The sequence below is a fragment of the Ranitomeya imitator genome, chromosome 2, assembly GCF_032444005.1.
Source record: "Ranitomeya imitator isolate aRanImi1 chromosome 2, aRanImi1.pri, whole genome shotgun sequence".
Taxonomy (NCBI): domain Eukaryota; kingdom Metazoa; phylum Chordata; class Amphibia; order Anura; family Dendrobatidae; genus Ranitomeya; species Ranitomeya imitator.
Window position 1 is genome coordinate 366373338 of NC_091283.1, and position 131861 is coordinate 366505198.

Consider the following 131861-nt stretch of genomic DNA (forward strand, 5'->3'; position numbering starts at 1 on the left):
AGCCGTGTGTGTACGAGGTGTACGGAGCAGAGCCGTGTGTGTACGAGGTGTACGGAGCAGAGCCGTGTGTGTACGAGGTGTACGGAGCAGAGCCGTGTGTTCGAGGTGTACGGAGCGGAGCCGTGTGTACGAGGTGTACGGAGCAGAGCCGTGTGTGTACGAGGTGTACGGAGCAGAGCCGTGTGTGTACGGAGCGGAGCCGTGTGTGTACGAGGTGTACGGAGCAGAGCCGTGTGTGTACGAGGTGTACGGAGCAGAGCCGTGTGTGTACGAGGTGTACGGAGCAGAGCCGTGTGTGTACGAGGTGTACGGAGCAGAGCCGTGTGTTCGAGGTGTACGGAGCTGAGCCGTGTGTGTACGATGTGTACGGAGCAGAGCCGTGTGTGTACGAGGTGTACGGAGCAGAGCCGTGTGTTCGAGGTGTACGGAGCGGAGCCGTGTGTACGAGGTGTACGGAGCAGAGCCGTGTGTGTACGAGGTATATGGAGCAGAGCCGTGTGTGTACGAGGTATATGGAGCAGAGCCGTGTGTGTATGAGGTGTACAGAGTGGAGCCGTGTGTGTACGAGGTATATGGAGCAGAGCTGTGTGTGTATGAGGTGTACAGAGTGGAGCCGCGTGTGTACGAGGTGTACGGAGCAGAGCCCTGTACGTATGAGTATGGAGCGGAGCCGCGTGTGTACAAGGTGTACGGAGCAGAGCCGCGTGTGTATGAGGTGTACAGAGCTGAGCCGTGTGCATATGAGGTGTACGGAGCAGAGACATGCGTACAAGGTGTAAGGAGCTAAGCCGCATATGTAAGAGGTGTACGGAGCGGAGCAATGTGTGTACAAGGTGTATGGAGCTGAGCCGTGTGTGTACAAGGTGTACGGAGCTGAGCCGTGTGCGTATGAGGTGTACGGAGCAGAGCCGTGTGTGTACGGAGCGGAGCCGTGTGTGTACGGAGTGGAGACGCATGCATACAAGGTGTACGGAGCTAAGACGCATGTGTATGAGGTGCACAGACCGTTGCCGTGTGTGTCTGAGGTGTACGGAGTTTAGCATAGCCGCTTGTGTACGGAGCAGAGCTGCATGTGTACGAGGTGCATGGAGGGGAGTCACGTGTGTACAAGGTGTACAGAGCGGATCCGTGTGTGTACGGAGCGGAGGCGCGTGTGTACGGGGTGTATGGAGTGGAGCCACATGTGTACGAAGCAGAGCTGCATGTATATTACTGTATTTTCCCTCTTACACCCCGATTTCTCTGCCCTGATCTCAGTCCCAGAGGTCCGGCGCTCTCTCACAGATTTGGGGCATTTTGGTAGAAGTCTCTACCGGTCTGTTACTTAGGCCTTGGTCACACTTGCGAGTGTGATGCGAGAAACTCGTGCATCAATACCCGGCACAGCCGCCGGCATTCGGACCGGTGCGTGTGGCTGCTTATATTTCTATGCAGCCGCATACTCTGGTCCCGAGTGCCGGGTATTGATACACTCACATCACACTCGCAAGTGTAACCTCGGCCTTACAATGACTCTCAGTCCCCCATTCAGCATTATTTGCCCCTCCCTACGGCACAATTGCCCCGCGCCCCTTTTCTTCACAGTTTGATGTGTGGAATGTAATACAGGTCCTTCTCAAAAAATTAGCATATAGTGTTAAATTTCATTATTTACCATAATGTAATGATTACAATTAAACTTTCATATATTATAGATTCATTATCCACCAACTGAAATTTGTCAGGTCTTTTATTGTTTTAATACTGATGATTTTGGCATACAACTCCTGATAACCCAAAAAACCTGTCTCAATAAATTAGCATATTTCACCCATCCAATCAAATAAAAGTGTTTTTTAATAACAAACAAAAAAAACATCAAATAATAATGTTCAGTTATGCACTCAATACTTGGTCGGGAATCCTTTGGCAGAAATGACTGCTTCAATGCGGCGTGGCATGGAGGCAATCAGCCTGTGACACTGCTGAGATGTTATGGAGGCCCAGGATGCTTCAATAGCGGCCTTAAGCTCATCCAGAGTGTTGGGTCTTGCGTCTCTCAACTTTCTCTTCACAATATCCCACAGATTCTCTATGGGGTTCAGGTCAGGAGAGTTGGCAGGCCAATTGAGCACAGTAATACCATGGTCAGTAAACCATTTACCAGTGGTTTTGGCACTGTGAGCAGGTGCCAGGTCGTGCTGAAAAATGAAATCTTCATCTCCATAAAGCATTTCAGCCGATGGAAGCATGAAGTGCTCCAAAATCTCCTGATGAGAGGGGTGACTCAGTCTATGGCTGATGTGAGGGTGGAGTTATAGACGGCGCTGTCCGTGTCATGGAGTGAAGATATGGAGGACAGGATAGAAGAGAGTCTGAGAGTCTATGAATGTCTAGGTGTGCAAGGTTTCTGCGAGGATCTGGTAGTGGCTGGACATAGGGGGCAGGTGAGAAGGACAAGGATGAGAAGGTGAGTAGATGGTGGTCAGATAGGTGGAAGGGAGAGGTTGTGAGATTATATAAGGAACAGAGGCGGGTGAAGAAGAGGTCTAGTGTATGTCTGTCCGCGTGTGTGGCTGTGGAGGACCACTGTGTAAGTCCAAAGGATGAAGTAATGGCCTGGAGCAAGGAGTCTGCTGGCTGGCAAGTGTGAGTGGGGATATTAAAGTCACCTATTATGACGGTAGGGATGTCAGCAGAGAGAAAGTGAAGAAGCCAGGTGGAGAATTGGTCAATGAAGGCAGTGGCTGAGCCCAGTGGTCGGTATATGACAGCCATTTGGAGATTAGAGGGAGAGTAGATACGGACAGAGTGAACCTCGAAAGAAGGAAGGATAAGGGAGGGTGGGGGTTGGATAGGATTGAAGTAGCAGTTTTTAGAAAGAAGGAAACCCACTCCCCGCCATGTCTGTTGCCAGGGCGGGGAGTGTGGGTAAAGTGGAGGCCACCGTAACTCAGTGTAGGAGGGGAGGCCATGTCAAGGGGGGGTCAGCCAGGTCTCAGTGAGGGCCAGGAAGGAAAGGTTGCGGGAAGTAAAGAGATTGTGGATCACGTGGAGCTTGTTGCAGACAGAGCGGGCATTCCAAAGTGCCCCAGAGAGAGGAAGCAGGGTGGTGGGGGTCAGTGGCACAAATTTTAAGTGTGAGGGGTTGCAGTAGTTTCTCATAGTGTGAGGATAGGGGTGAGGATGTAGAGGGGGCAGGAATGGAGGATATGTCACCAGCAGTGGGAATGAGAAAAGAAAGCAGGTGGGGGAAGGAGAGTGATCGGCTTATATTATATTATGGTAGGTGAGGTCTGAAGTTAAAGAGCAGGTCGTGGATGAAGCGAGGTGAGGGGTGGGAGAGAGGGAGATAGTTATTTGGTTCAAGGGTGCAGGGGTTTGGGATTAACGAAGGAGAGTGAGGATTAGTGGAGCAAAAACAGTGAGGGCAAATGTGAGCATAGTTAAAGAGCAGGGGAAGAAAGGAGAGGCAAGTGAAATTAGAAGACAGGGATCAGTCTTACCATCTGGCCAATTTCTGGACTATTTCTGGTATATTTCTGATGATACACTGAAAAAGATGTCACTTTAAATTATGTCACATCTGACTAAAGTCAGATCTGACCAGCTCCATGCAACTTATACCATTCAAGTGTCCATGAAATGAAGTCAGGTGGGAGAGGGAGGAGGAAGGAGGTGGAGGATAGTTCACAGCAGGGGACAATTAGCAGATTGCAGTTAATACAACATTTGACTACCATCAAAGATGAAGACAGAGTCAGGATAAGATCAAAAGATGGGGCTAGGTGTGAGGAGCACATACATGCCAATATGCATTCAGAAAATTTTCAGTATGATACATGGAATTAAAGTCAGGGAAAAAGTAGCAGCGTACCAGGTAGAACAGAGGGAGGAAAGTGCATGGGATTTAGGGGTGCAGTGGGTAATCCAGGTTAGGAGACAGTTCAGATGTACCAGGTAGAACAGAGGGAGGGAAGTGCATGGGATTCAGGGGTGCAGTGGGTATTCTAGGTCAGGAGACAGTTCAGACGTACCAGGTAGAACTAGGGAGGGAAGTGCATGGGATTCTGGGGTGCAGTGGGTATTCCAGGTCAGGAGACAGTTCAGACATACCAGGTAGAACAGAGGGAGGGAAGTGCATGGGATTCAGGGGTGCAGTGGGTATTCTAGGTCAGGAGACAGTTCAGACTTACCAGGTAGAACTAGGGAGGGAAGTGCATGGGATTCTGGGGTGCAGTGGGTATTCCAGGTCAGGAGACAGTTCAGACATACCAGGTAGAACAGAGGGAGGGAAGTGCATGGGATTCAGGGGTGCCATAATGACCAACTCTATTTAATAGTATTGAGAATTTGGTTAAGAAGACTGAAGTAGGATCTGAAGGCAATATTTGATAAAACTGAGGTTTGCTAAGCTGTCTGTTGGCCTCCTCCAAGTACATGTGGGTGGGCCAAAGAACCACATGGCCACCCTTGCCAACCTTCTTTATCAAGAAGGCATTGTTGTTTTTAAGGGCAAAGAGAGCCTGTTTTTCTGCCGTGGAAAGATTGGGGGATGTACTCACCCCTGGAGACATGGAGTGGATATCATGCTTCACCAACTCGTAGAAGATTTTGATTGCGGGCTCCAATAAAAATGAGGGAGCTCTCGTAGATTTGTTCTTGTGTGGAAAGTTTTTCCTGACAGAGGTAGAATGATTCTCCTCTAAAAGCTCTAGTAGATTCTGAAATGTCTGACGCTCTTTCTCTGGAAGAGTATGTACAATGTCAGGTTTGTTGTAAATCACCTGAAATGTTAGACTTCTACAAAACAAGTAAAGATCTTCAATTATTAAATTTGTCAACATTATGAGTGGGCACAAAAGTGAGGCCCTTCTGGAGAACTGAAGTCTCTGAAGGGTACAGTGTATAGTCAGAGAGATTAATGATCTGCGGAAAGGTGTAAGGTACCTCAGAGCTCTCCTGAATGGAGTCAGAACAATTCCTTTCGTTCACTTGCGCCTAGTTTTGTAGTGGTGTCGAAAGGGGGAGACCCGGCCCCTGTATCTGGTTGGAAATTTTCAGAGTGTTCTTATGTCTTCTACACTGTTCTGTCCGGTATCTAACTCACTTCCGGCTGACGATAAAAAAATCACTTGAACTTGCTTCTCTCATGGAGTGTCAACAGTGGCCATGGACTGGTTAGTCCTATTTGTCCAATTATTCCGATAGTTACCCCTATGCTTCCACTTGAAGACTGGTGCTCAAAATCCAACCTGTCTCTCTGAAATTTCTTCCGCCTCTGAGGGTCACTTCTGCCTCATACTTATCCAATGTGTCCTTAAGTTTAGCCTTAAAGTTAGTGTTCTGTGATTCCTCAAACTTGCCAAGTTTTGATTCCAGGTCTTTAATATAATAATAATAATAATAATAATTTTTATTTATATAGCGCCAACATATTCCGCAGCGCTTTGCGCCAACATATTCCGCAGCGCTTTAGTATATATGTGCTTTAGTGTATGTGCTTTATGCTCCAAGAGCATATTGATAAGTACATTGGAACAGCGCATTACTCCCTGGTCCCATATCTGTCAAAATGAGACCAAAGGTTCCTATGCTGGAAAAATGGAGATTCGTAAACCCTGTGGTACATAACTAGCCTTAAGGTATTCCTCTAAACACCTCATGTTCCACCAAAGCCTGACGCTAGTTTTATGTGCATTGGTAAGGTCAGAGCAAAGTAGGAAAAAGTCAGAGCTAGCAGCAGGTGTGTCCCGTTTGGAAGACATTAGAAGGCTATATGAAAGGCAACACCGAGAAAAGGAGAAGAAGCAAATAAAATAACAATAAGATATAAATAACATAATAGTTATTTGAAGTCTGCCCTAATCGGCGTGTGCAACCCTGGAGAAAATCCCTGGGAAACAGGGAAGAAACCGTACTAACCACAGTAGGGTGTACCTCCATCCATCAACATATAAATAACAGGTAAGTAACAGGGTGCAACACCTTGTATGCAGAAATACTATAAATCAAGGAGAAAACGGACCATACAAATGATGGTGTGCACACCTGACACAACACGAATAAGAAATGTACAAACAATTTTTATTAGAAACCTTAGCTATGCACAATGTACAGTGGGGCAAAAAAGTATTTAGTCAGTCAGCAATAGTGCAAGTTCCACCACTTAAAAAGATGAGAGGCGTCTGTAATTTACATCATAGGTAGACCTCAACTATGGGAGACAAACTGAGAAAAAAAAAATCCAGAAAATCACATTGTCTGTTTTTTTAACATTTTATTTGCATATTATGGTGGAAAATAAGTATTTGGTCAGAAACAAACAATCAAGATTTCTGGCTCTCACAGACCTGTAACTTCTTCTTTAAGAGTCTCCTCTTTCCTCCACTCATTACCTGTAGTAATGGCACCTGTTTAAACTTGTTATCAGTATAAAAAGACACCTGTGCACACCCTCAAACAGTCTGACTCCAAACTCCACTATGGTGAAGACCAAAGAGCTGTCAAAGGACACCAGAAACAAAATTGTAGCCCTGCACCAGACTGGGAAGACTGAATCTGCAATAGCCAACCAGCTTGGAGTGAAGAAATCAACAGTGGGAGCAATAATTAGAAAATGGAAGACATACAAGACCACTGATAATCTCCCTCGATCTGGGGCTCCACGCAAAATCCCACCCCGTGGGGTCAGAATGATCACAAGAACGGTGAGCAAAAATCCCAGAACCACGCGGGGGGACCTAGTGAATGAACTGCAGAGAGTTGGGACCAATGTAACAAGGCCTACCATAAGTAACACACTACGCCACCATGGACTCAGATCCTGCAGTGCCAGACGTGTCCCACTGCTTAAGCCAGTACATGTCCGGGCCCGTCTGAAGTTTGCTAGAGAGCATTTGGATGATCCAGAGGAGTTTTGGGAGAATGTCCTATGGTCTGATGAAACCAAACTGGAACTGTTTGGTAGAAACACAACTTGTCGTGTTTGGAGGAAAAAGAATACTGAGTTGCATCCATCAAACACCATACCTACTGTAAAGCATGGTGGTGGAAACATCATGCTTTGGGGCTGTTTCTCTGCAAAGGGGCCAGCATGACTGATCCGGGTACATGAAAGAATGAATGGGGCCATGTATCGTGAGATTTTGAGTGCAAACCTCCTTCCATCAGCAAGGGCATTGAATATGAAACGTGGCTGGGTCTTTTAACATGACAATGATCCAAAGCACACCGCCAGGGCAATGAAGGAGTGGCTTCGTAAGAAGCATTTCAAGGTCCTGGAGTGGCCTAGCCAGTCTCCAGATCTCAACCCTATAGAAAACCTTTGGAGGGAGTTGAAAGTCCGTGTTGCCAAGCGAAAAGCCAAAAACATCACTGCTCTAGAGGAGATCTGCATGGAGGAATGGGCCAACATACCAACAACAGTGTGTGGCAACATTGTGAAGACTTACAGAAAACGTTTGACCTCTGTCATTGCCAACAAAGGATATATTACAAAGTATTGACATGAAATTTAGTTTCTGACCAAATACTTATTTTCCACCATAATATGCAAATAAAATTTTAAAAAAACAGACAATGTGATTTTCTGGATTTTTTTTTCTCCGTTTGTCTACCATAGTTGAGGTCTACCTATGATGTAAATTACAGACGCCTCTCATCTTTTTAAGTGGTGGAACTTGCACTATTGCTGACTGACTAAATACTTTTTTGCCCCACTGTATATTAAAATCACTTACAAACATACAGGTCCTTCTCAAAAAAATAGCATATAGTGTTACATTTCATTATTTACCATAATGTAATGATTACAATTAAACTTTCATATATTATAGATTCATTATCCACCAACTGAAATTTGTCAGGTCTTTTATTGTTTTAATACTGATGATTTTGGCATACAACTCCTGATAACCCAAAAAACCTGTCTCAATAAATTAGCATATTTCACCCATCCAATCAAATAAAAGTGTTTTTTAATAACAAACAAAAAAACCAACAAATAATAATGTTCAGTTATGCACTCAATACTTGGTCGGGAATCCTTTGGCAGAAATGACTGCTTCAATGCGGCGTGGCATGGAGGCAATCAGCCTGTGACACTGCTGAGATGTTATGGAGGCCCAGGATGCTTCAATAGCGGCCTTAAGCTCATCCAGAGTGTTGGGTCTTGCGTCTCTCAACTTTCTCTTCACAATATCCCACAGATTCTCTATGGGGTTCAGGTCAGGAGAGTTGGCAGGCCAATTGAGCACAGTAATACCATGGTCAGTAAACCATTTACCAGTGGTTTTGGCACTGTGAGCAGGTGCCAGGTCGTGCTGAAAAATGAAATCTTCATCTCCATAAAGCATTTCAGCCGATGGAAGCATGAAGTGCTCCAAAATCTCCTGATAGCTAGCTGCATTGACCCTGCCCTTGATGAAACACAGTGGACCAACACCAGCAGCTGACATGGCACCCCACACCATCACTGACTGTGGATACTTGACACTGGACTTCAGGCATTTTGGCATTTCCTTCTCCCCAGTCTTCCTCCAGACTCTGGCACCTTGATTTCCGAATGACATGCAAAATTTGCTTTCATCAGAAAAAAGTACTTGGGACCACTTAGCAACAGTCCAGTGCTGCTTCTCTGTAGCCCAGGTCAGGCGCCTCTGCCGCTGTTTATGGTTCAAAAGTGGCTTTACCTGGGGAATGCGGCACCTGTAGCCCATTTCCTGCACACGCCTGTGCACGGTGGCTCTGGATGTTTCCACACCAGACTCAGTCCACTGCTTCCTCAGGTTCCCCAAGGTCTGGAATCGGTCCTTCTCCACAATCTTCCTCAGGGTCCGGTCTCCTCTTCTCGTTGTACAGCGTTTTCTGCCACATTGTTTCCTTCCAACAGACTTACCATTGAGGTGCCTTGATACAGCACTCTGTGAACAGCCTATTTGTTGAGAAATTTCTTTCTGGGTCTTACCCTCTTGCTTGAGGGTGTCAATGATGGCCTTCTTGACATCTGTCAGGTCGCTAGTCTTACCCATGATGGGGGTTTTGAGTAATGAACCAGGCAGGGAGTTTATAAAAGCCTCAGGTATCTTTTGCATGTGTTTAGAGTTAATTAGTTGATTCAGAAGATTAGGGTAATAGGTCGTTTAGAGAACCTTTTCTTGATATGCTAATTTATTGAGACAGGTTTTTTGGGTTATCAGGAGTTGTATGCCAAAATCATCAGTATTAAAACAATAAAAGACCTGACAAATTTCAGTTGGTGGATAATGAATCTATAATATATGAAAGTTTAATTGTAATCATTACATTATGGTAAATAATGAAATTTAACACTATATGCTAATTTTTTGAGAAGGACCTGTACATGTAGAACACATGATCAAGTCACCACACCCCAGAACCAAAACCATGCAGGACGACTGAAAAGTGGAGTTCAACTACTAAATAAGTGAGCCAATCATGACAGAGATATATATATATATATATATATATATATATATATACATATATATATATATATATATATATATATATATATTTGAAGTTACAGATGTAACATGCAAGGACATAAATGACACCACATAATAAACAAAACAAGACAACCAAAGGCTGGGGCTTTCTTCTAACCAATCGTTTAAGGGATTAAATAGCCCATATATATAGCACATTAAAGCTGAAATGGTTGCCCACACTGCAGCCATACACATGCCTGCGCACGCGCAATCATAAACCTCATTCTATGCAGCCGAGGTCAGAGTACCGGGAGGATAACGGATCAGAGCTGAAGGGGTTCAAAAGGTGGATAGTCAGAATGAAGCCCAAAGTCAAGCAACAGATCAAGCATACAGAACTCAAGGCACAAGAGAACAAACCTCACAAGCTGAATGTACGTCTGACAAAGTTCTGGTAGACAGAGTTTAGTAACTTTTAGTTCAAAAGTTTAGGGTCACCCAGACAATTTTGTGTTTTCCATGAAAACTCATACTTTTATTAATCAAATGAGTTGCCAAATGAATTGAAAATCTAGTCCAGACATTGACAAGATTCGAAAAAAAGATTTTTATTTGAAATAATAATTTTCTCCTTCAAACCTTCAAACTTTGCGTTCATCAAAGAATGCTCCCTTTGCAGCAATAACAGCATTGCAGATATTTGGCATTCTAGCAATTAATTTGGTGAGGTACTCTGGAGAAATTTCACCCCATGCTTCCAGAAGCCCCTCCCACAAGTTGGTTTGGCTTGATGGGCGCTTTTTGCGTACAATACGGTCAAGCTGCTCCCACAACAGCTCAACGGGGTTGAGATCTGATGACTGCGCTGGCCACTCAATTACAGATAGAATACCAGCTGCCTGCTTCTTCCCTAAATACTTCTTGCATAATTTGGAGGTGTGCTTTGGGTCATTGTCCTGTTGTAGGATGGAATTGGCTCCAATCAAGCGCTGCCCACAGGGTATGGCATGGCATTGCAAAATGGAGTGATAGCCTTCCTTATTCAAAATCTCTTTTTCCTTGTACAAATCTCCCACTTTACCAGCACCAAAGCAACTCCAGATCATCACATTACCTCCACCATGCGTGACAGATGGTGTCAGGCACTCTTCCAGCATCTTTTCAGTTGTTCTTTGTTTCACAAATGTTCTTCTGTGTGATCCAAACATCTCAAACTAGGATTTGTCTGTCCATAACACTTTTTTCCAATCTTCCTCTGTCCAATGTCTGTATTCTTTTGCCCATATTAATCTTTTCCTTTTATTAGCTAGTCTCAGATATGGCTTTTTCTTTGCCACTCTGCACTGAAGGGCAGCATCCCGGAGTCACCTCTTCACTGTAGACGTTGACACTGGCGTTTTGCGTGTACTATTTAATGAAGCTGCCAGGTGAGGACCAGTGAGGCGTCGATTTCTCAAACTACAGACTCTAATATACTTGTCTTGTTGCTTAGTTGTGCAGCGGGGCCTCCCACTTTTCTTTCTACTCTGGTTAGAGCCTGTTTGTGCTCTCCTCAGAAGGTGGTAGTACAATTTCTTGCATGGAATAGCCTTCATTTCTAAGAACAAGAATAGACTGTCGAGTTTCACATGAAAGTTCTTTTTTTTCTGGCCATTTTGCGAGTTTAATGGAACCAACAAATGTAATACTCCAAATTCTCAAGTAGCTCAAAGGAAGGTCAGGTGTATAGGTTCTCTAATCAGCCAAACTGTTTTTTTGCTTTGCTAACATACTTGCACAAGAGTTTTCAAGGGTATTCTAACCAAACATTAGCCTTCTTACACAGTTAGCAAACACAAAGTACCATAAGAACACTAGAGTGATGGTTGTTGGAAATTAGCCTCTGTACACCTATGAAGATATTGCCTTACAAACCAGACATTTGCAGCTAGAATAGTATTTCTGAATCATTTAATGTTAGCTTCAATAAGGAAATTTCTAAGTGACCCTTTTGAACGGTAGTGTAAGTAACTGTTGTGAATTCTGCTTTGGGCTCCCTCCGGTGGTTGTAGGTGGTAATGCAGTTGTCCCTGGGTTGCAGTCCTGGTCAGGTGTATCTGCTGATTGCAGTTCTGACTGGGGTATTTAGGTGTGCAGGATTCATTAGTCCTTGCTAGTTGTCCATGGTTGTTGGGAGGTGTTGGACCTCTGTCTGGTTCCTCCTGCCTTGCTGCCAAATCAGCAAAGATAAGTGTCTGGTTTTGTTTCTGTGGCACACATGCTGTGTGCTTGATAATTCAGTGCTATTCATTTGTTTTTTCTTGTCCAGCTTAGATTGTGTCAGTATTTTCTCAGTCTTGTTGGATTCTCAGGAGTTGCAGATATACGTTCCACGTCTTTAGTTGATGGTGGAATTTTTTGTATTATCTGCTGTGGATATTTTTGGAAGGGTTTTAATACTGACCGCTTAGTATTCTGTCCTATCCTTTCCTATTTATCTAGTGTGGCCTCTTTTGCTAAATCCTGTTTTCTGCCTGCGTGTGTCTTTCCTCTCCTACTCACAGTCAATATTCGTGGGGGGCTGCCTATCCTTTGGGGTTCTGCTCTGAGGCAAGGTAGAATTCCTATTTCCATCTATAGGGGTATTTAGTCCTCCGGCTGTGTCGAGGTGTCTAGGGTTTGTTAGGCACACCCCACGGCTACTTCTAGTTGCAGTGTTAGTTCAGGATTTGCGGTCAGTACAGTTACCACCTACTCCAGAGAAAGTTTCATGCGGCTCCAAAGTCACCGGATCATAACAGTACAACTGGCCAATAATGAGTTAAATGCATCTCAGAAGAAGGGAAGAAAGGTGTTGAGCCATTTTTTTTTCTGCAGTCTGCTTTGTCTTCTCTTCCCTCTTTTTCTCTGGGTGGCTGAGGAGTCTTGTGCTAGCATGGATGTTCAGGAATTAGCTTCTCATGTAGACCAGCTTGCTGCTAGGGTACAGGGTATTTCTGATTATATTGTTCAGACTCCTGTTTTAGAGACGAAGATTCCTACTCCTGATTTGTTTTTTGGTGACAGGTCCAAATTTTTGAGTTTTAAAAACAACTGTAAACTGTTTTTTGCTCGGAGACCTCGATCCTCCGGTGATTCCATTCAGCAGGTTAAAATCGTCATCTCCCTGCTGCGTGGCGATCCACAGGATTGGGCATTTTCCCTGGAATCTGGGAATCCGGCTTTGCTTAATGTACACTCCTTTTTTCAGGCTTTAGGATTATTATATGATGAACCAAATTCTGTGGATCAAGCGGAGAAGACCTTGTTGGCCCTGTCTCAGGGTCAAGAGGCGGCAGAATTGTATTGTCAGAAATTTAGAAAATGGTCTGTGTTGACTAAATGGAATGATGATGCTTTGGCGGCAATTTTCAGAAAGGGTCTTTCTGAATCCGTTAAAGATGTTATGGTGGGGTTTCCCACGTCTTTCGGTCTGAGTGATTCTATGTCTCTGGCTATTCAGATTGACCAGCGCTTGCGGGAGCGCAGAACTGTGCGAGCTGTGGCATTGTCCTCAGAGCAGATTCCTGAGCCAATGCAGTGTGATAGGTTTCTGTCTAGAACGGAACGACAAGGATTCAGACATCAGAATAGGTTGTGTTATTATTGTGGCGACGCTTCTCATGTCATTTCAGTCTGCCCTAAGTGGACAAAGAGGATCGCTAGTTCATTTACCATCAGTACTGTACAACCTAAACTTCTGTTATCTGTGTCCTTGATCTGCTCATTGTCATCATTTTCTGTTATGGCGTTTGTGGATTCAGGCGCCGCCTTGAACTTAATGGACTTTGAGATTGCCAGGCGTTGTGGTTTTCCCTTGCAGCCTTTGCAGAACCCTATTCCTTTAAGGGGCATTGATGCTACACCTTTGGCTAAAAATAAGCCCCAGTTTTGGACACAGGTGACCATGCGCATGGCGCCAGCCCATCAGGAAGATTGTCGATTTCTGGTGTTGCATAATTTGCATGATGCTATCGTGCTGGGGTACATAATCCTGTGTTGGATTGGAAGTCTATGTCTGTGACTAGTTGGGGTTGTCAGGGGGTTCATAATGATGTTCCTTTGATGTCAATCTCCTCTTCTTCCTCTTCTGAAATTCCAGAGTTTTTGTCTGATTTTCAGGATGTATTCGATGAGCCCAAGTCCAGTTCCCTTCCACCGCACAGGGACTGTGATTGTGCGATTGACTTGATTCCAGGCTGTAAGTTTCCTAAGGGCCGACTTTTCAACCTGTCTGTGCCTGAACATACCGCCATGCGGAGTTATGTTAAGGAGTCTTTGGAGAAAGGGCATATTCGGCCATCTTCTTCACCGTTGGGAGCGGGATTTTTTTTTGTTGCTAAGAAGGATGGCTCCTTGAGACCCTGTATTGATTATCGCCTTGAATAAGATCACGGTCAAGTTTCAATACCCTTTACCTTTGCTTTCTGATTTGTTTGCTAGGATTAAGGGGGCTAGTTGGTTTACGAAGATTGACCTTCGGGGGGCATATAATCTTGTTCGTATTAAGCAGGGTGATGAATGGAAAACTGCGTTTAATACGCCCGAAGGCCATTTTGAATACCTTGTGATGCCATTCGGGCTCACTAATGTTCCATCTGTTTTTCAGTCCTTCATGCATGATATCTTCCGGACTTATATTGATAAATTCTTGATTGTATATTTGGACGATATTTTGATTTTTTCCGTTGATTGGGAGTCTCGTGGAACAGGTCAGGATGGTATTTCAGATCCTTTGTGACAATGCTTTGTTTGTGAAGGGGTCTAAGTGTCTCTTTGGGGTGCAGAAGGTTTCTTTTTTGGGCTTCATTTTTTCTCCCTCATCTATGGAAATTGATCCGGTTAAGGTTCAGGCCATTCATGATTGGATTCCGCCCACATCCGTGAAGAGCCTTCAGAAATTTTTGGGTTTTGCTAATTTTTATCGCCGTTTCATTGCTAACTTTTCCAGCGTGGTTAAACCCTTGACCGATTTGACGAAGAAAGGCGCTGATGTGGCGAATTGGTCCTCTGCGGCTGTCTCTGCCTTTCAGGAGCTTAAACGCCGATTTACTTCTGCTCCGGTGTTGCGCCAACCGGATGTTTCTCTTCCTTTTCAGGTTGAGATTGACGCTTCTGAGATTGGGGCAGGGGCCGTTTTGTCTCAGAGGGATCCTGTTGGTTCGTTGATGAAACCGTGTGCCTTCTTTTTCCGTAAGTTTTCGCCTGCTGAACGCAATTATGATGTCGGCAATCGGGAGTTGTTGGCTATGAAGTGGGCATTTGAGGAGTGGCGACATTGGCTTGAGGGAGCTAAGCACCGTATTGTGGTCTTGACCGATCATAAGAATCTGATTTACCTCAAGTCTGCCAAACGGCAGACAGGCTCGATGGTACTTGTTTTTTTTCCCATTTTGATTTCGTTGTCTCGTATCTTCCGGGTTCTAAGAATATTAAGGCTGATGCCCTCTCTAGGAGTTTTTTGCCTGATTCTCCTGAGGTCCTTGAACCGGTCGGCATTCTGAAAGAAGGGGTGGTCCTTTCTGCCATTTCCCCTGATTTACGACGGGTTCTTCAGGAATTTCAGGCTGACAGACCTGACCGCTGTCCAGTGGGGAAACTGTTTGTTCCTGACAGATGGACTAGTAGAGTGATTTCTGAGGTTCACTGTTCTGTGTTGGCTGGTCATCCTGGTATTTTTGGTACCAGAGACTTGGTTGGTAGGTCCTTTTGGTGGCCTTCTTTGTCACGTGATGTGCGTTCTTTCGTGCAGTCCTGTGGGACTTGTGCGCGGGCCAAGCCTTGTTGTTCCCGTGCTAGTGGGTTGCTTTTGCCATTGCCGGTCCCTGAGAGGCCCTGGACGCATATTTCAATGGATTTTATTTCTGATCTTCAGGTTTCCCAGAGGATGTCGGTTATCTGGGTTGTTTGTGACCGATTCTCTAAGATGGTTCATTTGGTGCCTTTGCCTAAATTGCCTTCCTCTTCAGATTTGGTTCCGTTGTTTTTTCAGCATGTGGTTCGTTTGCATGGTATTCCGGAGAATATTGTGTCCGACAGAGATTCCCAGTATGTTTCTAGGTTTTGGCGGGCCTTTTGTGCTAGGCTGGGCATTGATTTGTCTTTTTCTTCTGCATTTTATCCTCAGACAAATGGTCAGACCGAGCGAACTAATCAGACTTTGGAGACTTATTTGAGATGCTTTGTGTCTGCTGATCAGGATGATTGGGTGGCCTTCTTGCCATTGGCCAAGTTTGCCCTTAATAATCGGGCTAGTTCGGCTACTTTGGTTTCGCCTTTCTTTTGTAATTTTGGTTTTCCTCCTCGTTTTTCTTCTGGGCAGGTTGAGCCTTCTGACTGTCCTGGTGTGGATTCTGTGGTTGACAGGTTGCAGCAGATTTGGGCTCATGTGGTGGACAATTTGGTGTTGTCTCAGGAGGAGGCTCAACGTTTTGCTAACCGTCGTCGGTGTGTTGGTTCCCGGCTTCGGGTTGGGGATCTGGTCTGGTTGTCTTCTCGTCATGTTCCTATGAAGGTTTCTTCTCCTAAGTTTAAGCCTCGGTTTATTGGTCCTTATAGGATTTCTGGGATTATTAATCTGGTGTCTTTTCGATTGGCGCTTCCGGCCTCTTTTGCTATCCATAATGTCTTCCATAGACCTTTATTGCGGAAATATGTGGTGCCCGTTGTTCCCTCTGTTGATCCTCCGGCCCCTGTGTTGGTTGATGGGGAGTTGGAGTATGTGGTTGAGAAGATTTTGGATTCTCGTTTTTCGAGGCGGAGGCTTCAGTACCTTGTCAGGGTTATGGCAAGGAGGATAATTCTTGGGTTTTTGCCTCTGATGTCCATGCTGCTGATTTGGTTCGTGCCTTTCATCTGGCTCGTCCTGATCGGCCTGGGGGCTCTGGTGAGGGTTCGGTGACCCCTCCTCAAGGGGGAAGTACTGTTGTGAATTCTGCTTTTGGGCTCCCTCCGGTGGTTGTAGGTGGTAATGCAGTTGTCCCTGGGTTGCAGTCCTGGTCAGGTGTATCTGCTGATTGCAGTTCTGACTGGGGTATTTAGGTGTGCAGGATTAATTAGTCCTTGCCAGTTGTCCATGGTTGTTGGGAGGTGTTGGACCTCTGTCTGGTTCCTCCTGCCTTGCTGCCAAATCAGCAAAGAAAAGAGTCTGGTTTTGTTTCTGTGGCACACATGCTGTGTGCTTGATAATTCAGTGCTATTCATTTGTTTTTTCTTGTCCAGCTTAGATTGTGTCAGTATTTTCTCAGTCTTGTTGGATTCTCAGGAGTTGCAGATATACGTTCCACGTCTTTAGTTGATGGTGGAATTTTTTGTATTATCTGCTGTGGATATTTTTGGAAGGGTTTTAATACTGACCGCTTAGTATTCTGTCCTATCCTTTCCTATTTAGCTAGAGTGGCCTCTTTTGCTAAATCCTGGTTTCTGCCTGCGTGTGTCTTTCCTCTCCTACTCACAGTCAATATTCGTGGGGGGCTGCCTATCCTTTGGGGTTCTGCTCTGAGGCAAGGTAGAATTCCTATTTCCATCTATAGGGGTATTTAGTCCTCCGGCTGTGTCGAGGTGTCTAGGGTTTGTTAGGCACACCCCACAGCTACTTCTAGTTGCCGTGTTAGTTCAGGATTTGCGGTCAGTACAGTTACCACCTACTCCAGAGAAAGTTTCATGCGGCTCCAAGGTTACCGTATCATAACAAGTAGCATAGCAATTACCTGTAATAATGAACACTTGGAGAAAGGTGATGCGTCACTGTCTCAGAATAAATAGTCAAGCTGTCAATCAACACACTGACAGCTTCAGCACACCAGATTGGATGGCTGAGCTGTCAGTAACTGCATCCCAGACACACTGAGGGATGGATCCGTGACAAATAGAAACTGCCTAAATATGAGAACCTTGTCTGATCTATATGTCACTGTATAGAGAACTATGGAGATAGCGTTATTCTTTGGTATTCAATATGTGATGCTGCTGTAGTCTTAAAATTTCCTGTACGTGAAGCCTCTATACAGATAATCAAGGTAAGAAAAAATTAGTACCATATAAAGTGCTGACCTTTTATTGAAGCATTAAATTACTAAGCTGGGATGATGGAAACCCAGTTGGCCAATGCCGTCTTGTGTGAACACACAGTTTTTCAAAGCCTTGGATGAAGCCTTGAGGATGTGAGAGTTCACATGAACTGCGTTGGCCGACTGGTTTTCCATCTGGCCGGCTTAGCAATTTCATGCTTCAAGTAAAACGTCAGCACTTTATTTGTTATTGAGCGCCACATTTTTTTCTTACCTGGGTTACAAAATAGTTCTCATATGAGCTGAGCATGACCTGTCACGAGTGTGTCACATCCTCTTGGGAGAACTGGGGATAGAAGATCACTATGTATTGTGTATCGCAGATCTTCCATTTATCCAGTGTGTTTATGTCCCATATTACATTGACTTGTTTTCTTTGGTGCTGAAGAGGTTAGCAACGATTTCTATGCTAACTCCCTTGTTACCAAATATACCCTCATAGTTAAAACACACCTCTAATTTCCTTACCAACCTACATGCCATTGGCCGACGCTATACCTGCATTGACCATCAGAAAGGTATCGAGACAGTACATCCCTAAATAAACACACCAACTTCTCTCTACTGCAAAGAGAATTTTGCATCAAATTACTCTTATCTTGAATAAGAATTTTTTCTTATTTGGGGACAAATATATACAGAAACAGACACTACCATAGGATCCCATGTGGCACCCCCCTACGAGAACATCTTCATGGCACTCTTTGAGGAAACTCACGTCTATACTCACCCTCTATTCTAGATGCACTCTATATACTGGAAAAGATATATAGATTATGTTTTTATGATATGGAAAGGTGATGAGGGGCCATTGATGCACTTCTTCCAGGATGTCAATTCATACGTACCTAATCTTACTTTTTCTATATAGAGCAGTAAAAGGGTATCAATTTCCTCATTACACTGATCACATTGAAAGATGATGGTAGATAAGACATAAATCTTTACACAAAACCGATCAACAAAAATAGCCTACTACACTATGCCAGTTGACACCCACTACATGTAAAAACCAAAGTCCCAATTTCACTGGGTTCTATGCATAGGTTCTAATAAACAAAAGAAAAAGACACGACTAGAAGAGATGTGCAGTAAATTTGGACAACGCGGATATCCCCGTGATATCCTTAAACTCAGTCAAAATACAATGACAGTCACCCCACAAAGTAGACAAATACCATTTGTCAACACATACCACCCTTATATGCATGTTGCAAGGAATTGCATCAGAAACTGGTCACTTTTAGGGAAAGCAAACCCCAACATTCCTAAATTTAAAGATCTACCACTTGTATGGAACAACTACCACTTTTATGGAACAAGAAACCACCAAATTTGAGAAATTTTCTTGAAGACCATCAGAGCATGACAGCACCACTATTTGTGTTTCCTTTTCTACCTGCCGCTGGGAAATTTTTAAAGCAAAGGTAGCATGAAAACAATTTTTTTCAACAATTGACAAAATAGAAATTATGAATGTTTTCTTTTTTTTAATGTTATCTGTTTTTAAAGAAGTAAAATTTGAAAAATAATTTTAAAAAGTATTATATTTTCCACTTTTAAACACTAAGTGTAGCAGCTGCTGAAATTTGCTTTGAAAAACTAGGTGTAGTACTAGCTCACATTACAACTGAAGTGAATGTGGATGGTATCTGCTCACATGGGTGTGACATCACTCCTCTCCTCCCCTTCTGGGTGTTTGCAAAAGGATAAGAGAAAATTAAGTTTAGGATCACAGTGCAGAGACATTACTGGTGACTGCAAATTGATACTGACAAATAGACAGTGTCACCAAGGCCAGCAGCACCGATTCTTTTAGTTGGTGCTGCTCGCTGAAGCATAACTCATCATCATCCCCTTCTCCGCACAGCCCCTCATCATCATCTACTTCTCCTTACAGTCACTCATCATCTACTTCTCCACACTGTCACTCATCACCCCCCTTCCCTGCACAGTCCCTCATCACCACCTTCCCTGCAGACCCTCCTCATCCCCTTACACACGTAACTACTCACAATCATCCACTTCCCCGCACAGCCCCTCATCATCCACTTCCCCGAACAGCCCCTCATCATCACCCTTGCGATCACAGTCCCTTATAACCCCCCTATCATCATGCCCGTTCCCCGCACAGCCCCTCATCATCACCCCCCTCCCCGCACAGGCTCTCATCAACCCCCTTCCCCTGCACAGCCCCTCATCATCCACTTCCCCACACAGCCCATCATCCACTTCCCTACACAGCCCCTGATCATCAGCCCCCTCCCCGCACAGCCCCTGATCATCACCCCTGTTCCCCGCACAACCTCTCATCATCACCCCTACCCCCCACAGCCGTCCTACTAAGTAGCTGTTATCTGGAGCTTGCAGTGTCGGTGAACATTACTTTCTTTTCACTCTGTAGAGATAATCTTACAACATCATTTTGGACTGAAAAAGGAGAGAGGCAGACATTTTGTTATTTAGGTTTAAAAAAAATGTATAATAAAATATATCTGATTGCTTCTTGTTTCTTACACCAGAAATATTATTCCAGTGCCTAACTGGAGAACTATTTCTGGTGAGGCGCACGCCACTTAGGCTACGTTCACATTAGCGTTGTGCGGGGCAGCGTTGGCGACGCAACGCACAAGGCATGCAAACACGCACGCACAATGCAGCTTTTTGTGATGCATGCGTTCATTTTTGCATGATTTTTGGCGCAGAAAAAACTGCATCATGCAGCGTCCTCTGCACCCTGACAGTTGCGCCAAAATGACGCATGCATCACAAAACGCAAGACAACGCATGTCCATGCCCCCCCCATGTTAAATATAGGGGCGCATGACGCATGCGTCGCCGCGGCTGCGCCCGACACTGCCCCGCACAACGCTAATGTGAACGTAGCCTAAGAAGATGCACCAAATTAATTAAATATCGTCTCTTAATGAATTTTGCATATCTTATTGCTGCAGCTTCCTCATTAATACTGCTGTATTTGTAACATCAATCTTAAAGGTAACCAGTCAGCAGGATTGTTCACAGTAACCTACAGACAGTGTCAGGTTGGTGCCTTTATACTGATTAAAACGATACCTTGGTTGATTAAATTCATCTTGTGGTTGTTGTTAATCTTTATTTTGTAGATTGTGAGCCCTCTCAGGCAGGATCCTCTCTCCTACTGTACCAGTCGTGACTTGTATCGTTTAAGATTATTGTACTTGTTTTTACTATGTATACCCCTCCTCACATGTAAAGCACCATGGAATAAATGGCGCTATAATAATTAATAAACAATAATTTGCAGTTTTGAGTTAATGATATGTTTGTGCTTCAGGGCGGGTCTTCATGTGATGCTTGATTAGCTATTCATAATGAAGACTGCTGACAGGTCACTGATCCCTCAGTGGCCTGCCCCGAAGCACAAGCATATCATTAACTCAAAACTGCAAATAAATATGACACAACAATCACAAGACGTATTTCATCAACCAAGGTATCATTGTAATCAGTATACGGGCCAACCTGACACTGTCTGTAGGTGAATGTGCACAATCCTGGTGACAGGTTCACATTAATGAATCGAGGTCTAAGACCTATTTTCACAAAAAAAATAAAAAAATGGATAGAGCTTTGTAATTGTTCATTGTAGATAATATTCATGTAACACAAGAGGTACTGTAAACGATGAATAATAAAAGGGACCCTGAGTGTCCTAAGTGTCAGATTATCCCATTGTATGTTATTGTTATGCTAGAAAGTGGGTGGTCAAGTTACTGAGAGGAAGCCTTTAACCCCGGAGCTTTTTTCGCTCCCCTTCTTTCCAGAGCCATAACTTTTTTATTTTTCTGTCAATATGGCCATATGAGGGCTTATTTTTTGCGGGATGAGTTATACTCTTGAATGATACCATTGATTTTACCATGTCATGAAACAGAAAACAGGAAAAAAATTCCAAGTGCGATGAAATTGCAAAAAAAGTGCAATCCCACACTTGTTTTTTTGTTTGGCTTTTTTGCTAGGTTCACTAAATGCTAAAACTGACCAGCCATTATGATTCTCCAGTTTATTACGAGTTCATAGACACCAAAGTGGTGAAAAAAAATTCCAAACTTTGCTAAAAAAAAAAAAAACTGCGCCAATTTCCGATATCTGTAGCGTCTCCATTTTTCGTGATCTGGGGTTGGGTGAAGGCTTATTTTTTGCATGCCGAGCTGACGTTTTTAATGATAACACATTTGTGCAGATACGATCTTTTGATTGCTCATTATTGCATTTTAATGCTATGTCGCGGCGACCAAAAAATGTAATTTTGGCGTTTTGATTTTTTTTCTCACTACGCCGTTTGGCGATCATGTTAATCCTTTATTTAATTGATAGATCGGGCGATTCTGAACGCGGTGATACCAAATATGTGTAGGTGTGGTTTTTTTTATTATTTTATTTTGATTGGGGCGAAAGGGGGGCGATTTGAACTTTTATTTTTTTTTCATATTCTTAAACACATTTTTTTTTGGCATGCTTCAATAGCCTCCATAGGAGGCTAGAAGCATGCACAACGCAATCGCCTCTGCTACATAGAGGTGAAGCACAGATCACCTCTATGTAGCAGAAATGCAGAATTGCTTTGAGCGCCGACCACAGGGTGGTGCTCGAAGCAATCTGCCATCAACAACCATAGAGGTCTCAAGGAGACCTCAGGTTGTTATGGCAATGCACTGCTGACCCCCAATCATGTGATGGGGGTCAGCAGTGCGAGAGCTTCCAGCCGCGCAGCCGCGGCGCTTTTTAAATGCCGCTGTCAGAGTTTGACAGCAGCATTTAACTAGTTAATGGGCGCGGGCGGATCACAATTCCGCTCGCGCACATTGCGGCCACATGTCAGCTGTTGATAACAGCTGACATGTTGCGGCTTTGAGGTGGGCTCACCCCCGGAGCCCGCCTTAAAGCGGGTGAGTCTGCCAGCTGACGTACTATCCCATCAGCTGGCAGAAAGGGGTTAAAATCAAATCCTATTAAACCGAATAATACAGTTGTGTGAAACAGTGTTTGCCCCCTTCCTGATTTTTATTCTTTTGCACGTTTGTCACCCTAAAATGTTTCAGATCACCAAATAAATTTAAATATTAGCCAAAGATAAAACAAGTAAACACAAAATGCAGTTTCCAAATGAAGGTCTTTATTATTGAGGGAAAAAAAAATCAAAACCTACCCCTGTGTGAAAAAGTGATTGCGCAACCTTCCCTTCTTAAAACATATTAACTGGGGTTAATCGCATCTTCAGGAAGCGGAGTTCAATTTCCCTAACCACACCCAGGCCTGATTCCTGCCACACCTGTTCTGAATCAAGAAATCACTCAAATAGGACCTGCCTGACAAAGTGAAGTAGGCCAAAATTTCTTCAAAAGCTAGACATCATGCTGCATTCTAAAAAAAAAAATCTGGAGCAAATGATAAACAAAGTAATTGAGAGTTATCTTTCTGGAAAAAAGTTATAAAGTCATTTCTAAAGCTTTGGGACTCCAGTGAACCACAGTAAGATCCATTATCCACAAATCGCGAAAACATGGAACAGTGATGAACCTTCCCAGTGGCCGGCTAGCCAAAACTACCTCAAGAGCGCAGCCACACCCTATTTAAGAGGCCACAAAAGACCCCACAACAACTTCCAAAGAACTACAAGCCACACTTGCTTCAGTTAAGGTCAGTTTTCATGACTTCACCACAATAAATAGAGTGGGCAAAAATGGCCTGCATGGCAGAGTTCCAAGACAAAAACCACCGCTGAGCAATAAGAACATAAAGATTGATCTCAGTTTTGCCAGAAAGCATCTGGACAAAAGGTTAACTTTTTGGAAGGTGTATGTCCCATTATCTATCTGGCGTAGAAGTAACACAGCATTTCAGAAAAGTATCATCATACCAACAGTAAAATATGTTGGTGGTAGTTTGATGGTCTGGGGTTGTTGTGCTGCTTCAGGACCTGGAAGACTTGCTGCGGTAAATGGAACCATGAATTCTGTTGTCTAACAAAAAATCCTGAAGGAGAATGTATGGCCATCTGTTTGTGAGTCAAGCTGAAGCTCACTTGGGTTATGCAGCAGGGCAATGATCAAAACACACCAAGTCCACATCTGAATGGCTTAAGAAAAAAAAATTAAGACATTCGAGTGGCCTAGTCAAAGTTCTGACTTAATCCAATTTAGATGCTGTGGAATGACCTAAAAAAGGAGGTTCATGCTAGGAAACTCTCCAATATGGCCGAATTACTACAATTCCGCAAAGATGAGTGGACCAAATTTCCTTACGAATGTTGTAAAAGTCTCATCACCAGTTATCGCAAACGCTTGATTGCAGTTGTTGCTACTAAAGGTTTCCAAACCAGTTGTTATTAGGTTTAGGGGGGCATTTTTCATGTAGGGCCTTTTAGGTTTGGAATTCTTTTTCCCTTTATAATAAAGACTGTCACTTTAAAACATTTTGTGTTCACTTGTGTTATCTTAGTCTAATATTTAAATTTGTTTGGTGATATGAAACATTTAAGTGTGACAAATATGCAAAAGAATAGGAAGGGGGCAAACAATTTGTCACACCACTGTATGAGTATTGGGAGTATAGAAAAGAGAATCAGTTCCTAATGATGGTGGTAAAAACCTACTATACTTTAAAAAATAGATCCCATCAGATGTTTTTACAAAGAAGAAATGAATCAGATGTAAATAATTGCAACTGGAACATGTTTATTACTGTAATATACACAAACGAAAGACATTTGTTCAGACATGTAGATTGTGGATTTAAAGAAACCATAATGAATGGCAGATTACAGATGGGTAGATAGGGTGTTACAAAAAAAGAAAAGAGGAAGAAATGTTGTTGTTTTTTGCATGGGTGAGGGGAGAGGGGGTGTTTTCAATACTCTTGTCCATATAGTGAATATATAAATATATAACAATATTAAATATGTAATGTTATATTGGTTTTTATATAAGAGATGTCTATTAGAAACTTCATACACTTTAATTGTAATGTAAGTACTAAGTTGCTTTTCCTTTGTCATTCACTTATTTGTTGAAACAAATTGTCTCTCTTGTGTTGTCTTGCAGTGTTTGTATAAATATATGGTTTCTCCCCTGTATGAGTTCTCTGGTGTTTAACAAGATTTGATTTCTCTGCAAAACATTTCTCACATTCTAAACATGAATATGGCTTCTTCCCTGTGTGAAGCATCTGGTGTTTAACAAGATATGATTTATCTGCAAAACATTTTCCACATTCTAAACAGGAATATGGCTTCTTCCCTGTGTGAAGTATCTGGTGTCTAAGAAGACCTGATCTATCTGTAAAATATTTCCCACATTCTGAGCATGAAAAAGGTTTCTCCCCTGTGTGAGTTCTCTGATGGACAACTAAACTTGATTTCTGATTAAAACATTTCCCACATTCTGAACATAAAAAAGGTTTCTCCCCTGTGTGAGTTTTCTGGTGAATAACAAGGCGTGATTTCCTTGTAAAACACTTCCCACATTCCACACATGAAAAAGGTCTTTCCCCTGTATGAGTTCTCTGGTGTTTAACAAATGTTGATGTATCTGCAAAACATTTCCCACATTCTGCACATGAGAAAGGTTTCTCCCCTGTGTGAGTTCTTTGATGGACAACCAAACCTGATTTCTGTTGAAAACATTTCCCACATTCTGCGCAAGAAAAAGGTTTCTCACCTGTGTGAGTTCTCTGATGGACAACTACATCTGATTTCTGGTGAAAACATTTCCCACATTGTGCACATGAAAAAGGTTTCTCCCTTGTGTGAGTTCTATGATGTTTAACAAAATTTGATTTATCTGTAAAGCATTTCCCACATTCTGGACATGAATATGGCTTCTCCCCTGTGTGAATTCTTTCATGTCTAACAAACTCTGATTTGTGGTTAAAATATTTCCCACACACTGCACAAGAAAATCTTTTGTCCTTTATATGATTTTTTTTATAAGTAACACAAGACTTTTTGAGGGAAAAATATTTTCTACTTTCTGCAGTTGATAATGGATTCTTTGGTGTAAGAAAAGTTTGATTTTTAATGTCTCTTTTGGGAATTTTATTTTTCTTAATAGTTTGTGATGAATCAGAAGGCAGGACCAGTTGAAAAGGATCAGATGATAGATCTTTGCTGTGAATGGATGATGGAATATCTGGAGTAATGGCATAAATTTCAATTATATCTTGTGTGATCGCAAGGTCATCTGATTTAGAAATTGCAGATGTCACTTGTCCCTGTGATCTCCTGGTACAGTCATCTGCGAAGAATAAAGATTATTTTAAAATAAAAAAAATGTTAAAAATATATTTTTATAACATTTCTAAAATATACATAAAAAGTGATGTAGACAAAACCAGTTGACGATAAAACATTAGACCTCTGTGCATGAACAAGTAGAGCATGATATTCGACTCAGTTTGTTTGTTCTGTCTGTAAGATCCTGGAATAATACATCACCAAAAAAATTCAGATTTTTTTTCATCACTTAAACAAAAAAATAACAAAATTGCATTTTTTCTCAATTTCGTCCCAATTAGTATTTTATTTCCATTTTTCATTATATTCTCTGGTAAACAAAATGATTTCATTCAAAACTACAACTTGTCCCACAAAAAAACAAGCACTGAGAAGTCAATGTTGACAGATAAAAAAACAGTTATGGCTCTTGGAAGAAGACAAGGAATAAACAAAAGTGCAAAAAAGAGAAAAACTCTGGTCCTTAAGGGGTTAGCTTCATTTACTGTTCTCATAATGAACATTTATTATTTTCTGGCCTCAACCATAGATGGCTCCAGTACAAGTTCTAACATAATGGACATTTGTAGAATTCTTAATCTACTATATAAAGCTGAATGTGTGTGTGTGTGTGTGTGTGTGTGTGTGTGTATGTCCGGGATTGGCATCTGCACTGTCGCAGCTACAGCCAAAAAATTTTGCACAGTCACACGTCTGGACCCCGAGAGCGTCATAGGCTATGTTGTGAGGCGAAATTTTAACCCCGCGCGTTCCAATTCACCAAACAATTTTGCCCCTATCTACATAATGGGGAAAAAAGTGAAAGAAAAAGTGTTGGAAGCGTCGCAGCTCCAGCAACAAAATTTTGCACAGTCACACGTCTGGACCCTGAGAGCGTCATAGGCTACGTTGTGAGGTGAAATTTTAACCCCGCGCTTTCCAATTCACCAAACAATTTTGCCACTATCTACATAATGGGGAAAAAAGTGAAAGGAAAAGTGTTGGAGGCGTCTGTTGTGATAGGCAATTCAGTATCACAATGGACATAGCGGTCAGAGCACATACAGTGATCTGACAATAACCCAAAATAATAGAACGAGCTCTGAGACGTGGGAACTCTGCAGACCGCAATCCCTAATCCTCTCCAAACAACACTAGAGGCAGCCGTGGATTGCGCCTAACTCTGCCTATGCAACTCGGCACAGCCTGAGAAACTAACTAGCCTGAAGATAGAAAATAAGCCTACCTTGCCTCAGAGAAATACCCCAAAGGAAAAGGCAGCCCCCCACATATAATGACTGTGAGTTAAGATGAAAAGACAAACGTAGGGATGAAATAGATTCAGCAAAGTGAGGCCCGACTTTCTTAACAGAGCGAGGATAGGAAAGATAACTTTGCGGTCTACACAAAACCCTAAAGAAAACCACGCAAAGGGGGCAAAAAGACCCTCCGTATCGAACTAACGGCACGGAGGTACACCCTTTGCGTCCCAGAGCTTCCAGCAAAACAAATAGACAAGCTGGACAGAAAAAATAGCAAACAAATAGCAAAGAAGAACTTAGCTATGCAGAGCAGCAGGCCACAGGAATGATCCAGGGAAAAACAAGTCCAACACTGGAACATTGACAGGAAGCATGGATCAAAGCATTAGGTGGAGTTAAGTAGAGAAGCACCTAACGACCTCACCAGATCACCTGAGGGAGGAAACTCAGAAGCCGCAGTACCACTTTCCTCCACAAACGGAAGCTCCCAGAGAGAATCAGCCGAAGTACCACTTGTGACCACAGGAGGGAGCTCTGCCACAGAATTCACAATAGTACCCCCCCCTTGAGGAGGGGTCACCGAACCCTCACCAGAGCCCCCAGGCCAACCAGGATGAGCCACATGAAAGGCACGAACAAGATCGGGAGCATGGACATCAGAGGCAAAAACCCAGGAATTATCTTCCAGAGCATAACCCTTCCATTTAACCAGATACTGGAGTTTCCGTCTTGAAACACGAGAATCCAAAATCTTCTCCACAATATACTCCAATTCCCCCTCCACCAAAACCGGGGCAGGAGGGTCAACAGATGGAACCATAGGTGCCACGTATCTCCGCAACAATGACCTATGGAATACGTTATGTATGGAAAAAGAATCTGGGAGGGTCAGACGAAAAGACACAGGATTAAGAACCTCAGAAATCCTTTTCGGACCAATGAAACGAGGTTTAAACTTAGGAGAGGAAACCTTCATAGGAATATGACGAGAAGATAACCAAACCAGATCCCCAACACGAAGTCGGGGACCCACACGGCGTCTGCGATTAGCGAAACGTTGAGCCTTCTCCTGGGACAAGGTCAAATTGTCCACTACATGAGTCCAAATCTGCTGCAACCTGTCCACCACAGTATCCACACCAGGACAGTCCGAAGACTCAACCTGTCCTGAAGAGAAACGAGGATGGAACCCAGAATTGCAGAAAAATGGCGAAACCAAGGTAGCCGAGCTGGCCCGATTATTAAGGGCGAACTCAGCCAAAGGCAAAAAGGACACCCAGTCATCCTGATCGGCAGAAACAAAGCATCTCAGATAGGTTTCCAAGGTCTGATTGGATCGTTCGGTCTGGCCATTAGTCTGAGGATGGAAAGCCGAGGAAAAAGACAAGTCAATGCCCATCCTACCACAAAAGGCTCGCCAAAACCTCGAAACAAACTGGGAACCTCTGTCAGAAACGATATTCTCTGGAATGCCATGCAAACGAACCACATGCTGGAAGAACAATGGCACCAAATCAGAGGAGGAAGGCAATTTAGACAAGGGTACCAGATGGACCATCTTAGAAAAGCGATCACAGACCACCCAAATGACTGACATCTTTTGAGAAACGGGAAGATCTGAAATAAAATCCATAGAGATATGTGTCCAAGGTCTCTTCGGGACCGGCAAGGGCAAAAGCAACCCACTGGCACGAGAACAGCAGGGCTTAGCCCGAGCACAAATCCCACAGGACTGCACAAAAGTACGCACATCCCGCGACAGAGATGGCCACCAAAAGGATCTAGCCATTAACTCTCTGGTACCAAAGATTCCAGGATGACCAGCCAACACCGAACAATGAACCTCAGAGATAACTTTATTCGTCCACCTATCAGGGACAAACAGTTTCTCCGCTGGACAACGATCAGGTTTATTAGCCTGAAATTTTTGCAGCACCCGCCGCAAATCAGGGGAGACGGCAGACACAATTACTCCTTCCTTGAGGATACCCGCCGGCTCAGATAAACCCGGAGAGTCGGGCACAAAACTCCTAGACAGAGCATCCGCCTTCACATTTTTAGAGCCCAGAAGGTACGAAATCACAAAGTCAAAACGGGCAAAAAACAGCGACCAACGAGCCTGTCTAGGATTCAAACGCTTAGCAGACTCTAGATAAGTCAAGTTCTTATGATCAGTCAATACCACCACGCGATGCTTAGCTCCTTCAAGCCAATGACGCCACTCCTCGAATGCCCACATCATGGCCAGCAACTCTCGGTTGCCCACATCATAATTTCGCTCAGCAGGCGAAAACTTCCTGGAAAAAAAAGCGCATGGTTTCATCACTGAGCAATCAGAACCTCTCTGCGACAAAACAGCCCCTGCTCCAATCTCAGAAGCATCAACCTCGACCTGGAACGGAAGAGAAACATCTGGTTGACACAACACAGGGGCAGAAGAAAAACGACGCTTCAACTCTTGAAAAGCTTCCACAGCAGCAGAAGACCAATTGACCAAATCAGCACCCTTCTTGGTCAAATCGGTCAATGGTTTGGCAATACTAGAAAAATTGCAGATGAAGCGACGATAAAAATTAGCAAAGCCCAGGAACTTTTGCAGACTTTTCAGAGATGTCGGCTGAGTCCAATCATGGATGGCTTGGACCTTAACAGGATCCATCTCGATAGTAGAAGGGGAAAAGATGAACCCCAAAAATGAAACCTTCTGCACACCAGAGAGACACTTTGATCCCTTCACAAACAAAGAATTAGCACGCAGGACCTGAAAAACCATTCTGACCTGCTTCACATGAGACTCCCAATCATCCGAGAAGATCAAAATGTCATCCAAGTACACAATCAGGAATTTATCCAGGTACTCTCGGAAGATGTCATGCATAAAGAACTGAAACACTGATGGAGCATTGGCAAGTCCGAATGGCATCACTAGATACTCAAAATGACCCTCGGGCGTATTAAATGCAGTTTTCCATTCATCGCCTCGCCTGATTCGCACCAGATTATACGCACCACGAAGATCTATCTTGGTGAACCAACTAGCCCCCTTAATCCGAGCAAACAAATCAGATAACAATGGCAAGGGGTACTGAAATTTAACAGTGATCTTATTAAGAAGGCGGTAATCTATACAAGGTCTCAGCGAACCATCCTTCTTGGCTACAAAAAAGAACCCTGCTCCTAATGGCGACGATGACGGGCGAATATGCCCCTTCTCCACTGATTCCTTCACATAACTGCGCATAGCGGTGTGCTCAGGCACGGATAAATTAAACAGTCGACCTTTTGGGAATTTACTACCAGGAATCAAATTGATAGCACAATCACAATCCCTATGCGGAGGTAGGGCATCGGACTTGGGCTCATCAAATACATCCCAGGAATCAGACAAGAACTCTGGAACCTCAGAAGGGGTGGATGACGAAATTGACAGAAATGGAACATCACCATGTACCCCCTGACAACCCCAGCTGGACACCGACATGGATTTCCAATCCAATACTGGATTATGGGCTTGTAGCCATGGCAACCCCAACACAACCACATCATGCAGATTATGCAACACCAGAAAGCGAATAACCTCCTGATGTGCAGGAGCCATGCACATGGTCAGCTGGGTCCAGTATTGAGGCTTATTCTTGGCCAAAGGCGTAGCATCAATTCCTCTCAATGGAATAGGACACTGCAAGGGCTCCAAGAAAAACCCACAACGCTTAGCATATTCCAAGTCCATCAAATTCAGGGCAGCGCCTGAATCCACAAACGCCATGACAGAGTACGATGACAAAGAGCAGATCAAGGTAACGGACAGAAGAAATTTTGACTGTACCGTACCAATGGTGGCAGACCTAGCGAACCGCTTAGTGCGCATAGGACAATCAGAGATAGCATGAGTGGAATCACCACAGTAGAAACACAGCCCATTCAGACGTCTGTGTTCTTGCCGTTCAACTCTGGTCATAGTCCTATCGCACTGCATAGACTTAGGTTTAATCTCAGGTAATACCGCCAAATGGTGCACAGATTTACGCTCACGCAAGCGTCGACCGATCTGAATGGCCAAAGACATAGACTCATTCAAACCAGCAGGCATAGGAAATCCCACCATGACATCCTTAAGGGCTTCAGAGAGACCCTTTCTGAATATAGCTGCCAGCGCAGATTCATTCCATTGAGTGAGAACGGACCACTTTCTAAATTTCTGACAATATACCTCTATCTCATCCTGAGCCTGACAAAGAGCCAGCAAATTGTTTTCCGCCTGATCCACTGAATTAGGCTCATCGTACAGCAATCCAAGCGCCAGGAAAAACGCATCAATATTACCTAATGCAGGATCTCCTGACGCAAAAAAAATGCCCAGTCCTGAGGGTCGCCACCCAAAAAAGAAATGACGATCCTAACCTGTTGAACTGGGTCACCAGAGGAGCGAGGTTTCAAAGCCAGAAATAATTTACAATTATTTTTGAAACTCAGAAATTTAGTTCTATCTCCAAAAAACAAATCTGGAATAGGAATTCTCGGTTCTAACAAAGAATTCTGAACCACAAAATCTTGAATATTTTCAACTCTTGCTGTGAGCTGATCCACACATGAAGACAGACCTTTAATATCCATTGCTACACCTGTGTCCTGAACCACCCAAATGTCTAGGGGAAAAAAAAGGCAAAACACAGTGCAAAGAAAAAAAAAAGGTCTCAGAACTTCTTTTTTCCCTCTATTGAGAATCATTAGCACTTTTGGCTTCCTGTACTGTTGTGATAGGCAATTCAGTATCACAATGGACATAGCGGTCAGAGCACATACAGTGATCTGACAATAACCCAAAATAATAGAACGAGCTCTGAGACGTGGGAACTCTGCAGACCGCAATCCCTAATCCTCTCCAAACAACACTAGAGGCAGCCGTGGATTGCGCCTAACTCTGCCTATGCAACTCGGCACAGCCTGAGAAACTAACTAGCCTGAAGATAGAAAATAAGCCTACCTTGCCTCAGAGAAATACCCCAAAGGAAAAGGCAGCCCCCACATATAATGACTGTGAGTTAAGATGAAAAGACAAACGTAGGGATGAAATAGATTCAGCAAAGTGAGGCCCGACTTTCTTAACAGAGCGAGGATAGGAAAGATAACTTTGCGTTTTACACAAAACCCTAAAGAAAACCACGCAAAGGGGGCAAAAAGATCCTCCGTACCGAACTAACGGCACGGAGGTACACCCTTTGCGTCCCAGAGCTTCCAGCAAAACAAATAGACAAGCTGGACAGAAAAAATAGCAAACAAATAGCAAAGAAGAACTTAGCTATGCAGAGCAGCAGGCCACAGGAATGATCCAGGGAAAAACAAGTCCAACACTGGAACATTGATAGGAAGCATGGATCAAAGCATTAGGTGGAGTTAAGTAGAGAAGCACCTAACGACCTCACCAGATCACCTGAGGGAGGAAACTCAGAAGCCGCAGTACCACTTTCCTCCACAAACGGAAGCTCCCAGAGAGAATCAGCCGAAGTACCACTTGTGACCACAGGAGGGAGCTCTGCCACAGAATTCACAACAGGCGTCGCAGCTACAGTAACAAAATTATTCACAGTCACACGTCTGGACCCTGAGAGCGTCATAGGCTACGTTGTGAGGTGAAATTTTAACCCCGCGCTTTCCAATTCACCAAACAATTTTTGCCCCTATCTACATAATGGGGAAAAAAGTGAAAGGAAAAGTGTTGGAGGCGTCGCAGCTACAGTAACAAAATTATGCACAGTCAGACGTCTGGACCCTGAGAGCGTCATAGGCTACGTTGTGAGGTGAAATTTTAACCCCGCGCTTTCCATTTCACCAAACCATTTTTCCCCTATCTACATAATGGGGAAAAAGTGAAATGAAAAGTGTTGGAGGCGTCGCAGCTACAGCCACAAAATTTTGCACAGTCACACGTCTGGACCCTGAGAGCGTCATAGGCTATGTTGTGAGGTGAAATTTTAACTCCGCGCTTTCCAATTCACCAAACAATTTTGCCCCTATCTACATAATGGGGAAAAGTGAAAGGAAAAGTGTAGGAGGCAAATTGACAGCTGCCAGATGTGAACAAGGGGGACTTAAAGAATGAGAGCGATGGCGCCAAAGAGTATATACCGTACAGTTGCTAAGGTGGGGCCCCGACATGAGATACTCACCACACATGGGGATATGAACACACACACAAAATGCGCCACACACTACCACGTGCTTTAACACATATACCACCCTCAGCACACATTTCACCACACATACACCAACCTCGCCACATAAAAGTCGAAACACAAAAGTCGCCGCTCAAAACTCACCACGCGCAAAACTCGCCACATGCAAAAACTAGGCTCACGCAAAACGCGCCACAAGTGCAAAACTCACCTCATGGAAAACTCGCCACACGCAAAACTTGCACACGCGGAAAAATTGCCACATGCACAAAATTTGCAACACATGCAAAAGTTGCCTCACACAAAACTTGCACATACTCAAAAGGCACCAGACATAAAACTCACCACGCGCAAAACTCTCCATGCGCAAAACTTGCTGCACACAACTTGCTACCCTAACCTGTCACATGCAACTTGACACACAAAAAGTTGCTACACGCATGTTGCCACACAAAACTCATCTCACAAAAGTCGCTACATGCATGTCGCCACACACAACTCAACACACACAACTTGACAAACGAAACTCGCCCTAAAACACACACAAGTCGGGTATTAGCCTTCAAAAATAAAAATCTGATTAATAAGCAGACAAACTACAAGAGCAACAAATGTACCATATAGGAAATACGGCAGCTGTCAGTCACATGACCTGTCTATTATGTGTATGTGTGAGCTAATATATACTGCCAGGGGGGAGGGCTTCCTGTTGGCTGGGGATCAGGCTGCCAATTAATCTTACAAATACTGAGGTAAAAATACTGAGCAAATAACGTGTGAACGAGGTCTAACACAGGAGATCACACAGGTATATACTATATACAGGGGAGATGACACACAGATATATACTATATACAGGAGAGATGACACAGGTATATATTATATAGAGGAGGAGATGACATACAGGTACATACTATATACAGGAGGAGATGACATACAGGTATATACTATATACAGGAGGAGATGACATACAGGTATATGCTATATATAGAAGATGACACACAGATATATACTATATACAGGGGAGATGTCACACAGGTATATACTATATACAGGAGGAGATGACATACAGGTATATACTATATATAGAAGGAGATGACATACAGGTATATACTATATATAGGAGGAGATGGCTTACATGTATATACTATATATAGGAGGAGATGACATACAGGTATATACTATATACAGGGGAGATGACACACAGCAGGTATATACTATATACAGGGGAGATGACATACAGGTATATATATATATACAGGAGATGACAAACAGGTGTATACTATATATAAGGGAGATGACAAACATGTATATACTGAGGTGAAAATGAGAGGTGTGAGGTGAAAATGAAAAGGTGTGAGTGCAAAATGAGAAGAGTGAGGGAAAATAGTGGAGTGATCGGAAAATGACAGATGTGAGGTCGAAATGACAAGTGTTAGGGGGGAATGAGAGGAGTGAGGGAGAAAATGAGAGATGTGAGGGAGAAAATGAGAGATGTGAGGGGGAAAATTAAAGATGTGATTGGGAAAATGAAAGGCGTGATGGGAAAATAAGAGAAGTGACGTGCTATAACTAACCACAGATATTTACTATGCCCAGGCTACGCCGGGCTCTTCAGCTAGTAGAGAAAATATATTTTAGGCTCTTGAAGGTAAAATAACATCTCTTTATATATTACTGTCTTTTTTTTCTAACACCATTTTGTAATGAATTTACAAAAGCTCATGTGGGTGGGCTGCCCGACCTCCATGTTCCCACTGTGGGATAATACTTTTCTCCCTTATTTCTTACAGCGCTGAACTTTGGATAAAAAAGGAAATAATTACTGTTACAGATATTAATAGAGGGACTTGTTATACAAGTAGGATGAGAGGATTCAGATTTCTTTCCTTATTTGCAGAATTATAGGCATAATTAGTTCCTGTTATACCCAACGGTGGGGCATGTGGATTTATGGACCCACTGTGCCACAGGGGTGAGCCTGCCCAGGAAGGGGCGTAGCTAAACGGCTACCAGGTGTTTATTGGAGCCCCTGATGGTGGAGACAGACTGGGCTGCAGGTAGCCACCAGGTACCACTCCTGAGGAGATCCCAGTACTGCAGCTGCTGACGTCAGGGGTGAGGTTCCCTGACACTGATTAGGGCTAGGGCTATGTTCAAACACACCGGTCAAGGATACTGGATCAGCAATTGGCTGCACATTGACCGGGAAATAATGTTCAGGCATGCCCTCACTGGGACCAGAACACTTTGGGATCAGGACTGGCTTCTCCAGGACCATGGGACAACGTTCAGGGACTGGCCGCACCGAGACCAGGGAACTTCACAATCGCACTGGTAGACCTCATTGCTTGTCGACTCCCTAAGGGAGAGGGAGTCTTTTATACAGGATGATTCCCAGCAATTGGCTCGGAGTCATCTTGCAGAGAGTGATATCAGGGGAGGACAGCTGCGAATTAGCGCAGATAACCGGTAGCCAGAACACCGAGGTTGTAAGGGACTCTAAGACTTACAGCAGAGAGCGGCAGGACAGCTGAACTGCAAGTTACCTGTCTGCCCTAATACCCAGCAGGCACAGTGACACAGAGCCCGGGCCATGATAGAGACCCTATAAAAAGGCCCGAGTCACCTGTCATACGGGTTTGTGTCCTATCCTATATCCGGGACAGAGAGGAGAACTGTGAAGACCTTTTCAAAAGCCATAGGCAGTAAGGAACTACAACACCACCGCGCTAGAGGAAGGCTTTCTTCTCCACCTGGTAAAGGGGAACTCTGGATTCACTTCCAAGCCGGCCGGACCCTGCCTGTACCTGTGATCTGGTGTCCTGGACTGTGGCTGCCTGAAGTCTTCAGGAAACTAGGTAAAGAGACTGTAAACCTGTGTCCTCGTTCCTTACTGCACCATTCACCATCATCCTCCATTTACACACCAGGAGCACTGGGGATATACTTCACCTGAGGGAAGTTATACCATTTAGCTGCCATAATATCACTCAAGAGGACCACTTAATGCAGCGTCGGTCCCCACTGACTGAATACCACAGGTGGCGTCACGAACATAAAACTTATTCAATCTCCCTTTTACATGGCCGCCCAAGGCTATGGACAGCGTCGCCGCCGTGACATCACCCTGTGAACAACGGACCCGTTACTGGGTACCCTACGGCCCTGGAGGGCGACTCACTCACATTATACTAAATGCCTCTCAGCTACAAGTTGAGGACATTTACTATATGTGCGAACTGCCACTTTAAGAGCAGGTGAGCGAGTGCACTAGGAGGGCAGCCAGGAACAGCGGTGTGTACACTAACAGGAAGCACACCGGGGACCACGCCGAGGGCAGGGGCGGTAAGTCGGGAACCCTGCATGGAGGGAGAATGGGACATCATGCAGGGGCACCAGCAATACCACTACAGTCCCCTATAAAAATATTTGATGAATCGACTTTCAGAAGAGAATAAATTCTGGGAACCAGATCTTGCATTCATCTTACACAATAGGAAATAATTGTAAATTTGCTAACGTTCTTCTCTACGACACGAGAGAAAATTCAATTTATGGTTATTCACAGGTTGCACCGTCCCTGGCCTTTATGCAGAATATCGGATATATTACATATATTCAAAAACCAGCAGAAAGAAGACAGTGACGTTTACCTGCCCAGGCCTCCAGACAAATTAACTAACAGGATGCAACAAACCCATGCAGTTAAGATGGCAGCAACACAGGTGCAAAAATACTCATGAAACAACCACTCGCTGCCTACCAATCCATGGAGGGGGTGGTTGCATTGCATTTGTCTGGAGGCCTGGGCAGGCAAACAGAGCTGCCTTCTTTCTGCTGGTTTTTGAATTTTTGGATGCTTTTCAGACATGACGGCACAAATACAAGACTATGACTAACAAAACTTCACCCCCAATTCTCATGAAATTTATGGAGAAAAATGAAACATGGCCAAAATTATTATGGGACACACAAACCTAATTAAATTGACATGGATGCCTCACTTATTATGCACACTTCATAATTCTGCTATTTGGATTCACTAAAGACATTTTTTGTTAAATTAGCCATTTGCTTAGAGCATTAAATTTAGGCTAGGCAAACCTCTAGAATTAAACTGGAAACACTCCAAAGAGAAAAAAAGTAATGGAGGTTTGGCAGCCCCTAATCCTTGGGTTTATTTTATAGCAGCACAGTTACAGCACATACGAGGTTGGTATTATCCCGGGGGTGGGAGAGCGTCACACCATATATTACAATACGATTTTAGTTCCCCAAGGCTATATGAAGCTTTAGAAGCGCACATGTAATACCCTCACTGGTATATTCCCTACAGTATTGCAAATTCATCAGTTTTGGTGGAAAGTGAAAGAATTGCAAATTATACAGGGGATAACTCATTTCACCTCCCCAATCTCTCCCGTCTACAAGGTTTTGGAAACTGGAAAACTAGAGGGATACATAGACTACCCCATATTTTAACACATGACCAATTTAACTCCTTCACGACATGCGTCGTACATGTACGCCGCATGTCGGGCTTTGAGGTGGGCTCCGTTGAACAGCTGACATGTGCCCATAAATGCTGAGTGTGGAATCACGATCCACCCACAGCTGTTAACCTTTTAGATGTGGCTGTCAATCTCTGACAGCGGCATTTAACACGATCGCGCCGAAAGAGCGTCACTAATCCCGCCCATTGGCACCCGTGTCACATGACCGCGGGTCGCCGATGGGTAGGCAGCTGTTGTGAATTCTGCTCTTGGGTTCCCTCCAGTGGTTGTAGGTGGGAATGCAGTTGTCTCTGAGTCACAGACCTGGCCAGGTGTATCGGATGATTACAATTCTGACTGGGATATTTTAGTGGGCAGGATTCTTTAGCCCTTGCCAGTAGTCAATGTTCCTTGTGAAGTGTTGGATCACTTTCTGGCTTCTCCTGCTCGCTGCCAATTTCAGCAAAGATAAGTGTTTGGTTTTTGTTTCTGTGGCACACTGCCGGTGTGCTTGTTTCAGTTCTATTCCTGCTCTGATTGTAGAATTCACTGGAGTTGCAGATTTACGCTCCTTCATCTTTCAGTAAGATGTAGGATGTTTTTGTATATTCTGCTGTGGATGTTTTGAAGGGTTTTTATACTGACCGCACAGAACTCTGTCCTATCCTGTCCTATCTAGCTAGAGTGGCCTCCTGTGCTAATCCTGTTTTTCTGCCTGTGTATGTTTTTTCCTCTCCGACTCATCGCCAATATTTGTGGGGGGCGGTCTATCCTTTGGGGATTTTCTCTGAGGCAAGATAGTATTCCTATTTCCATCTTTAGGGGTATTTAGTTCTCCGGCTGTAACGAGGTGTCTAGGTGTGTTAGGTACACGCCACGGCTACTTCTAGTTGCGATGTTAAGTTCAGGATTGCGGTCAGTACAGTGGCCACTTTCTCCAGTGAAAGTTCTCATGCAGCTCCTAGGTCACCGGATCATAACAGTTTACAGTTGTTTTTAAAACTCAAAAATTTAGACCTGTCACCAGAAAACAAATCAGGAGTAGGAATCTTCGGTTCTAAAGCAGGAGTTTGAACAATATAATCAGAAATACCTTGCACCCTAGCAGCAAGCTGGTCTACACAAGAAGCTAATTCCTGAACATTTTTACTGTTATGATCCGGTGACCTAGGAGCTGCATGAGAACATTCACTGGAGAAAGTGGCCACTGTACTGACCGCAATCCTGAACTTAACACCGCAACTAGAAGTAGCCGTGGAGTGTACCTAACACACCTAGACACCTCGTCACAGCCGGAGAACTAAATACCCCTAAAGATGGAAATAGGAATACTATCTTGCCTCAGAGAAAATCCCCAAAGGATAGACCGCCCCCCACAAATATTGGCGATGAGTCGGAGAGGAAAAAACATACACAGGCAGAAAAACAGGATTAGCACAGGAGGCCACTCTAGCTAGATAGGACAGGATAGGACAGAGTTCTGTGCGGTCAGTATAAAAACCCTTCAAAACATCCACAGCAGAATATACAAAAACTTCCTACATCTTACTGAAAGATGAAGGCGCGTAAATCTGCAACTCCAGTGAATCCTACAATCAGAGCAGGAATAAAACTGAAACAAGCACACCGGCAGTGTGCCACAGAAACAAAAACCAAACACTTATCTTTGCTGAAATTGGCAGCGAGCAGGAGAAGCCAGAAAGTGATCCAACACTTCACAAGGAGCATTGACTACTGGCAAGGGCTAAAGAATCCTGCCCACTAAAATATCCCAGTCAGAATTGTAATCATCCGATACACCTGGCCAGGTCTGTGACTCAGAGACAACTGTATTCCCACCTACAACCACTGGAGAGAACCCAAGAGCAGAATTCACAACAGGCAGCAGACCTCTGTGGTTGTCATTGCCGGATTTCTATGAGTGTCACCCAGCGGTCAGCACTAGTGATGAGCGAATATACTTGTTGCTAGGGTTTTCCCGAGCACGCTCGGGTGGTTTCCGAGTATTTGTGACTGCTTGGAGATTTAGTTTTCTTCGCCTTAGCTGCACGATTTATGGCTGCTAGCCAGCTTTATTACATGTGGGGATTCCCTAGCAACCAGGCAACCCCCACATGTACTCAGGCTGGCTAGCAGCCGTAAATCATGCAGCTGCGTCAACAAAAACAAAATCTCCGAGCAGTCACAAATACTCGGAGACCACCCGAGCGTGCTCGGGAAAACCAGAGCAACAAGTATATTCACTCATCACCAGTTGGTACTCATAGCAAGTGAACATTTCCGCTACACAGATTGGGGCTGAAGAGAGAGCTAATGCGTACAAATATCAACAGACTGACTGTCACTTCCAAATAGAAATCAGATATGAACAGGTGCTTACTAAGAGTAGCCATCTCCATATACAACTAAATAAATAAAGTAGCACTCTGTAGCTATAGCATGCAAACATGAAATATGAAAATTGAATTGCATTATTGCACTAGAAAATATGAAAAATTGAGAATACTTAGAAAAGAGTTAGGTTTATTTATATTTTTAAAATAGTTAGAAAACCATCCATCATTTACTTTACACTTCACAAATACTTGCTACATTGTATCGGTATATCACATAAAATCCCAAGACAATGCATTCATATTGACGTGTGTAACATTAAAAAATGTGGTAAAGTTAATGGGGTATGAATACTTTTTTCATAGCATTGTACATTCGGTATCAATGTTGTTTGAACCATATTAGCAAATGACAAAACACATTATCCTTTCTGACAAATGATATATTAGCAGCTTCATATTCCTTTACTGAAACGTGAATCCACTTTACTGGGTATGTTGCACTTTAATATATCTTGTTGGGGTGGGATGGATCAGGAACCAGTGGGGTACTTGTGTGTATGTTTATATTCAAAATCTTCCAATAAAAAACATCAGATTTAAATTAAAAAAAAATCTAAATGTCTCAATTGTAACTCAGAGGTGGCAGATCTCATGTATTGGGACTGTCGGGTAATTAGGGAACCATTTGTTGCCAAGAGGCTGAATATCGTTTCGTCATTTCATCTTTTTTATAGGAGTCAAGATGGGTTGTCCTACTAAGGATCTAATTACTTCACAGTTGTTATCTGCAAGGGCAATGATTTTAAAGGACTGGATAACTCCTAAAAATATAATTTCCAATAACAGCTTGGGCTAAGTTACACGTCCCAATAAATTAATTGCTAGGATAAAATAAAGCAACAAAGTTTGTAAATATGGGTAATTGATAGTAAGGTGTTCTCTTTTCTCTCGTCTGACTGGGAGTGAGTTGTCAGGGATGCGTTTAAATCGAAAAAGAAAGGATTAAAAAAATGTATAATTGTATATGTGTCTGTTTCTATTTGAGCATATAAATAAAAAGTTCTTGGACTAGTGTCTCATCATTAAAGAAAGGCCCACCATACGGATTACATTTCTCTTCACATGATTTTCTATGTTGTCAGCACATTCTACGTACGCTGTCATTGGGCTTTGCAGTTTAGAGATCTGGGAAGGTAAGGGTCAGCATCTTCTAATTCTAGGTACTAGTGTGCCATCTCCAGGCTGTAAGCGCTGGCCGGGACAGGTCTCACTCCAACAGAAGGACTTCTAATGCCCAAAGCAAGGGGATAGTTTTGGTTTAGCAGGACAATGGTGACTGGTTGATTGTGATATGGTCGGACTACACCGAAGATAAGATAGCCACATCCAGTGACTGAAAAGAATCTGTGACTTCTCTGCATTTAGTGGTTACTACTCACCTGTGTAGTCATCTGTAGGAATCTCCTCCTTACACCACTCATCACCCCACACATATGTCTCTGTAGTATAAATATTGGTCAGTTCTTTACCCTGAAACAAATATTGTACAAGTGACAGACAGATGGACAAGTCACATCTATGATCAGCTCTAATCCTGCCATCTCCACCGTTCTCTTTACACAAGTATAAAACATATACCGTATTTTCCCGACTATAAGACGCACCTTTCCCCCCCAAAAAAGGGGGGAAAATGGTGGGTGCGTCTTATAGTCGTAATGCAGGCTTACCCGCAGTGGTGTGGCGGCGGCAGAGGTGCGTCGGCGGCAGAGGTGCGGGGATGAGGAGGCAATATGGCGTGAGCGGGGTCCCTTCCACAGGTGAGGTGATGCAGCAGCCCGGTAAGCAGCAGAGCCAGGTGAATCAAGGCGTTATTGGTGGTGGTGGCCATCTTCCTGAGGCAGCGCGTGCGCAGATGGAGTGCTCTGCTTCCCGGGGCTTTAGTAAAATGGCCGCGTGAGGCCGCGCGTGCGCAGATGGAAATCGCGGCGGCCATTTTCTTGACGCCGAGTTCGCAGATTTCGATCTCAGCTTCAGGAAAATGGCCGCCGCGATCTCCATCTGCGCACGCGCGGGCTCCCGCGGCCATTTTCCTGAAGCACCGGGAAGCAGAGCACTCCATCTGCGCACGTGCGGCCTCAGGAAGATGGCCGCCACCACCAATAAACCGGTAATTAACCCGGCTCACCTGCTGCTATCATTGGAATGGATACCGGGCCGCTGCGTCACCTCACCTGTGGAAGGGACCCTGCTCACGCCATACCGCTCATTATCTCCGCACCTCTGCCATCGCCACACCACTGCTACAACCCCTCCATGGACACCAGGCCGTGGCGTCGCCCACCTAAGCAGGAAGGGACCCTGCTCAGGTGCACGCCGTACCGCATCACCCCACCTCTGCTGACACCATGCCTCCTGTGACCCTGCTCTGCCACCGCCAGCCTTCAGGTAAGATACTGTAAATTCGGACAATAAGACAGATCACCATCTTATAAAAAATCTTTCTTTCTGCAATTTTCACCCCAAATTTGGGATGCGTCTTATGGTCCGTTGCGTCTTATAGTCTGAGAAATACGGTAATACTGGTGGGTAAAACAATACTGAACACAAGACCTTCACAGCCATCTACACATCACAGAGGAGATCTCATGACACCTCTCCATCTACCTGATGATCCTGAGGAACATTGGAATGTTCTTGTTTACAGTCCTGTGGAAGAAGAAGACGGGGACATCTTGCTGGTGTTGTCCTCTTACTGGATAGAACTGGAGGAAACACATACAGAGACTGAATTCATTCTTTACATACAGAGAATTATAGGCCATGTGTATTTAGCCCTATCTATTACCTGGTGATGTGAGGGGCTGGGGAACCTCCATCATGATATTGTTGCACAGATCTTTGTGTCCTTCTAAATACTCCCACTCCTCCATTGAGAAATAGACAGCGACATCCTGACACCTTATAGGAACCTGGCACATACAAGGATACCGTCATCCCCAATCCCTTCATAGTGTTACTATATAATGCCCCAGCATTCCCAGTAGTGTCACCTCTCTAGTCAGCAGCTCAGTCATCTTGTAGGCAAGTTCTAGGATCTTCTGGTCATTGATGTCCTCATTTTTCAGGGGGTGAGGTGGAGGCCCTGTCATTGGGCTCTGGGGTCTTCCCCATCCGTCAGACATAGAGGCCTGACAGCGCTCACTACAGGTCTTCTTCACTACTGTGTAATCCTGGTTATGGAGAGACACATTAATAAATCTCACTATAGACATTTCCAGAGTCCTCACCTCTCCAGTTCTGTCTGTTATTCCCATAGATAAGAATGATGTAATGTGACGTCATCAAAATCTCTCACCTCCCCAGTAAGATGGAGGAGGATCTCTAGAGTGAGGTGTAATATCATCTCCGCCATTTTGTCTCTGTCCCTATCCATCCTTGTTGTGTCCATCAGGAAAATTCTCTTATATAGAAGGTCTCCACTGAAGATCCAATATTCAAGGGATCTGAATGTGGAGAAGATAACGATGCAACATCATAAAAAATTCATGTAATAATACAATTACTGGAGATAATAAAAGAACATATGAGAAGATATAACATGTAGACGTTGTATTGTTAGTTCGTATACACGGGAACATTAGTTGCAGGGGCGGACACTGACAGCTTGGGGTTCCTGTGCAAGGAATGTTCCTGGGCCCCCTTCAATTTATGCAACAAACCTATATAACCTATATATATATATATATAACATATATATATAACATTATATATATATATATATATATATATATATATATATATATATATATATAGTCATGGGCAAAAGTATTAACACCCCTGCAATTCTGTCAGATAATACGCAGTTTCTTCCTGAAAATGATTGCAATCACAAATTCTTTGGTATTATTATCTTCATTTAATTTGTCTTAACTGAAAAAACACAAAAAGAATTGTCCTAAAGCCAAATTGGATTTAATTCCACACCAAACATAAAAAAGGGGGTGGACAAAAGTATTGGCACCGTTCGAAAAATCATGTCATGCTTCTCTAATTTGTGTAATTAACAGCACCTGTAACTTACCTGTGGCACCTAACAGGTGTTGGCAATAACTAAATCACACTTGCAGCCAGTTGACATGGATTAAAGTTGACTCAACCTCTGTCCTGTGTCCTTGTGTGTACCACATTGAGCATGGAGAAAAGAAAGAAGACCAAAGAACTGTCTGAGGACTTGAGAAACCAAATTGTGAGGAAGCATGAGCAATCTCAAGGCTACAAGTCCATCTCCAAAGACCTGAATGTTCCTGTGTCTACCGTGCGCAGTGTCATCAAGAAGTTTAAAGCCCATGGCACTGTGGCTAACCTCCCTAGATGTGGACGGAAAAGAAAAATTGACAAGAGATTTCAATGCAAGATTGTGCGGATGTTGGATAAAGAACCTAGACTAACATCCAAACAGTCCGAGGGTGCAACAGTGTCAACCCGTACTATCCGTCGGCATCTGAATGAAAAGGGACTGTATAGTAGGAGACCCAGGAAGACCCCACTTCTTACCCCGAGACATAAAAAAGCCAGGCTGGAGTTTGCCAAAACTTACCTGAAAAAGCCTAAAACGTTTTGGAAGAATGTTCTCTGGTCAGATGAGACAAAAGTAGAGCTTTTTGGGCAAAGGCATCAACATAGAGTTTACAGGAGAAAAAAAAAGAGGCATTCAAAGAAAAGAACACGGTCCCTACAGTTAAACATGGCGGAGGTTCCCTGATGTTTTGGGGTTGCTTTGCTGCCACTGGCACTGGACTGCTTGACCGTGTGCATGGCATTATGAAGTTTGAAGACTACCAACAAATTTTGCAGCATATTGTAGGGCCCAGTGTGAGAAAGCTGGGTCTCCCTCAGAGGTCATGGGTCTTCCAGCAGGACAATGACCCAAAACACACTTCAAAAAGCACTAGAAAATGGTTTGAGAGCAAGCACTGGAGACTTCAAAGGTGGCCAGCAATGAGTTCAGACCTGAATCCCATAAAACACCTGTGGAGAGATCTAAAAATGGCAGTTTGGAGAAGGCACCCTTCAAATATCAGGGACCTGGAGCAGTTTGCCAAAGAAGAATGGTTCAAAATTCCAGCAGAGCATTGTAAGAAACTCATTGATGGTTACCGGAAGCGGTTGGTCGCAGTTATTTTGGCTAAAGGTTGTGCAACCAAGTATTAGGCTGAGGGTGCCAATACTTTTGTCTGGCAAATTTTTGGAGTTTTGTGTGAAATGATCAATGTTTTGCTTTTTTCTTCATTCTCTTTTGTGTTTTTTCATTTAAGACAAATTAAATGAAGATAATAATACCAAAGAATTTGTGATTGCAATCATTTTCAGGAAGAAACTGAGTATTATCCGACAGAATTGCAGGGGTGTCAATACTTTTGGCCATGACTGTATATATGTATATATATATATATATATATATATATATATATATATATATATATATATATATATAGCCACACACATACATGTATATGTATATATTACATAGTCTTCATTATTATGTATATTGCCGTCCCTTATTATACAGTGCCCTCTCATGTTATGTACAGTACCGTCCCTTACATACCGGATTATATATTATATTTATTACATACCGTCCTGTCTTGTTAGATGGGTAATGCAATGATGGCTGATGGAGCGTGGGAAAGCTTCTTTTCTAATGAAGGAGCTGATGGACTGGTCGTCTGGTCACCGGCTCCTCCATCAGCAGTCATTTTATATCTAAAAAGAAAGGGGACTATAATAAAAGAGGGCGCTGTGAATAACAAAAATCACAAGAATATACTATGTAAGATAAAGCACTGTAGATAACAGCAGAGGAAGCTGTATAATAAGGGACAGCATCATATATAACTAGAGAGGATGGTACGTACTAAAGGACGGTATTATACATAATAAAAGAGAAAACTATGTAACTAAGGATGGTGTTATACAGAATTAGTGAGTACACTATATACTAAGGGACTGTGTTAGATACATAATAAGTGACAATAATGTCTTCCTCTACCTCCCCCTATTTCTTAGTCCATTATAAGTCCCCCTTCATCCCATCCCAATCCTCACACCCCTCATTGTCCTCCTCCCCCGCATCCCATTATTGTCCCCTCCCCACCTTTTCATTGCCCATTCCACCACCTCCATAATTTCCTCCTCCCCACTACCCCCATTATTGCCCTTTCCACCACCATCATTGCTTTCTCCCCTACCACCCCATCATGGCCCTCTCCATCACTCCCCTCACTGCCCTTTCCACCACCTCCATCATTGCCTTCTTCCCCGCCACTCCCATCATTGTCTTTTCCACTACCACCATCATTGCCTTCTCCCCCACCCCCATCATTGCTCTTTTCACCACCTCCATCATTGTCCCTTCCACTACCACCATCATTGAATTCTCCCTCATCACCCTATCATTGTCCTTTCCACCACCTCCATCATTCTTTTGTCCCCTATCATTGCCCTCTCCATCACTTCCATCATTGCCCTTTCCACCACTCCCATCATTGCCTTCTTCCCCACCACTCCCATCATTGTCTTTTCCAGTACCACCATCATTGTCTTCTCCCCCACCCCAATCATTTCCTCCTCACCCACCATCCCCATCATTGCCCTTTCCACCACCATCCTTGCCCATTCCACCACCTCCATCATTTCCTCCACCCCCATTATTGCCCTTTCCACCACCATAATCATTGCCCATTCCACCAAGTCCATCATTTCCTCCTCCCCCACCATTCCCATCATTGCCCTCTCCATCACCCCATCATTGCCTTCTCTCTATCAGCCCCATCATTGCCCTCTCCTCCACCTACACACACACAGCACCATTCACCTCCCTGCACATTCCCCCACAGAGCTACGCATGCACACGCACAAACACACACAGACAAAACACCTCTCACCTGTCCTCATGCCTTCCCGCAGCTGAAGCATCACTATCGGCAGCTTCCCCTCTCTGGCACAGCTGACTGCTGAAGTCATCCAGCGGCACTGCTGTCTGTGCGAGAGGAAGCGTGGGCAGGAAGGACGGATCCCTGCAGCTCTGCTCTGCTGCTATTTTCTCTTGTAGGCAGCGGAGCTGCAGGGATCTCTCCCTGCCCTCCGCACATGAAGGAAATCTGGCCAGATGCCCCTTGGGGCCAGATAAACAGGCCAGATTGCCCTCATTATTAGCCACCCTGCAGGGCCCCCCCCCCACCCCTGGGCCCCGATGCAGCCACACAGGCTGCACATGTGGTATGTCCACCCATGATTAGTTGAAATGGTGACAGTCAGCTTATCTACTGCCTATTTTGTTCACTGCGCCATCTGCTGACTGGCTGTACATACGATATGTGACCAGTGCTCACAGAAGCTTCTGTATTCTCTTGTTTGTGTGTTATGCAGTTATGGCACCTTGCTCACACTTGCTTTATTCTATGCAGAGGTGCAGGGTAGTTTTTTGTAGTTTACTATTGAAGGTTGTTATTGCCTCCATTTCTGACTGAGCACTCCTCCCATCAGTCTAAGGCTATATTTAATTAATGCTGGATGCTACTTGCCCTTCAAATTTGTAGAAAATAGCCCCAGAGGGATATGTTGGATAACATGAAAACGGCGGCCGCTAATGGTACTTATTCCCTCATTGCAGTTTTAAAAGGGCGATCGGGAATAAGGCTGTAGCTCTCCCCCGGAGAACATGATAAGGGCCAAATTTTCCAGTGTCTGGTGACCAAAAAGCAAGAAAAACACGGGTATTACTTACCTCGTAATGTGTTTTTCCATGACCCATGACGGCACCACGAGAGAGGTGATCCGCCCTTCAAGGACAGGAAACCTTCAAAAATAATACATTTCTTATATTTCTAGGCTATCAACACCCAAGTGAGGGCCTAACTATAACAACGCACCGAACCAAAACTGTGATCAATAGGGAGGGAATATAAGGGTGCCATCAGGGGTCATGACAAAACACACTACCAGGTAAGTAATACCCGTGTTTTTCCTTCACACATGATGGCACCATGAGAGAATTACAGAGATTTGTAGAGGGATCACCTCCTGTAACATCCTTCTCCCAAATGTGTGGTCAGAGGAAGCAGACAGATCTAACCTGTAGTGTCTGAAGAAGGTAGATGAAGAGGGCCAAATGGCAGCTTTATAGATCTGGTCGATGGAAGCATCTGCTCTCTCTGCTCAGGATGTTGCCATGGCTCTCGTGGAATGGGCCTTCAGACCTTCTGGTACAGCCCTGCCTGCCCTACTATACACTCGGGGACCCTGTGCTCGCCATGTCGTCGGCCACTATGGGCGCGCCTACCGTTTCCGGCCGGCCCTGTGATCGCCGATGTTGTGTGCGCCCCTTTGTAAAAACCACGAGAGGTATTACTACCATACGGGACTACAGATACCGACAGGCAATGCGGTTGTGTCACATGTCCATGACTTCCTTTTGGCATAGGATCATGTGACACAAGTAAATAACTTGGTGATTGGTCCATTGTGGTTTATAAGGAGCATTCTGGGAGTATGATGCCACTTCCCCTGACGAAGGCACGCCGCCGAAACGCGCGTAGGGGCTGTGGCACCATCTCCTGGACATCAGCAAGAACTAACATCTTCGTGTAAGTATACTGGCATATACTACCTTTATAATTATGGATATTATTGAGTAGGAGCATTTAGATGTGCCATCTTGGCCGATAGGTTACTTTAAGGATTGCTCTTGAAATTTATTAGATGGATATGTGCCAGGGGTACAAACACATTGTTATGTGGACTATTGGTAACTAGGAATGCTGTCTGTCCAGGAGGGGTGCCACATATATTTTCTTGGCTCACATTTTGAGCACTTTGTTGGCTACCAGATTTTTTAATATTTATGCTTGTTTGTGGTTTTCAGTATATATTTTTTTTGTTTTTATATTTGTTTCTAATAAAGAATTTGTTCTTAATACGCATTCCCTTTATATGGTTTTTCCTACTATACACTAGTCTAATGGCCTCTCTGACCCATCTAGCTCTAGTTTGTTTAGAGAGTTTAAGGCCCCTCCTTCACATGTGAGACAAGACAAACAAGGCCCTTTACTTAGACAGGTGACAGAACCCTGGAGAAAGCACTGTAGGAGACACCTCCTAATGGCCCCTTCACACTTAGCGACGCTGCAGCGATACAGACAACGATCCGGATCGCTGCAGCGTCGCTGTTTGGTCGCTGGAGAGCTGTCACACAGACCGCTCTCCAGCGACCAACGATGCCGGTAACCAGGGTAAACATCGGGTAACTAAGCGCAGGGCCGCGCTTAGTAACCCGATGTTTACCCTGGTTACCATGCCAAAAGTAAAAAAAAAACAAAAAAAAAACAAACACTAGATACTTACCTACCGCTGTCTGTCCTCCAGCGCTGCGCTCTGCTTCTCTGCTCTCCTCCTGTACTGGCTGTGAGCCGGAAAGCAGAGCGGTGACGTCACCGCTCTGCTTTCCGGCTCACAGCCAGTGCAGGAGGAGTGCAGAGCACAGCGCTGGAGGACAGACAGCGGTAGGTAAGTATCTAGTGTTTGTTTTTTTTTTCTTTTAGCATGGTAACCAGGGTAAACATCGGGTTACTAAGCGCGACCCTGCGCTTAGTTACCCGATGTTTACCCTGGTTACCAGTGAAGACATCGCTGGATCGGTGTCACACACGCCGATCCAGCGATGTCAGCAGGAGTCCAGCGACGAAATAAAGTTCTGGACTTTATTCAGCGACCAACGATCTCCCAGCAGGGGCCTGATCGTTGGTCGCTGTCACACATAACGATTTCATTAACGATATCGTTGCTACGTCACAAAAAGCAACGATATCGTTAACAATATCGTTATGTGTGAAGGTACCTTAACATCCAGGCATTGAAGGACAAAAGGATGGTAGAATTGCTTCCTGAGCCCTATGGAACTTTGATACCACTTTGGGGAGATAAGCTGGGTCTAATCTTAATACAATTCTGTCCTCCATGACCTGAGTGTGGGGAGGGTCTGCTGAAAATGCCTGCAAGTCACCTACTCTACAGGCTGAATAAGGCTGTCTTTAATGTAATTAACCTTTCTGACACGAGTTTAATGGTTCAAAGGGACTCTGTGTCAAGGCTGATAACACTAGGTTTAGATCCCAAGGAGGAGGTGTAGGAGACGGAACAGAGTTTGCTCTACTGCAGGCCCTGATAAACCTTGCCACCCATCTATCACTCGCCAGGTCACAGTTAAATAATGCCGCCAACGCGAAACCTGCACCTTGAGGGTACCGAGTGCTAATCCCAACTCTAAACCCTTCTGCAGGAATTCTAGTATGGCCACTATCGGGATTTCCTCCTCCCATATTCGCCCTGAGACAGATAAAAATGTATTCCAAATCCTCTCATAAATTCTGGTGGTTATTGGCTTCTTGCTACTAAGCAGTGTAGACACTAACCCTGCTGAGAAACCCTTCTTTAGCAGTGACCTCTCAAATTCCAGGCTGTTAAATGCAGCCCGGACTTCTGAGGATGACGGAAGGCCCAAGAACATCTCTACCGTTGCCGATTTCAGTCTGGATTTTTTTATATTTAGCTGCCATCCCAGCTTCTGTAATGTGTCCATAACTATCCTGACAATGAGAAAAATGTTTCCCCACCATCAGGAAGTCATCCAGATATGGTATTATTAGAACATCCTTCTCTCTGAGATGTGCCGTGACTTCTGAAATCAGCTTCGTGAACACCCGAGGGGCTATATCTAACCCAAAGGGCAGGGCTCTGAATTGAAAATTGTTTATCCGAGACATCATCTGTACTGCCACCCTGAGGAACTTGTGATCCTGCTGGCGGATGGAAGCGTGATATTATGCGTCCTTGTGGTCTAGGACCGCCATGTATCATTGTGGAAAGAGGAGCTTTACCGCCAATCTTACTGGCTCCATCTTGAATGAAGGAATTATCAGATAGCTGTTGAGACCCTTCAGATTTATAATGGTCCTCCAAGAGTTGTATGGCTTTTTATGATTAAAAGGGGGGAATAGAATCCCTTCTTTCTTTCTTCCACCGGAACTTCCTCAAGCACATGTTTCTCCAACAGCAACACTACCTCTTCCTCTAGGTTTTGTTGTTTTTCTTGAGAGGGCTGTACTGGGGTCTGTGTGTACCTCTGTGGCGGCAGCGTGTGGAAACTCAATTTTAGGCCCGATCCCATGATCTGCCAAATCCAAGTGCTGGAAGAAATCCTCTCCCAGGTGAGGAGGAAGTGAGAGAGCCTCCCTCCTACCTGGGAGAAGCAGTCACTGGGGGCTTCTTGGTGTCTCTGGAGGGCTTGCCGAAGTAAAATTCTCTCCCTCCCTTGGATCGCTTGTCAGTCCTGTCTCCGTCTCTGTACTGCTGCCTCCTAGATCTGCGACCCCTTCGAAAGGAGTGTTGAAAGGATGGAAATGGCTGTTTAGGAAAACCTTTCTTTTTTTTCTCCAGCACTTCATCTAGAGCCGGCCCAAATAAAAAGTTACCTTCACGCGGTAAGAAGCAGAGTTTAAAGGTACCGTCACACTGAACGATATCGCTAGCGATCCGTGACGTTGCAGCGTCCTGGCTAGCGATATCGTTCAGTTTGACACGCAGCAGCGATCAGGATTCTGCTGTGATATCGTTGGTCGCTGCAGAAAGTCCAGCACTTTATTTCGTCGCTGGACTCCCTGCAGACATCGCTGAATCGGCGGGTGTGACGCCGATTCAGTGATGTCTTCACTGGTAACCAGGGTAAACATCGGGTTACTAAGCGCAGGGCTGCGCTTAGTAACCCGATGTTTACCCTGGTTACCAGCGTAAAAGTTAAAAAAAACAAACACTACATACTTACCTTCCGCTGTCTGTCCCCGGCGCTGTGCTTCTCTGCACTGTGAGCGCCGGCCAGCTGGAAAGCAGAGCACAGCGGTGACGTCACCGCTCTGCTTTCCGGCCGCTGTGCTCACAGTCAGTGCAGGAAAGCACAGCGCCGAGGACAGACAGCGGAAGGTAAGTATGTAGTGTTTGTTTTTTTTTACTTTTACGCTGGGAACCAGGGTAAACATCGGGTTACTAAGCGCGGCCCTGCGCTTTGTAACCCGATGTTTACCCTGGTTACCGGCATCGTTGGTCGCTGGAGAGCTGTCTGTGTGACAGCTCTCCAGCGACCAAACAGCGACGCTGCAGTGATCAACATCGTTGTCGGTATCGCTGCAGCGTCGCTGAGTGTGAAGGTACCTTTACTTTCACCTGTGTATCCCCCGGCCAGCATTTAAGCCATACAGTGTGACGTCCAGCATTAGCCAGTGCTGCTGATTTGGCCACCAGCCTTGCTGAGTCTGCAGAAGCCTCTCCTAAGAATACCACTGCTACACAGGTGGCTGCAATAGCTGGTCTTAATTAGTGATGAGGGAATATACTCGTTACTCCAGATTTCCCGAGCACGCTTGGGTGTCCTCCGAGTATTTTTTAATGCACGGAGATTTAGTTTTTATCACCGCAGCTGAATGATTTACATCTCTTAGCCAGCTTGATTACATGTGGGGATTCCCTAGCAACTAGGCAACCCCCACATGTACTTATGCTGGCTAACAGATGTAAATTCGCTCATCACTAATCTTAATGTCCCCGCCGAGGATTCCCAAGTTGTCTTGAGAAAACTGTCCGTTTTCCTATCTAATGGCTCCTTTAAGGTTCCCGAGTCTTCAAACGGGAGGGAAGACTTCCTAGAGACGCATCTAGTCTTGGTGCCTTATCCGAGGATAAAGAAGCTTCTTCATCAAATGGATATTTTTTTTTTTCAAAGAACTAATAGTCTGCGTTCTTCTCTCTGTTTTTTCCCATTCTTTCTTAATGAGACCATGTAACTGCTCATTAATGGGGAAGGCTCTATGTTTCTTCCTCTGTAAGCTGCCAAACAGTTCATGGGCCAATTTTTTAGCCTTCTCATCTACCAGTCCCATAGTAGACTTGTCTGATCTTATTAGCTTGTCTGTCGCCTCTACCAGGAACGAAACTTCTTCTCCAGAACTACTCTCACAGTATTGCGATTGATCCGAGTCCTCTGACTCTGAACCTGAGGAGTCTTCTTATGAAACAAAAGAGGGGCTAGACCTATCTCTTCCCTTACTTTCTGTGTCCGTTGTAGCCTGTAATGCCATAACCTACTTCAGAATGTATCAGTGATTTTAAGTTCTCAGAAAAAGTGGGAGTCTCTTCTGCAATTGTCCTGTCAATACAGTCCTGACATAGCTTATTCCAGGAGGCTTCTAACCGTTGTCTGCATAGGGGACATTCCCTATTCTTAAGCTTGGCTTTGCTCTTTTTTGGGACCCCTATACTCCACCCCTCCCTGTAGGAGACAGGAGAGAGAGAAAGGGAACAGACATTAGTGTGCTGTACTTTCTTGGAGCTCACTCACCACTCGGACGCTTCAAATGAGTACTGGATCCAGAGATTGTATGGTGCTCTCAATGTCTGGTCCAGAGGCTATGGACCCCTCCTTACTGGAATCACGGAGATCCACCCGTGTGCTGCCTGAGCGGCCCCCGCTGCTGCTGCGTGGCTGTTTTTTCTCCAGTGAGTGTGACCGCCTCTCTGGCTCCTACTGCTGGTGAGGCTGCAAGTGCTCCGGTGAAAAGGCTTCCATGGTTGCCACCGCCTGAAAGCCTGCCGCACCTTTAAATACCTTAGGTATCATTAATTTGAGAAGGGTGCCACCCCTTCCTTGTACACACCTGCCTCATTATCCTCAGTGTGTTTTCTACTGGTGCCTGATTGCACCATCTCTACTTTTCTCTCTCTTTTCTTTTTAATAGCGCTGCTTGTTGTCTCAGTTTCCAGCGCTGGTACTTCTCTGCTGCACGCTCTTCCACAGCCACCGACCCCGCGCGCACCCGGCATCTACTTCTTCCGATGCACGCTGAGTTATCTGCTCCTTTTTTTTTTTTACAGCTGGCCCGTGGCCTTGCACTTTCGGCGCGCTGGCCTGGAATGCACCCGCCGGCTGTCCCAGACCCTGCGCCGCCATAATGCTCCACACTCTCGTCCCGGACTCCGGTGCACGCAGGATCACTTCCGGTGCAAGTTCCTCCACGTGCGGCCGCCATAATGCCCTGCAGACATCCTCCTACCCGGGCCCCCGATCCATACCGCCGGATGCTGCTCTGCCGTGCACCCCTGCAGGACGCCACGTACGGCCGCCTTACAGGTACTCCCCAAGGAGGGCACGGTGGTCTGATGTCCCTGCAGGCTGCAGGACCTGTCTGAGCCACTGGGAGGGCACGTGGCTTCTGGGGCATCCTCTTCACCCGGACACCGATGTGCCTCATGGGCTGCATGGCCACATTGTGCAACAGGGAGGTCATGGCGAACATGACCTCCGAGGCTGATTCTATTTACAACCCAGGCACTGATGTGCCTCACGGGCCGCAGGGCAACCATATTCAACAGGGAGGGCGCACTGGCGCAGCTGGTCTTTCTTCACCCGGCATCGCCTCATGGGCCGTAGCCATGCATCACTCAGGAAGGGGCACAGCGAGACGTGGCCTCCAAGGCGCTACCGGCACGGACCACTGCCTGCCAAAACCCATTCGACCCAGGCATCCTCTTCTATCTTCTTAAGATTTCACCTCGAGAGTTCCCCATCAAGAACAGGAAACCAACTGATGCGGAGAGGTCTTGAAGGTTTCCTGTCCTTGAAGGGCGGATCCCCTCGCTCGTGGTGCCGACATGGGTGATGGAAAAAAAGTGTGTTGGCTGTTTCAATAATTTCTCTCTCTTCTGGCATGATATACAGTTGTGCTCAAAAGTTTATATATCCCCACAGAATTTTTGCTTATTATTGGCCTTTTTTCAGAGAATATCAATGAAAACACCAAAACTTTTTTCCACTCATGGTTAGTCGTTGGGTGAAGCCATTTATTGTCAAACTACTGTGTTTTCTCTTTTTAAATCATAATGACAACCCAAAACATCCAAATGACCCTGATCAAAAGTTCACATACCCTGGTGATTTTGGCCTGATAACATGCACAGAGGTTGACACAAATGGGTTTCAATGGCTACTAAAGGTAACATCCTCACCTGTGACCTGTTTGCTTGTAATCAGTGTGTGTGCATAAAAGCTGAGTTTCTGGGATCCAGACAGACTCTTGCACCTTTCATCCATCCACAGACCTTTCTGGTTTGTGAGTCATGGGGAAAGCAAAAGAATTGTCAACGGATCTATGGGAAAAGGTAGTTGAACTATATAAAACAGGAAAGGGATACAAAAAGATATCAAAGGAATTGATAATGCCAGTCAGCAGCATTGAAACTGTGATTAACAAATGGAAAATCAGGGGCTCTGTAAAAACAAAACCACGGTCAGGTAGACCAACAAAAATGTTGTCCACAACTGCGAGTAAAATTGTTTGGGATGCAAAGAAAAACAAACAAATAATATCAGCTGAAATACAGAACTCTCTGAAAACTAGAAAAGATTCCGCTGAAACAGGTTAACTACAATATCATGACTGGTCCTCATGCCATAGTAAAAGACCAGTAAAATATATAATTGAACACTCCCAAAACCTTCAGTCCTACAAAAATCAGGGAGTTTAAGTCCAAGCTGTATAATACAAATTCATTTTATTAATAAAAAGTAAAAGAATTTATTTTTTTTTTACATACAGGAGGTGTGTGCTCATCGCCAGAGCCTGCGACAAACAGGGGGAGGCATCCAATGACGGGCTGTGTCCGTCATTGGACGTTAAGGGGTTAATGTACAAATGAAATTTTAGTAAATTTTTCTGCACTAAGCACTTTATGGGATTATAGCACCTTTTTTGCACATGTACCTTTATACTTAGGATCAAGCCCAAAAATTATCTTTGGCAATTACCGATAGCAGCTATATGTTCTATGTAATCAAAAATTAACATGTGGACTTTATAAGGCAGCCTCCACCATCCAGTGCCTTTTGTACCTTTTATGTTAATCAAATTTTGCATGAATTAATATATTTCAATATTTTAATATATTTTCTTTGGTCACTTCAATTTTTGTTCCTAAAGTATTTAATGGGATATACACACATTTGTGTGTTTAATATATACTGCACCCTGTATATAGTGCCTGTGTATTATACACAGGTACTCTATATAGGGTGCAGTATATACAGGGTGCAGTATACACAAGTACTATATACAGGGTGCAGAATATACAGGGTATAGTATACACAGTGTATACTGCACCTTGTATATACTGCAGCCTGTATATAGTACCTGTGTACACTGCACTCTCTATATAGTACCTGTGTATACTGTACCATATATATACTGCACCCTATATGTAGTACCTGTGTATTATACACAAGTACTCTATACAGGGTGCAGTAAATACAGTGTGCAGTATACACAAGTACTTCACTGCTCAAAAAAATAAAGGGAACACTTAAACAACCGAATATAACTCCAAGTAAATCAAACTGTCCACTTAGGAAGCAACACTGTTTAACAATCAATTTCACATGCTGTTGTGCAAATGGAATAGACAACAGATGGAAATTATTGGCAATTATGAAAACCCACTCAATAAAGGAGTGGTTCTGCAGGTGGGGACCACAGACCACATCTCAGTACCAATGCTTTCTGGCTGATGTTTTGGTCACTTTTGAATGTTGGTTGTGTCTTCACACGCGTGGTAGCATGAGACGAACTCTACAACTGACACAAGTGGCTCAGGTAGTGCAGCTCATCTAGGATGGCACATCAATGCGAGCTGTGGCAAGAAGGTTTGCTGTGTCTGTCAGGGCAGTGTCCAGAGGCTGGAGGTGCTACCAGGACATAGGCCAGAACACTAGGAGATGTGGAGAGGGCCGTAGGAGGGCAACAACCCAGCAGCAGGACCGCTACCTCAGCCTTTGTGCAAGGAGGAACAGGAGGAGCACTGCCAGAGCCCTGCAAAATGACCTCCAGCAGGCCACAAATCTGCATGTATCTGCACAAACGGTTAGAAACCGTCAGACCGACTCAGGATGGTCTGAGTGCCCGAAGTCCACAGATGGGGGTTGTGCTCACAGCCCAACACCGTGCAGTATGCTTGGCATTTGCCACAAAACATCAGGATTGGCAAATTCGCCACTAGCGCTCTGTGCTCTTCACAGATGAAAGCAGGTTCACACTGAGCACATGTGACAGACGTGACAGAGTCTAGAGACGCCGTGGAGAGCGATCTGCTGCCTGCAACATCCTTCAGCATGACCAGTTTGGCAGTGGGTCAGTAATGGTGTGGGGTGGCATTTCTTTGGAGGGCCGCACAGCCCTCCATGTGCTCGCCAGAGGTAGCCTGACTGCCATTAGGTACCGAGATGAGATCCTCAGACCCCTTATGAGACCATATGCTGGTGCGGTTGGCCCTGGGCTCCTCCTAATGCAGGACAATGCCAGACCTCATGTGGCTGGAGTGTGTCAGCAGTTCCTGCAAGATGAAGGCATTGAAGCTATGGACTGGCCCGCCTGATCCCCTGACCTGAATACGATTGAACACATCTAAGACATCAAGTCTCACACCATCCACCAACGTCACGTTGCACCACAGACTGTCCAGGAGTTGGCGGATGCTTTAATCCAGGTCTGGGAGGAGATCATCCGTCGCATCATCAGGAGCATGCCCAGGTGTTGTAGGGAGGTCATACAGGCACGTGGAGGCCCCACACACTACTGAGCATCATTTCCTTGTCTTGAGGCATTTCCACTGAAGTTGGATCAGCCTGTAACTTCATTTTCCACTTTGATTTTGAGCATCATTCCAACTCCAGACCTCCATGGGATATTAGTTGTGATTTAGGTTGATCATTTTTAGGTTTTATTGTTCTCAACACATTCCAGTGATTCCATTTAGTGATATCTACAGTAGGATTTGGTATTTTAGTGTTCCCTTTATTTTTTTGAGCAGTGTATATACAGGGTGCAGTATATACAGGATATAGTATACACAATGTATACTGCACCCTGTATATACTTCAGCCTGTATATAGTACCTGTGTATACTGCAACCTGTATACAGTAACTATGTATGCTGTACCATATATACTGCACCCTGTATATAGTACCTGTGTTTACTGCACCCTGTATACACTGCACCCTGTATATACTGCACCCTGTATGTAGTACCTGTGTATACTGCACCCTGTTTATACAGGGTGCTCTGAGAACTCTGATGCTGGGAGGAAACTAACTTTATTCCATCCGACAGTCTCGCTCTTTCAGTCACATGTTCACTGAGTGACAGCAGGTTCTAATGCATAGTTAGCTGTCAGTCAGTGCAGGGAGCACGGTCACAGCCACCGCTCCCTATACAAAGAGTACCAGAGTGATGACTGAACCCACGCCGGCATTAACCACGTGACTGAAAGATTGAGACTGCCAGATGGAATAATGTTAATTTCCTCCCATTCCCAGCATCAGAGCTATCAGATCAGGTGCCTCACGGTGTCAGAACACTATTAACCTGCAGATTAACCACATATCTGCAGCTTAATAGCTTTTGGGGACATCTTTTAAGGCCGGCTTCACACTAGCATGTGTGATGCGAGAAACTCGCCACCCGGTGCTGCCAATGGAATTCTGACCGGAGCGTGCGGCTGCACAGAAATACATGCATGGGTTGTTAGAAGGTGTACCTCTGTTGCACATGTGCTATACTCAAGTGCTACTACAGGAGACCCAAGCCTTAAGGTACCGTCACACATAACGATATCGTTAACGATATCGTTGCTTTTTGTGACGTAGCAACGATATCGTTAAGGAAATCGTTATGTGTGAGAGCGACCAACGATCAGGCCCCTGCTGGGAGATCGTTGGTCGCTGAAGAACTTTATTTCGTCGCTGGATCTCCCGTGGACATCGCTGGATCGGCGTGTGTGACACCGATCCAGCGATGTCTTCACTGGTAACCAGGGTAAACATCGGGTTACTAAGCGCAGGGCCGCGCTTAGTAACCCGATGTTTACCCTGGTTACCAGCGTAAACGTAAAAAAAACAAACAGTACATACTTACCTACCGCTGTCTGTCCCCGGCGCTCCGCTTCTCTGCACTCCTCCTGCACTGGCTGTGAGCACAGCGGCCGGAAAGCAGAGCGGTGACGTGCAGAGGAGTGCAGAGAAGCAAAGCGCCGGGGACAGACAGCGGTAGGCAAGTATGTAGTGTTTGTTTTTTTTATGTTTACGCTGGTAACCAGGGTAAACATCGGGTTACTAAGCGCGGCCCTGCGCTTAGTAACCCTATGTTTACCCTGGTTACCGGGGACCTCGGGATCGTTGGTCGCTGGAGAGCTGTCTGTGTGATAGCTCTCTAGCGACCAAACAGCGACGCTGCAGCGATCGACATCGTTGTCGGTATCGCTGCAGCGTCACTAATTGTGACGGTACCCTTAAGCTAGGCCGCAACCCGCATCACAGTGGGCCACTGCATTGTGCTTGCCCCCAGGCTAAAATTTGCCAACCAGCCCCTGGTAATAAGATACCTCTTATACCCCATACACATTAGATTAACATCAGGCAAAACCACCGATTTGAGCCGGATCGCCTGCTGCCTAATGTATACGAAGGCCTCCTGGCAGATAAGAGGTGAGTGAAGGATCAGTTATGATAAATTACAGGAGTCGTTCCTCTTGTTCTTTCTGTAGATAATCCTCTGCCACAGCTCCCTCATACAGACAGCAGGAAGTTTCGGGCAACCAGAGTGTTCCTGTGTATGGGGGAGTCAGCCGCATGATTGTTTGGCCGCCAGCCATCTAATGTGTGAGGCCATTACACTGACAGGCAGGGAAAATACCCTGCACTACAGTAGTACAGGGCATCACCGAAGCAATCAGAGGCTTGTTTGTTGTATGATCGCACTAATGAGGGGTGTGGAGAAAAAGCTTAAAAATAGGTTATAAATGAATAAAATACACAAATATCAGTTTTAGCAATAAGAAATATGCATCACTATAGGGAAAACAATCTCCCTGCACAATATTGGGGAAATCACATCCTCAACGACTTTATTATACTCTATTATCCTATACAACTATCGTGTGGTCATTATCTCACATGTGCTGGGTTCAACTGTACTGACATTAAGAATGGGGCTAAGGCTGGTTTCACATTTGCGTTTAAAAACGCAGCTTTTTAAACGCAAACGCATGTGGTGAAAAAAACGCATGTAAACGCGTTAAAACGCCGTGTTTTTTAGACGCATGCGTTTTTGCATATTTTAATACAAACGCGGCGTTTTGACGCGTTTATATGCATTTTTTCCTGCGTTTGCGTTTTTAAAACGCACGATGAGAAGTGTGTGACAGCTGCCAATCATCAAAATCAACAAGAAAACAAACTTTAAACAGAAATAGCTAGGGTTAGGATCTCTAGTAACCCTAGGGATCCTAACCCTAAGGGATCCTAACCCTAACCCTAAGGGATCCTAACCCTAACCCTATCCCTAAGGGATCCTAACCCTAACCCTAAGGGATCCTAACCCTATCCCTATCCCTAACCCTAAGGGATCCTAACCCTAACCCTTAGGGTTAGGGTTAGGATCCCTTATGGTTAGGGTAATTACTACATGTTGCATTTCTGCAACACAACGCATGCATAGAAAAGACGCATGCGGTGGCAAAACGCATGCATTTTTTAATGTTAAGTATAGGAAAAAAACACATCCTTTTTTTGCACTAAAATGCAGCGGCAAAAAACGCAAATGTGAAACCACCCTTAGCGAGTAATTATTAGCCAGTAAGGTGGGTGGTATCAGACTGTGTGTGGGGATGGTGGTACAGGGGGCACATTATACTGTATGTGGGGGGGGGGTGTCGGTACTGTGGGAACATTATACTGTGTGGAGGATGGTGGTACTGTGGGAACATTATACTGTGGGGGGATGGCGGTACTGGGGGAACATTATACTGTGTGGGGGGGGGATGGCGGCACTGGGGCAACAATATACTGTGTGTCAGGATGGTGGCACTGTGGGAACATTATACTGTGTGTGGGGGATGGCAGTACTGTCGGAACATTATACTGTGTGTGGGGGATAGAGGTACTGTGGGAACATTATACTGTGTGTGGGGGATAGAGGTACTGTGGGAACATTATACTGTGTGTGGGGGATGGAGGTACTGTGGGAACATTATACTGTGTGTGGGTGGATGGCGGCACTGTGGGAACATTACACTGTGTGTGGGGGATGGCAGTACTGTGGGAACATTATCCTGTATGTGGGGGATGACGTTACTGGGGGAACACTATACTGTGTGTGGGGGATGGAGGTACTGGGGGAACACTATACTGTGTGTGGGGGATGGAGGTACTGTAGGAACATCATACTATGTGTGGGGAATGTAGGTACTGTGGGAACATTATACTGTGTGTGGGGGATGGCGGTACTGTGGGAACATTATACTGTGTGTGGGGGATGGAGGTACTGTGGGAACATTATTGTTAGGCCGCCGTCACACTTGCGAGTTTTACGGACGTAAGAGCGCAGAAAATACGTCCGTAAAACTCGCAAAACAAACGGCACAATTATTCTCTATGGCCCTGCTCCTATCTGCCGTATTTTACTGATCCGTATTATACGGCTTTCTACGGCCGTAGAAAATCGCAGCATGCTGCGTTTGTCACCGTATTGCGCAAAAAAACGCCAATGAAAGTCTATGGAAGCCCCAAAAATACAGATTACACACGGACCAGCAGTGTGACTTGCGAGAAATACGCAGCGCTGTTAGAGAGAAAGCTCCCTGGCTCGAGTTCATATGAGGACAACCAGCAGAGGGCGCCTCTTATAAACTCGAGCCTGGGAGCTTTCTAGGAAAGTTCCCACGATCTAGGGACTATCAGCAGAGGGCGCCTCACCGCAAATGCAGGTAAATATAGGTCATTGACCTACTTTACCTTCATTCACCGGGGTTTTGCAGCCACGAACAACGTTGCATTTGCAAAGCTCGTGGCTGCAAAATATTTAAACCCCTTCAGATGGATTTACATCGTTGGACATTACAGATCTTCGGAAGGTAAGGATATTTTTGGTTTATTATTTTGACTTTGTTACAGATCGAGGGTCTTCAGTGAGTGGATTGAGCGTAGAATAAATTATTACAACAACCTTTGTGATTTTTTCATTAAAATAATTTTTAATAATGTGTGTGTGTTTTTTTTAACCCTTTACTACTATTGGATTAATAATGGATAGGTGTCATAATTGACGCCTCTCCATTATTAATTTGGCTTAATGTCACCTTATAATAGCAAGGTGGCATTAACCCTTCATTACCCCATATCCCACCGCTACACGGGAATGGGAAGAGAGTGGCCAAGTGCCAGAATAGGCGCATCTTCCAGATGTGCCTTTTCTGGGGTGGCTGGGGGCAGGTGTTTTTAGCCAGGGGGGAAGCCAATAACCGTGGACCCTCTCCAGGCTATTAATATCTGCCCTCAGTCACTGGCTTTACTACTCTGGCGGAGAAAATTGCGCGGGAGCCCACGCAAATTTTTTCTGCCATTTAACCCTTTAATTTAGTAGACAGGACGGCCAAATTTTGCATATACACACTACTAACATTAGTAGTGTGGAATATGCAAAAAAAAAGGTGATATGACATGGTTTACTGTATGTAAACCATGTCACAAATCATGTCGGGTTTAGGAAGGAGATAGCAAAAGCCGGTAATTGAATTACCGGCTTTAAAGCTATCTAGCGCTGTATGAAGTAATAATATATATACATATATGTGTCTAATGACACACATATATATACATACAGTTAGGGCCAGAAATATTTGGACAGTGACACAATTTTCGCGAGTTGGGCTCTGCATGCCACCACATTGGATTTGAAATGAAACCTTTACAACAGAATTCAAGTGCAGATTGTAATGTTTAATTTGAAGGGTTGAACAAAAATATCTGATAGAAAATGTAGGAATTGTACACATTTCTTTACAAACACTCCACATTTTAGGAGGTCAAAAGTAATTGGACAAATAAACATAACCCAAACAAAATATTTTTATTTTCAATATTTTGTTGCAAATCCTTTGGAGGCAATCACTGCCTTAAGTCTGGAACCCATGGACATCACCAAACGCTGGGTTTCCTCCTTCTTAATGCTTTGCCAGGCCTTTACAGCCGCAGCCTTCACGTCTTGCTTGTTTGTGGGTCTTTCCGTCTTAAGTCTGGATTTGAGCAAGTGAAATGCATGCTTAATTGGGTTTAGATCTGGAGATTGACTTGGCCATTGCAGAATGTTCCACTTTTTGGCACTCATGAACTCCTGGGTAGCTTTGGATGTATGCTTGGGGTCATTGTCCATCTGTACTATGAACCGCCGTCCAATCAACTTTGCAGCATTTGGCTGAATCTGGGCTGAAAGTATATCCCGGTACACTTCAGAATTCATCCGGCTACTCTTGTCTGCTCTTATGTCATCAATAAACACAAGTGACTCAGTGCCATTGAAAGCCATGCATGCCCATGCCATCACGTTGCCTCCACCATGTTTTACAGAGGATGTGGTGTGCCTTGGATCATGTGCCGTTCCCTTTCTTCTCCAAACTTTTTTCTTCCCATCATTCTGGTACAGGTTGATCTTTGTCTCATCTGTCCATAGAATACTTTTCCAGAACTGAGCTGGCTTCTTGAGGTGTTTTTCTGCAAATTTAACTCTGGCCTGTCTATTTTTGGTATTGATGAATGGTTTGCATCTAGATGTGAACCCTTTGTATTTACTGTCATGGAGTCTTCTCTTTACTGTTGACTTAGAGACAGATACACCTACTTCACTGAGAGTGTTCTGGACTTCAGTTGATGTTGTGAACGGGTTCTTCTTCACCAAATTAAGTATGCGGCGATCATCCACCACTGTTGTCATCCTTGGACGCCCAGGCCTTTTTGAGTTCCCAAGCTCACCAGTCAATTCCTTTTTTCTCAGAATGTACCCAACTGTTGATTTTGCTACTCCAAGCATGTCTGCTATCTCTCTGATGGATTTTTTCTTTTTTTTCAGCCTCAGGATGTTCTGCTTCACCTCAATTGAGAGTTCCTTTGACCGCATGTTGTCTGCTCACAGCAACAGCTTCCAAATGCAAAACCACACACCTGGAATCCACCCTTGACCTTTTAACTACTTCATTGATTACAGGTTAACGAGGGAGACGCCTTCAGAGTTAATTGCAGCCCTTAGAGTCCATTGTCCAATTACTTTTGGTCCCTTGAAAAAGAGGACGCTATGCATTACAGAGCTATGATTCCTAAACCCTTTCTCCGATTTGGATGTGGAAACTATCATATTGCAGCTGGGAGTGTGCACTTTCAGCCCATATTATATATATAATTGTATTTCTGAACATGTTTTTGTAAACAGCTAAAACAACAAAACTTGTGTCACTGTCCAAATATTTCTGGCCCTAACTGTATATATATATATATATATACACACACAGTATATATATATAATTTTTTTTTTTTAACACATGGATCCCTTCTATAGCCGTGTGTTGGTTTTGCAAGCCTGCGAGAAAAACACGCAGTACGGATGCCATACGGATTACATACGGAGGATGCCATGCGCAAAATACGCTGAGACACCCTGCCTACAGAGGAACTACGGACCACTTTTTTGGGGACTTTTCAGCGTATTACGGCCGTCAGTCCCAGCGTCTTGCTCAATCTGACTCTGTACAAACGGTTACTGCTGCTTTTCCTGCTTCTGCCATTGAAGTCAGTGCTGGGCAGCAGCAAGCAGGCGCTTCTAGGACTAAGTCCTGCTTTTCTCGTTCTGAGCATGCCCAGAGTAAGATCTCTCAGTGGAGATCGAGGGTCACATGTTCAGATACTGCAGCTAAATCCACTGGTCCTCCAGGAAGGTCCTGTAGGTGCTCAGGCTCTGTAGCAGCCTCTCATTGGTCCTTCTGGGAAGGTCCTGTACTTGCTGCAGCTATTTAAGGCTCTCATGACCGCACGGCCATGTGCTAGTATCTTTCTAAGTTATGTGCTTTGCGCCTGTGTGGTCATGTAAGTTTGTGTTGAGGGACCCGGCTGAAATAAGCCCCTAGAATGCTGGCACCTCCGGCGAGGAGATTGTGTGTTTGTATGTATTCAGGGACCTGGCTGAAATAAGCCCCTAGAATACTAGCGCCAGGGTCTGGCTAGTAAATGATGGACATACAGCAGAACTTGCGGTACATCCAGCAGCTGGAGGGTAGGTTGGCGGCTCTCGAGAGCACAACCTCAGCTGTGGAGGTTACCGCAGTTGCTGTATAGGCTGCTAGCGTGGCTGCAGCAACCTTGTCCACTGCCACCCCTGTTCCGACATTATCTCACCTCCCGCTGCCAGAAAAACTCTCTGGAGATAGTAAATCTTGTAGGGGTTTTGTGAGTCAGTGCTCTATATACCTCGAGCTCCTGGCTGCACGTTTTCCCACAGAGCGGGCAAAGGTGGGATTTATTGTGTCTCTCTTGTCGGACAGGGCGCTGGCATGGGCTACGCCACTGTGGGAGCATGGCGATCATGTGGTGCAGAGTGCTCCGCTGTTCCTGAGCACTCTGAAACAGGTCTTTTTAGGACCTCGAGTCACCCATGACACGGCGCTCCAACTGCTGGCATTGACTCAGGGTTTGTCCTTGGTCAGCCATTTTGCCGTCCACTTCCATACCCTAGCATCTGAGCTGGAGTGGTCGAATAAAGCCCTTATCCCCATATTTTGGAGGGGGCTGGCTGATCACGTGAAGGACGGTCTGGCCACTAGGGAGATTCCCGCCACACTGGAGGAGTTAATAGCTGTCTCCACTCGTATTGACCTCCGTTTTAATGAGCGGAGGTTAGAGCGAGCCCAGTGTAGGCAGAGGTTTCGGCTGGCTCCCACCTTCGCCAAACCTCTGGAATCTCCGGTCCTGGTCTCTGAGTCACATGAGGCCATGGAAGTGTCACGAGCGGGATCTAAGTCCCGGACCGCATGTGCACTTAAGGTCTGTCATGTTTGCCAGCAGTCACGACATCTTGCCACCAGATGTCCCAAGCGGTCGAGGAAACGTCAGCCTCTAGTGGTAGCAGGTGGAGGTACACTAGACACGGTGACGTTTGCCTCCAAATTATCTTGTAAGGGGACAATTACTTTAGGCTCATCCACCCACTCGGTAGAGCTCTGCGTGGATTCTGGGGCGGAGGGCAATTTTATGTCTTCTGCCTTCGCCCAACGTCACGCAATACCCCTGGTAATGCTAGCTCAACCAGTAACGGTACGAGTGGTGAATGGGTCAACACTGCCCTCACAGGTAACACACCAGACCATCCCTTTTACTCTGTCCATGTCGCCATCCCATCAGGAGATTATATCTCTGCTCGTCATTCCTGAGGGAATTGATGAGGTCCTGTTGGGGATACCTTGGCTACGGTACCACTCTCCTCATATCGAGTGGTCCTCAGGCAGAATTCTGGGATGGGGTGAATCTTGTGGGGGTAGGTGTCAGAGGGAATGCTTTCAGGTTGCTATTACTGAGGTACCCGCAGATCTATCATCTTTCCCCAAGCAATATTGGCCCTATGCGGACGTGTTCTCCAAAAAGGCGGCGGAGACCCTTCAGCCTCACAGCCCCTATGACAGTCCTATTGATCTCTTGCCTGGTGCTGAGCCTCCCCGAGGTCGAGTCTATCCGTTATCTCTCCCGGAGACAGAGGCAATGTCTCAGTACATTCAAGAGAATCTGGCAAGAGGGTTCATCAGGAAGTCAGTGTCACCTGCTGGGGCTGGGTTCTTCTTCGTGCAGAAGAAGAATGGGGAACTACGTCCATGCATAGATTACAGGGGTCTTAACGCCATCACCGTTAAGAATAAGTATCCTTTGCCCCTGATATCTGAGCTCTTTGATAGGCTTCGGGGAGCAAGGATATTTATTAACCCCTTCATGACCCAGCCTATTTTGACCTTAAAGACCTTGCCGTTTTTTGCAATTCTGACCAGTGTCCCTTTATGAGGTAATAACTCAGGAACGCTTCAACGGATCCTAGCGGTTCTGAGATTGTTTTTTCGTGACATATTGGGCTTCATGTTAGTGGTAAATTTAGGTCAATAAATTATGCGTTTATTTGTGATAAAAACGGAAATTTGGCGAAAATTTTAAAAATTATCTGACACAAAATAGTTAATAAATAACATTTCCCACATGCTTACTTTACATCAGCACAATTTTGGAAACAAATTTTTTTTTTTGCTAGGAAGTTATAAGGGTTAAAATTTGACCAGCGATTTCTCATTTTTACAACGAAATTTACAAAACCATTTTTTTAGGGACCACCTCACATTTGAAGTCAGTTTGAGGGGTCTATATGGCTGAAAATACCCAAAAGTGACACCATTCTAAAAACTGCACCCCTCAAGGTACTCAAAACCACATTCCAGAAGTTTATTAACCCTTCAGGTGCTTCACAGCAGCAGAAGCAACATGGAAGGAAAAAATGAACATTTAACTTTTTAGTCACAAAAATTATCTTTTAGCAACAATTTTTTTATTTTCTCAATGGTAAAAGGAGAAACTGAACCAAGAAAGTTGTTGTCAAATTTGTCCTGAGTACGCTGATACCTCATATGTGGGGGTAAACCACTGTTTGGGCGCACGGCAGGGCTTGGAAGGGAAGGAGCACCATTTGACTTTTTGAATCAAAAATTGGCTCCACTCTTTAGCGGACACCATGTCACGTTTGGAGAGCCCCCGTGTGCCTAAAAATTGGAGCTCCCCCACAAGTGACCCCATTTTGGAAACTAGACGCCCCAAGGAACTTATCTAGATGCATAGTGAGCACTTTGAACCCCCAGGTGCTTCACAAATTGATCCGTAAAAATGAAAGAGTACTTTTTTTTCACAAAGAAATTCTTTTAGCCTCAAATTTTTCATTTTCACATGGGCAACAGGATAAAATGGATCCTAAAATTTGTTGGGCAATTTCTCCTGAGTACACTGATACCTCATATGTGGGGGTAAACCACTGTTTGGGCACATGGTAAGGCTCGGAAGGGAAGGAGCGCCATTTGACTTTTTGAATGAAAAATTATCTCCATCGTTAGCGGACACCATGTCGCGTTTGGAAAGCTCCTGTGTGCCTAAACATTGGCGCTCCCCCACAAGGGACCCCATTTTGGAAACTAGACCCCCCAAGGAACTTATTTAGATGCCTAGTGAGCACTTTAAACCCTCAGGTGCTTCACAAATTGATCTGTAAAAATGAAAAAGTACTTTTTTTTCACAAAAAAATTATTTTCGCCTCAATTTTTTCATTTTCACATGGGCAATAGGATAAAATGGATCATAAAATTTGTTGGGCAATTTCTCCCGAGTACGCCGATACCTCATATGTGGGGGTAAACCACTGTTTGGGCACACGGCAGGGCTCGGAAGGGAAGGCGAGCCTTTTGACTTTTTGAATGGAAAATTAGCTCCAATTGTTAGCGGACACCATGTCGCGTTTGGAGAGCCCCTGTGTGCCTAAACATTGGAGCTCCCCCACAAGTGACCCCATTTTGGAAACTAGACCCCCAAGGAACTTATCTAGATGCATATTGAGCACTTTAAACCCCCAGGTGCTTCACAGAAGTTTATAACGCAGAGCCATGAAAATAAAAAATAATTTTTCTTTCCTCAAAAATGATTTTTTTAGCCTGGAATTTCCTATTTTGCCAAGGGTAATAGGAGAAATTGGACCCCAAATGTTGTTGTCCAGTTTGTCCTGAGTACGCTGATACCCCATATGTGGGGGTAAACCACTGTTTGGGCGCACGGCAGGGCTCAGAAGGGAAGGCACGCCATTTGGCTTTTTAAATGGAAAATTAGCTCCAATCATTAGCGGACACCATGTCACGTTTGGAGAGCCCCTGTGTGCCTAAACATTGGAGATCCCCCAGAAATGACCCCATTTTGGAAACTAGTCCATCAAAGGAACTAATCTAGATGTGTGGTGAGGACTTTGAACCCCCAAGTGCTTCACAGAAGTTTATAACGCAGAGCCATGAAAATAAAAAAATAAAAATATTTTCTCAAAAATGATCTTTTAGCCTGCAATTTTTTATTTTCCCAAGGGTATCAGGAGAAATTTGACCCCAAAATTTGTTGTCCAGTATCTCCTGAGTACGCTGATACCCCATATGTGGGGGTAAACCACTGTTTGGGCACATGCTGGGGCTCGGAAGTGAAGTAGTGACGTTTTGAAATGCAGACTTTGATGGAATGCTCTGTGGGCGTCACGTTGCGTTTGCAGAGCCCCTGATGTGGCTTAACAGTAGAAACCCCCCACAAGTGACCCCATTTTGGAAACTAGACCCCGAAAGGAACTTATCTAGATGTGTGGTGAGCACTTTGAACCCCCAAGTGCTTCATAGAAGTATATAATGCAGAGCCGTGAAAATAATAAATACGTTTTCTTTCCTCAAAAATAATTATTTAGCCCAGAATTTTTTATTTTCCCAAGGGTTACAGGAGAAATTGGACCCCAAAAGTTGTTGTTCAGTTTCTCCTGAGTACGCTGATACCCCATGTGTGGAGGTAAACCACTGTTTGGGCACACGTCGGGGCTCAGAAGGGAAGTAGTGACTTTTGAAATGCAGACTTTGATGGAATGGTCTGCGGGCGTCACGTTGCGTTTGCAGAGCCCCTGGTGTGCCTAAACAGTAGAAACCCCCCACAAGTGACCCCATTTTAGAAACTAGACCCCCCAAGGAACTTATCTAGATATGTGGTGAGCACTTTGAACCCCCAAGTGCTTCACAGACGTTTTCAACGTAGAGCCGTGAAAATAATACATCATTTTTCTTTCCTCAAAAATGATGTTTTAGCAAGCATTTTTTTATTTTCACAAGGGTAACAGGAGAAATTGGACCCCAGTAATTGTTGCGCAGTTTATCCTGAGTATGCTGGTACCCCATATGTGGGGGTAAACCACTGTTTGGGCACACGTCAGGGCTTGGAATTGAGGGAGCACCATTTGACTTTTTGAATACGAGATTGGCTGGAATCAATGGTGGCGCCATGTTGCGTTTGGAGACCCCTGATGTGCCTAAACAGTGGTAACCCCTCAATTCTACCTCCAACACTAACCCCAACACACCCCTAACCCTAATCCCAACTGTAGCCATAACCCTAATCACAACCCTAACCCCAACACACCCCTAACCACAACCCTAACCCCAACACACCCCTAACCCTAACCACAACCCTAATTCCAACCCTAACCCTAACCACAACCCTAATTCCAACTGTAGCCATAACCCTAATCACAGCCCTAACCCTAACCCCAACACATCCCTAACCCTAATCCCAACTGTAGCCATAACCCTAATCACAGCCCTAACCCTAACCCCAACACACCCCTAACCCTAATCCCAACTGTACCCATAACCCTAATCACAACCCTAACCACAACACACCCCTAACCACAACCCTAATTCCAACCCTAACCCTAAGGCTATGTGCCCACGTTGCGGATTCGTGTGAGATTTTTCAGCATCATTTTTTAAAAATCCGCAGGTAAAAGGCACTGCGTTTTACCTGCGGATTTTCCGCGGATTTCCAGTGTTTTTTGTGCGGATTTCACCTGCGGATTCCTATTGAGGAACAGGTGTAAAACGCTGCGGAATCCGCACAAAGAATTGACATTCTGCGGAAAATACAACGCAGCGTTTCCGCGCGGTATTTTCCGCACCATGGGCACAGCGGATTTGGTTTCCATATGTTTACATGGTACTGTACACCTGATGGAACACTGCTGCGAATCCGCAGCAGCCAATCCACTGCGGATCCGCAGCCAAATCCGCACCGTGTGCACATGGCCTAATTCTAAAGGTATGTGCACACGCTGCGGAAAACGCTGCGGATCCGCAGCAGTTTCCCATGAGTTTACAGTTCAATGTAAACCTATGGGAAACAAAAATCGCTGTACACATGCTGCAGAAAAACTGCACGGAAACGCAGCGGTTTACATTCCGCAGCATGTCACTTCTTTGTGCGGATTCCGCAGCGGTTTTACAACTGCTCAAATAGAAAATCGCAGTTGTAAAACCGCAGTGAAATGTGCAGAAAAAACGCGGTAAATCCGCCATAAATCCGCAGCGGTTTAGCACTGCGGATTTATCAAATCCGCAGCGGAAAAATCCGCAGAGGACCAGAATACGTGTGCACATACCGAAACCCTAACCCTACCCCTACCCCTAACCCTAACCCTAGCCCTAACCCTACCCCTAACCCTATTCTAACATTAGTGGAAAAAAAAAAATTCTTTATTTTTTTTATTGTCCCTACCTATGGGGGTGACAAAGCGGGGGGTCATTTATTATTTTTTTTATTTTGATCACTGAGATATAATCTATCTCAGTGATCAAAATGCACTTTGTAACGAATCTGCCGGCCGGCAGATTCGGCGGGCGCACTGCGCATGCGCCCGCCATTTTGGAAGATGGCGGCGCCCGGGGAGAAGACGGACGGAGCCCGGCAGGATCGGTAAGTATGATAGGGTGGGGGGGGGAGCACGGGGGGGGGGATCGGAGCATGGGGGGGTGAATCGGAGTGCGGGAGGGGTGGAACGGAGCACGGGGGGGTAGAACGGAGCACGGGGGGGTGGAACGGAGCACGAGGGGGTGGAACGGAGCACGGAGGGGGGTGGATCGGAGTGCAGGGGGGGTGATTGGAGCACGGGGGGAGCGGACAAGAGCACGGGGGGGAGCGGAGCACAGGACAGAGGGGAGCCGGAGCAGTGTACCGGCCAGATCGGAGGGCTGGGGGGGCGATCGGTGGGGTGGGGTGGGGGCACATTAGTATTTCCAGCCATGGCTGATGATATTGCAGCATCGGCCATGGCTGGATTGTAATATTTCACCAGTTATAATAGGTGAAATATTACAAATCGCTCTGATTGGCAGTTTCACTTTCAACAGCCAATCAGAGCGATCGTAGCCACGAGGGGGTGAAGCCACCCTCCCTGGGCTAAACTACCACTCCCCCTGTCCCTGCAGATCGGGTGAAATGGGAGTTAACCCTTTCACCCGATCTGCAGGGACGCGATCTTTCCATGACGCCACATAGGCGTCATGGGTCGGATTGGCACCGACTTTCATGACGCCTACGTGGCGTCAAAGGTCGGGAAGGGGTTAAATTAGATCTGTGGGGTGTTTACAACCTGATTCGCATCCGTGAGGGGGACGAATGGAAGACCGCTTTTAACACCAGGGATGGGCACTATGAATATCTGGTGATGCCCTTTGGGCTCTGTAATGTCCCAGCCGTTTTCCAAGACTTTGTGAACGACGTCTTCCGGGATATGCTCTCCACCTCGGTCGTAGTCTATCTGGATGATATTCTCATCTACTCTCCAGATATTGACTTTCACCGGAGAGATGTTTGCAAAGTCTTCGACCTCCTACGGGCAAACTCCCTCTATGCCAAGTTGGAGAAGTGTGTGTTCGAGCAGGAGTCCTTACCTTTCCTAGGCTATATCATCTCCGCCCAGGGATTGGCTATGGATCCTGCCAAACTACAGGCTGTGATGGACTGGCAGGAACCCCATTCTCTTAAAGCGGTGCAGCGCTTTATGGGGTTCATTAATTACTATCGCCAGTTCATTCCACACTTCTCAACTTTGGTAGCTCCCTTGGTTGCCCTCACCAAGAAGGGAGCAAATCCCAAATTGTGGTCTGAGGAGGTCTCCAAGACCTTTAACTCCATTAAGTCACACTTCACTAGCGCTCCCATCCTACATCGCCCCGATGTAGATAAGCCATTTATAATGGAGGTGGTTGCCTCATCTGTTGGTGCTGGAGCAGTCCTTTTCCAAAAGGATGCTCAAGGTCGGAAGCATCCTTGCTTCTTCTTTTCCAAGACCTTCTCACCAGCGGAGAGGAATTATTCCATCGGAGACAGGGAGTTGCTAGCCATGAAGTTGGCTTTCTCGGAGTGGGGACATCTCTTGGATGGAGCTCGTTTTCCCTTCCAAGTCTTCACAGATCACAAGAATTTGGTGTACCTGCAGACAGCCCAGTGGTTAAATTCTCACCAGGCCAGATGGTCCTTGTTCTTCTCCCGGTTTCATTTCACCCTCCATTTTCTTTCGGGGGAGAAAAACATTCGTGCCGCCGCTCTCTCTCGCTCCGTTGTATCGTCTGAGGAGGAGGAAGAGGAGCCTCGGCTTATTGTCCCCACCGAGAGCCTGAGAACTGTGGCCCCAGTTTCGCTAGAGTCTGTGCCTCCGGGCAAGACTTTTGTACCATCCAGTTTGCGTCCGGAGGTTCTCTCTTGGGCTCACTCGTCCAGGGTGGGTGGACATTTTGGTTCCAAAAGGACATCTGAGTTACTGGCGAGGACATACTGGTGGCCGCATATGGCTCGTGATGTCGCAGACTATGTTCAGGCATGTGTCTCTTGCGCCAAGAACAAGTCTCCTTGGCAACGGCCAGCTGGATTGTTTTACCCCCTGCCTGTGGCATATAGGCCCTGGTAGATGGTCGGGATGGACTTTCTGGTGGGCTTACCCAAGTCTCGTACCTGCACCATTATCTGGGTGATCACCGACCATTTTTCCAAAATGGTTCACTTGGTGCCTCTTCCACGGCTACCTTCTGCACGGGCTCTGGCACCTTTGTTCATCAAGCATATCTTTCGCCTACACGGTATGCCGGACAAAATTGTCAGTGACCGGGGTCACCAGTTTGCGTCTCGATTCTGGAGAGAGCTTTGTCGTCTACTCAGCATTGAGTTGAATCTCTCCTCGGCATATCATCCCGAGACGAATGGGTTGGTTGAGAGGGCCAATCAGACCCTGGTCACATATTTACGACATTTTGTTTCTGCCAAGCAGGATGACTGTAAAGGCACAGATGATTGGCCTCGGGGAGACCAAAACATCCAACACCGCGGAGACACCATCACGTGTTTCTCAACGCAGTGATTCCAGAACACTGCCCCCATCCCTTATGGGAAATATGCAGATGCATGTAAAGAAGCTGCGGAGACACCATCACGTGTTTCTCGACGCAAGCAGTGAATAGCCAGGCCTTTCCCCGGGAAGGAACAACCACGGGAAGGGCAGTATCCTATGAAGGAAAGCCACCTATGCCAAGCATGGTATCCATCCACAGACAGCTGTTTCAGGGTTTTTGCCCCTCATCAGTGTGGAGTAGGAATCTGGCTATTAGGAGCAGTGCCTAGTAAAAAGGCTATAAAGGCACAGATGATTGGCCTCGGGGAGACCAAAACATCCAACACCGCGGAGACACCTCACGTGTTTCTCAACGCAGTGATTCCAGAACACTGCCCCCATCCCTTATGGGAAATATGCAGATGCATGTAAAGAAGCTGCGGAGACACCATCACGTGTTTCTCGACGCAAGCAGTGAATAGCCAGGCCTTTCCCCGGGAAGGAACAACCACGGGAAGGGCAGTATCCTATGAAGGAAAGCCACCTATGCCAAGCATGGTATCCATCCACAGACAGCTGTTTCAGGGTTTTTACCCCTCATCAGTGTGGAGTAGGAATCTGGCTATTAGGAGCAGTGCCTAGTAAAAAGGCTATAAAGGCACAGATGATTGGCCTCGGGGAGACCAAAACATCCAACACCGCGGAGACACCATCACGTGTTTCTCAACGCAGTGATTCCAGAACACTGCCCCCATCTCTTATGGGAAATATGCAGATGCATGTAAAGAAGCTGCGGAGACACCATCACGTGTTTCTTGACGCAAGCAGTGAATAGCCAGGCCTTTCCCCGGGAAGGAACAACCACGGGAAGGGCAGTATCCTATGAAGGAAAGCCACCTATGCCAAGCATGGTATCCATCCACAGACAGCTGTTTCAGGGTTTTTGCCCCTCATCAGTGTGGAGTAGGAATCTGGCTATTAGGAGCAGTGCCTAATAGCCAGATTCCTACTCCACACTGATGAGGGGCAAAAACCCTGAAACAGCTGTCTGTGGATGGATACCATGCTTGGCATAGGTGGCTTTCCTTCATAGGATACTGCCCTTCCCGTGGTTGTTCCTTCCCGGGGAAAGGCCTGGCTATTCACTGCTTGCGTCGAGAAACACGTGATGGTGTCTCCGCAGCTTCTTTACATGCATCTGCATATTTCCCATAAGGGATGGGGGCAGTGTTCTGGAATCACTGCGTTGAGAAACACGTGATGGTGTCTCCGCGGTGTTGGATGTTTTGGTCTCCCCGAGGCCAATCATCTGTGCCTTTATAGCCTTTTTACTAGGCACTGCTCCTAATAGCCAGATTCCTACTCCACACTGATGAGGGGCAAAAACCCTGAAACAGCTGTCTGTGGATGGATACCATGCTTGGCATAGGTGGCTTTCCTTCATAGGATACTGCCCTTCCCGTGGTTGTTCCTTCCCGGGGAAAGGCCTGGCTATTCACTGCTTGCGTCGAGAAACACGTGATGGTGTCTCCGCAGCTTCTTTACATGCATCTGCATATTTCCCATAAGGGATGGGGGCAGTGTTCTGGAATCACTGCGTTGAGAAACACGTGATGGTGTCTCCGCGGTGTTGGATGTTTTGGTCTCCCCGAGGCCAATCATCTGTGCCTTTATAGCCTTTTACTAGGCACTGCTCCTAATAGCCAGATTCCTACTCCACACTGATGAGGGGCAAAAACCCTGAAACAGCTGTCTGTGGATGGATACCATGCTTGGCATAGGTGGCTTTCCTTCATAGGATACTGCCCTTCCCGTGGTTGTTCCTTCCCGGGGAAAGGCCTGGCTATTCACTGCTTGCGTCGAGAAACACGTGATGGTGTCTCCGCAGCTTCTTTACATGCATCTGCATATTTCCCATAAGGGATGGGGGCAGTGTTCTGGAATCACTGCGTTGAGAAACACGTGATGGTGTCTCCGCGGTGTTGGATGTTTTGGTCTCCCCGAGGCCAATCATCTGTGCCTTTATAGCCTTTTTACTAGGCACTGCTCCTAATAGCCAGATTCCTACTCCACACTGATGAGGGGTAAAAACCCTGAAACAGCTGTCTGTGGATGGATACCATGCTTGGCATAGGTGGCTTTCCTTCATAGGATACTGCCCTTCCCGTGGTTGTTCCTTCCCGGGGAAAGGCCTGGCTATTCACTGCTTGCGTCGAGAAACACGTGATGGTGTCTCCGCAGCTTCTTTACAAGCAGGATGACTGGGCATCCTTGCTACCGTGGGCAGAGTTTGCGCCTAACAATGCTGTGGCTGACTCCACCGGTCAGACTCCTTTCCTCCTTAATTACGGCCAGCATCCGCGGGTTCCTGTGCCTATGCCCGTGTCTTCTGCTGACTCCAGGGTGGCAGACTGGGCAGTGGAGGCACGAGAAATTTGGGACCGCACTCAGGATGCCATCCGGGCCTCCAAGGAGGGAATGAGGTCCTCCGCCGAAGCACATCGGCGCCCTGCTCCGACCTTTGCTCCTGGCGACTTAGTGTGGCTCTCCGCCCGTAACATCAGGCTGCATGTTGAGTCCACTAAGTTTGCACCTCGCTACTTGGGTCCCTTCAAGGTCCTCGAACAGGTTAACCCTGTGGTCTACCGTCTGGCCATTCCTCCACGCCTAGGTATCACCGACACCTTTCATGTGTCCCTCCTTAAGCCCGTATACATGTCCCGGTTTTCTGAGTCATCTGCCGGGACATCGGGTTCATCTACAGACGATTACGAGGTGAACGCTATTTTTGGGTGCAAGGTGGTACGTGGCAAAAAAATTTATTTGGTGGACTGGAAGGGCTATGGTCCTGAGGACAGGTCCTGGGAGCCTGCTGAGAACATTCAGGCTCCGCAGCTCATTGCTGCCTTCGAGCGTAGCGAGGCCCAAGGAGGGGAGGTAATGTTAGGGGTCGAGTTCCCACCTCTGCACAGGGGGAATCTCGGGCCATCTCCGCTGCGGTCTCCTATTCTTCTCCTGCCACAGTGGAGCCTGCTCAGCAGAGACGTCAGTCCCAGCGTCTTGCTCAGTCTGACTCTGTACAAATGGTTACTGCTGCTTTTCCTGCTTCTGCCATTGAAGCCAGTGCTGGGCAGCAGCGAGCAGGCGCTTCTAGGACTAAGTCCTGCTTTTCTCGTTCTGAGCATGCCCAGAGTAAGATCTCTCAGTGGAGATCGAGGGTCACATGTTCAGATACTGCAGCTAAATCCATTGGTCCTCCAGGAAGGTCCTGTAGGTGCTCAGGTTCTGTAACAGCCTCTCATTGGTCCTTGTAGGAAGGTCCTGTACTTGCTGCAGCTATTTAAGGCTCTCATGACCGCACGGCCATGCGCTAGTATCTTTCTAAGTTATGTGCTTTGCGCCAGTGTGGTCATGTAAGATTGTGTTCAGGGACCTGGCTGAAATAAGCCCCTAGAATGCTGGCACCTCCGGCGAGTTTTGTGTGCATGCATGACCACTGACTGCTCTCTGTTGGGCAGTTAGCCTGTGCCTCTGTGAAGTCTAACAGGGCGCAGTGCTTTGCTTTCATGGCTACTCTGTGAAATAACAGAGCTAGTCCATCCTGCCATATAGTGCCGCCATTTGCTAGCAGCAGGTTCTCCTGCACGGTGTACCCCAGGCTGCGAACGCATCAATAACAATAAAACATCTATATTTACTCGGTGTGTTCCGCTAGCCTTAACACATTATACTGTGTCTGGGGGTATGGCAGTACTGTGGGAACATTATACTGTGTGTGGGGGGGATGGCGGTACTGTGGGAACATTATACTGTGCGTGGGGGATGGTGGTACTGTGGGAACATTATACTGTATGTGAGGGGATGGCGGTACTGGGGGAACATTATACTGTGTGTGGGGGATGGCGGTACTGTGAGAACATTATACTGTTTGTGGGGAATGGTGGTACTGTGGGAACATTATACTGTGTGTGGGGGATGGCGGTACTGTGAGAACATTATACTGTTTGTGGGGGATGGCGGTACTGGGGGAACATTATACTGTATGTGAGGGGATGGCGGTACTGGGGGAACATTATACTGTGTGTGGGGGATGGCGGTACTGTGGGAACATTATACTGTATGTGAGGGGATGGCGGTACTGTGGGAACATTATACTGTATGTGAGGGGATGGCGGTACTGGGGGAACATTATACTGTGGGGGGGTGGCAGTACTGTGGGAACATTATACTGTTTGTGGGGGATGGCGGTACTGGGGGAACATTATACTGTGTGGGGGATATGGTGTAACTGTGGGAACATTATACTGTGTGTGGGGGATGGCGGCACAGTGGGAACATTATATTGTGTAGGGTCCAATAAAAGGGCACTGTACTGTGTGAGCAAAATGTGTTTCCATGTTATCTTCCATATTTAGGTTGCATAAATCTATTAGAGGAAATGGAACACAAATTCTGTAATTCTTAGAAAGCGACAACAGGGAATCTCCAGCACCTACCTCCACCTGCAGAGCCGCACACCACATATATGGCTGTTCTGTGCGCACAGGACCTGTGATGAGGTCACAGGAGGGGAGGAGTCAGGGGTCACATGATCAGGGGCCTCAGTGTATGCAGGACTGTGCTGTGCTGGTTGTCATGGTGCTGGATGAGGGGAAGTTTATGTGTGGGGTCAGGAGGGGTTTACAAGGTGGATGTAGCAGAGTCGTGTGTGTACGAGGTGTATGGAGCAGAGCCGCGTGTGTATACGAAGTGTACGGAGCGGAGCCGCGTGTTTATGAGGTGTACGGCGTGGAGCCGCATGTGTATGAGGTGTACGGAGCAGAGCCGTGTGTGTACGATGTTTATGGAGCGTAGCCGTGTGTGTGTGTAAGGAGAACTGCCAGGTCCGGAACTGTCAGGACTTTCTCCTCTGTTGTCCGGGAGAAGGAGTAGGAGACCGGACAGACCTTTGCACTTGGACACAGGGGGTGTGGCTAAGCAGCTATAGCCACAGTACGCGCGGAGGCAGTCAGTCTTTGTGGGAACAATCAGCGTGCAGCACAGAGAGAGAAGTGCTCTGTCCTTTGAGCATCGGGACTGCGCCGGCCCGCTTCTGTGTACTCCCGCTGTGACCAGTGGGGATTGCATGGAGAGAAGTGCAGTGCGCCCGGTAACTGGCAGAGAGCGAGGTGCCATGCGCTTCCTGATCATGAGAACAGCGCATGTGGCGCAAAGAGAGAACCGGGTACTGGACAGATGTTTGCAGCCCACCTTACCAGCATATACATTCTCACCCACAGGGGGCCCTGAACGTGCTGCGGCCTTGTCTGCTCTGACCGCATATGTTCATGGACTATGCACTCATGCACGCAGCGGAAGGTACCAGAGACCGACCGCTGCCGCTAGAAGACGGACGGCAGTTACCAACCGAATCTCCTTAGGCAAACACCGCGCCAGCCGTTGCCGGTGCCACCAACCCCCATGTAGTACCTGCATTCTGAAGAACTCCTGACACGATAAGTGCACAACAGAACTACTGTCACTTTGTTTATTAACCCTGCATATTCTTCATAATTGGACTGCTATTCCCTCGTTTAACCCTTCATTTGCCTGCGATGAGTTAATCCCCTGTTAAGTTAAAACTGTTACATTTGTTAACCCTTGCTCTGCCTTCTGTCTGTCACTACATCCCGCAACCAGCTTTTACTTTGCGTAGTCGGCAGGATGCAGTCCACAGGCTCAGAAGAGACAGACTAGGCGGCTATGGGTACCCCAAGGGCCAATATACCGCTGGGAGCCATGCTGAGCAACCTTCCAAAGTTCACAGGGAGCAACACTTTGCTATAGGACTGGACTGAACGGGTCAAGGACATGTTGAGGATGGAGATTGCCATGATGGCTCTGAATGGAGAGGCGAGGTGCTCCATCATGTTCTGGCCTCCACATGAGCGAAACACCTTTACCAAGGTGTTACAAATTCTAGAGAAAATGCACAGAGACCCCAAGGGCGTCGAGGAATTGAGCATGCGCTTGTTTAGTAGTGTCCAAAGGGAGGGGGAGTCGGTGACCCAATATATGAATGCGCAGCAGGAGATCCACGCTGCGATCACTAAGTGGGATGACGTAGGCGTAGGGCCTCCTGACATAGTTCTGAGAGACCAACTAGTGACAGGCTTTTGAGATGCACTGCTAAAACAGGCTCTGCGAGAGCGCTTGCGGGTTAATATGCGTAAGTCTTGTTTGGAGGTTGGGGTGGAGGCGCACGCATGCGAGCAAGCAAGATCTGGGGGTGACAGCCATGGTAGGGAAGGTCCGGAGCAGGGAGGTATCCGCTCCGCTTGCAACTGAACCAAGTTGGGTGAGCGAAATCTGGAAGGAAATCCAGGGAATGCAAGCAGAATGGTCCGACTTAAGGAAGAAATATCCCCTAACCCTGGATCCCTCCAGAGGTCAAACTAATCCTGAGCCTCGCCAGAAAAAGAGACAACCTTGCAAAGAGAGACCGCTGAACTGTTTTGCATGTGGAAACATTGGACATTATGCCTGCAGATGCGCGCATCGGGGAAGATCTCCTAACCGCCATCCGTTAAACTAGCGGGCTCTGTGGCTGGGGGACACCACCCGGAGCCTGAGCAGTCAAGAATAAGGAAAGAAGTCCTATAAGTTTAGTGTCTCTGAGTCCTCTTGTATGGGTTGAAATGGGTGGTCAGGCCCAGGGCCGGCTCCAGGTTTTCGAGGGCCCCGGGCGAAAGAGTCTCAGTGGGCCCCCCCCCCTTTAACACATACCCGATTTATGATGCACAGATACGGCAGAGAAATGTATAGTACAATGCCAGATTTCACTTCTTACATGAGTGACAGCTATTGTAGATTCTGCAGTGTATATATACAGGAGGAAAGGTGCTGTGCAGTGTATATATACAGGAGAGGTGCTTTTCTGTTTTGAGTTTTTCTATGAAACAAAGACTTTTCTACATAAACAACGTTGTTTGGTTTTGTGGCCCCAACAGATCTGTGCTACAAAGTAACAGGCGGCTCGGGCATTAATGAGGGACCTGATGCTGAATCCTTTCCACAAACCCTAATGACCCAATTAGTGCCCCGTCATTAGAAGCTCATTAAACGCCTCCCTGTCCCGAGCAGTCATGTACAGTATGGGGGGATCCTGCAGCCCACCCCCTGACTGCTCCATACCATACACTGCCCTCTGTCGCTCTCACTATTATCCTGTGCATTTCTCCTTCATCGTTACCCCATGTTACACTTGTCACCCCCCACTACAGAGTAGCAGGGCAGCCAATGTCACCCCCTCCCGGACCCTAATGGCAGCAGGAAATGTCTGCTCCTCTATTGGGTTGGAACCTGATTTTATCAAGGAATAATGTGGATTTGTTGCCGGTGGCTGCAGGGGAAGGGTTAAGTTATGCCATGTCCTTGGTGGGAGCAGTGGCAGCTGCTGGGACCTGGGCAGAGACAACCAATGTTGCTGTGCCTGCACAGTGTGATGTGGAGGAGAGAAGCTGAGACTCCGGAGCAGAAATCACCCACATGCCAGCACTGGGCAGAGTCCCTCCAGTCACCAGCCAGGGGTCACGGGGCCCCAACGTACAGCCCACAGCTCAGTGTTATCCATGGCAGCAGCTCCCCTTCCTCCTGGCATCTAGTTAACCCCATTTATGCGGGTCGGATTGTTATCTTTAAGGTTTAGCAATAACCTTCATACAGATGGGAAGGGGTTAAGCTTCTTCCTACCCCACTGGTGCAGGTTTGGTGCAGCATGCATGTATTCTGGGTGAGCTGGGCGGCTACAGGCTGCACCCCACCAGCTGCTCCTCCAGACATCACCCACATTTTTAGGCAGCGGAGACAGACAGCAGCAGACTGAGCCACAACTGCAACCACTGCTGGATAACTTTGCACTCACTCAGGCATGGGTAGGACAGAGCTCCTCCGGAATCTGGAATCTGCCTGATAAACTTCAGGACTGTCTGCAGCCACCCAGGGGGGAGAGCAGAGAACATGCTCTCTCCGCCCACAATGTCACACTGGCTGCCTTCTGTTAACCCCTATGTGTGCCTGCCTGGCTGCACTGACTGAGTGAGAAGATGCTTTTGTCAGAGCTGGCACATAGGGGTTAAGAGAACGCAGCCAGCAGTGACTTTGTGGGGGGAGAGAGCATGTTATCTCCTGCTCTGCTCTCCCAGCTGTATCTATGACAGCATGAGTGGGCCCCCCCCTCTCCCCAGGGCCCCGGCATTTGCCCGGTGTGCCGGGTGCTGACGCCGGCCCTGGTCAGGCCATCCGCTGTTTTGTTGATACCGGCTCTCAAGTAACTACCATGCCCGAGACTTATTTCAGACATCATTTTCCCGAGGCGATGCGGCCTGAATGGTAATTACATTGATGACGGCCAATCATTTACCCATTCCGGACGCAGGGGTCTGGATGCAAATCACTGTGTGCGGCAAAGATGTGGGCCGAAAGGGAGTCGTGTTAACTGCTGTGGACTGAGGAAATGGTCTCACTGTGACTCTAGGAATGAATGCGTTGAAAGAACTCGGGAACATCCTGGTCAAAGGGTCGGGAGATGTGTTTCTGTATCGATGGAGCCCTCACATCCCCCAGAGAAAGTTGCTTCAATAGTTGATATGGGTGGCCCAAGAGACATCGAGTGAAGGAAGAACATTGGGGAAGGTGGTCATTCCAGACGCTGCCAACCTCACCTCATTCTACCACCAGACTGTGCTCTCTCTACCCATCCGGACCTGTACCCCTCTCAAAGTTTGGATGGAGCCCACTTTAATGGAACAACTACCTCCAGGGCTCATTGCACGGATGTTAGCCACAGTTCCCGACGGTAATGTGCCAGTGTGATGTGACAGTCTTACGCTCCCGCCCAAAAGTCAAGTAGCGCAGATAATGCCAGAAGAGTTGATACCACCAGAGGCTGTTCAGCTGACAGTGAAACAAGTGGATCCCTGGACAGTGGCCGTGGCGGTGTCCTCTGAACTGTCCCCTATCTTAAAGAATGATGGCGAATCCTGGAGCAGATGCGGGCTCAACTAATGGAACTCTCTAATGGAACTAATGGACCTGAATTTTGAAGCCACCATAACCTATTTAGATGACATCATCGTCTATGCTGCCACCTTTGAGGAGCACCTGCAGCGGCTGGAACAGGTGTTGAGTCCGCTGCAGAAGCATGGTCTGAACCTCGGAAGTGTCATCTTTTTCACAAGCAGATTGAATATCACCAAAGGGGTGAGTCCGGCACGTTCAAGATAGCAGCAGTGCAGGACTGGCCCACTCCGAAGACCGTGAAGGATGTCCGGGTCTTTCTGTGACTTACCGGATACTATCGACAGTTTGTGAAAAACTTCAATCGAATTGTTAATCCGCTGATGAAATTGTTGGAAGGCGTACCATCCGGTGCCAAGAATCAGACCATCCAGTGGGGAGATAGTCAGGAAGAAGCTTTCCGAGTCCTAAAAATGGCCCTGACTGAAGCACCCATACTGGCTTATGCAGACTTCTCTCAACCTTTCATCCTCCACACCGATGGGAGTCTACATCGACTAGAAGCTGTATTGTCGCAGATGCAGGATGGGAAAAAAAGAGTGATTGCGAATGCGAGCCGGTCTCTCCACGACTCTGAATGAAATCCAGATAATTACAGCTCTTTCAAGCTGGAACTGCTGGCTTTAGTGTGGGCAATGACCAAGAAATTTGCTGAGTACCTGTCTAGGTCTGAAGTCCTGGTATGCACCGATAATAATCCTCTGGTCCACCTGGAAAATGCAAAATTGGGGGCTCTGGAGCAGAGATGGGTGGCCCGTATGGCAAAGTACCGATGCAAGAGCGCATATCAGAGAGGAGCTGAGAAAACACATGCTGATGCTCTATCCAGAGTGACTCACAAGCAACCTGGGTGTAATTGGGACGAAGAGCTGGAGGTTGAAGAGATCCCTGGGTTTATTAACACAGCCAGGATGTTGGTGGCAACGCAGGGACAGATCAGGGAGACGTCCGGAGAACACACCCTGGGATGACCCCGTGATGTCTGGCTTCAGCAAGAGGATGGGGAACTCTCTCGGTTGAGGCAGTGGGTGGCGTTGAAGCAGCTTCTCAGCCGAGAAGAGAGGGAGGCACTGTCACCGGGAACACTGCAGATCTTGTGGCAATGGGAGAGGCTCCAGTTGGAAAATGGCTTGTTGTACCGGAAAGTGCAGTTGGCATGAGAGTTGGGAATTACCTGGCAAGTGGTGCTTCCCAAAAAACTGATCAGTGAGATGGCCACTGAAGATCATGAGAGAGGGGCCCACTTTGGCCTGGAGAATACATTCCAGTGGCTGCAGAAGTTGGTCTACCATCCTTGGCTAAAGACTGAAGTAGATGAAGCTTGTCATAGGTGCAGGTACTGTGAACTGGCCAAGCGTCCAGAACAGATGGCCTCTATGCAGACCATCGTGACTTCTGCTCCACTAGAGGTATTGATGATCGATTACTTGACTGTGGGTCCAGCTCACCTAGGATATGAACACTGGTGATGACCGTTCATTCTACCAAATTTGCTGTGGTAACTCCAACCTGGGATCAGACTGCCGAATCGGCGGCACAGGCCATTTGCAGAGTATACGGTTGTCCAAAGTGAATCCACTGTGACCAAGGTGCCTGTTTCCAAGGAAGAGTAGAAGAAGAACTGCATCGCCTGTATCAGATTGAGAAATTCAGAACAACGCCCTATCATCCACAATGAAATGGAGCCTGTGAGTGTTTCAATCGGACCCTGATTCAGATGCTGAGGACGCTAGAGGAGGACCTGAAAGTCTGTTGGCTTGAGTATGTGGCCGAATTAGTTTGGGTGCACAACTACCGGGTACACGGCACAACTGGATACACGCCATACACCCTGCTGTTCGGCCGAAAAGGGTGAGAGATCGCCATCATTTACAGACTCTGCATCGATTGGTCCAGACTAAGTTTCGGGAGCTTGAATATCATGAGACGATGCCCCTGCGAGGGACAGCTCTCAAGGCCGGAGACCGAGTATCGGTTCGAGACAAGCGGCCTAGGAGCAAGTTGGAGTATCATTGGGAGAAAACCCCGTACCGGGTGAAATGCCGAATTGGAACTATGAGATTCAACCTAAAGGGGAAGACGCCCCCACTCGAGTAGTCCATCGAAACATGCTACGTCCTTGTTTGTCACGAGTCCTCACTTGGAGAGAACGCGAAATGTTCCTGAAACACTCCCTTCTACAACTGTTGATCATGAGGAAGAATTTTCCGGCCCATCACCTATCCTCCCAGGAGAGGATCAAGAGCATGAAATTCCAGAGGTGGTTGCTTCACTGAATCTGGGCGCGTCCCCGCCCTCGCCCGTTCAACCTGACTCCACTACCCAACCTGACTCGGCTACTCAACCTGGTTTACGCCGCTCAAAGTGAACAGCCACCCAGTCATTACGAACAAGCCCAGTTTATTTGGCAGCGGATCATCCCAGAAATGGTGGAGTGTCAATGTTTACTGCAGGAACTCTGGCCCGTGGAATGGCGATCTAAAGGAGAAGGGGAGTGTAAGGAGGAGAACCAGGCCATGGGTACCTGTCCCATGCCAGGTCCTGAACTGTCGGGGCTGTCTCCTCTGTTGTCAGAGGGAAGGAGTAAGAGATCGGACAGACCTTTGCCCTCGGACACGGGGTGTGGCTAAGCGGCTACAGCCACAGTGCGCGCGGAAGCAGTCAGTCTTGGTGGGAACAGGCAGTGCGCAGCACAGAGAGAGAAGTTCTCCATCCCTTGAGCATCGGGGCTGTGCCGTCCCACCTCCGTGTACTCACGCCGTGACCAGCGGGGATTGCATGGAGAGACGTGCAGTGCGCCCGGTGACTGGCAGAGAGCGAGGTGCCGTTCGCTTCATGACCATGTGTACAGTGCACGTGCTGCAAAGAGGTACTGGACAGAGGTCAGCAGCCCACCTTACCAGCATATCGCCCACGGGGGACCCTGATGGTGCTGCGGCTTTGTTTGCTGCGGTCGCATATGTTCATGGACTAGGGACTTAGCGGAAGGTACCAGAGACCGACCGCTGCTGCCAAAAGACGGACCGCAGTTACCAACCGAATCTCCTTGGACAAACACAGTGCATGTAGTGGCCGGCGCCACCAACCCCCAAGTAGTACCTGCATTTTGAAGAACTCCTGACACGATAAGTGCACAACAGAACTACTGTCAGTTTGTTTATTAACCCTGCATATCCTTCATAATTGGACTGCTAATTCCCTCGTTTAACCCTTCATCTCCCAGTAGGGAGTTAATCACCTGTTAAATTAAAACTGTTAAATTTGTTAACCCTTGCTCTGCCTTCTGTCTGTCACTGCATCCCGCAACCTGCTTTCATGTGTATGGGGTGTACGGAACGGAGCCATGTGTGTACGAGGTTTACGGAGCGTAGCCGCGTGATAACGAGGTGTATGGAGCAGAGCTGTGTGTGTACGGAGTGGAGCTGTGTGTGTACGACACATACGGAGTGGTGCTATGTGTGTGCAATGTGTACGGAGAGGAGCCATGTGTGTACGGCGCATATGGAGTGGCACTATGTGTGTGTAAAATGTGTAAGAAGCAGAGCCATGTGTGTATTATATTGGGCCTCTTTCACACATGCGCTGAAAAAATTGTATGCATGAGATGGTTAATTTTTACTATCTGTTTAGTTTTCTGTGCGACACTTACTGGAATAGAATGCAGAACAATAAGTACAGATTTTTATATATTTACCCCCTAACAGCCGCTGATACTCATTAAAAGGCGGCAGCCATGGGGCCTTATAATCATATAGCAACACAAAAGTCCCAAAATCTTCCGGGTCTCGGCTACTGCAGGTACTTGAGACTGTGGACAACATGATCAGGGCTGGAGAGAAATGAGATCCCCAGACCCTCCCCTGTACCATCCCAATCTCCCAGTACCTTGAGCTCCGTCTCCCAGGTTTCTGCCTCCTCTTCCTAAAAAAATGGTGGGCGCATGCGCAGTTGTCGGCATCCGGCAACAGTAGGAATTTTTCCTATTGGTTCCTTTTGACCACTGTGATAGACCCCCTTGTGTCATCCCCTTAGTCGAAATAAATTTCTTTTATTTTATAATGTTTATTTCTTTCATTCTTTGCCATTAGGGTTGTTTTTTTTTTCAAAAGATAAAAAAATGATGACGGTATGATAACTAGTGTTGAGCGCAAGTGCTCGCTACTCGAGTTTGCATCTGGGTCGCGATACTTGGTGCACCTCGATGCAAACTTGAGTAGTGAGCAATAGCGCTCAACACTAATGACGACATATTCAATATCATGACCTAATGTTATCAATTTCTGTGTAGTACCTATGGGTTAAAAATCCTCACTATACTTCTAGATAAAATCCATTTCCAAATTAAGTCACTTATAGTGGGTTTCCACTGCTTAGGCACATCATGGACTCTCCAAACGGGACATAGCGTCTGCTCTTGATTCCAGCCATTTTTGAGTTTGAAAAGTCTAACGGTGCTACTTCCCCTCCAAACCCTGCCGTGTGCCAAAATAGTAGTTTCCCCTGGATAAGGTATCGGCGTGCTCAGAAGAAATTGCACCACAAAGTTTGGAGTCCATTATCTTGAGATACCGTTGTGAAAGTAAAAAATTTTCAAAAAAAATGTAATAAAAAAAACGCATGGTGAAAAAACGCATGTAAACGCGTGCAAATGCTGCGATTTTTTGACGCATGCGTTTTTGCATGTGGTGAAAAAAACGCTGCGTTTTGACGCGTTTACATGCGTTTTTTCATGCGTTTGCGTTTTTTAAATGCATGCAGATAAATGTGTGACAGCTGCCAATCATCAAAATAAAGTAAAAAACCCACTATAAACAGAAAGAGCTAGGGTTAGGGGTAGGGATCCTAACCCTAACCCTAAAGGGATCCTAACCCTACCCCTAAAGGGATCCTAACCCTAACCCTACCCTTAAAGGGATTAGGGGTAGGGTTAGGGGTAGGATCCCTTTATCAATTTTATGGTGTGGGGTGGTTTATCAGTGTGTTTTTATGTTTTTTTTTTTTTAAAACGCATGCGTTTTTAACGCATGCAAACGCATGTGGTTAAAAACGCATGCGTTTACATAGACAACAATGCATTTTTTTGCGGCAAAAAAACGCATGCGGTTTTTTGCGGCAAAAAAAACGCCGCTAAAAATACTACATGTTGCATTTCTGCAACACAACGCATGCAGAAAAAAACGCATGCAGAAAAAACGCATGCGTTGCAAAAACGCGTCAAAACGCATACAAAAAAACGCATGCGTTTTTAATGTTAAATGTAGGGAAAAAAATGCAGGCGTTTTTTGCCGCAAAAAAAAAAACGCAAATGTGAAACCACCCTTAAGTAAAATTTTTGTGAAAAAATAAAATGTTCTTTTTTTCCTTCCACATTGCATTAATTCTTGTGAAGTACCTGAAGAGTTAATGAACTTCTTGAATGTGGTTTTGAGGGGTGCAGTTTTTATAATGTTGTCACTTTTGAGTATTTTCTGTCATATAGGCCCCTCAAAGTCACTTCAAATGTGAGGTGGTCCCTAAAAAAATGGTTTTGTAAATTGTTTTGGCAAAATGAGAAAATGCTCAACAAAGCATTGGAGATCATTTTAGCTGAACATCCTATCATTGTCTGCACTTTTTAAGTTGGACCCTCTCCAATCAATTTTTTAATCTAAGTATGCTGTTCTGAAAAATGTCTCAAACGGGCTGGCTGGCAAATATTAGCCTGGGGGACAAGCACACAGCAGTGGCACATGAGTAGCGGCCCATCCTTAAAGGGGTTGTCGGATCTTATGCTACATGTCTACAGTCACTATGTGTGAATCATCCTATCGTGCGCACTTTGCGCTGTGAAGATTCTCTACTGCCGGCGCCGGGAACAGGTGGTCTTGTGACCAAAAGCATGCGATATATATATTCCCAGCCACATTCCGACTAGACTGTTTCTGGCCTTGTTCAATACAGTTGCATTTGGCCATGCAAGTCTAGTCAGCATTTGAGCGCATGTGTGCAAATCACAAACTTGCAGTCACACACCCGCTGAATAAGCACAGCAATGTGAGAAATCACAAGTCTGCAGTCACATAGAATGACAGAGTGAATGCATCAATGACACACGCACAGCTCCACTGTATAATGTCACACACACCATAGTCCTTGAAATGTGCTAGCAGTAAAACACTTTGCCCAATACTCCCTTTTCTCCTCTCCCCTTGTCAGGCCATATAATCTTCAGCTCATATGTGGATCACTGCTCACCATTCCCGCTGTTCGCCGCCCATACAGTACCTCCATAATGGCACCATACAAAACCTCCATATCTCCACCATAGAGTACCTCCTTAACATCACCATACAGAACCTTCATACAGGGCAGCCACTAGGAAATTTGGGGCCCTATACTGGCCAAATTTTCAGGGCCCATTGAGACTCTGCCCAGGCTCTAACCCCAGCCTCGCCTCCACCCCTCGAACTGTCCACAGTCCCAGCGCTGTCTCTTGGAAAAACTCCACTTCTCACCAACCACACATTAACAGTTCCCATCACCAAATCACACATATAGCCAGCAGCTTTTGTCATGGCCAAAAGATTTTTCTAATCTGCCACCACGACAAGGTAGACTCATTTGGCCGGGCCCTACTCCATGCTAACCTATTAAAAATTTGTTAAAATATGCAATACAATTTAGGTATATTTTTATTTATTTTTAATTTTTTTAAATGACCAATAATGCCACATCCAAAGGGACAAATACCACCGTACTATGACCAGACACCATATTACCACCACAGTGACCCAACAATATCACATACAAGGGACAAATACAACCGCACCATGTCCAAACCACATATTACCACCACATAGTGACCTATAATACCACATACAAGGAACAAATACTGCCACACGATCTCCAGACCACATATTACCACCACAGTGACTGACTAATATCACATACAAGGGACAAACACCATCGCACCATATCAAGATCACATATTACCACCACGTGACCAATAATACCACATACAGGGAACAAATACCGCCACACCATGACCAGTCCACATATTACCACCACAGTTACCGAATAATAGCACATACAAGAGACAAATACTGCAACACCATGACCGGACCACATATTACCACCACATAGTGACTGAATACTACAATACTGATCACTAATAAAAAAACAATACTATCACCAAAAGTGCCACTATGCACATGAGATCTGTACTTAGTATGCAGTGTCAGTGTACAGGTAATACAGAGATCACCAGTGACAATATACACAGGAGCTCTGTATATAGTGTCAGTGTAAATGTAATACTGTGATCACTGGTGACATTGTACACAAGACCTCTGTATATAGTGTATAGTGTCAGTGTACAGGTAACACACTGACTCACCAGTGACGTCTCTAGGTGAAGTCCTTCAGCTTCGCTTTTCATCCTCAATCAGCACAGACCGCCATCACATCTTCCAGCCAGGATGGGTCTCTGCAGGAAATAACACAGTTATCTAGAGCTCCACTTGCAGAACACATTACTTAATTATTCCCCAACTTCTACAATGCAACAGATGAAGAAAAAAGGGCGACATAATGTCGCTCTGCACAGTAACAGGACCGCCCCCTCATTTAAAACAGTATCCTCAAAAATAGAATTATTCTTACCGTTAATTCGGTTTCTAGGAGCCTTCCACGACAGCCACCAGGAGGTTGTCTCCACACCATAATGGGGGACAGGAAGCACAAAAGGTTAAAAACCCCTCCCACCTCCCATTAACCAGTGACTTACAACTGAACCCATAGCACCGGTTACCTTTAGGTTCTCAGAAAAATATCCAAGAACATCGGGAGGGAATTAATGCTGTCGTGGAAGGCTCCTAGAAACAGAATTAACGGTAAGAATAATTCTATTTTCTCTAGTAGCCTTCCACGACAGCCACCAGGAGGAATGCCAACCAATTCTGTATTTAGGGAGGGACCACAGCCTGAAGAACCTTTCAGCCAAAGGCAAGTTCCCGGTTGGACCAGAAGTCCAATCTATAATGTTTGGTAAAAGTGTGCAAGGAAGACCATGTTGCTGCCCTGCAAATCTGCTCTGTTGAAGCGCCAGCCCTTTCAGCCCAAGAGACAGAAGTAGATCTGGTGGAATGAGCCTTTAGGCCCGCAGGAATTGCAATATTCTGAGCTAGGTATGCTTCAGTAATGGCCTTCTTTATCCAGTTGGCAATGGTACTCTTCACTACCTTCTTGCCCTTGTTTCGGCCAGATAGATGAACGAAGAGATTTTTGTCAATTCTGAACGATTTAGTATGTTCTAAGTAGTATAACACTATACGTCATACATCCAAGGTGTGAAATCTGTGTTCTTCCGAATTTGAAGGATTGTGACAGAACGATGGGAGGACTATATCCTGTGATCGATGAAATTCTGACACTACCTTCGGTAGAAAACATGGATCTGGACGGAACACGATGGAGTCATCCCTTATGGTAAGATAAGGCTCTCTCACTGAAAGGGCTTGTATTTCCCCCACTCATCTTGCAGTAGAAATTGCAACCAAGAAGGCCGTCTTGCAGGACAGAAGTTGCGAGGAACAAGATGATAATGGCTCAAATGGAGGAGACGTAAGACCCTTTAGAACTATGTTTAAGTCCCATGATGGCACGAAAATTTGTTTTCTTGGACAATGTTGATGCTGCGACCATAAACCTCTTTATCCAACGATGATCCGCAAGGTCTTGATCGAAGACAGAGCTCAAGGCTGACACTTGAACTTTCAAGGTACTTGGCTTCAGCCCCAACGCTAATCCTTTTTGTAAAAAATCTAATATTTGTGAAATATTAGGATGAAAAGGGTCAGGTTTATGAGGATGACACCACGAGGAGAATCTATTCCAGATTTTGCCATATATGGCATTGGTAATAGGTTTTCTAGATTTCTGTAGAGTAGAGATTACTGACTCTGAAAGGCCCCTAGCTCTTAGTACCTGGGCTTCAATAGCCAGGCTGCCAGTTTGAACTTTTGTGGATCCGGATGATAAAAGGGGCCCTGGCAGAGAAGATCTTCTGATGATTGAAGAAAGACTGGACCGTCCACCTTCAGTTCTTTGATGAGGTGGTACCAGCTCCTCTTCGGCCATGCTGGAGCTACTAAGATAGTCTGGACCTGATCATCCCGGATCTTCCGGAGGGTCTTCGCAAGCAATGGTATTGGAGGGAACACGTATGCTAGATGGAACCTCCAAGTATGAGCGAAGGCGTCTACTCCCTGAGACCTGTCCTTGGGGTTTAGGGAGAAGTAGTTCTCGACCTGTGCATTCTGGCTGGACGCTAGAAGGTCTATATCGGGAAGACCCCATCTGTCTGTCAACATTCTGAAAACATCCGCCTTCAGGCTCCATTCTCCTGGATGCAAGTCATGACGACTTAGGCGATCTGCATGAATGTTCACTGACCCCCTGAGGTGTATCGCTGAAAGTGAGAGGAGATGTTTCTCTGCCCAGCAAAATATTCTGTTTGATATTGCTCTTAACCCCTTCATGACCCAACCTATTTTGACCTTAAAGACCTTGCCGTTTTTTTGCAATTCTGACCAGTGTCCCTTTATGAGGTAATAACTCAGGAACGCTTCAACGGATCCTAGCGGTTCTGAGACTGTTTTTTCGTGACATATTGGGCTTCATGTTAGTGGTAAATTTAGGTCAATAAATTCTGCGTTTATTTAAAATAAAAACGGAAATTTGGCAAAAATTTTGAAAATTTCGCAATTTTCACATTTTGAATTTTTATTCTGTTAAACCAGAGAGATATGTGACACAAAATAGTTAATAAATAACATTTCCCACATGTTTACTTTACATCAGCACAATTTTGGAAACAAAATTTTTTTTTGTTAGGAAGTTATAAGGGTTAAAATTTGACCAGCGATTTGTCATTTTTACAACGAAATTTACAAAACCATTTTTTTTAGGGACCACCTCACATTTGAAGTCAGTTTGAGGGGTCTATATGGCTGAAAATACCCAAATGTGACACCATTCTAAAAACTGCACCCCTCAAGGTACTCAAAACCACATTCAAGAAGTTTATTAACCCTTCAGGTGCTTCACAGCAGCAGAAGCAACATGGAAGGAAAAAATGAACATTTAACTTTTTAGTCACAAAAATTATCTTTTAGCAACAATTTTTTTATTTTCCCAATGGTAAAAGGAGAAACTGAACCACGAAAGTTGTTGTCCAATTTGTCCTGAGTACGCTGATACCTCATGTGGGGGTAAACCACTGTTTGGGCGCACGGCAGGGCTTGGAAGGGAAGGAGCGCCATTTGACTTTTTGAATCAAAAATTGGCTCCACTCTTTAGCGGACACCATGTCACGTTTGGAGAGCCCCCGTGTGCCTAAAAATTGGAGCTCCCCCACAAGTGACCCCATTTTGGAAACTAGACGCCCCAAGGAACTTATCTAGATGCATAGTGAGCACTTTGAACCCCCAGGTGCTTCACAAATTGATCCGTAAAAATGAAAAAGTACTTTTTTTTCACAAAAAAATTCTTTTAGCCTTAATTTTTTCATTTTCACATGGGCAACAGGATAAAATGGATCCTAAAATGTGTTGGGCAATTTCTCCTGAGTACGCCGATACCTCATTTGTGGGGGTAAACCACTGTTTGGGCACATGGTAAGGCTCGGAAGGGAAGGAGCGCCATTTGACTTTTTGAATGAAAAATTATTTCCATCGTTAGCGGACACCATGTCGCGTTTGGAGGGCTCCTGTGTGCCTAAATATTGGCGCTCCCCCACAAGTGACCCCATTTTGGAAACTAGACCCCCCAAGGAACTTATTTAGATGCCTAGTGAGCACTTTAAACCCTCAGGTGCTTCACAAATTGATCTGTAAAAATGAAAAAGTACTTTTTTTTCACAAAAAAAATCTTTTCGCCTCAATTTTTTCATTTTCACATGGGCAGTAGGATAAAATGGATCATAAAATTTGTTGGGCAATTTCTCCCGAGTACGCCGATACCTCATATGTGGGGGTAAACCACTGTTTGGGCACACGGCAGGGCTCGGAAGGGAAGGCGCGCCATTTGACTTTTTGAATGGAAAATTAGCTCCAATTGTTAGCGGACACCATGTCGCGTTTAGAGAGCCCATGTGTGCCTATGCATTGGAGCTCCCCCACAAGTGACCCCATTTTGGAAACTAGACCCCCAAGGAACTTATCTAGATGCATATTGAGCACTTTAAACCCCCAGGTGCTTCACAGAAGTTTATAACGCAGAGCCATGAAAATAAAAAATAATTTTTTTTTCCTCAAAAATGATTTTTTAGCCTGGAATTTCCTATTTTGCCAAGGATAATAGGAGAAATTGGACCCCAAATATTGTTGTCCAGTTTGTCCTGAGTACGCTGATACCCCATATGTGGGGGTAAACCACTGTTTGGGCGCACGGCAGGGCTCGGAAGGGATGGCACGCCATTTAGCTTTTTAAATGGAAAATTAGCTCCAATCATTAGCGGACACCATGTCACGTTTGGAGAGCCCCTGTGTGCCTAAACATTGGAGATCCCCCAGAAATGACACCATTTTGGAAACTAGACCCCCAAAGGAACTAATCTAGATGTGTGGTGAGGACTTTGAACCCCCAAGTGCTTCACAGAAGTTTATAACGCAGAGCCATGAAAATTAAAAAAAAAGAATTATTTTCTCAAAAATGATCTTTTAGCCTGCAATTTTTTATTTTCCAAAGGGTAACAGGAGAAATTTGACCCCAAAAGTTGTTGTCCAGTTTCTCCTGAGTACGCCGATACCCCATATGTGGGGGTAAACCACTGTTTGGGCACATGCCGGGGCTCGGAAGTGAAGTAGTGACGTTTTGAAATGCAGACTTTGATGGAATGCTCTGTGAGCGTCACGTTGCGTTTGCAGAGCCCCTGATGTGGCTTAACAGTAGAAACCCCCCACAAGTGACCCCATTTTGGAAACTAGACCCCGAAAGGAACTTATCTAGATGTGTGGTGAGCACTTTGAACCCCCAAGTGCTTCATAGAAGTTTATAATGCAGAGCCGTGAAAATAATAAATACGTTTTCTTTCCTCAAAAATAATTATTTAGCCCAGAATTTTTTAATTTCCCAAGGGTTACAGGAGAAATTGGATCCCAAAAGTTGTTGTCCAGTTTCTCCTGAGTACGCTGATACCCCATATGTGGGGGTAAACCACTGTTTGGGCACATGCCGAGGCTCGGAAGTGAAGTAGTGACGTTTTGAAATGCAGACTTTGATGGAATGCTCTGTGGGCGTCACGTTGCGTTTGCAGAGACCCTGATGTGGCTTAACAGTAGAAACCCCCCACAAGTGACCCCATTTTGGAAACTAGACCCCGAAAGGAACTTATCTAGATGTGTGGTGAGCACTTTGAACCCCCAAGTGCTTCACAGAAGTTTATAATGCAGAGCCGTGAAAATAATAAATAAGTTTTCTTTCCTCAAAAATAATTATTTAGCCCAGAATTTTTTAATTTTCCCAAGGGTAACAGGAGAAATTTGACCCCAATATTTGTTGTCCAGTTTCTCCTGAGTACGGTGATACCCCATATGTGGGGGTAAACTACTGTTTGGGCACTGTTATGGCTGGCAATCAGGCAACACAGCGTGCAGTAATCAGCGCACATACAGAGATCTGGCAATAACCAAAAACAATAGGACGAGCTCTGAGACGTGGAATCTCTGTAGACTGCAGTACCTGATCTATCCTCACACAACTATAAGCAGCAGTGGATTGCGCCTATCACTACCTATGCAACTCGGCACTGCCTGAGGAGCTGACTAGCCTGAAGATAGAAATACAAGCCTGACTTGCCTCAGAGAAATACCCCAAAGGAATAGGCAGCCCCCCACATATAATGACTGTTAGCAAGATGAAAAGACAAACGTAGGAATGAAATAGATTCAGCAAAGTGAGGCCCGATATTCTAGACAGAGCGAGGATAGCAAAGAGAACTATGCAGTCTACAAAAAACCCTAAAACGAAAACCACGCAAAGGGGCAAAAAGACCCACCGTGCCGAACTAACAGCACGGCGGTGCACCCCTTTGCTTCTCAGAGCTTCCAGCAAAAGTTAATAGCAAGCTGGACAGAAAAAACAGAAAACAAACTAGAAGCACTTATCTAGCAGAGCAGCAGGCCCAAGGAAAGATGCAGTAGCTCAGATCCAACACTGGAACATTGACAAGGAGCAAGGAAGACAGACTCAGGTGGAGCTAAATAGCAAGGCAGCCAACGAGCTCACCAAAACACCTGAGGGAGGAAGCCCAGAGACTGCAATACCACTTGTGACCACAGAAGTGAACTCAGCCACAGAATTCACAACAGTACCCCCCCCTTGAGGAGGGGTCACCGAACCCTCACCAGAACCCCCAGGCCGACCAGGATGAGCCACATGAAAGGCACGAACAAGATCTGGGGCATGGACATCAGAGGCAAAAACCCAGGAATTATCTTCCTGAGCATAACCCTTCCATTTGACCAGATACTGGAGTTTCCGTCTAGAGACACGAGAATCCAAAATCTTCTCCACAATATACTCCAATTCCCCCTCCACCAAAACAGGGGCAGGAGGCTCCACAGATGGAACCATAGGTGCCACGTATCTCCTCAACAACGACCTATGGAATACATTATGTATGGAAAAGGAGTCTGGGAGGGTCAGACGAAAAGACACCGGATTGAGAATCTCAGAAATCCTATACGGACCAATAAAACGAGGTTTAAATTTAGGAGAGGAAACCTTCATAGGAATATGACGAGAAGATAACCAAACCAGATCCCCAACACAAAGTCGGGGTCCCACACGGCGTCTGCGATTAACGAAAAGCTGAGCCTTCTCCTGGGACAAGGTCAAATTGTCCACTACCTGAGTCCAGATCTGCTGCAACCTGTCCACCACAGAATCCACACCAGGACAGTCCGAAGACTCAACCTGTCCTGAAGAGAAACGAGGATGGAACCCAGAATTGCAGAAAAATGGAGAGACCAAGGTAGCCGAGCTGGCCCGATTATTAAGGGCGAACTCAGCCAACGGCAAAAATGACACCCAATCATCCTGGTCAGCGGAAACAAAACATCTCAGATATGTTTCCAAGGTCTGATTGGTTCGTTCGGTCTGGCCATTAGTCTGAGGATGGAAGGCCGAGGAGAAAGATAGGTCAATGCCCATCCTACCACAAAAGGCTCGCCAGAACCTCGAGACAAACTGGGAACCTCTGTCAGAAACAATATTCTCAGGAATGCCATGTAAACGAACCACATGCTGGAAGAACAAAGGCACCAAATCAGAGGAGGAAGGCAATTTAACCAAGGGCACCAGATGGACCATTTTAGAAAAGCGATCACAGACCACCCAAATGACCGACATTTTTTGAGAAACGGGAAGGTCAGAAATGAAATCCATCGAAATATGTGTCCAAGGCCTCTTCGGGACCGGCAAGGGCAAAAGCAACCCACTGGCACGTGAACAGCAGGGCTTAGCCCTAGCACAAATTCCACAGGACTGCACAAAAGCACGCACATCCCGTGACAGAGATGGCCACCAGAAGGATCTAGCAACCAACTCCCTGGTACCAAAGATTCCTGGATGACCGGCCAGCACCGAACAATGAAGTTCAGAGATAACTTTACTAGTCCACCTATCAGGGACGAACAGTTTCTCGGCCGGACAATGATCAGGTTTATTAGCCTGAAATTTCTGCAACACTCTCCGCAAATCAGGGGAGATGGCAGACACAATGACTCCTTCCTTGAGGATACTCGCCGGCTCAGATAACCCCGGAGAGTCGGGCACAAAACTCCTAGACAGAGCATCCGCCTTCACATTTTTAGAGCCCGGAAGGTATGAAATCACAAAATCAAAACGAGCAAAAAATAACGACCAACGGGCCTGTCTAGGATTCAAGCGCTTGGCAGACTCAAGATAAGTAAGGTTCTTATGATCAGTCAAAACCACCACGCGATGCTTAGCACCCTCAAGCCAATGACGCCACTCCTCGAATGCCCACTTCATGGCCAGCAACTCTCGGTTGCCCACATCATAATTACGCTCAGCAGCAGAAAATTTCCTGGAAAAGAAAGCACATGGTTTGAACACTGAGCAACCAGAACCTCTCTGTGACAAAACCGCCCCTGCACCAATCTCAGAAGCATCAACCTCGACCTGGAACGGAAGAGAAACATCAGGTTGACACAACACAGGGGCACAGCAAAAACGACGCTTCAACTCCTGAAAAGCTTCCACGGCAGCAGAAGACCAATTAACCAAATCAGCACCCTTCTTGGTCAAATCGGTCAATGGTCTGGCAATGCTAGAAAAATTACAGATGAAGCGACGATAAAAATTAGCAAAGCCCAGGAATTTCTGCAGACTTTTTAGAGATGTCGGCTGAGTCCAATCCTGGATGGCCTGAACCTTAACCGGATCCATCTCGATAGTAGAAGGGGAAAAGATGAACCCCAAAAATGAAACTTTCTGCACACCGAAGAGACACTTTGATCCCTTCACGAACAAGGAATTAGCACGCAGTACCTGGAAAACCATTCTGACTTGCTTCACATGAGACTCCCAATCATCAGAGAAGATCAAAATGTCATCCAAGTAAACAATCAAGAATTTATCCAGATACTCACGGAAAATGTCATGCATAAAAGACTGAAAAACAGATGGAGCATTGGCAAGTCCGAACGGCATCACCAGATACTCAAAATGACCCTCGGGCGTATTAAATGCCGTTTTCCATTCATCTCCCTGCCTGATTCTCACCAGATTATACGCACCACGAAGATCAATCTTAGTAAACCAACTAGCCCCCTTAATCCGAGCAAACAAGTCAGAAATCAATGGCAAGGGATACTGAAACTTAACAGTGATCTTATTAAGAAGGCGGTAATCAATACACGGTCTTAGCGAACCATCCTTCTTGGCTACAAAAAAGAACCCTGCTCCCAATGGTGACGACGATGGGCGAATATGTCCCTTCTCCAGGGACTCCTTCACATAACTGCGCATAGCGGTGTGTTCAGGTACGGACAAATTAAATAAACGACCCTTAGGGAATTTACTACCAGGAATCAAATCGATAGCACAATCACAATTCCTATGTGGAGGTAGGGCATCAGACTTGGACTCTTCAAATACATCCTGAAAGTCCGACAAGAACTCTGGGATGTCAGAAGGAATGGATGACGAAATAGACAAAAATGGAACATCACCATGTACTCCCTGACAACCCCAGCTGGTTACCGACATAGAGTTCCAATCCAATACTGGATTATGGGTTTGTAGCCATGGCAACCCCAACACGACCACATCATGCAAATTATGCAGTACCAGAAAGCGAATAACTTCCTGATGTGCAGGAGCCATGCACATGGTCAGCTGGGCCCAGTACTGAGGCTTATTCTTGGCCAAAGGTGTAGCATCAATTCCTCTCAACGGAATAGGACACCGCAAAGGCTCCAAGAAAAATCCACAACGTTTAGCATAATCCAAATCCATCAGATTCAGGGCAGCGCCTGAATCCACAAACGCCATGACAGAATACGATGACAAAGAGCACATTAAGGTAATGGACAAAAGGAATTTGGACTGTACAGTACCAATAACGGCAGAGCTATCGAACCGCCTAGTGCGTTTAGGACAATTAGAAATAGCATGAGTAGAATCACCACAATAGAAACACAGTCTGTTCAGACGTCTGTGTTCTTGCCGTTCTACTTTAGTCATAGTCCTGTCGCACTGCATAGGCTCAGGTTTACTCTCAGACAATACCGCCAGATGGTGCACAGATTTACGCTCGCGCAAGCGACGACCGATCTGAATGGCCAAGGACATAGACTCATTCAAACCAGCAGGCATAGGAAATCCCACCATTACATCCTTAAGAGCTTCAGAGAGACCCTTTCTGAACAAAGCCGCTAGTGCAGATTCATTCCACAGAGTGAGTACTGACCACTTCCTAAATTTCTGACAATATACTTCTACATCATCCTGACCCTGGCATAAAGCCAGCAGATTTTTCTCAGCCTGATCCACTGAATTAGGCTCATCGTAAAGCAATCCCAGCGCCTGGAAAAATGCATCAACATTACTCAATGCAGAATCTCCTGGTGCAAGAGAAAACGCCCAGTCCTGTGGGTCGCCGCGCAAAAAAGAAATAATAATCAAAACCTGTTGAATAGGATTACCAGAAGAATGAGGTTTCAAGGCCAAAAATAGCTTACAATTATTTCTGAAGCTCAGGAACTTAGTTCTGTCACCAAAAAACAAATCAGGAATCGGAATTCTTGGTTCTAGCATCAATTTCTGATCAATAGTATCTTGAATCTTTTGTACATTTACAACGAGATTATCCATTGAGGAGCACAGAGCCTGAATATCCATGTCCACAGCTGTGTCCTGAAGCACTCTAATGTCTAGGGGGAAAAAAAGACTGAAGACAGAGCTAAGAAAAAAAAATGATGTCAGGATTTCTTTTTTCCCTCTATTGGGAATCATTGGTTGGCTCCTTGTACTGTTATGGCTGGCAATCAGGCAACACAGCGTGCAGTAATCAGCGCACATACAGAGATCTGGCAATAACCAAAAACAATAGGACGAGCTCTGAGACGTGGAATCTCTGTAGACTGCAGTACCTGATCTATCCTCACACAACTATAAGCAGCAGTGGATTGCGCCTATCACTACCTATGCAACTCGGCACTGCCTGAGGAGCTGACTAGCCTGAAGATAGAAATACAAGCCTGACTTGCCTCAGAGAAATACCCCAAAGGAATAGGCAGCCCCCCACATATAATGACTGTTAGCAAGATGAAAAGACAAACGTAGGAATGAAATAGATTCAGCAAAGTGAGGCCCGATATTCTAGACAGAGCGAGGATAGCAAAGAGAACTATGCAGTCTACAAAAAACCCTAAAACGAAAACCACGCAAAGGGGCAAAAAGACCCACCGTGCCGAACTAACAGCACGGCGGTGCACCCCTTTGCTTCTCAGAGCTTCCAGCAAAAGTTAATAGCAAGCTGGACAGAAAAAACAGAAAACAAACTAGAAGCACTTATCTAGCAGAGCAGCAGGCCCAAGGAAAGATGCAGTAGCTCAGATCCAACACTGGAACATTGACAAGGAGCAAGGAAGACAGACTCAGGTGGAGCTAAATAGCAAGGCAGCCAACGAGCTCACCAAAACACCTGAGGGAGGAAGCCCAGAGACTGCAATACCACTTGTGACCACAGAAGTGAACTCAGCCACAGAATTCACAACAGGGCACATGCCGGGGCTCGGAATTGAAGTAGTGACGTTTTGAAATGCAGACTTTGATGGAATGCTCTGCGGGCGTCACGTTGCGTTTGCAGAGCCCCTGATGTGCCTAAACAGTAGAAACCCCCCACAAGTGACCCCATTTTGGAAACTAGACCCCGAAAGGAACTTATCTAGATGTGTGGTGAGCACTTTGAACCCCCAAGTGCTTCATAGAAGTTTATAATGCAGAGCCGTGAAAATAATAAATACGTTTTCTTTCCTCAAAAGTAATTATTTAGCCCAGAATTTTTTATTTTCCCAAGGGTTACAGGAGAAATTGGACCCCAAAAGTTGTTGTTCAGTTTCTCCTGAGTACGCTGATACCCCATGTGTGGCGGTAAACCACTGTTTGGGCACACGTCGGGGCTCAGAAGGGAAGTAGTGACTTTTGAAATGCAGACTTTGATGGAATGGTCTGCGGGCGTCACATTGCGTTTGCAGAGCCCCTGGTGTGCCTAAACAGTAGAAACCCCCCACAAGTGACCCCATTTTAGAAACTAGACCCCCCAAGGAACTTATCTAGATATGTGGTGAGCACTTTGAACCCCCAAGTGCTTCACAGACGTTTACAACGCAGAGTCGTGAAAATAAAAAATCATTTTTCTTTCCTCAAAAATGATGTTTTAGCAAGCATTTCTTTATTTTCACAAGGGTAACAGGAGAAACTGGACCCCAGGAATTGTTGCGCAGTTTATCCTGAGTATGCTGGTACCCCATATGTGGGGGTAAACCACTGTTTGGGCACACGTCAGGGCTCGGAAGTGAGGGAGCACCATTTGACTTTTTGAATACGAGATTGGCTGGAATCAATGGTGGCGCCATGTTGCGTTTGGAGACCCCCTGATGTGCCTAAACAGTGGTAACCCCTCAATTCTAACTCCAACACTAACCCCCCCACACCCCTAACCCTAATCCCAACTGTAGCCATAACCCTAATCACAACCCTAACCCCAACACACCCCTAACCCTAATCCCAACTGTAGCCATAACCCTAATCACAACCCTAACCACAACCCTAACCCTAAGGCCATGTGCCCACGTTGCGGATTCGTGTGAGATTTTTCAGCATCATTTTTTAAAAATCCGCGGGTAAAAGGCACTGCGTTTTACCTGCGGATTTTCCGCGGATTTCCAGTGTTTTTTGTGCGGATTTCACCTGCGGATTCCTATTGAGGAACAGGTGTAAAACGCTGCGGAATCCGCACAAAGAATTGACATGCTGCGGAAAATACAACGCAGCGTTTCCACGCGGTATTTTCCGCACCATGGGCACAGCGGATTTGGTTTTCCATATGTTTACATGGTACTGTAAACCTGATGGAACACTGCTGCGAATCCGCAGCCAAATCCGCACCGTGTGCACATAGCCTAATTCTAAAGGTATGTGCACACTCTGCGGAAAACGCTGCGGATCCGCAGCAGTTTCCCATGAGTTTACAGTTCAATGTAAACCTACGGGAAACAAAAATCGCTGTACACATGCTGCGGAAAAACTGCACGGAAACACAGCGGTTTACATTCCGCAGCATGTCACTTCTTTGTGCGGATTCCGCAGCGGTTTTACAACTGCTCCAATAGAAAATCGCAATTGTAAAACCGCAGTGAAATGCGCAGAAAAAAACGCGGTAAATCCGCCATAAATCCGCAGCGGTTTAGCACTGCGGATTTATCAAATCCGCAGCGGAAAAATCCGCAGGGGACCAGAATACGTGTGCACATACCGAAACCCTAGCCCTACCCCTAGCCCTACCCCTAACCCTACCCCTAACCCTATTCTAACATTAGTGGAAAAAAAAACATTTCTTTATTTTTTTTATTGTCCCTACCTATGGGGGTGACAAAGGGGGGGGGGGGTCATTTATTATTTTTTTTATTTTGATCACTGAGATAAATTATATCTCAGTGATCAAAATGCACTTTGGAATGAATCTGCCGGCCGACAGATTCGGCGGGCGCACTGCGCATGCGCCCGCCATTTTGGAAGATGGCGGCGCCCAGGGAGAAGACGGACGGAGCCCGGCAGGATCGGTAAGTATGATGGGGTGGGGGGGGAGATCGGAGCATGGGGTGGGGAATCGGAGCGCGGCAGGCGTGGAACGGAGCACGGGGGCGTGGAACGGAGCACGGGGGGGGCTGGAACGGAGCACGGGGGGGTGGAACGGAGCACGGGGGGGTGGATCGGAGTGCAGGGGGGGTGATTGGAGCACGGGGGGGTGATTGGAGCACGGGGGGAGCGGACAAGAGCACGGGGGGAGCGGAGCACTGGACGGAGGGGAGCCGGAGCAGTGTACCGGCCAGATCGGGGGGCTGGGGGGCGATCGGTGTGGTGGGGTGGGGGCACATTAGTATTTCCAGCCATGGCCGATGATATTGCAGCATCGGCCATGGCTGGATTGTAATATTTCACCCGTTATAATAGGTGAAATATTACAAATCGCTCTGATTGGCAGTTTCACTTTCAACAGCCAATCAGAGCGATCGTAGCCACGGGGGGGGGGGGGGTGAAGCCTCCCCCCCTGGGCTAAACTACCACTCCCCCTGTCCCTGCAGATCGGGTGAAATGGGAGTTAACCCTTTCACCCGATCTGCAGGGACGCGATCTTTCCATGACGCCACATAGGCGTCATGGGTCGGATTGGCACAGACTTTCATGACGCCTACGTGACGTCATGGGTCGGGAAGGGGTTAATTGATTGAACTTCGGACTTCCCTGGTGTTTTAGATGCGCAACAGTCGTCATATTGTCCGAGTAAATTCTGACATGTTGACCTATAATGAGACTGCTGGCTGCCAGAAGGGCCCTCTCCACTGCCAACAATTCTCTGGAGTTGGAGGAACTGGAGCTTTCTCTCTGATTCCAGTGACCCTGGAATGGGATTTGCGAGACCACTGCTCCCCAACCTTTTTGACTGGCGTCTGTTGTCACCGTAATCAGCGGATCTTGCTCCCAGTCTACTCCTTTCAGCAGGTTTGATTGGATCGCCCACCAGGTTAACGAGGCCTTTACCTTCCCTGGAGTGTAAACTCTTCTGTTTAAGTAATTTGGATTCCCGTTCCAGTTCCCTAAGATGTGTGCCTGCAGTACTCCTGAGTGGCTCTGAGCCCACGGGACTGATTGTATACAGGCCGTCATTGACCCCAGAAGAGACATCGCAGCCCGTAGAGTCGGAGAACGTTGTTTTCTGAAGTGTGAGACCTTGGAAATTAGATTTATCCGGTGTTCCTCTGGTAGGAAGGATTTTTGACCTCCTGAATCCAAGAGGACCTTTGATGGTCATAGCTGAGACTTTTTTAGATTTGGAATCCAACCCAAAAGCTGTAAGATGTTCAGAGTTTTGGAAATTCTCTGATTGAGAACTTCGGCGGAAGGACCAATTATTAACAGGTCGTCCAAGTACGGTACTATAGCGATGGCTTGGCTCCTGATATGGGCTACTGCTTCCGCCATGACTCTGGAAAACACCCTTGGGGCTGAGAAGATCCCGAAGGGGAGAACATTGTATTGGAAATGTAAGATTTTTTAGTTGAATTGGACCGCAAATCTTAGGTATTTCCTGTGACGAGGATGCATTGGAATATGGAAATAGGCATCCTTGAGGTCTATTGTTGCCATATATGAATGAGGAGCTATTAGAGGGATGGCTGTTTTTACTGACTCCATCTTGAACTTGCGGTAGGTTATGTATTTGTTGAGAGCTTTTAGATTGATTATAATCCGAGATTGCCCGAAGGCTTTTTTATCATGAAGATACGGGAATAGTGTCCTTCCCCTTGCTCGTTCACCGGGACCATGGAAATAGCTCTTGAGTCTAGCAAGTCCTGTATTCCAGCCATCATCAACTTTTGAGTCTCCCGAGATGACGGGGAGGTGACTCTTAAGATCCTGGGAGGAGGCGCATCGAACTCTATCAGTAGACCCTGTTGGATAACACTCACCACCCAGGGGCTGTTGGAGATATTCTGCCAACTGTGAACGAAGCTCGAAAGCCTCCCCCCCACCGGATCGGAGTCATTGCTTTTCTTGTTGTGTTTGTTGGGGAATAAGGATGTTTTTAGGCTTCCCCTTAGCATAACTCCACCTCCCGGTTTTTCCTTTCCCTTTACCCTGGGAGGGCTGGGACTGAGAGGCTCGAAAAAAACGCTTCCTGGGAGGTCTCTGTTCAGGAAGGGTTTTCTTTCTGTCTGTGGCTTTCTCTAAGATGTCATCTAAAGAGGGCCCAAACACGTAGTCACCCTTAAAGGGAATGGAACATAGTTTTATTTTTGAAGTAACGTCTCCGCTCCACATTTTTAACCAGAGCGCTCTTCTGGCTGAATTTGTCTGGACCAAGGATCTGGAGGCCACCCGGATAGATTCCAGTGAGGCGTCTGCAAGGAACCCTGTTGCTCTGTGCAAGATAGGCAAGGAGTCCAGTACCTCCTCTCTCGGGGTACCCTGAGAGATGTGGTTTTCTAGCTCTTCTATCCAGCAGAAGAGAGAGCGGGCCACGCAAGTGGATGCAATATTGAATCTTAGGGCTGAGGTAGAAGTTTCCCAGGATTTTTTGAGAAGGCTCTCAATCTTCCTATCCAAGGGGTCTTTTAACTGGGAGGAATCCTCAAACAGCAGAGCCGTTTTTTTAGCCACTCTAGCCACCTGGACATCAATTTTTGGGATGCTCCATTTTATTGAGTCCTCATCAAGAGGAAAACGATGTTTAAAATCTGGAGGCGTTGTTAGCCGTTTCTCGGGCAATTCCCATTCATTAACCCAGGTTGTTTTTCAGTATGTATACCGAACAGTTCGTCTTGTATAGACTGAGGAACTGATTCCTCTTTTAGCCCCATGGTGTTCCTCACTGCAGACACCAATTCCTCAATATATTCAGAGGAAAAAAGATATTTCCTAATTTCCGCAGATTTATGGGGTAACACATCTTCCCATTTGACAGAGGAAGACGTATAAGACCCCTCAGACTCTGACTCAGAATACTCCTGGATTTTCCTCTTTTTGGGGAGTGATGGACCAGGTGAGGATGGTGGTGGCAGTGGAGGTGGGGCGAGTGTGGCCAAAGAGGTTTGAACCTCCTGCCTAACCAGGGAGCGAATTTCATTAATCAATGAAGGGTGTTCCGCTCGGACGATCTTATCTGTACAAGGTTGGCACAACTTTTTCTCCCAATCTAGTGGCATTTTCACATTACAGGTAGCACATTTGCGTTTGGTAATGTTTTTAGGGCCAGACTTGACTCCCTGAAAAGAGAGAGGAAGCGGTGTAAGAAGGTATATATATAACTACCTTTAAATGGGACCCCCTCTGCCACACTTACTAGGGCTTGAGGAGCGCTGGGCTCTGCAGCTGCAGGGCAAGACGAATCCATGCTTACAGCAGGCTTAGCTGAGACATCTTCGCAGCTTATATAGAAAAATAAGCCTGCACCAGCGCGTGGCAATTAGCCGCCCCTCCCCCTCCGCAGTCCCAGGCAGGCGTGCGAGGATGCAGCGTGCCTCGCACGCCGTTCGGTGATCCATAGCGCTGGACTGTGTCGCTCCTGTACAGGAGCGCCGACCCGGAAGTGGAGAGTCACCTGACTTCCGGGTCGCCGAACAGCGTGCGCTGGAGGGGGAGACGCCGGAGAGCTCAGGAGGCCTCCGGGTGGGCTCACCGGCCAGCTTTGTCCCCGCAAGAGGACGCAGGAGGACCGGGAACGTGGTCCCAGAATCCAGAGGAGACGGGAGGCACAGCACAGGAGGAAGCCCCGGGGAGCCCGACCATTAGTGCCCGGCAAAAAAATAGAAAACAGGTACACTGCTAGAGCCGCCGCTGCAGCGCACCAGTAACCTCTCCATGCCCCATGGGGGACAGGAAAGACACAGGTTAATGGGAGGTGGGAGGGGTTTTTAACCTCTTGTGCTTCCTGTCCCCCATTAGGGTGTGGAGACAACCTCCTGGTGGCTGTCGTGGAAGGCTACTAGAGAAAAATAAAATAAATACATCACTGCTGTAATAATATCCCTTAATTAGCCCCTACGGTAATAATATCCCCCATACTAGCCCCATGTATATCATTCCTGGCTCCAGCCTTATGTTCTCCCATTCTGCCCTCATTAGGATCCATTCTGCCCCATATGATCTCTGCATCCTGCCCCATCTGTCCCATGATCCTGCCCCATCCTACCACCCCATCTGTCTCCATCGTATCCATCCTGCCCCATGATCCTGTACCATGTGTCTCCATCCTGCACCATGATCCTGCCCCTCTGCCTCCATCCTGCTCCATCTGTCTCCATATTCCTGCCCTATTTGTCTCCATTCTGCCCCCATATCTCCCATGCCCCCGTGTCTCATATTCTGCCCCGTCTCCATCCTGCCCCGTGTTGTTTCCATTCCTGCCCCCAGTGTTGTTTCCATGCCTGCCCTCTGTTGTTTCCATTCCTGCCCCCTGTGTTGTTTCCATTCCTGCCCCCTGTGTTGTTTCCATTCCTGCCCCCTGTGTTGTTTCCATTCCTGCCCCCTGTGTTGTCTCCATTCCTGCCCCCTGTGTTGTTTCCATTCCTGCCCCCTGTGTTGTCTCCATTCCTGCCCCCTGTGTTGTCTCCATTCCTGCGCCCATGTCTCCATTCTGCCCCGGACTTGCTGCATTCAATAAAAATAAAAAAACACCTTTCTCCTTACCTGGCCACGGTCCAGCGCCGATGTCCATCCCTTGCATTTCAGCGCGGACTCGCCGACGAATAACAATGTCATATGTTGGCAACATCCGCGCTGTCAGCTGCCAGCCTGATTGGCTTGCGGTTTTAACTGCTGCTGTGCGGGCATACGCGCACACACACACTCAGAAAAACTCACACGCACACACCCCCACCTACACTCAGGAAAACACACACACTGAGGAAAATACACGCACCCACACACTCAGGAAAACACACATACATACATACACACACTCAGGAAAACACACACACCCACTCAGGAAAACACACCCACACGCCCACTCAGGAAAACACACACACCCACATTCAGGAAAACACACATACTCTGACCTGCCATGTTTAATTTGTTAAATGCCCCCCTCCCCCTTGCCACTTAGCACAGCAAGCGTTGAGATGAGCAGCTGGAGAGGCTACCTGGCGTGTGCTGGACAGTGGGCACACAGAGCAGCTTCCTCTCATCTTGTCTATGTCCTGCCGTCCTGTGCTTCTGCTCTAGTCTGCATGCTGTAGCTCCTCCCCCTCCAGGTCCTGGCTGAGCAAACATCGGAGACAGATCTGCACACAGAAGAGGAGGAGGCTGCGTGTGATCACTAAGAAGTAACACAGCCTCCTCTTGTGTGCCAGGAGCTGCCCCCTCTCACCGCAGCCTGCACATTACTGAAGCCGGCCATGGCTCCGGCCACAGGTGCACGCTGCGTGTCCCACCCTCCTGTTCCTGCTCATCACAGGTCCTCCAGCGGCCCTGTGCAGTGGCTTAGGCACCGGCCCGGGGGGCAAATGCATTCCTGACACCCAGCTCAGTCCGCCCCTGGTCTCAAATGACTCATACTTCTCAGGCTTTCAAGGAGAAATGCATGTACAACATGTCCTGGCTTTACTTTTAAAGAAGGGCCACTTGATTCACACCTATTTCTTCACAGAATGACTGACCTCACTAACTGAACTCCATACTGCTATTTTGAACACATCCCCTTTCAATTAATTATTCTAGTACACAGACTCAAAAAGATGCAAATCATATATGTGAAGTCTGTTCTTTTTTTTAGAATCTACTGCACCAACTGGTAAATTGTTTGACATGTGGTAATATAATTTATACAAAAAAAGTTATTAATTTAATTAGTTATATTGCACTACTATTATTTTGAACACTACTGTACACTTGCCTCTCCTCAAAAGAAGAAGACTCAAACTCTAGTGCCATGTAGTAGAAGAGCATTTGTGTCTGCAATTAACATTAAAGTCAACTTAATATTAGAAAAAATTGTTAAGAATTTACACTTTTCTCTTTGCTCAAGATAGACAGAGCCTGCTCTAAATGCACATTACTTTAACCATTTCAACTCTGGTCCACATAAGCTTTACTACAGTGACAAAGGGCAGGGCACAAGCTGTGCCACAGTAATAATTTCAGGGAGTTGTTTACTCGGAGACTGCTACCAATCAGTGCAGGCCTCTCCAATTCAATTCAAAGTCACATTAATATATAAAATGTCTTGCATTTTTACCACTGATACTATAATAGTCAACCACAGTTGTTTGAACTTCGCAGCCGATCCTGCTGAGCATCTGACCGAATCTCTACCTCTGCCGTACTACCAAGTGAAGTAACCACTGCTTACGGAAGGCAGCACATGGTGATCCACCTTGCCATTTTATTATACTCAAACAAATTACATATAAGATATATAGACTCTTCAGAGATACAGCTGTACTGGGAATGTTCTCCTTGTGCTTTGCAGCTGTGGTGGATAGCACGAACTAGAGGTGCTGCCCTCACTTCGTCATGCTGGAATATCCTGAAGACCACTGTGTGGACATCCATTCATTATGGAGCATCCAAGAAATGCAGCGAAGTAGAGAGGACATAAAAGAAAGCCTAGAAAAATGTAGAAACCCTGCTGTGTCTGAAGTGTTACCCAATGATTTTCATAGAATCATAGAATGGGAGCGTTGGAAGGGACCGCCTGCATCACCTGGCCCAACCCCCTGCTCAAAGCAGGATTCACTAAATCATCCTAGACAGATGTCTGTACAGCCTCTGTTTGAAAACTTCCATGGAAGGAAAACTCACCACCTGTTGTGGCAGCCTGTTCCACTCATTAATCACCCTGTCAAAAAGTTTTTTTCTAAAAAGCAGATATTATATTTGGTCTAGAAAAGTTCTCTCCAGCCTTTACTGTAGAAGAAACCATAGAATCTTGACAAGATCAAATCCCCTGAGGACCGCGCCCCACACGTTCATAGTTACAGTGCTCAATTAGAGAGATTGAGATACAGTGCTTAAGTTCACTAGACAACTTGGTCACCTTTCATTAGAAAATGCAGATATCCCAGTACACCCAGGTTTCTCAGTGGCAATTTAGAATGTCAAATTCACAGCAGCTTATTGGCAGCTATGAGACTTGAATATGAAATACACCATGTCATATCCTGACAAGTTTCGCTTAGCTCACCGAAACACAGTGCACATGCTTCATAATGCAGAAGTCGTCAACCCCTGTATAGAACACTGAAGCTTGGGGAACCATTAACCATAGGGAAGATGGCCACAGGATGAGGAGACTATACAATGGGCTACTTACCTATTTCAATGTGTCTATCATACTGGGCTCTGCTATACTGCTACACCAAATACTTGCTCTGCTATAAAATATCACCTTTTGCTTTCCATGATAAGTCAAGAATCGAAGGGCAGTGACATCATATAAATGTGTATTTCAAAGATTTAGGTTGCAAAAAAAAAGATGTTGCAGGACTGTCCCTTTGAAACCTATAACCTTATTACCTTGCAGCACAAAGCCAACATTTATGGTGTTGGCGAGAGGGACTATGAATAGGCGTTAGTGGTGACATCTTTCAAGATTAAGTATACAGACTTATTATCAGCTTTGGAAAATTTTATGAAGTTAGATCCGGACCACTTACTGTTGGGCTGATCCATAACTCTGTAAAGAAGTCCTCACTTTGTATATACATCTGTGTGGAACAACTGGACCCTGCTTGAATTCCCACAACTAGATGGGTTTAAAAATTTGATTTAAATCAGGTATTACGAGACTTAGACGTCTATAGTCCAAAAATACTTTCTGTTCCTATCAGCAATTACAGGAGGAATAGAATCACATATTCAGGTCCAACATCTTTGATGCGCAAAATAGGATTAGGAAACCTTCTGTGCAGTCAGACATGATGCCGAGCACAATATCTAATTCAGGGAGAATGTCCGGTGAGATTTTTATACTTTATAAAATGCCGCTATCTAAATATATGGAAAATGATCCTGTGTATGAGTAACTGAAAGAAGAACATTGGGTGCAGTCACTGATGACCAATGGACAAGCATACTTGCAGTGGACAGATCTATAATCCCAAGAGAAATTTGCAGACTGTCACAATTATATTATCCTCTGTTTCTCCACAGGGTTGGCATATATCCAGAAGCCAAAGGTCCAAAGTGCTCACCAGAAGCTCGTGATCTTATACACGTGCTGCCGGATTATAAATATCTTTTGCAGAAAGTTATTTATTTGTATAATTATCAGCCGGTTTGGACGGAGACATCCAGGTGTTTTATTAGGGAAAACAGAAGAACGGACACTGGACACACATGATAAAATTGCAGTAGGACGTTTATTGTTTCTTGTACATCCATTAATAACATTTAGATGGATTCAGATGAACGCTCCTACAACATGTGATTAACAAAGTCATTACTACAGGACTGTATGAGAAAGGGATTAATTGTAAAAGAAACGCCAGAGCCAAAAATGAGAGAATCCGGGCCCCGTGGCTGGATACTCCGAGTTAGGTTTCCAACGTGTGTCATCTCATACTGTGTTTGAAATTTTAGAAAACGGAAAGACTTGGGATAAAACCCATTTCTGGAAACCAAACACTGAAACTCTTTAACCCCTTCATGACATGCACCGTACACGTACGACTCATGTTGGGCCTCCCCCTTTTGTTGTGGACTCCGGCGTTGAGCCCACTTCTTTTCCCGCTCACCAGCTAATTTCAACAGTGATCCAACCGCAGCTGTTAACATGTTAAACGCTGCTGTCAATCTGTCACATGACTGCGGGTCGCCAATGGGTTTGCATAACAAACCAGGGTCTGTACGAGACGCCTGTGGTTGTCATAGCCAGATAGCTATGAGCGCTGCCCAGCGGTCAGCGCTCATAGCAAGTGATCATTTTAGCTACACAAAGCAGGGCTGAAGCACTGCTTTGTGTAGCAAAGGCTATCGGATGATCGCAGCTTCTAGTCTCCCATGGAGACTATTGAAGCTATTAAAAAAATAAAATTTTTACAAATATTTTAAAAAATATAAAAGTTTAAATCACTCTCCCTCCCCATTCAAAATAAAACAGTTAAAGTAAAAAATCAACCAATCTACCAATATATAAAAATAATTTATCCGATCGGTAATCGGCGTAACGAAAAAAAAATCAAAACATCAAAATTTATTTTTTTGGGACGTCACAACATGAAGCTGAATGATTTACAGCTACTAGCCAGGCTGAGTACATGTGGGGGTTGCCTGGTTGCTAGGGAATCCCCACGAGTACACTCGCTCATCACTAATTAAAATGCAATAACGGGCAATCAAAAGATCGTATCTACACCAAAATGTATCTGTAAAAACGTCCGCTCCGCACACAAAAAATAAGCCCTCACCCAACCCCAGATCACGAAAAATGGAGATGCTACAGGTATCGGAAAACGGCGCACTCGTGCGAACTTGTACTGACCTGGAGCAACATAATTGCGGGTCAGTTTTAGGTCATTTGGTGAACTTGTTAAGAAAAAAAAAACAATTTTGCAATTGCACTTTTTTTGCAATTTCATTATATGGTAAAATCAATGGTGTCGTTCAAAAGTACAACTTGTCCTGCAAAAAACAAGCCCTCATGGCCATGTTGATGGAAAATTAAAATGGCTCTGGTGTGAAGGGGTTAATATGATTTGGTGAAACGTAAAGACCGGCAATTTTAGATTTCATTCCAATATGGAGGAACTGTACTTTTTAGAACATATTTTTGAGAAAATATGAATTTTGGATTGTGAAAAGGAAAACATAAAATATCATAGTTGCTGTAGAATGGATGCATAAGGACGATGGAGGAGTTGGAAGTCATATTCAGCCTAGAAATGGCTATTGGTTAAAGCTTAAATTGTTATCTCTGGCTTTATAGAGGGATGTATTTTTGGGGGGTGCAATTAAAATACTTTTGTCCAGATAGTGAATATTTAAATATATTACTGTGAAGTATTCAATGCACATGGAATATTGTTTTTTTATTTATTTTTCAGATAACAGATGTCTGTTAGTATCTACATACATTTTAATTCTAATGTACTATGTAAATTGCTTTCTCTTTTACTTATTTTCCCTTACTTTCTCTGCCTCTGTTGTGTTTTCTCACTCAGTTTGATAAAATATATTATTCCTACCTGTGCGAGTTTTCTTGGTGTTCAACAAAATATAATTTTTAAAGTGAATCTGAGGGCAGCATATTGTAGGGGAAGAGAGTAGTGATGAGCAGGTTTTCTCGAGCAAGCTCGGGTGGTCTCCGAGTATTTATAACTGCTCGGAGATTTAGTTTTCATCGCTGCAGCTGAATGATTTACAGTTACTAGCCAAGCTGAATACATGTGGGGATTCCCTTTAAACCAGGCAACCCCCACATCTACTTAGGCTGGCTAGTAGATGTAAATCATTCAGCTGCCGAGATGAAATCTAAATTTCCGAACACTAACAAATACTCAGAGACCAGCCGAGCGTTCTCGGGAAAACCCGAGCAACGAGTATACTCGCTCATCACTAGTAGAGACCCTGATTCCAGCTATGTATCACTTACTGGGCTGCTTGCTGTACATTCAATAAAATCATTATTTTTACAAACAGGAGATTAACACTAGAGGATTAAGTGTCTCATGCCATATAGTCCTCTTGCTTTGTGTAACCATATTATTGCTTTGTGTAACCACTGATTATTAGCTTTCTATCAATGTAAGTGTACCCAGAAAGCTGCCAATCAGTGATGTTGGTGGGGTTATACAGAGCTCAGCATTCAGAACACTACTAGATCTGAAGATCTAGTAGAGAAAACAATGATTTTATCAAAACTGCAGCGTAGCAGACCAGAAAAGGACATATTGCAGGAATCCGGGTCTGTCTCTAAATCATGTCTCCCGAGATCTCATTCTGTGCATGCGCCGCCTCCGGTGGCCATTTCATGGAGACCAACTCATTACATCAATGTAAGTACGGGGTCTCCGGCCTTTCACAAAATGTCGGCACCACCGAGCATCTACAAAAGTGCGCGCTTCAGCCTGTGATGGATGTCTGGGGCTCCGGGATTTCCACAAATGGCGACGAAGCCCCCGAACCACCGATCATCTGCAAAACTGCCACGCATAAGCCTAGGATGGATGTGTGGGGGCTTTCACAAAATGTTGGAGCCCCAGCACCAACAAACCTGCTGCACCAGCCTGGGATGAGCCAGACCGCCGAACACTTCCTGTGAACCAGCTCCACCAGCACTCCCTATCAAACCCTACCCCCAAGGTAAGCTGAATAATTCGGACTGTAAGACGGACCCTAATTTTTTTTCCCTATTTTTCTTCTGAAAATTTGGGGTGCGTCTTATAGTCACCTTCTATGTATAATGGCTTTTCACTGTTTGACATTCAAGAAGATACAATTTGTGGGTAAAACATTTCCCACATTCTTAACATTAAGAAAGCTTCTCCCCTTTGTGAATTTTCTGGTGTCTAAGAACACTTGATTTATGTACAAAACATTTCCCACATTCTGGACATGCATATGGTTTCTCCCCTGTGTGAATTCTGTGATGTGCAACAAGATCTGAGTTATCTGTGCAACATTTCCCACATACTGCACATGAAAAGGCTTTCTCCCCTGTGTGAGTTCTCTGGTGTGCCACAAGACTTGATTTATGTGCCCAACATTTTCCACATTGTACACATGAAAAAGGCTTCTCCCCTGTGTGAATTCTCTGGTGACTAACCAAATGTGATTTTTGGTTAAAATGTTTCCCACATTCTAAGCATGAATATGGCTTCTCCCCTGTGTGAGTTCTCTGGTGGATAACAAGATTTGACCTATCTGCATAACATTTCCCACATTCTGAACATAAATGTGGCTTCTCCCCTGTGTGAAATTTCTGGTGTTTAACAAGATTTCTTTCATCTACAAAACATTTCCCACAGTCAAAACATGAATATGGCTTCTCCCCTGTGTGAACTCTGTCATGCTTAATAAGCTCTGATTTCTGGCTAAAATATTTCCCAAAATCTGAACAACAAAATTCTCTCTCCTCTGTGTGAAGTTTTTGATGTGTAATAATAGCAGTTTTGAAGGGAAAACTTTGGTCATATTGTGATCTTGCAAATGGGTTCTTTGCTGTAAGACCAGTTTGATTTTTAATGTCTCTTTTTTTACTTTTATTTTTCGGAATAGTCTGTAATGAATCTGAAGTTTGGACCTGTTTAAAAGAATCAGAGAATAAATCTTTGCTGTGAAAGGATGATGATATATCTGGAGTAGTGGGATTCACTTCAGTTATATCTTGTGTCGTATTAAGGTCATCTGATTGAAAAATTGCAGTTGTCACATGTCCCTGTGAAATCCTGGTAAAGTCATCTGCCAAGAATAGAAATTATTGTTTATGAATAAATTATCCTTAAAAATTATATTGGTATACCAATTCTAAAATATACATAGAAATTGCAAATTATGTAGAAAAATTACAATATTCAATAAGACAAAAACAAGAACTAACAATAGACCTCAGAGCATCAATCAGTAGAGCATGATGTTCAACCCTCCTTGTTCATTCTGGCCAACAAATATTGGAATAATAAGCCACTAAAAACTTATGTAGGCGAAGATGATACCAGTAAAAAGTTTATAATCGGCCTAAAAAAAAAAACAAGACCGTACTTACATCTGTCATTTGTTCGTAGAAAAAAGAAATAAAAAAAGAAATAACATTATAATTGTATTATCTTCCTTGCATTTATGGGTCTTTTATTTATATTGGAGTATACATATAAAGGAAAGGTTGAAGATGTTAAAAAGAATTAACATTTGGCTCTAGTCATAAAAGTAATGCCACTATATGGATTATATTTTTCTTCACGTGATTTTCTATATTTTCAGCACATTCCACGTACGCTGTCATTGGCGTTGCCGTTTAGAGATCTGGGAAGGTAAGGGTCAGCATCTTCTAATTTCAGGTAGTAGGGTGCATTCCCCGGGCTGTTAGCTCTGGCTGGAACAGATCTCATTCCAACAGAAGGTCTTCCAGTGCCCAAAGTAATGGGAAATGTTTATGATGGAGGAACATGTAGTGGGTTAGTGGCTGAATGGTGACCACTTGAGTGTAACATGACTGGACTGCACCACCAATAAAGCATCCATAGTCAGTCACTGAGAAGAATCTGTGAATTCTCTGCATTTAGTGGTTACTACTCACCCGGGTAGTCATATGTAGGAGTCTCCTCTTTACACCACTCATCACCAATCACATATGTCTCTGTAGTATTATGATGGATCAGATCTTCACCCTGAAACAAATAATATAAAAGTCACAGACAGATGGAGAAGTCACATCTATGATCTGCTCTAATTTATCCTAAACCAGCTTCCACAATCCCTCTCACCTGCCCCTCTAGTCAGCCCTATAAATTTAGTAGCATTCTAAAGAATGCACATGTGTGCAGTGCATGCATGTGGTATCCCCTCAGCAAAGTATCCCCGCAACTACGTATCCAGAAGCAGCAGTTAATTCAATAGCAGTTAGTCAGGACCGGAAACAGGTGATCCACACCTTTTCACCATTTTTTTTACCATGTGCTTTATTTCTATCTTCCTGTGTGCCCTTGCCATCCACATTCACAACACCATCCCTTCTCCACCACGAGTCATACACATCAGCCCCTCTCTACTTCCCTCTCCCTCCAAACACAGCGTAAAACAGCCCTGGCTCACATCACAAATGACATTTCTCCAGCATTGCTCTAGGAGTGCTGAACGCCTATGGCGGAAAACTCACACACCAGAAAACTTCATTCATTACTTTGTTAAGGACCTGTAACTCTGCCCTTCACCTCGCCAAACAGACCTACAGTATTTCACCATCCTGAACTCCTTACTATAACAACCCAAAAAAACTTTTTGACACCTTTCATTCCCTCCCCAGTCCAAAAACACAGGCCACTATCACAGACATCTGTGCTAATGACCTGGCCTCCCACTTTATAGAAATAATAGATAATATTAGTCAGGAAATCAGCTCCCATCCAAGTGCTATGATTCCCATCCTCCCCTGCATCTCCCTTGGCTCACTCTCCACGTTTGATCTCATCACAGAAGAAGTCTCCAGGCTCCTCTCTTCTCGTGCGACTACATACACTATCGACCCCATTCCCTCACATCTCCTCCAATCTCTCTCTCCAGTCATCACTACTCACCTAACTATAATCTTTAATCTCTCACTCTCCTCTGGCATTTGCCCTCCTCCTTCAAACACTCTATAGTTCCTCCATTATTTAAAAAAATCTCTCTCTTGATCCATCCTGTACAAATAACTAACGACCAGTCTCCAATCTCCCCTTCATCTCTAAACTCTTGGAGCGCCTGGTCTACTCTCGCCTTACCCGTTACCTTTCCATTCACTCTCTCCTAGATCCATGAAAGTCCGGCTTCCGCCCCCTACATTAGACAGAAACTGCACTCATCAAAGTGACCAATGACCTTCTGACAGCAAAATGTAACGGTGACCACTCTCTGCTCATTCTTATCGTCCTCTCTGCAGCTTTCAATAATGTTGACCACCATCTCATACTCTCTGTGCTCCAATCAATAGGCATAAAGGACACTGTTCTCTCCTGGTTCTCTTCCTATCTTTCTGACCGCGCCAGTGTATAATTCGCTCTCTACACAGCCCCAATTGGACAGACCATCAGCATATTTGGCTTTCAGTACCATCTTTATGCTGATGACACACAACTATACACATCATCCCTTGACTTTACCCCAGGTGTACTACAGAACATCAGTGACTGTCTGTCCGCAGTCTCCAACATCATGTCCGCTTTCTAGCTGAAACTCAACCTTTTCAAAACTGAACTTCTTCTGCTCTCGCTGTCTACTAACCTCCCTAAATCTGACATCTCCCTCTCCGTGGATGGCACCATAATAACGCCTAGCCAGCAGGCGCGCTGTCTGGGTGTTATGTTTGACACCAATCTTTCCTTCACCCCCATATACAATCTCTTGCCCACTCTTGTCGCTTACACCTAAAGAACATCTCAAGAGTCCGCCCCCTTCTCACCATGGAAACAACAAAAATCCTCACTGTTGTCCTGGTTCACTCCTGCCTTGACTACTGTAATGCTGTATTAATTGGCCTCCCCTTCACTCAACTTCCCCCTCTCCAGTCCATCATTAATGCAGCACCCAATGTTGTCTATCTGGCTAAACGGTACTCGGACGTGTCCGCTCTTTGCCAGTCATGGGACTGGCTGCCCATTCATTATAAGATCCAATTTAAACACCTTATTCTCACCCACAAAGCTCTCCACAGTGCGGCACCCCCCTACATCTCCTCCCTCATTTCTGTTTATCGGTCTACCCACTCGTTATGCTCTGCAAGCGACGTTCAACTAACCTATGCATTAATCCATACTTACCACTCCCGGCTCCAAGACTTCTCCCGAGTTGCGTCAATCCTCTGAAATGGTCTACCCCAAGAAATTAGCACTATTCACATCTTACACAGCTTTAGGCTCTCCCTGAAAACACATCTATTCAGAGCGGCCTATCATGCTTCCTAATCGAAGTGTATATGTGCGAGTGTGTGCGAGTCCCATTCACTATCTATCTCAGAATAATCCTTCATCAAACTCCAGCGCACCCAATAGCACCAAAAATATTGTCTGGTGACAACCTCATGCAGCCTTTATCTGTCCGCCACTCGTTCAAGATGGCTGGACCATCACTGTAAATACGCATGTGTACGTCGTGTCTCCTCCCCACCTTATTGTAGATTGTAAGCTCTCATGAGGAGGGTCGTCTTATTTTGCTTTAATTATTGTATTATTTTTAAAGTTGTTACTTATATCTTGGGTATGAACTATTAAACTGTAAAGTGCTGCGGAATATGTTGGCGTTCTATAAATAAAGTATTATTATTATTATAATGTCTCCACTGGTCTCATTAAACAAGTATAAAGCGAATAATACTGGTGGATAAAACAACGCTGAGCACAAGGCCTTCACAGCCGTCTACACATCATAAGGGATATCTCATGACACCTTCTCTCCATCTACCTGCTCATCCTGAGGAACATCAGGATTTTCTTGCTTACAGTCCTGTGGAAGAAGAGAACGGGGACATCTCTCTGGTGTTGTCCTCTCACTGGATAGAACTGGAGGAAAAACATACAAGAACCATATTAATTCTTTACATACAGATAATTATAGGCTGCGTGTATTTAGTCCTGTATATTACCTAGTGATGTAAGGGGCTGAGGAATCTCCATCATGACATCCTTGTACAGATCTTTGTGTCCTTCTAAATACTCCCACTCCTCCATGGAAAAATGAACGGTGACATCCTGACACCTTATAGGAACCTGACATATACAATGATACTGTCATCCACCCAATCCCTTCATAGCGTTACTGTATAATGTCGTAGCATTCCCAGCAGTGTCACCTCTCCAGTCAGCAGCTCAATCATCTTGTAGGTGAGTTCTAGGATTTTTTGATCATTGATGTCCTCATATATCAGGGGGTGAGGTAGAGGCTTCATGATTGGGCTCTGGGATCTTCCCCATCCCTCAGACACAGGGGCCTGAGAGTGCTCTGTAGAGGTCTTGTTCACTACTGTGTAATCCTGGTTATGGAAAGACAGAGTAATAAATCTCATTATAGACATATCCAGAGTCTACAAGTCTCTAGTTATGTCCATATTTTATTCTCATAGATAAGAATGATGTAATGTGAAGTCATCAGAATCCCTCACCTCTCCAGTAAGCTGGAAGAGGATCTCCAGGGTGAGGTGTAATATCTTTTTAGCCATCTTGTCCCTGTCGCTATCCATCTTTGATGGGTCAGTCAGGAAAATGCTCTTATATAGAAAATCTCCATTAGGCAGATCCGATGTTGTAGGAACCTAAATTGAGAAAAGATGAGCTGTTGTTACGTCATAAAGATCCCATATAATAATAGAATTACTGGAGAAAATAAAGGAAAGATATGATGAAATGTAATGTGATGATGTTGTATTTGAGGATTGTATAGACTAGAACATGTGTGGACAGGTGACAAGTCCTGCTAGAGAATGAAATTTCCATCTCCAAAAAGCTTGTCGGCAGAGGGAAGCATGAAATGCTCTAAAATTTCCTGGTAGATGGCTGCGCTGACTTTGGTCTTGATAAAACACAGTGGACCTACACTAGCAGATGACATGGCTCCCCAAACCATCACCAATTGTCGAAACTCCACCCTAGACCTCAAGCAGCTTGGATTGTGTGCCTCTCCACTCTTCCTTTTCTTAACAATCCTTTCAAGCCTGTGGTTATCCCGGTTCCTTGTGCACCTTTTTCTACCACATTTGTTCCTTCCACTCAACTTTCCATTAATATTCTTGGATACAGCCAGCTTCTTTAGCAATGACCATTCGTGGCTTACCCTCTTTGTGGAGTGTGTCAATGACTGCCTTCTGGACAACTGCCAAGTCAGCAGTCTTCCTCATGATTGTGGAGCCTACTGAAACAGACTAAAGGGACCAATTTAAACGCTTAGGAAGCCTTTGCAGGTGTTTTTTTTTAATTATTCTAATTTACTGAAATAATGACTTTTGGGTTTTCATTGGCTGTAAGCTATAATCATCAACATTAACAGAAATAAACATTTGAAATAGATCACTGTTTGTAATTACTCTATATAATATATGAGATTCACTTTTTGTAATTAGGAACTGAAATAAATTAACTTTTTGGTGATATTCTAATTTTGTGAGAAGCACCTATATTTGCCTCTTGAAAAGACATCATCATTGCTTTGTTGCTCCTCATCCTCGGCAGCAGGGCTGCATCTCTGTGCATAAATTAAATTATTCACTTCTTCTGTGATTGGTTGGGACTCAAACTCAAGTCTCCATGTTTGCAGGCAGCAGCTCTTGCTATGAGCCTCAGTCAATGAATTTGGTAATCTTGAGACGTATTGCAGGTGGTGAACTTAGAAGCAGATTACATGTGCATTTTATACAGACATGTATTTCTTTGTACTTGCATACTGAGGTGATGAAAAAGTCAGATTTTTTTGTTCCTATAAAACTACTAAAAATAATAAAGAACAATTACAAAAACATTTTTTGTGAGTCCTCCTGGTAATCAAACTCAAAACCTTCAACATTACAGGTAGGAGTTAAAGCTTCAGAGCCACAGGCTCTCGTGATGTCACTGGGATAATTTTGTGTTCCTGATCTATATTGAAGGCTCTGAGTCCACAGGCAGACTATACTGATATACTGCTATGTATAATGTAAATCTATGTCCCTGGATTATAGAGGAAGAATAAAATTGTTTTTTTATCCCATAAAATTACCAAAAAAAATGTTATTTTTTTAAATAATAAATATCACAAATCAGCAAATAACTTGGACATATTTGATGTCTCTGTTATCGTAACAACCGGCACAAGTGATGTAAAAAATAATGATGTGATTGACATTATTTCTCTATTAACCCCATAAAAAAGTACTAAAAATGTAACGCTGAGGCTGTGTTCACATATAGTGTAAATGCTGCGTTTTTCCTACTGCTTTTTTCAGCAGGTGTCCACACCACACAACGCAATATCAATCTTCTCTGATTATTGCGTGTTTCTTTTATGCATTTTCCTCCTTATTTGATGTGATTTTGGTGCAGATATGAAGCATAGTTTTTAAAAAAATTTAATACTACAGAAAAGCTTAGATTCTGCGCTTAAAAATGCAATGGCTTTTTTTATGTGTTTTTTTTTTTTTGCAGAAAAAACCTATAGAGAAAAAATGCACCAAAACCGCAGAGTACAACCCCGAGAGCGAAGATTTCATGGAATCACATCCACTTAGCATGGACATTTAGACCATGTTCACATGTAGCGTAAATGCTACGTATTTTCTGTTGCTTTTTTTTTTTTGCATAGAAATTCTGCTGTGTTGACCTGTCCAAGCAAAGAGGGTGTGATTTCATGAAAACTGCGATCCCTGTGATGTAAAGAAGCGACTGAAATGTGCTGTTTTGTGCTTGTTTTTCTCTGGAGGCTTTTATTTAGAGCCTAAAAAAAACACGTGTAAAAAACTGCAGTTACGTTTTTAAGTGCAGAATCCAAGCTTTTCAGTACTATAAAAAGCACATAAAAACGCGACCACATCTGTACCAAAAAAGCATCAAACAAGGAGGAAAAGGCATATAAATGCTGCAATAATAAAGAGAAGATTGTTATTACGTAGTTTGGTGCGGACAGCTGAAGAAAACAAAAAAACACTGTATTATTTTAAGGACTATAATGGGGGGTGTCTTATAGTCTGGATATACCTGCTCTGGCTATGGTGCGGATGTGGAGGAACGGCAGCAGAGGAGCAGTGGGTCAAAGGAGGCATAAGACGACAGTTACGGTTTACTCCTGTGCCCGCTACTAAAGAGAAATGAATATTCACTGCATTCCACGCCCACGGATGTGGAGGGCAGTGAATATTCATTGCTCTTTAATAGCAAGCACAGTGTTAGCCTCAGCAGCCGATTTACTGCAGCTGCTGGGCTTTCATGTGTGCCCGCTACTTAAGGGAATGAATATTCACTGCTCTCCACTCCCATAGGGGTGGAATGCAGTGAATATTCATTTCCTTTAGTAGCAACACACGTGTAAGCCCGGCAGCTGCAGGAAGTAACACACTGCCCGCTATTAAAGAGCAATTAATATTCACTGCTCTTCATGTACATAGTTCTGTTGTGGAGAGCAGTGCATATTCCAGGAACTGTCCTTGGCTTGTAAGCAGCGCATGACACCCCTGCCAGGTGCTGGCATCGGAACAAGATGCTGCGAGTTAGCACAGGGAAGGTAAGTATTTTCTTTTAAAAATGTTTTTTCTGATGGGTGCCTTGCATACCAAGATGAGGATGGAGGCCAATCATACCAGGATAAGGATGGGGCCATGCATACCATGAAGGAGATGGGGGCCCTGCATATCAAGATAGGGATGAGGGGAACCATGCCTTCCAGTATAGGGATGAGGGAGGCATGCCTCAGGGATGAGGGGTACCATGACCTTCAGGCTATGGATGCGGAGTTCATGCTTAACAGGATGGGGAAGGGGCCGTGCATACCAGGATGGTGATGAGGCTGGCCATGCATACCTGCATAGGGATGAGGGGCCATGCATACCAGAAGAGGGATGAAGGGGCCATTCATACAAAGATAGGGATGAGAAGGCCATGCATACCAGGATAGGGATGAAGGGGACCATGACTTCCAAGATAGGAATGAGGGGGCCATGCCTAGGGATGACAGGGCCATGCCTACCAGGCTAGGGATGAGGAGACCATGCATACGAGGATGGGGATGAGGGAGCCACACATACCAGGATCGGGATAAGGGTGCCACGCATACCAGGATGGGAATGAGGAGGCCATGCATACCAGGATAGGGATGAGGGCGGCATGCATACGAGGATTGGGAAGAGGGGGCCATGCATACCAGGATGGGGATGAGGGGCCATGCATACCAGGATGGGGATGATGGGAACGTATATACCAGGATAGGGGATATTAAAGGGAACCTGTCACCCCGTTTTTTGAGATTGAGCTATAAATACTGTTAAATAGGGCCTGCGCTGTGTGTTCCTATAGTGTATGTAGTGTACCCCGATTCCCCATGTATGCTGATAAATAGCTTACCAAAGTCGCCGTTTTCGCCTGTCAATCAGGCTGGTCAGGTCGGGAGGGCGTGGTGACATCGCTGGTTCTTCCTCAGCTTTACGTTGGTGGCGTAGTGGCGTAGTGGTGAAGACACAGCGCGCGATCTGCGCTGTCATCCCTTTCGTCGGTGGGGGCGGCCATCTTCCTGGGGCCGCGCGTGCGCAGATCGAGTGCTCTGCTGCACGGGGCTTCAGGAAAATGGCCGCGGGATGCCGCGCGTGCGCATTAGAGATCGCGGCGGCCATTTTCCCAAAGCCGAGTTTGCATCTCGGCTTTGGGAAAATGGCCGCCGCGATCTCTAATGCACACGCGCGGCATCCCGCGGCCATTTTCCTGAAGCCCCGTGCAGCAGAGCACTCGATCTGCGCACGCGCGGCCCCAGGAAGATGGCCGCCCCCACCGACGAAAGGGATGACAGCGCAGATCGCGCGCTGTGTCTTCACCACTACGCCACTACGCCACCAACGTAAAGCTGAGGAAGAACCAGCGATGTCACCACGCCCTCCCGACCTGACCAGCCTGATTGACAGGCGAAAACGGCGACTTTGGTAAGTTATTTCTCAGCATACATGGGGAATCGGGGTACACTACATACACTATAGGAACACACAGCGCAGGCCCTATTTAACAGTATTTATAGCTCAATCTCAAAAAACGGGGTGACAGGTTCCCTTTAAGTACAGAACTGACCACATTTTTTGCTTCACCTTTTTTTTCTAACTTCCTCCTCTAAAACCTAGGTGCGTCTTATTGTCCGAAAAATACGGTATACTACTTGTGAACACAACGTTATAGACACTAAAAAGGCCAGATGTCATACAGTGAAGCTATACAAAGATGAGAAAGTTCTGGCTGCTACAACTGTGAATGAGAGAACCAAAAATAAATCCTTCCGTATGAATTAGTGGCGTAACTAGTGTCTTATGGGCCGCGGTGCAAGATTTGGTATGCCCCCCCATCCTGGTGTATGTACAGTTCCATCCAACTACTGCCTAATAACCTGTCTTACAACAACATGGAAACTCCTGTAAGGCATCATAGCCACTAAGCTACAGAACCATATGAACCAGTACATGAATCCAGCTCAGAAAGGCATTGGTACCAACACCAAAGGCTCTACGCAAAAGCTCCTAGTAGACAGAGCAGTCGCTCAAGACTCAAGATCCAGACAGACCAATCTCAGCACAGCCTAGATTGACTACAGGAAAGCCTATGACTCAATGCCACACATATAGATCTGTGAATGCTTGGCTCTCTATAATGTCAACAGAAATTAAGAACCTTCCTCAGAAACTCAATGGGGACTTCCAACATTGGAAGTCAACTCAAGACAACTAGTAAAAGTGACCATCAAATGCGGCAAATACCAAGGTGATGCACTATCCCCATTGCTGTTCTGCATCGGTTTGAATCCCCTCAGTCAGGTAATTACAGAGTCTGGCTATAGATAGAAGTTCAAGAGTGAAAGCTCCAACAGTCACCTCCTCTACATGGATGGCATCAAGCTGTATGCCAAAAACGAATGATCCACCTGATCTGGAGAAGTGCAGCTGGTTGGTAATAAATAGAGGCAAGGTAGTTCTGGGGGAAAATGTGTGTAAATGGGTTAGTAACTGGCTTAGTGATAGAAAGCAGAGGGTGGTTATAAATGGTATAGTCTCTAACTGGGTCGCTGTGACCAGTGGGGTACCGCAGGGGTCAGTATTGGGACCTGTTCTCTTCAACATATTCATTAATGATCTGGTAGAAGGTTTACACAGTAAAATATCGATATTTGCAGATGATACAAAACTATGTAAAGCAGTTAATACAAGAGAAGATAGTATTCTGCTACAGATGGATCTGGATAAGTTGGAAACTTGGGCTGAAAGGTGGCAGATGAGGTTTAACAATGATAAATGTAAGGTTATACACATGGGAAGAGGGAATCAATATCACCATTACACACTGAACGGGAAACCACTGGGTAAATCTGACAGGGAGAAGGACTTGGGGATCCTAGTTAATGATAAACTTACCTGGAGCAGCCAGTGCCAGGCAGCAGCTGCCAAGGCAAACAGGATCATGGGGTGCATTAAAAGAGGTCTGGATACACATGATGAGAGCATTATACTGCCTCTGTACAAATCCCTAGTTAGACCGCACATGGAGTACTGTGTCCAGTTTTGGGCACCGGTGCTCAGGAAGGATATAATGGAACTAGAGAGAGTACAAAGGAGGGCAACAAAATTAATAAAGGGGATGGGAGAACTACAACACCCAGATAGATTAGCGAAATTAGGATTATTTAGTCTAGATAAAAGACGACTGAGGGGCGATCTAATAACCATGTATAAGTATATAAGGGGACAATACAAATATCTCGCTGAGGATCTGTTTATACCAAGGAAGGTGACGGGCACAAGGGGGCATTCTTTGCGTCTGGAGGAGAGAAGGTTTTTCCACCAACATAGAAGAGGATTCTTTACTGTTAGGGCAGTGAGAATCTGGAATTGCTTGCCTGAGGAGGTGGTGATGGCGAACTCAGTCGAGGGGTTCAAGAGAGGCCTGGATGTCTTCCTGGAGCAGAACAATATTGTATCATACAATTATTAGGTTCTGTAGAAGGACGTAGATCTGGGTATTTATTATGATGGAATATAGGCTGAACTGGATGGACAAATGTCTTTTTTCGGCCTTACTAACTATGTTACTATGTTACTATGTTACTATGTAGTTAAGGCTGATGGAGTGGAATTACCAGCAGGATAATTTCAAATGTACAGACATGCTACAAGTACCTCGGCATCCCACAGGGATACGGTAACCATGATGAGGAGGCAAGGAAAGCAGCAACATCCAAATACCATCAAAGGGAAAGACAGGTCCTGAAGAGCCAGCTCAATGGGAAGAATAAAATCCATGCCATCAATACATATGTCCTGCCAGTTATCAGATACCCTGCTGGAATAGTGCGCTGGCCAAAAGAAGATGTGAAAACATGAAAGTTCCTCAAAATGCATGGATGTCTCCACCCTAAGTCTAACACCCAAAGACTGTATACCAACAAAAAGGAGGGTGGTTGAGGCTTGATAAGTGTTAAAGCCACCATCACGGATGAAACAAGGAGTATCGCTATATCAGAAAAATGGCACCAAAAGAAAAAATGCTAACAGAAAGCCTAAGGCAGCAACAACAGATCTGGAAGGAAGAACAGGAACATGAAGCAGCATCGCAAGATAAGCCGCTGCATGGGATGTACCATTGACAGATAATGGAGGTGGCTGACATGGAGAAATCCTATCAATGGCTGGAGAAAGCTGGACTCTGAGACAGCACAGAGACACTAATCATAGCGGCACAAGAGCAAACACTAAGTACCAGCTCCCTAGAAGCAATAATCTACCACATAAGACAAGACCCAAGGTGCAGACCCTGTTGAGGGCAAAGCAAAGTACGCCTGCGCCGGAGCCGTGGCTGAAGATCAGAAGAGGATGTCTTGGAATGAAGATGGGAGGCGCCGGAGCGGACCAGAGACACCCATCCGACCTGACCAGCAGCGGGACCGCCCCTGGGTGAGTATAATATAACATCTTTTTCTCCTCTTTCAGGTAACATCGGGGGTTTATCTACAGCATTACAGAATGCTGTAGATAAGCCCCTGATGCCGGTGGGCTTACCTCACCAGCGATTTTCGGGGTGACCAGTTCCCTTTAAAAATAGGTTCTAAGTGGATAAAAACCACAAATATCAGTTTTAGCAAAACAAGAAAAAAATATTCTCCATTCTTTATGAAGACAGGGAGAGAAGACATCTTCTATATATCCGAGGCAAAGGAAAGTATTCTCTATTTTCTATGAGACAGTAAAAGAGGGGGGCGTCTGTTCCCCAGTGACACATCCCAATATATCAACTAAGACAGCCAGGGCCTAATAATGGATCATACCATGAGAGCAATGTGTGTTTCCATGTTACTGTCACGTATAGTCTGAGGAAAAGGAACAAAACAGATATGATCCTAAAAGTGGACATGGAATCATCTAAAGTCTTGGCAGTGCAGGGGTTACTGCCCCCTGCCCCCGCCCAGTAATGGGGAATCTCCAGCACCTACCTCCACCTGCAGAGCCGCACACCACATATATGGCTGCTCTGTGCGCACAGGACCTGTGATGAGGTCACAGGAGGGGAGGAGTCAGGGGTCACATGATCAGGGGCCTCAGTGTATGCAGGACTCTGCTGTGCTGGTTGTCATGGTGCTGGATGAGAAGTTTATGTGTTGGGTCAGGAGGGGTTTACAGTGTGGATGTAGCAGAGCCGTGTGTGTACGAAGTGTACGGAGCAGAGCTGTGTGTGTACGAGGTGTACGGAGTGGAGCAGCATGTGTACGACGTGTTCGGAGCAGAGCCGTGTGTGTACGAGGTGTACGGAGCAGAGCCGTGTGTGTACGAGGTGTATGGAGCGGAGCCACGTGTGTGTGCGAGGTGTACAGAGCTGAGCCGCGTGTGTACATGATGTACGGAGTGGAGTTGTGCGTGTAGGGTGAGGAGCCATGCGTGTAGGACATGTACAGAGCGGAGCTGTTTGTGTGTGTAGCGTGTGTGTATGGAACTGAGCCGTGAATGTAGAACGTGTGCAGAGCGGAGCTGTGTGTGTGTGTGTGTGTGTGAGGGTGGTCTAGGATTCCCACTCTCTAAATCTGGGTAACTGTATTTTATCATAAAATGTATTATTTATTATATGGTCATTAGTTGGCAGTAATGGGTTACCGTATATGTGACTTTGTCCTGTCAGTACAGGATATAGTTAACCCAATAGGCCGGCCCGCAGGTGGGAGTTAGATTGACCGAGGGATGACCGGGACATTTGGGTTCCATCTTAGTGAGAGAGTCTCAGAGAAGACAGAAGCAAAGAGGGAGATGAACTAGACAAGAACAAGAGAAGGTTGTGTGTGGCGGATACAGGAGAGTAGGAGCAATGGGGATAAACAGAGCAGGCTTACCTGAAGAGGCCAATTTGGGGACACCACAACGTGCTGGGACCGAGACAGCCTCAAATGCAAGGTGGATCCAAGAGAGTTAGGTAGCGGGATCAGCAGGAGCTCCCTTACGGCAGGTTCTAGAGAGAAAAAATGAGATAACGTGACCCCTCGTTCATATCTACAAAGTGTATGGAGCGGAGCCGTGTGATAAATTTGGCAATGCTGATAAATTCTAATTTTAAAATATTTGCCCGTCTCTGCCGGCCAATCAAAATGGTCTACGGACTGGCTCGTCAACTAATAGTTTTCCTTCTCATCAGAACTGCAAAAGCAATGATCGTTATCCATTATCTGATTATTTGATAATTTACTGATATCTAATCACCACATTTTGGGGTGGCACACCAGATATACATCACATACAGCACTCACTCATCTGATATACAGTCATGGCCAAAAGTGTTAGCACTCTTGATATTATTTCCTTTGTATGTACTGGAACAACATGAAAATCAGAAAAAATGTAAATTGGACATAATTTCACACAAAACCCCAAAAATGAGCCAGAAAAAAATGTTTGCATCCTCAACTTAATATTTGGTTGCACACCCTTTGAAATAAACAACTGCAGTCAATTGCTTCCTATAACCATCCATACACCTCTCAGGCGGAACTTTGGACCGCTCTTCTTTTGCACACTGCTCCAGGTCTCTCATATTTGAAGGTGCCTTCATACAACAGCAATTTTAAAATCTCTCCACAGGTTTTCGTTGGGATTTAGATCCAGTCTCATTGCTGGGCACTTCAGAACTATTTAGTGCTTTGTTTCCAGCCATTTCTGGGTGCTTTTTGAAGTATGTTTGGGGTCATTGTTCTGCTGGAAGACCTATGACCTAGGATAGCTTTCTGACACTGGGCAGTACACTGTGACCCAAAATCCTTTGATAATCTTCTGATTTCATGATACCTTGCACACAGTCAAGGCACCCAGTGCTAGAGGCGGCAAAACAACCCCAAAACATCTTCGAACCTCCACCATATGTGACTGTAGGTACTGAGTTATTTTCTTTGTAGGCCTCATTCCGTTTTCGGTAAACAGTAGAATAAGGTAATTTACCAAAAAGCTCTATCTTGGTCTCATCTGTCCACAAGATGCTTTCCCAGAAAGATTTTACCTTACTGACGTTCATTTTGGCAAACTGCAGTCTACCTGTTTTATGTCTCTGTCAGTAGTGGGATCATCCTGGGTCTCCTGCCATAGCATTTCATTCAAATGTCGACAGATAATATACATTATGAAGAAAGAATGTCACGGCACCGCTGTACCCAAATGACCAATAAACCAAACATCAGGACCCGTGGAAGCGCAGTAGCGCGAAATGGCTGTCGTCCGTCTTTGTCCACGTTCCCCCTGCTGTACACTGCACATGTCTCAATAAAGGATCACTGTTTTCGGGACCAGTGAGTGCACTCCCATTTTTTTATTCTATCACGGATTATTAGATAATATACATTATAATGCATGCACTGATGCACCCTGAGCCTGCAAGACAGCTTGAATTTCTTTGGAACTCGATTGGGGTTTACTTAACCACCATCGGGACTATCTTGTGCTGCAACCTTTAATCAATTTTTCTCTGTCATCCACATCCAGGGATGTTAGCTTAGTGCCATGGGTGGTAAACTTCTTGATTATACCATGGAAAAAGAAACCTGAAGATCTGTGGAGATGGACTTATAACCTTAAGAATATTATTATTTTTCAACAATTTTGGTTCTCAAGTCCTCAGACAGTTCCCTTCTCCTCTTTCTGTTCTCCATGCTTAGAGTGGCACACACAGACACAATGCAAAGATTGAGTCAACTTTTCCCCCTTTTTATCTGGTTTCAGGTATGATTTCATATTGCCCACACCTATTACTTGCCACAGGTGAGTTTGAATGAGCATTACATGCTCAATTTTGGAAAGGCGACAATGATTTTGTCCTGTCCATTTTTGGAGTTTTGTATGAAAATTATGTCCAATTTGAAGGTTTTTTCTCAGATTTTTTTTGTGTTGTACCATTACACACAAGGCAATAAACATGGATAATAAAAGATGTGCATTTACGATAACACTGGTCAACACAAAAAAACATCAGCAAAGGTAATATGTCTGTTTTATGGAGTTTGATGTGCTGATTCCAAAATTATGCATAAAGTTTCCGAGATAGAAGTATTTTTGTTATTACATTATTTCTGCATTTTCAATGTACAGCTCTAGCAAAAATTAAGAGACCACCACTTCAACACCCTGTCATGGACAGCCCATTCTCCAGACCTGAACCCCATTGAAAACCTCTGAAATGTAATCAAGAGGATGATGGATAGTCACAAGCCATCAAACAAAGAAGAACTGCTTAAATTTTTGACCCAGAAGCAGTGTGAAAGACTGGTGGCAAGCATGCCATGACGCATGAAAGCTGTGATTGAAAATCATGGTTATTCCACAAAATATTGATTTCTGAACTCTTCCTGAATTAAAATATTTGTATTGTTGTTTGAAAATGATTATGAACTTGTTTTCTTTGCATTATTTGAGGTCTGAAAGCACAGGGTTTTTTTTTATTTTGACCATTTTTCTTTGTCAGAAAAAAAATACAAAATTTATTGCTTAGAAATTCGGAGACATATTGTCAGAAGTTTATAGACTAAAAGAACAATTTACATTTTACTAAAATTATACCTATAAGGAGAAAAATCAGACAAACTGAATATTTTTGAACATACTGACCAAATAGTCATTAAACTATAACAAGTCAAAAAAGTGTCTTTGTTTTTTAGATTAAAATACAACTTTATTAGAAATACA

The 131861-nt window shown here is 45.4% G+C and overlaps 2 protein-coding genes across 2 annotated transcripts; both read right to left on the bottom strand.

Moving 5' to 3' along the window:
• Nucleotides 1-24217: 24217 nt before the first annotated feature.
• Nucleotides 24218-78519, bottom strand: LOC138663882 (oocyte zinc finger protein XlCOF22-like). Its single transcript, XM_069750250.1, has 7 exons — nt 78472-78519; nt 43395-43542; nt 43090-43269; nt 42885-43008; nt 42704-42801; nt 41479-41569; nt 24218-25794 (listed from the first exon to the last, which is right to left on the bottom strand). The coding sequence occupies exons 2-7, from the start codon at nt 43485-43487 to the stop codon at nt 24554-24556; spliced, it is 1827 nt and encodes a 608-aa protein (XP_069606351.1). The 5' UTR covers nt 43488-43542; nt 78472-78519; the 3' UTR covers nt 24218-24553.
• Nucleotides 78520-113785: 35266 nt separating this feature from the next.
• On the bottom strand, nt 113786-128178 carry LOC138663886 (zinc finger protein 1 homolog). Its single transcript, XM_069750255.1, has 7 exons — nt 128144-128178; nt 120114-120263; nt 119805-119984; nt 119598-119721; nt 119417-119514; nt 116559-116649; nt 113786-115723 (listed from the first exon to the last, which is right to left on the bottom strand). The coding sequence occupies exons 1-7, from the start codon at nt 128168-128170 to the stop codon at nt 114795-114797; spliced, it is 1599 nt and encodes a 532-aa protein (XP_069606356.1). The 5' UTR covers nt 128171-128178; the 3' UTR covers nt 113786-114794.
• Between the last annotated feature and the right edge of the window lie 3683 nt (nt 128179-131861).

Coding starts and splice junctions, on each gene's coding strand:
- LOC138663882 (XM_069750250.1), bottom strand. CDS start 43,487: ATGGACACAACAAGGATGGATAGGGACAGAGACAAAATGGCGGAGATG. Junction 41,570..42,703: donor ATGTTCCTCAGGATCATCAG/GTAGATGGAGAG, acceptor TATTTGTTTCAG/GGTAAAGAACTGACCAATAT. Junction 25,795..41,478: donor TCCTACAGATGACTACACAG/GTGAGTAGTAAC, acceptor TATTCTTCGCAG/ATGACTGTACCAGGAGATCA.
- LOC138663886 (XM_069750255.1), bottom strand. CDS start 128,170: ATGTGGTGTGCGGCTCTGCAGGTGGAG. Junction 119,722..119,804: donor TTGAGCTGCTGACTGGAGAG/GTGACACTGCTG, acceptor TGTATATGTCAG/GTTCCTATAAGGTGTCAGGA. Junction 116,650..119,416: donor ATGTTCCTCAGGATGAGCAG/GTAGATGGAGAG, acceptor TATTTGTTTCAG/GGTGAAGATCTGATCCATCA.